We start from the raw sequence: 111,656 nt of genomic DNA on the forward strand, positions 1-111,656 counted from the left end.
GAGCCGTTGGATCGACGCAATCTGCCGACGATCTCATGGTGTGCAGCGCGAGATAGCTCTTCCTGTGGAGAGGAGCTCGATCGACTGGCCTGGGCGAAAGCCGTCGCGCGACTGAAACCGCTCTCTGCCCACAGCATCCCTGTCCTTTCCACCCCTTCGTTCGTCGACGTGTCCCGCTCTTTCAGCCTCTTCCAGCGTGCACGCGCGATTCCCTCTTATTTCACCGACAACACCCTCTCTCGGTCAACCCCCTCCCCGTCTCCCTCTTTGTTGGACGTATTCAATGCTGCGTGGGATTACGCGGGGGTGGATTCGAAGGAAAAGTACGCAGAGGTGACGCTCTGATCGTGGCTTTGAATCCGCGCGTAGGTGGCTTTCGAGAGAAATAATTAAGAGAAACGTATAGCGATGGGATAAGGTTTCTCGAGATCGTCGGCTAAACTGTGCAGGAACGCTATTTTTCCGGTGGTTTTAACGTTACTGGGAATTGATTTCGCGATTCTTCGACTTGCGTGGTCTTGATGGTTCAGCAATGTTTCAGGGAAGAATGTGGCAGGGGATTAGGTTCTTGGAATTTGCAGTTGGAAATGGGAGATTTTTCGAAGTTTCTTTCTGGCTGATTCGAAGATTAGTAGGCAATCCTTTTTTGTTCTTTTAATTAGTGCGTTGATGGCATCCAGGAAGCAAAGTAATGGAGGAATTGATTTTTCAAGTTCTTTCGGGATGGTTTCGGAATTAGTGGCAATGGAATTCTTTACTTTCTAGTTCTCGTGGTACGATTAAGGGGACGATAGATGGAAGAATGTGGCAGGTGAGTTAGACCCTTGAAATTAGCAATCGAACGTGGATGATTTTTTATTTAGAGCTTCTTTTGGAGTGGGTTTTTAAGGTTTCAGTAACATTTTCTAGTTCTTGTGGTATGATTAAGGGGACGATTGATGGAAGAATGTGGCAGGTGAGTTAGACCTTTGGAATTAGCAATCGAACGTGGATGATTTTTTATTTAGAGCTTCTTTTGGAGTGGGTTTTTAAGGTTTCAGTAACATTTTCTAGTTCTTGTGGTATGATTAAGGGGACGATTGATGGAAGAATGTGGCAGGTGAGTTAGACCTTTGGAATTAGCAATCGAACGTGGATGATTTTTTATTTAGAGCTTCTTTTGGAGTGGGTTTTTAAGGTTTCAGTAACATTTTCTAGTTCTTGTGGTATGATTAAGGGGACGATTGATGGAAGAATGTGGCAGGTGAGTTAGACCTTTGGAATTAGCAATCGAACGTGGATGATTTTTTATTTAGAGCTTCTTTTGGAGTGGGTTTTTAAGGTTTCAGTAACATTTTCTAGTTCTTGTGGTATGATTAAGGGGACGATTGATGGAAGAATGTGGCAGGTGAGTTAGACCTTTGGAATTAGCAATCGAACGTGCATGATTTTTTATTTAGAGCTTCTTTTGGAGTGGTTTTATGGTTGGTGGGAATCGATTTTGTGATTCTTTAATTCGTGTGATTTAATGGGCGGCGATCAAGGAAAGAATGTGACGGGAAGTTATATTTTTAAAATTAGGATTTGGAAGTGGTTTCTGAGAGTTTCTTCCAGGATGGTTCTGGAATTAGTGAGAATTAATTTTGTAATTTTTTTAATTAACTTTAAATTTATCTTTTAATTAACTTTAAATTTTTAATTTAATAAATAAAAATTATATTTGTATTGAAATCATTACGCGTTAATAATCAGCCTGAGGTATACCTGATTCATCAGAACCGCGATTTTCATTTTTATACGTTGTCTAGTTCGTTTCTGAAAACTAATCATAAATCTCGCGGTATAAAAATTTTATAGCCATGAAACGCTATTACGTTAAAGCCTCTCATTTTTATGCATCGACAAGTTTGTACCTGAAGACCACTTATAAATTCCATTGCATTAAAATCTATGCAGTCCCGAATAGTGTTACACTAAATTATCATCTCCTGTCCAATCTAATTTAAATAGTTTTATTTATGTATACAGGTGTTCCATTTAACTGGAAACGGTGGAATATCTCACTTGGGGTTGAAGTTATCAGAAACTGCCTTACAAAAGTTGTGTGTTACACTAGTCATTATTAATTGATACTAATTACCATTTAACCCTTTTCACTCCTATGCCGAGTGTGACTCGATATCAGTTTTTATCTCAGGAGCTGCTTTATCGAGTCCCACTCGACATTCTTTCAGTTCCACCTTTTTTTTGTGAAACGTGCCAAAGAAAATCAGGATTGCATCCTGGAAATTGTTTCAAGATATATCATACGCTTAAAAATTACAAAATACAACAATAGTGTGAATAAAACTGGTATTTCAGTGAATTTCTTTCTTCCTTTATTTATTTAAATTGTCTCATATTTTAGTTAAAGTAAATTTCAAATAAAACACTAAAAACCGTTGGGTGCTGCTGGTAACGAAATTGAAATAAAATTCCGAGTGCAAAGGGTTAATACTATAAACTTTTTCACACATAATCTCGTTCTTTCTTCCCGATACTCGTATTTCCATTCTCTTCTTATAGAAGTAAATCCATTTTTATCGATTTTCTCAATCTTATATCACTTGACGAAAAAATAGAAATACCTCAATATGAAATATCTGAAAGAAACGAAGTATGGGAATGAGTGAGAGTTGAAAATATGTAAGCCAAGTCCTTTTCCCAAGCTAAGTGAAACCGAAAATAAATAAATAAAATAATAATAATAATAATAATAATAGTTGGAAGAAACGAGGAATTAGTCTACGTGACTAACATTACGAATATTTTTTAAATGTTCAAGTGGATCGCAAAATATATATTTGATCACAAAATCAACTGAAAAGATAGTTTCGATATAGAATCGACAATAAAATTTCGAATGAAGAACGTGAGCTATCATGTTCTTCGGCTCGTATATTTTATAACATTCGGTGTCGATAATTTATAAATTTGATGATATTATTACATTCGTATTAAAATCGTTACATTTTATTAATCCATCTCCGGTATATTTCACCCATCGAAATTACTGTTCACGTTTTGTGGCCTTCGTGTTCATCCCCTAATTAGACGAACGATCGATTCGATGGACGTGCGTGGTTTCATGAAAATCGAATCGCTACTAAGTAGAGTAGTTTTGTTTGGAAAACTGGCGTAATTAGGAATATCCCGGTATCGAGTTCAGTGCGTACTTGTGAATTTCAAATGTTATCGACGCTTGCGTATAGTTTCCATTGGAATCGAGAGCGGTTCTCGTACGAACGAGAATTTCGTTCGTCATCAGGCTGATATCGAAAGTTTCAACCTGATAGGAGATGAATTCTACGCGAAACTGGGCCGCGTTGCGTGTATCATTTTTCAAAATTGTAGAATTCATCGTCGCACGTGTTCAACATTATACACTGTCGGCGCTCGTTTCAACGAAATATACGTAAAACGCACTGCTGCAACCTGGAAATATCTGAAATTTCAAATTTCACGTGAATTTAAAAGTTTCTTTCGCCAATGTTCTTTGATCGTACCGTTTCAATCATAATTATTTAACGATATCGATGGAAACTGCGACAGCGTTGACTCGTAATTTGTAAGGTTCACTTGCGCCAATCGACTTTCCCTCTTATCAAACTTATCGTTAACGCGCAAGAAACTACATTAGTAGCGGTAACTTGTAAAGTTTCATCAACAAACAAGACCGGAATATTAATAAGAACGAAAGCACCCCTTAAGTGCTGCAACCGCTCAACGTTCGTTCACGTCTCTCCGAGAAAAGCTCTAAATATTCTAACTATCGGTTCGTCGAACTGATAGATTTCAAATTTCTTATTTTATACGATTGTTCAGAAAGTACGTATACGATCATAACGACACTGGTTTTCGTGAAGATAAAATTAAAGATTTTTTAGAAAATAGACGTTCCTTCCTATCCAACGAAATGATCTCTACAAAATATACCTAACGTAATTAGTACTGTAAGAAAAACGACAAAAACAGCATACGTAACGTAGGTCTAATCTATTGACTCCGTAATGAGCTTTCTTGCAACAAATTCATAGTAATGGTACAAGGAACCCACGTTTCTTTCCACCTTTCGCATAATAGTGTATTGGGTTGGCAACTAAGTGATTGCTTAATTAGCGATCTAAATGATCTAAACTAACTAGTGATCTAAGTACTACTACTACACTACTAGTAATCTTAGTGATCTAAGTGATCACTTAATTGCCAACTCAATAGTATCGTGGACAGATCCTTTTTTTTTTTTTATTTGGAAGAATTTTACAATCAATTCTCATTGAGAATTATAAGTAAATAATTCTGGCGTGGTATTATAACGTGAATAATAAGTGATTATCGTATGTTTGATTCTAGCTGAATCTAATGATCGTGGACAGATTGCCTAAAAAATATCGGGTGAACTATAAACAATTCCGCAGACTAAAAAGACAATACACTTTAGATTGAAGCGTTGGATTCAACTAGAATCAAACGTACTATAAACTCTTATAATCCAAGTTACAGTACCACGCCGAAATAATTTACTTATAATTCTCAATGAGAATTGATCGTAAAAAGTGTACCAAATAATAAAAAAACTATAAACAATGTTGCGAGAAAACCTAAGAACCGATAGGCCGAAAGGGTCGGGAAACTTCAATGGGCCAACCGGTCCATCAATGTGTCGTCGGTCTTTCAGAAAACTTTCGAAAAGTTACGCGGAAGAAGACATACATGATCATGATAATTACCAAAAACATACGTGGTGGGGGTATGAGAAAAGACAAAAGGATGCTTAAGGGAGAAAGACGAATTAATAGTCAGTCGTTAACTAAGAGTCGAATTGTGAGGAGTTGCGAATTGAAAGTCGAGTTGTGAGGAGTCGAGGGTTGAGTCGCCGAGTTGTTATGAGTTGTAAACTGTTAGTTGTGAGTTGTGAATTATCAATTTAGTTGTCCTAGTTCTATCACATTATTGTATTTAGTTTACGTTAAATAACCATCGTTTCCTGTTTAATCCATTGTAAATATTGGGTTGGCATAATAAGGGATTGAGGATTTTGTCATTACCACCTAATGACGAAATAGATCCATCTATCAATAAACTTATCATATAGGATAGAAATCATTGGAAACTCTAATTTCTAATATTTCTGAATGAATAAATCTTATAATATTTTACTTGAAAAATTTAAAGATCATGTTACATACGTATGCTTGTCTATTTTCATTCCACTTTTTGAACCCCTAGAACGTTTATGTCGTATACCTACACTATACGTATGCATCAAGAGCAAAATAAATTCACAGCAATGGAACAATGTAATCGGATTATGAAAATTGTTGCGCGTCTCGATGTTTATGTCGGCATACGTTGATTTATGGCACTGTACCGGGTTGCATCTTGAAATATCTCGTCGCACCGACCGATCCTCCGTTCAATCTTACCTTCCCCTGCTCCATAGTAAATTCAGTCCTCGAGATAGCGTATTAATTACCACGTAAGCACACGTACGCTGATGACTGAAAATTCGTGGCACTGTTCAACATTACAGTTTCAGTAACGAAGCATAATGCTCGAGGGATTAATTATGAGGTGGTGTTAGATGTAAGTGGCCGAGAAATACTCTCGATATTCAACAAAAAAGTTTATTGAACCATCAACAGTCAACAATCAACGATCAACAATCAACAATCACGCTTCTCGAATGTGTTTGCTTCGCTGTTACGCTGGACCTTTCGCACTTGGCTGTTCGAAACGGAATGAATCTTTTGTTCAGAACCAAACGGATTCTTTTCTTTGTTGCCCCTCGATATCTCCACTACGCACACGTTTCTTAGACGTCCGTGACGGTTGCCGCGTATGCATTCTTCGGAATATTCGGCGAAAGGACCGTAGGGATATTGATGGTATTGTCACGTTTCAAAACCAATGGGGTGATGACGGAGATAAAGATGTGGCGTCACTCTTTTTTTTTATGTGGGAGACTATTTACAATCAATTCTCATTGAGAATTATATTTTGGCGTGGTACTTTAACTTGGATTACAAGAGTTTATAGTATGTTTGATTCTAGTTGAATCTAATTCTTCAATCTGAAGGTCTTTTTAGTCTGCGAATCTGATCTATCGTGTCAAGTAATTGGGTAACTAATGGGTTTTGGTGGTCGTTAATTCTTATGTTATATCTATTGCTGAATTTGGATATTTCTTCTTTAACTGTAGGTATCTTAAGGTCGCGATGGATTGTTTCGTTGGTAACATACCAAGGTGCATCTATCAAGGATCTTAGAGTCTTTGATTGGAATCGTTGAAGAATTTCTATATTGGAATTACTCGCTGTTTCCCATAGTTGGATCCCATAGGTCCAAACAGGTTTTAATATGGCTTTAGCATTTAATATGCTATAGCATTATTTTACTCTGCTTGTTTAAGTTGGAGCGTCTGCAAATGAGCCAGTGGAATTTTTTTAGTTTTCATTTCAATTGTTTAAATTTATCTACTATGTGCCGTTTCCATGTCATTCTTCTGTCCACAATCATGCTCAGATATCTGACTGTATCTTTGTTCGGAATTGGAATATTATTTATGGTCACCTGTGGGCAGGATTGAAGTGCCTAATGAGCCATCGATATGTTGCGGACGCCTAACAAACGCGTGGATAGTGGAGATATTGAGGTGTGACAGAGGAAAAACAAACAGATCCGATCGAAAGTCAAGTTGTAAGAGCTTCAGCCTTGGAAAGTCACGGCTGGAGCTTGAAAGTAAAACTGTGATTAGTGTAAACAAAGTGTCAGTGGTAATTATATACAGTACGGTATAGTAAATTATATTGCAGTACGATAAGAACGTCGTTGTGCGTTTTATAAAATACGAGAATCAGAGGAAAGTGGTTTAGAATCGTGTTACGTCCGCAAATCGTTCAATCGAACATCTATTAAAGTAAAGGAAATTATATTACCGTGTGTTGATAGGATCGTTACGTGTTCTACAGCGTTCGAAAATTAGAGAATAAATTTGTTAAAAAATTGTGTTATTTAGGGGAATTATTTAGACGGAAGTCTAAATTATCGAAATCTATATGAAATTACTATTCACCCTTAGTATCGAAATCTATATGAAATTACTATACACCCTTAATACGTAGATTACTATAGACTGCGATTGAATTTACATACAAAGTCACGTTTCACCTTTTCAGTCTGTCCTCGAAATACTAATATCTGATTCGCTATCAATCGTGATTTAACACCAGAACTACCAAACCATTCAAATTGATCGGTTCTACAATTTTATTTTCAAATTCCTACTTCATGTTATATTTTTTCCGCAATGATGTATTGACTTTCGTAACGATAACTAAAAGAATAATATAATAAATTGTATTTTCTTTTTTATGTATTCAAGCTGAAAATAATTTTGTATCAAGGTTACTTGTACCAATACCAGTCGCAATGACTGGTACTTATCATAGTGTAAAAGGGTCCTGCAATCTGTTTATCGAACCTCAGTTTAACCAATTTCCTCGTTTCGTACAACTTCCCATACGTTTCTCAAATTTTTACTGCTTATCATTCAATATGATATCAGTTATCAGAATTTCTATGTTGGAATTACTCGCTGTTTCCCATAGTTGGATCCCATAGGTCCAAACAGGTTTTAATATGGCTTTAGCATTTAATATGCTATAGCATTATTTTACTCTGCTTGTTTAAGTTGGAGCGTCTGCAAATGAGCCAGTGGAATTTTTTTAGTTTTCATTTCAATTGTTTAAATTTATCTACTATGTGCCGTTTCCATGTCATTCTTCTGTCCACAATCATGCTCAGATATCTGACTGTATCTTTGTTCGGAATTGGAATATTATTTATGGTCACCTGTGGGCAGGATTGAAGTGCCTAATGAGCCATCGATATGTTGCGGACGCCTAACAAACGCGTGGATAGTGGAGATATTGAGGTGTGACAGAGGAAAAACAAACAGATCCGATCGAAAGTCAAGTTGTAAGAGCTTCAGCCTTGGAAAGTCACGGCTGGAGCTTGAAAGTAAAACTGTGATTAGTGTAAACAAAGTGTCAGGAAATAAATTCTCTCTTTTTTTTTTTCATCTTCGATTTCTTTTTTTTTATTCTACGCGACAGTACATTGAGCATGTCAGCCTTACGCTTTGATGATATAGCGCTTTGTGTCGCGAAGCTGTCGGAAAGTTCTATTCCGCTACAATTACAATTATCTACGTACCATATATTTACAGACAATTATCATGTTTCTCTGATGAATTACTTTTTAAAATTCAATTATTAGATGAGAAATCGATCGAAAGGACGAAAGCTTCTTGCCACGTGACAAGTCATCAGCATGTTGATCGTTGGATGGAAGAATACTGGTATCGAACAATACGTCCATTTTCTGCGTGGCCGTGCATTGTTCGCTCAGCGCGTTCCCTTCGGAAACATTGTTCGAGAAACGGGCCAGTCGGCGATTAATCGCCGAGCAAATATCATTATGTTTTAACCATTGCAGGGCGAACAATCGCTCGAGTCGGCCTGAATTCGTGGCTCGTGGGCCACCAATTAAATGCTCGGATATTGCGGCCATCGAGAACGATTAATTGCACGCTCGAAGAAAACGATATCGACGGTAGACTCGGTTCGTTCGTGCTGAACGCCGATATCTTGATAAGGCTGTTGCATTTTCTTATCGATCGATACCGTAGAAATTTGCAATCTCGTTATACGATTTTTACATCAACATATTCGCTAGTACGTAAGCGTGTACGATTATAACCAGACTGAGGATTTTTATAAATTCTACGCAAGTTTTTATTTTCACTGATAAAGAATCTCGACTCGAGCGTGATTTTCTTATTTTCGGATTATAATATTGTGTACCTTGACTGACGAGGAAGCAACAAATAATAATAAATAATTCGTTATTGCCACATTTCTGAAGATTCTCAAAAATTCTCGAAGAGGTAAGATCGAACGAGAAAGTTTTTCTTTTTTATTTAATTTTTACCTTACAATTTATCCAGCTGGACATTTGGTAAATTTTTCTAACTTAATTGCTAGATAACATGTGGATGGCTACCCTCAGGGGGATACCATCTTCGGGTTTGACTATTTTATTTCTTTAGTGAGGTCAGTGGGGTGTTTTCTTCTCGGTCTTCTGTCTATGAGAGTTTTACTCGCTTCAGCAGCCAGCTGGTTTGAATGTTGTTCTTTCCTTGTATTGAATGAGAAAGTGATAGAAAAATTTTTTTGCCCCTTTCCGATATCTTTGGTATTACGTTGCGTGTCTCACGATAATTGAATGAGGATTTTCATTACAAATCGTCTACATACTGAACACGTCTGCGTTGCAATAAACAAAAGATTTTCTTCAATTTCCACCAGATTGATTTTAAACACTGTGAAATTTTTTTATGGTATTTCTTCTTACGTATTTCCCTTGCTACGCAAGAAAGAATGTAACTTTGCGATCGAGTTGCAGAAAACAAATGCTTCCTACGCCATGAAACAAGTTATAGATGTTTCAAGACACAACTTCACGGAGAAGTTGGCTTTTGTGAGGAAAGTCGTTGGCGTGTCGTGGAAAGTCACAATTTCAGCGAAGCACCGTTCGTTCCACGGACGATAGCGGTTCGATGAATGCCCTTGCAACAACGAACAAAGAAAAGTTTCGCACAAAGTACGCGCTCGCGTATCGTCCATTCGAAAAATCCGTGGCCATTATGCTTCGCGGTTTCTTTCCTAGTTTCTATTATGGGATAGAAATCCCATCGATCGTCGCAACGGTTTCTCGAGGAAATCCCGCTTTTAACGTTCTCCTCTAACCGTTGCGGCAGAATTTCCTTTCAACGTGGTTTTCACCGCCGTTTTCTGCTTGGCCTTCTCGCACGATTAAACGCCTGCATTCGGACGAAATTTATAGAATTTTCGATAGAAACTTATGGCGTTTCGATTCTCAGTGGAACCAGGGTACCCGGGTTAAGTTAAACTTCGTGAGATTTTGTCGCGTGATGTTTGAGTCGATACCCCAACATTTTATCGTAACATCAGATATGTTTTTTGACGATGTCACTTTGCTACAGGTGAATAGAAAAGTGCAACATTTTTGCTTTCTCTCTCGCTGTACATGTTTATGGTTGCTTCATGGGGGTGTCCTGAATTAGAATGTTCTAAAACAGCGTTTCTTTGTGATCTCTTTTAGAAGGGAAAGAAAGAAATGAAGTTATTGAATTTTCAGGTATGGTTTTATATACGGGGTGATTGGTAACTGGTGGTACAAGCGGAAAGGGAGTGATTCTACGCGAAAAAAGAAGTCGAAAATATAGAATACAAATTTTTCGTTTGAGGCTTTGTTTTCGAGAAAATCGACTTTGAATTTTCGCTCGGTACGCGAACAGTGAGATCCGTTATAACGTACCGCACGCGTACCGAGCGAAAATTCAAAGACGATTTTCTCGAAAACAAAGCCACAAACGAAAAATTTTTATTCTATATTTTCGACTTCTTTTTCCGCGTAGAATCACGCCCTTTCCGCTTGTACCACCAGTTACCAACCACCCTGTACAGAATTTGATTCGAGCCCTGTTACTACCGTGTACTCTATGACGAAGGTACAACAGACGAATATAAACAAATTGTTTTTAAAGTAAAAGCATAAAAGTAAGCCTATTTCATGGGCGTCTTGTCGCTTCAATCTTCAATCGGCGGGAAAGATCCACCTCGTAATTCTTGGCTGAAACAAAAAACCAAAAAAGGATTAAAATATTATATATTTTTCTTCTGGGTGAACTAAACAACGGCAGAAAAAAATGTGAAATTAAAAATTTTGACGGGTTTAAAAACAAATATGTTTTAACAAAAAAACAATAAACTTTAAGGTGCTATAATAATTATTTAAATAAACTTTTTTTTCTGTCTTTGTTTAGTTCACCCAGAAGAAAAATATATAATAATTTAATCCTTTTTTGGTTTTTTGTTCCAGTCAAGAGGCTTAGAAATCTGTGATAATTTTCTTTTTTACTTTAGAAAAAAATTTTTTGTATTCCTTAAATATATATAAAACCATATCTCAAAATTCAATAACTTCATTTCTTTCTTTCCCTTCTAAAAAAAATCACAAAAAAAACGCTGTTTTAGAACATTCTAATTCGGGACAAATTATATCATAAACGTATATATACAGTTTATGAAGTGAAAGATTTATATTTTACGTATCGGCGTTTGCCAAGTGGAAAATGTAGATTTTGAAGTGAAATTCAAAGAGTTCGAGTAAAAGGTAAATATCGCAGTATACGTATATTGTAAAACCGGAATTTCCTACAAATTCGAAAGACATGAACTATTTGAAAATAAATAAAGATAAAAGTTAATAAAGTTGAAACTGTTTTATATTGGAAATATAAAATACAGAGACAGAAATGCAACGTTTGTCGCAATTTTTTTGCATAATTTCCTGAAACGTAAGAAATGTTCTGACGATGGAAACACTACTGCACCTATTTTTAACGTTTGATTTATTGCTTCAGGCTTTAGGTTTCTTTAAAATTTGCAAATTGTTTAGAATAGAGTTTCAGAGTTCCGAAATTATGGATCTTCGCGGCATTGTATAGGTGAACTTAGGGACTAACGATTGTTTTTTGCCTGATTCCCTTAATTTTGCATCCGGAAACTTCGACTATGAGTTTCATCCGTGAAGTTGTAGGTTCCACTTTGAGTTTAATTACTCTTTTGAGGCGGTAACATGTCGGTTACTGTTTAAACGATAGATGGAAAATAATCCATCTAAACTTTGAACATTAATATAATTCATTTATGATCTCAGAAATAATTATTGAGCTGGCAACTAAGTGATTGCGGATTTTGTCAATTCCACCTAATGACAAAATCCGCAATCACTTAGTTGCCAATCCAATAGTATTGCATTGATCGTTATTTTATAATCTTCGTACAAGGACAATACTCGTAAAGTAACCGCCAAAGGAACTAGTAAAGATGCACGAAACACATACGTTTCTTTCGATCGTTATTCGACAATCTGTGCACGAGAACGATACCGGAAAAACAGTATAATTACATCGAATACCGATACGAAACTGTAAGACAGAAAGTAGAAACGGGAACGAGGTTCATGTTGCAGTCAGTCACGCAAAATGCACTGACATTTTTTAATCGTTCAGCGAAGGCTCGGAAATTGTTAATCTCTAAATCAGAAAACAATTGATAATTTTCTCTAAATTTTCTATTCTTAAAGTGCGTAACACGAGGAAATTCTTATACTTTATTTTAAAATTGCAGGAAAAATAATGCAAAATTAATCTTAACAATTTATAATAGAGTATGGAACGTAATAGAATAATTGAATAATTTTATAATATCTAAGAAATCTATCCATCTATCAAGTAAAGTTCTTAAAAGAATATTTCACACATATTATTTTTTATTTGCAATCATCAATATTTAAATGGTGCGAGCAATTTGCCGAAAAATGTGTATTGAAACTGCATTTTGTTTTTAATCTCTGGGAAACCGGAGAGTATCAAATCAAATATTTCTCGAAACGATTTTTATCAAATAAAAAGTCCATTCGTATCGGACATTTAAAAAAAAAAGGGAAGGTTCGTAGAATAATATAATATTGGAACAAAACACTTTAATACGAAAAAAGTAAAAATTCCATAAACTTCAAAAAAAAAAAAAAAAAAACAAAAAAGGCAAAGTAAAAGGTTTATTAATTCAATTAATATGTCTTAACAGTTCTCTTTCATTTTTGTCGCATCGTTGAACAAATTTTCAGCCTTCAGAACGTCTATGCGAGACGCGAGGCATGCAGCCAAAAATCGATCGGAAACTCCGATCTATTTCTATGTTCGTTTTCCCTTTTTTCTTAACCGATAGGTTGGTACGAAATTTCGCCAAGCTTCGATCGGTTCTGAAGAAAGGGGATGAGACCGGTTGATGTTCCGTCGAAGCTTTGAACTTGCTTTTACTTCATTGTGCTCGTTTCCATCGGATAAAACCAACCAGTAAATACCAGCCCTGTTTTATTAGCTGCAATCGATCGCTTAATACTACAAATATCAGGGTCTGTTTTTCTGATATTTCTCTCGAGTATACTCTTGTTATAGCTGAAAAATAATGTTTAAAGTACAATCTATTATTTGAAGCATGTCAACGTAGGATAAATATTCTATTCCGAGAACAAGCAGAAATATTCTTGTTTCCCGTTAAAGCTGGAAATTTGAGCCGATTCATCGAGAGATTAAATAAAATTAAATATAAATTTAAGCTAAAATGACTAATATTCCTATAATAATACACTGACGATCATGTTCAAGCATATAATTCTGTTATATTATATGTCGTGTTAAATTTCTATGGAATGAGAACTAACAATTAACTAAAAATGTTAATTAATTGAAATATTTCTTTTATGGGAAGAGAAGAGAATTAGATTTCTAGTTGCATTAATTTCATCGATGTTAATCGTCGAACGTGCAACGAATTCGTCTGTTTGAAAGTTAAAAAAGAAGAAGGTGATTTCACAAAGTGGCGACGCTATTTCAATTCTCGTGACAATGAAGTTCCTTCGGTTGTTAGATTTATGTCATTCCACGTTATGGCATCCTCTACGGTACAACATTATTCCAAAACCATGTTTAATAGGCCTTTTAGCTAATCACCTTCCATTAACTACCATGTTGATAATTACGTTATCCTCATTGATTTAAAGACAGGATGGGCATGACACTATATGGGATTTCGTGTCTCACGTTCTAAAATACCGACCCCGAAAAAAGTTAGTATTTCCAACGTCATCTGCGATTTATTACGACAAACATACATGGGAATTATATTTAACTGAATTGTCGAAAGCAACAAAAATAATAGAATATCTGTGCACGAGTTTTATATGACTCGCGTCACGTAACTTTTCTTCTGAAAATATGTTACAATCGCGCGGAGTGTATGCTATTTATTTATAAAATGTCATTTTCAGAAAGAATTATTTTTAGATATACGATGTACAATTTAATATTTACATAGAATATTCTTTTCGGATATTTCATCATATTTTCTAAAGTTATCTGTCTCGTTCGATAACAAGTATAGTTGAACATCGAAGAACCATAATATCTTTCGACTTGAATGATCCAATGTTTGGTGTCCTTAAGATGACGCGAGAGAATTTAATCGAAAAGCCAACTAAAAATGTTTCTATTAAAAGAAGGCAACTAAAAACACTAGGAGACTTCTTTTTTTATTTATTTGGATGAATTTTGCAATCAATTCTCATTGAGAATTATACGTAAATTTTTCTCGCATTGTACTATGTCGTGTTTAATAAGCGATTATCGTATGTTTGATTGTAGTTGAATCTAGTGTTTAAATCTAAAGGGTAATGTCTACTAAGAGACTTGACACTGGAAACACTTTCCCTTCTTCACTTTAATTATATTTTTTATAGCTTAAGAACAATTTGTTATAATTCCATACGAAAGTCAAATAAACACCAATTTTTTTTCGAGTTAAAAAAATTTTTTTTTTATTATTTAATTTGTAATTTACAATTTTGCTCAGCTGGACATTTGGTCGATTTTTCTAACTTAATTGCTAAATAAAATGCGGGTGGCTACCCCCAACGGGATACCATCTTTGAGTTTGACTATTTTATTTCTTTAGCAAGGTCAATGGGGTGTTTTCTTTTTTCTATGAGAGTTTTGCTCGCTTCAGCAGCCAGCTGGTTTGGATGTGTTGCCGTTCTTTCCTTGTATTTTTCTGCCTACCTGCCGAAGAGTCAGAAATTTGGGAATAATTATAGTTTATGTTATGGTCAATAATTATAATTGGGAATATAATCGTCGCAGAAGAGAATAATAACTTCTATGCTTTCCACTGAACTTTCTACCGTCAGTTTGTCAAATAATTAAAAATTTCGTTATCGAAAATTTCTTCTCCAAGATTGATCGATCCTACAAACGGAAGAATGTGCTTGGCAAGCACGAGGTAGGCTTCCGACCACGAACATCGATATATGGTGCGAGAAATTCGCAGTGCGACTTTCCAAGGTCAGGTGCTTTGGAAGCCAAAAATCAGCCGCGACACATTTTTTGTGGCCAAAAAGCTTCACTCGTTCGCCGATGCAGTTACGTCACGTTGCAGCGAAAAACTTTGCACGATCAATAGTGAACACTCTTTGCTTTGTGCAAGACATGTTATTGTAAATTACAATTGGAGTGTGGAAAGGCTTGGCGAGATGCGAGGACGAATTTTGGAAAGTTTTAAATTCCTCTCTCCCACCCCCACCCCCACCCCCACATTTATTTACTGTTTTAATATTGAACTATTTTTAATATTTATTTATAGAAGTATTTGTTCTACTTCTGTTCAACACAAAGTACAGTATAAATTATATAAAAATGATATTCTTTTTAGGTATTTGTTTTACTTGTGTTTAATATAAAATATACATTTTTATGAAATGAACCTCTTGGAAAATGATACTCTGTTTAGATATTTATTTCCCTTGTGGTTAATATAAAATATGCATTTTTATGAAATGCAAAAATGATACTCTTTGCCTAACATATCCGTTAAGTAGTTAGTTCATTCTTTTATTAACAAAAATGGTATTCTTTTCTATCAATTCTCTTGAGTACATTCATGGTGATAGTGTCAATTATATTTTGCTTTTGGTGGTAGATCAATCTGCTGATGTTTATGTTTAATGGAATTATCGGTACTTTATTATTTGAAGCAATTAGAAGATCAAATGAATTTGGATGCAGAGATGATAATTAATAGCGAGGGATTCGTGTTAAATATATAATTTCTGGAGTATTGTAGGATAGTAAAATTTCATTTATGCGAAAATGTCAAGGAGCAAGCAATTTATATAATTGGAGTAGAATTCACAATAGTAGAATTTGCAGAAATTTGAAGATCCTTCTTTCCACCAAGTATTCTCTAGGATATAATAAATATATGGTAAATTCTAAAATTGCTGAAGCTTCATCTATCATTATTTAAGCTAAAATTTATTCACATTGAATCTTTATGACGTCGAGTTGCATTTAAAATGAAATTTCCTACATTCAAATCTTCAAATACCAACAGATTCGTCAGTTCAATTTCTGAATGAAAAGACAAAGAAAGCTGTCGTAGAACTTCCAGAGATAAAAGAACATGGTATTCCTCTGTTCGTTTGCCAAGTAGAAAGACTGCTGAAGCTATGACAGAAGTTTCAAAGGATAAAAGAAAGCGGAGAAAAATATGAAAAGAAAAGAGGAACACGACAAGACAAGGAGCCATCAAATATTCATTTATTTCTGGTAACAACTATGTACATACACACATATACATACACATAGGCGTATTTAACATGTACGTAAATGCAGAAAATGGTCCGTACTCGAGTATGTTTTGAATAAAACTATCCGTGTCGTTCAGCAAACTACGAGACACTATATTTTCCTCTTTCAAACACGGCCAACTTCGAATGAAACAATCGTACACGCTCGAATCTGAAAACACGTGATCGGTAAAAATTACTTGCAAAAGTTCTTCGATCTTCCCCATCTTTCCAATCCACTCACTTATCGTAAATCTTCTTCAGTTTTATGAAAAATCGAAGAACTATGGTTCTGGTACTTTTGCGTTATGCTGTTAATTTTAAAACGTTTCTGCGATTAGGCCATTTTATTGGTAACGATTCTAGAGTTTTCACCCAGAGTTCTAAGGCCCCTATCTGCCACGTGTTTTATTTCCAAAGGAAAGCCCAACATGATGCTTTAATCACTTCACAGTACCTGGCTATCGAATTAGAACTACGTACGCAAATTATTCCACTCGTCAAACGATATATCGTATCGTATGCACACTGTGCAGGATAAATAAACAGATTATTTTTGATTGTCCAAATAATTATTACTAAATACGTGGACGATTCTGTATACATAACAATTGAACAACTTCCTAAAGAAAACATCTATAAACATATGCAAATGGTACTCTACGTAGAAGATTTATTAAGAATTGTAATTATTAATTCAAACGTAGATAATATTCAAATTTTAGGATTAAAATTCTGCCACGATTTATTCAATTTATCATATTGTGTAATAAAAGTTATATATATATATATATATAGCTTTTTGCAGAAAGCCTGTCAACTATTTAATTTATTTAATTTATTACTAACAAGTAAAAAATATTCAAATCTCGCAAGGGATTCTAATTCGATAGACACAGGGGACTGCAGTTTATTATGCAGGAAATAAAAATCTGGTTAAAATGTTTCTATATAAAATGCAGACTGGGAATTTAAAAATTATGGTTGTGAGATGTTTGTTTCGGTTCGTTTTAAGAAATAGCACCATGATCGTTTCGAATTGACCTACGTCTGAAAATACTTGTTAATGTTCCCGGATAAATTGTTCAAAATACAACTCTCTGGATGATAGATTAAAAGACGACGTTTGTAAAAATAATTTGTTATTCGCGAACCATATAGGAATTACATCTATGGCTCGTCCCGTAGATTTCAAAGACTTTCATCCGTGACCCTTACTCCTATTGTTTCTTTTTTTCATTTCTTGTTCTTTTTTTTTTTCGAAATTCGTAGATATGGTACAAAGTATGCGCGTCTACTTACTCATAGTAAGTACAAATATACAGGTGTTTGCTTTTGCGTATTGCGGTCAAATCGAGTGAATTATTGAAACGGAAGACGACACTATTTCACAAAAGAAACAAAATCATAATTAACTTTGCTGCAATATTTTATATAGATACACAATCTTTAATAGATAATACACAATAGATAATTAATCTTTATAGAATTATCTTCTAAATTAATTTCGACAGTAACATTAAAAATTGAAAGATCTACTACTTCTTGAAAAGAAATTCTACATCTTTCGATAAGAAATTAAATATAAATTTCATAGAAAAATTTTATCAAACGAAATCTCATAAAAAATACTTCTATAAAAAAAAATTCTATTTCTTCAAACATTCTTCTTTTTTTTTTTGTTACATATTTGCCACTCGATTCCCTGATAAACTTACACGCACGAATCTGAGATTGTGGGCGGAAATAGGAATAAAAGTATCCAAAAGATTCTTTTTAAAAATTCAACGGTACGACACGTAATTGTTTCCATACGTTTGCCAATGTTCCAACATTTGGTATCAAAAGATATGGAGTATGCTTTCGATGAGTACAGCTAATCTTCGAATTCGTGCGTTTGGCACGGCTTCCAATTGAGTTTTCGAAGTAAACTGAAAAACATACACGCAATTAATAAAAAATAAATCAAAGACAAACGTTATTCGACCTATGCTTCTTTCTATGATTTGCAAAATTCATGCTATTCTCTTATTTTATGAAATTTTTGTACATTTTAAATATCATAGCCAGAGATAATTCGAAAATAGAATAGTAAACCGTCCTTATTCTTACTTCTTTGCAGACTGTATGAATCCTGCAGGCCCGCACGTATAGACGAATGCATTATTTTTACCTGTTCCAATTAGTTCCTCTAATAAATAATCAGATAACGAGCCGCGTCTGCCTTTCCAGGTGTCTGCGGCTTGTGAAAGGATATGTGTAACTTTTAATCTGCAACGTACAGATGTCCCATTTGAAGAGAATGAAAAGACAAATCCAAAATAATCTACTCACCTGCCGTCTGTGCTAGCCTTTTCCAGTTCCTTCGCGTAAAACATGTTATCTTCGTCCTTGTTGAAGTTGAGTAAGTTTATGCTTCTTCTGCAGCATTTCATAAATTATTAAATTAAAAACATGCGCAAGGATTATATATCTATACATTATTACATCTCATCTATTAACTGGAAAGCTTAGTCACACTCGATTAAACTATCGATATTCGATAAGAATTGCATAGGAAGTAACGTTATCAAAATTCAGGAAGCCAAATATCAACATTTAGACTTTCTTTCACAAATGGTTTACTAAACCTACTTTCGTATTATAATAATATCCTTTTGCATATTTTCTGCACTCTTGGAATCTTATTATACTATGTTTTAGATCCTAAACCACTGAAACGTACGGTTGGTACAATAAATAACGCTATTGCTACCAATAAGCTTCTCCTAACTAAAATTCAACTAAAAGTAAAAAAGCAATTCGGTATTACTTTGAACGAAATGGCCATTTCATAGTCGCAAAATCTCTAAAACGTGGCAAATTCGCAAGAAATATTATCATGCCTTGTTATGCAACATGTCTTCAGAAAGTACGTTTGGGAAACTAGATTTTCAGAAGCCCTGTAGATAAAAAGATACTGACACACAGGTTCTGGCCAAAGCTTGCTGTATGATGCCAAGTAACACTGTCAAACCGGTGCCACCAGCGATCAAATGATACATAGTATAGATATCATAGGGTTCTGTCATGAAGTCACCTAAAGCATTGCTCACAAGAAAGGTCTGACCAATCTGAAGAGCGGTTATGGACGGACTCAAAGCGCCACTCGGGTATTTCTTGATCATGAAACACAGGCAATCAGACTTGTAGTTTGGCGCCATATCGTCCGGATGAAGGCACGGTGGGACAGGCGTGTACAATCGCGATACTTCCGTCCCTAAAACGAAATATCTCATAGTTTCTTGCGTACTTTCCTCGAGGACTTTTTATCTATCATGCAAAGATGGAATTGGCTAAATCTTTACTATAGTTTGTTAAATATTGTATAACGTAGACGACACAGAATTAATAGATTAGCGAGTAAAATCGATAGTTATTTCATCGATCGATGCACTGTTACAACAAATATGATTGTACGAACCAATATAAAAATGAAAGAATGTTGCAAGATTCTATTTTGATAAAACATTTACATTTCGATAAGGTAAGTTGGCTACGAAAATAGTTACTGCGAAGAATGACGCGAATAACTAATTTTATAGCAATTTTCAAGTTACTTGAAGGGTAAAGCAATCTCTTCGATGAAAATACTTTGAACGTCTTTGATATTAATAATATAGAAACTATTACAGTATTACAGTTCAGATAAATAGAAGAAGAATGATTTAAAGATATTCGTTTCGATTGTGGCTGTTCTGTAGCTGTTATGAGAATTACCGTGCCATTTTAATTACGTTTCTAAATTCACTTAATTAGTCGATCAATGAATTAGGGATTTTAAATAGCGAAAAGGAAAAGGATGATATTCACCCATGACGTTCATTTTGACTTCTACGTGCCTGCCAATAGGTATAATTTGCAAGAAGTCTTTTGCTCGCACGACTAACAGATGAACTAACTTAGAAAGCAGTATGTTCGCAAGTACTTCGTATTCTGTGTACATTCGATTATCCATATTCGTCTCCCTCAATACCGTTTGAGTACCGTAAGATTTCCATAACTCTACCTTCCGCTTCGTAAACGTAAAAGTCATCTACATAACGCAAAAAGTAGAAATCAATATCTGAAATTTTTCATTAATTAAACAACAGCTTTTCAGTTACATTACCTCCCTCATTTCCAAATCTCTGAAGCAGACCGGTGGCCATTCTACTTCTCCTGTTAATTCCAACTCCTGTATTACTACGTTGCTCCCGAAACATAATTTGTATGCCAGTTTCGAATCGTTTATCCTTGTTAATTGATAGCACATGTTTGGATAATTGCGCGGCGTTGGATAAAACAATATGAACGTGATGGGTGTTTGCCTCCACTCCATTTTTATATTCAATAAATTAGCGTCTGATACGTTTTCTTGGTTCACACTATGAGCTGAAAATCAATACGTTCTAATTATTCTCTTGTTGTGTATTTCTTGTCGATCAATCAAACACGGCTACTCTTCTTCCAACATCCCTTCCATAATAACAGTTTCTATTTATTCTCTTCTTCTTTCAAAACCTTCCTTCGCACTATTTCCTACGATAATTTATTAACAATTCGTTCGCTACACAATTCATCATTTGTCTATATATAAATGTCGACATTAAAAAAGACTTTAGCACTTCCTCAATTTGTCGAAGCGTGTATTGAAAACGAGATCTCAATTTTAATTTTAAGACGAGAATCTTTAACCATCAAAGAGCGAACACTTGGTCCATTTTCTAGTATAAGACAAAATATATAATGGAGCGTGTTATGTAAAATTGTCCAATGTAACTAAACCACATGATCTACATTTAAAGAGTTAACGTTCGCTATAAACTCACCAGTAATCCAAACATTCCAATAAAATATAGCCTTTCGTAACCGAACATTCACTCCAAATATATACCCCAATATATAAGCAATCTGAAGATTGCTAAGAACTCGCTCGGGTCTTCTCTCACAGAAAGAGACAAGTATAATAAGTATAAATATAATATTTACATACGATGAACGTTCGCGTCTGTTTAAAAATCATTTACAACAATTTAGTTTCAAACTAACAATATACAGTATGATAAACGTAACTAACAATAAATACAGATAAACATGTATTATCAAGATCTTATCCTTATTATTATTATTATTATCCTTAATCTTGTTATTATCCTTGAATAACTAAACAAACTTGTGTTTCTATATCGACCAAATGATTTTAATAATAAATTTTTTATATTAAATAATCACAAATTTCCATCATTTCTACTTATCTCTCAACCATAATATAATAATCCACCCTTGAGAATTGAATAAACATTCCAACAAAGATAAATACTTTTATAGAGTATACCAAAACCTTGATATCTTTCTCTTAACACAGACCCGCAAGTCTCTTCATCTAGGTGCTTACATCCTTTCCAACAGCTCACAAACATAGTTTGCATTCAACTACTTTAACGTTTCAATTTCTCTATAAACGGCATGAAGCCACTTTAAAAGCCATATCTACATATATATATATATATATATTTATTTTATATACATATATTTTTGTTTTCTTTGCATTCACAATTTTCCATGAAAAGAGCCATCAAGGTTTGCCTGACGCTCGTTCCTTGTTTCGCCATCGGCGAGACACAAGCGGGCAGGATCGATGTCGCGTTAGTTACTCACTTGTGCAACTTGTTATCAGGTTCAACGTCGCCGACGAACAATTGCTCGTACTCGAGGCAGCATTTTCCGTCGGCGACGACGCGGTGGTACCGCTCACCGAGCCACGGCTCAGCCTTCCGACCACGCATTTCTGAAGGATGCTCTGATAGTTGACCCAAGCGTGCACCTGCAACGAACGATCTATGGGTACGTAAAAATAATCGTCGATCAACGATAGATCGTACCGTTGATCCGATGGATAGTCGGATATCGTTGCACTTACGTTTTCGAAAAGTTTCGTGGCATCTTTTCCAACGCCTCTCATTAATTCGTTGACTCCTCCTGGATGGAAGTCCATGTAACGTGTCACGTTGAAAACGATCCCTGCGGAGTTAATTAAGAGAGCTTGTTTTATTATCGAGTTGCTATTAATTATTTGTTATTTCAGTGATATTATCATGTGGATTGGCAACTAAGTGATTGCGGAATTTACAGTCAGTTGTCGATCAGTTATCAACCAGTTATCAACGAATTATCGGCAATCTAATTAACGAATCGTTAGCTGTCTTAGCGAATCGGTTAGTACGAGCGTGTTTACGAACATTATCTGTATACTGATTTATCATTTTAAATATATTCGACAGTTTCAATAACGAACGATTTCGTCCATTAAACCTCACCGATCAACCATCCTCTACAGATAAACCTCTACAAATTTGTCATTACCATTTCATGAGAAAATCCGCAATCATTTAGTTGCCGATTCTGTGTTCAACTTGCTTTTCGTTATTAGCTATTTTAATTTTTCGATACTAACCATTGCGTAAATTGTTAAATTTTTTTTGAAAGTGTACGTTCTTAGTTTAAGAAAGTTTAAGTTCTTTTGAATGTTTAGCGTTTACGTTGCGGTAGCTTTGTCTTTTTTTTTTTTTTTTTTTTTCTCTTTTTTTTTTTTTTTTTTTTTTTTAATTATGCTTGGTAATTTGAAATGGCAGGAAATTAAGAAGAGAGAGAGAGAGAGAATATGTATTTTGTTTGCTAGATCGTAGCGAGGACGCGTTTCACGGTGACATCGCGGATGGTGTAGTTTCATCTATTTTTTATTTTTTTATTGCGTTAACTCACAGTGGCTACGGAAGGTATTGGCATATTGACGCTGTGTTTTTTATGGCATTTACAGAGTAATTAATTGAGTTCAAATATATTAAATTTAGTATCGTTTAGTAGCACTTTCGTATAATTACAAAAATCTGGTACTATAGGGCTAAAAAATAATCAAAGCTAAAAAATAGAATATTTATTGAAGTATAAAGCTACTTGCAAGTAATTTTTATAATTACTGTATCTAAAAATATATATAAAATATATAAAATTTCGTATCGTTCAAAATAGCATTTTCGTACGATTACAAAAAATTGATGCTATAAAAATACAAAACATAGAGGTTTCAAGTTGATTAACGAGGACACAGAGTGTAAGAATCCCACGTTATGTAAACTTTAAGTCATTTTGCTTTTACTTTAAAATACACAACTCTCTCATTGTCATTCACGTTCCTTTCTCTAATTCAAACTAACTATTGCTGCATAAAAATAACTGCAATGTAACATTTGTAGTCCGCGATCAATTTTTCACAGTTGTCACGTTCGACGTTTATTTTCTTCGGACGTTTGAAACATAAATTTGTTTAATAAATCATCGATCCAATAAGTCAATGACAAAGAACAATACGAAAATTTCTTGAATGTCGAACTAAAGTGAAACTTCAAATACAAGTAAAATAACATCATTTTAATAAAAAGCAATATAAAACAGAAATTCAACAATGTTGATGTTTTCCCCAACCATAATTATCGATCGCCTGTTTCTTTCATTACTATTCGATCATGCTACTTAATATTTGGATTATTTCTTCGTACTTCCTCTATTCCCTAGAAATTGCCTGACTCATGCCTCATCTAATATGCGAGATCATGATGGCAAAAAATATACCGGCGAACATAGGTAGAATTAAAATAGGATTTGTGACGGGTATAGAATAAATATTGCACGATTGGATGTCGTACGATGGTGGGGAAAAAGTAAATTTTAATCAAACTAAAAGCGTTCGACGTTGACCTATATTATTCCTTGCCTCTCGTGACTGTCGCTTATTTTCTTGTTTCCAAAGAAGGCGTTTTTCTACCAACCAATTAATCTACACGGCGATTATGGAATAAAGACAAATGTCGGAATATTTTAGGAACATGTTGTAATAAAATTAATAAAAATTTCATATTCTTAACGGCAAGAGAAGATATTTTTTATTTGTTTGAAAAAAAAAGGGATTAAAAAATATATTGTGACTGTGGTATTGAAATCGTCAAATATACGTTGCCAACCGTACATTATGATATTTATAAAGTTATTTGTTATTTATAATATCAAAATTGTATGTACATATATACATATATAATTGTTTTAGGAATTTAGGAAATGAATCAATTTCATGATTTAATAATGTTTTGTAAAATGAAGATTTGTAGGAGATTTAGAGATGTAAATGTAAATAACTTGGCAAGTCAAGCAATTTTCTACCAATGTTCTATATATTCTGGTTTATATTCTCAAAAATATAAATTTGCATGAAACTTTGCAGCCCAGTTATTCATATCATATAATAGCAATTGTAAAGAAAGTTATTTGACGAAAATGTTGGGCTTTAGAAGATTCACAACGAAAAAAACTAAAGTGTCCAAACGTTATTTTTTTATACATAAATTGGCAATATTTTCATGAAATGTAATGAAAGGAAATACAGTCGGTGTGGAAAATATTCAGACACTAACGTAACTTTGACTTTTCGATATTTTTTCACGTTAATTTATAGATTGTCCGAATGAGAAATATTTTCTTCTGCTTTCTCACAACTATACGCGAGACTTCAATACACTTTCATGAAGATATTTTTATTGTTTTATCTGCATTCATTTCAGACACAAGTCAAACTTATGCTAGCGTATCGAATATTTTCAAGACCGACTGTACGTAGTAGCAGAAAAGAAACTCGACTGAATTAAAACTCGACTTAAAATAGTCTAAGTCTAAGGGAAGATTGTCCTATAGCAGCGACAAAGACGAATGATTTTTATGAATTTTTTTACGCTAACTAGCAATTACAGTAGAAACTGAAAGTTAAATGGCACATTGCCTTGCAAATGTAATTTTTTTCATTTCAATTCCTCTTATCGTCTATCAACTTCTTAATCTGACACGTTCAATAAGCTTTTAAACTGGCGTGTACGATAACTGAAAAGGCTGATTGATTGATTGATCAATCAAATTTCTCCTGGGATTGAACCATAAATATTTATTTGTAATATTCTTTTAAGCGATAGAAACTAAACTGGTCCGCCAAGAAGAGCAAGTTTCTCTTCTAAACGCTAGAACTTTTCCAATTGTTCATATTCTTCTTGCAAAAATAGGTCGAAACAGAAATATCTAACTTTAAGGAGCTGCATTCTGGTGACTGTGACGGATGTTGCACTGCACGCCAACAACTGATATATTGTCAAAGATAATCCACAGCACTCGCGCAATATACAATAAACAGTAAGAAGAACTGAGACACGAGAATTACATTTGTACTTCAAGACTATCTGTTTTCATCCCAACAAGGTCTAATTGCATATAGATAATTGGTAGTCGGTCTTAAAGAAAAAAAAAATTAATTCGTTAAAATCACACGCTTTTATCGATGTTAGACGAGAGTCTCTCCTTAATATCACGTTGGCCCGGATTCTCTTACTTTACGTAACATCTAGCACTTAGTTTCCCAGGCAAAGACATCCTCGGCGACTCTGTCATTACGAACGCTCTTAAAGCCAATTTCCAGAGGAAGTGGCGTCGAAAGCGATATCGCATCGCCTTTAAAATGCGATCACGTTTCTGCGGCCATTGATTTTCATTTCTTCGATTTAATCCCAATGAAACTGTGTACGTCCGAGGCAACGACTCTTGCTCGTGGAAATGGGATTAACGAGCAATCACATTAACGGAGAGTAGATTCTGCTGTTTAATGAACGAACCGTTGGTTGTGAGCGAACGAGAAAATTTGAAAATTGCATGAGAATTTAGCTGTTTCGAGGATTATAATTTGGAGAACCAAGGGATTTTTACTTCGAAGGCTATAGATTTCCAGGACTTTGAATTTAGATCGTTAAAAGGCTGTGGATGTGAGAAACGGGGAATTGAAATATTTCGAAAATTATAGATTCTAGGAATTTAAATTCAAATTCAATTACAATTTAAATTTAAACTCAATTACAGTCAGAAATTAAACAGTCGAATACGTACATTTAATATTTAAATACTCGGACAGTGTGATTAAAGGGAAGACGAAATTGAAAAATTGAAATAGAAATTCTGATATTTTACGGGAGGCGAATTTTTTTAGGAGCATGTTTTAAAAAAAAAAACCTACCTCGAATCGCGATCCAAGCGTCGTTTTGCTTATTGTGAGTGGCCAGTTCGGACAAAGTTACGACACGTGGAACTCCACCAACGCCGGTTAAATCGACGCCGGAGTTTCCCAATCGAATCCAGTCCATCAAACTGTGGCCAGGTGCTAAGGCTGTTTTATTTCGAGGATTGCCTGGAAAAATTCAGAAAAACAAACGCTTGTTTGCTTACGCGTTTAAACACATGCATCGAAATAGTCGAGAGAATGAAGAAGAAGAAGAGGAGGAGGAAGAAATATATTTTTAAGAACTACATTTTTATGGTGTGCGTGACGTTGCCGAAATATTCAGCTGTATTTTTAGTATCTATTGATTTTTGAAAATCTAAGAATCACAATGCTTATATGTATTTCTCGTGTTTTCTTTTCAAATGGGACTCACACAAGTACAAATACATACGTATTTTTTTAGAAACTTGAAATGTATAAAAAGCTGAAACCTACATTTATTTTCTGTATTTTTTTTAGGAACTACAAAATGCATCTGTGTGTTTTGTTACTTTTTCTTTTTTTTTTTTTTTACTTTTTGGAAACTACAATACTTTCGCATGTGTGTGTGTGTGTGTATATATATGTCTTTTTTTACTTTTTGGAGATCGCAATGCTTCTCTCGACTTTTCGTTTCTTTTTTTCCCGAAATTTGGAAATTGAAAAGTTATAATAGGCACTTCTAACATTTCTTGGAAATTTCAAAATTACAACGTGTATGTTAGTAAGAAATGCATTATAATACGGTACACGACATTATACCATACAGAAAATAGATTTTAGGTGAAAAGGATTTGTTAGTATGTGTGTAACATAGCGAATAAAAATTCGTCCAACAGTGAACGTGTTAAATACGAAGACAATATATCGATATGATTCTGCATTACAAAATCTATTTTTCTTTACGATACAATACCAATTGAAACACAAATTAAATAATACAACGATAATGGAAAATAAAAAGTAACGGCCACTGTAGTACACCAGTAAAGTTCGTTCGATCCTAATAATCAGTCACTCATTTCCCACAACACGTGTATATATTTTGTCCATATATTTTTGTATTTTTTTTTTTTTTTTTTGGGTAAAAAATATGCAACAAATTTCTTCGTATCTTTCGACATTTTATTACAAAGAGGTCACGAACTATCCTTGCTACTCGTGGAAAAGACACAATAAATCCAGTAATATCCATAAAACTGCACGACTCATTAGTCGTTGACTAATTAAAATTGATTAGTTAATTGATTAGTTAATTAGTTAGTTGATTGATTAGTTAACAAACACTGTCTGTTTCCATGCAGTTAAATTACACGTAACATAAAATAATAAATAAAATTACCACGGTTCAAACAAATAAACCTAATAAAACGGATATCAGCAGACGATCAGGTTCATGATATAACAGAAAATCCAGTTATTTCTCATTCAACCAAAATACATAAACTCAACCCTCTGTAAATTCACATGGAAACACCCATCCCCACTCGTTGCACAGGAGACACGATAAGTACGCAAACGTTCGCAGAAACGGGACGCAAGTAGAACTAATAGACAATTATCGTTAATTACTGACCGTCCTGAATCTGCAAACCGAGACTTTGCGGAGACCCCTCGCCGCCCATGACGGATACCAAAGACGCGCCGCAGCATCGTGGCATTTTCTCATCGAAACGTCACAGTCCGCAAACCTTTAACCATCCTCCTGCATAGAAATTGCATTGCATTGAAAAAGCAGCAACCCTCGACGAGCGAAATGTTTCGAACACGAGAAACAAAGATAAAAAGATTGGCGATGAAATTTCCGCTTGTTTAAAAGAGATTTATTTCGTGAATTAGGGTTGTTCGTGAATTATGTAGGTTATAGAGGGATTTCTTGTACGATGATAGAAGGTCCCGGAAATTTCATTCTGTTTGCAATAAAATGTTGGAAAATAAAATTCGTACGATACGATGGAATTATTAAGATATTATACGATTGTGTGTATATACAGGGTGGTTGGTAACTGGTGATTCTACGCGAAAAAAGAAGTCGAAAATATTGAATAAAAATTTTTTTTTTAATTTTTCCATCGAGACAACGATCTGACGCGTACCGAGCGAAAATTCAAAGTCGATTTTCTCGAAAACAAAGCTTCAAACGAAAAATTTTTATTCTATATTTTCGACTTCTTTTTTCGCGTAGAATCACCCCCTTTCCGCGTGTACCACCAGTTACCAATCACCCTGTATACAGGATGTCCTGTAACTGGTGGCACAACTCTGTACAGAGTGATTCTACGTGAAAAAATAAGTGGAAAACGTGGAATAAGATTGGTTCGTATAAAGCTTCGTTCGCAAGAAAATCGAGTTTGAAAATTTGTAGACTTGGCTATGTACCGACTAAAAATATTTTGAAAATAGAATAAAATTATATAAAATAAAATGAAATGTTTTCGTTTGAAACCTCGTTTCCACGTGTTTAGCTATTAGTCGATCTATTGCACACGCGCGATACATTTTCAAATATATTTTTCTCGAAAACAGAGAGCCTTATGGAAAAATTCTATTCTATATTTTTCACTTATTTTTCCATCCAGTTTAACCTGTGGTCGATTATATTTACTTTCGTTCAGTCCGGAATTAGCCAAGTCCAAGTATAGCCGACAAATTTTTAAACTCGATTTTGTCGGAAATGGGGCGTCGTATGAAAAAAGTTTATTCTACATTTTCCACTTGTTTTTTCACGTAGAATCGCCTCACCACCCGATTGTACCATTAATTACCAGACACCCTGTATAACCAGGATAGTGAAAAAGGTTATTCAATATTTTTCTCCCGTTGAATAATATTGCATAATCTTGTTCGTTATGATTATGAATAATCAATCTGAAAATTCATTACTTTTCATTGACGTGATGAATGTGTTACACATTACTTTAATGTAAATAGTCAATCATCAGTCGTGTACGTAATTTGTAAGGACTGCTATAATCAGACATTTCATGCATCGTAGACTACAATAATAACAAATGGAGTAAAAAATTATAAAGAGACAGTCTCAAATGTAAATTATATTCTTTTTACTTCCAAGTAAATAACATAAACAGTACGAGTTGCTCTAAGAGTAATGCGTAATATTGGTTATTCAAATAAAGATATAAATCTGAAATATGTCGTATCTAAATTTCAAATACGTTGAACTTGGATTATCAATGATTCATTTATCATAGAAATTATCTATACTTTATGCTAAATTGTCAGTTTCCAGTCTTTCCCTTCGAAAGACATTCCAATAGCCAAATACATATGATAATCCTGATCATTAATCAAACTACTAATTCAGCGGCATACAAAATAATCCGTAGAAATACTATTATGCAAACATACTTTCGAATAAAATTGCAAATAGAAGAAAGATGGTCCTTTGCTGTTCAAATAAAAAGAAATAATTCGAGAAGCACTGAAAATCTTTTTGCCAAGAAAGAAGAAAATTAATAACTGGTAAACGAGCTATTAAACGGCTGTTTTCTATTAAAATTCGAAATTTAATGTAGATAGATAAATTTAATGTATGTAAATAGAACAACTCGGAGTATTCCATCGAGAAAGAACTCTTCAAACGATATTTCGAAGACGCAAAGACACTTATGCTCGAAGTTGTACGGAACAATCCGAGAATATAGTGTTACAAGCATTTATGCTACCTGAGGTCGTTCGCAAGAAAACACCTCAATCATTTGGCTATTGTGAAACAGCTAGCGTGAAAGGATATGATAGGAGCAAGCGAAGAATCTTTTGTCGCGCAAGAACTGGCTACAATGAATACAAAATAACCAACCTCCATCTAATTAAAACAGCAAACCATAAAGAAGCGAAGGAAAGAAAGCCTGGAAGAAAAAAATCTCTCTCAATGGTCCACAAAGAACTATCATATTCCCGCAGAAAAATTAAAATCTTTTCAACAAAAACGCGACCACCCGTGCCCGAGAGGTAACTGTCCCAGTGAAAATTCCGCTGAAATAAACCACGGTTGCTGCGGGAAAGCGGCGACGAAATGAAAAAGCAGCGAGGAAACAGCAAACGACAACAGAAAACAACGAGGAAATAAAAAGAAGAAAGAAAGCAACGCGTACTAGCCCCGAGTAAACTCGAATCACAGTTGAATATACTTAGAAATAAGCGTTGAACTACTTTAACAGCGTCAGCAGTCTAACCTGAACCGCAGATGAAACGATAGGAAAAACGCAAACAAACGTCGACCTATTGTTTCGATATGAGGAAAACGGAAACAGAATAATCGGGAAACTTTGCAGACGCGAATCTGCTTTACAGTGAATACAAAAGGTATTGGCACACCGTTGTACTTATTATAGTATTTACGTAATAGTTAAGTAGGTCTAAGTATATCACATTTCGTACCATCTGATGACACATTTAATACGATTACAAAAATTTGATAATTTAAAGATGTAAATGTAAGAAGATATAAAGCTTGGTAAAAGAAGAAAGAAAAGGTTCGTTACAGAATAAGAATACGTGCGAATACTTTGTGTAGCTGAAGTATATCAAGTAGCTTGATATTAGTTGGCGCTATACAGCGGATCATCGTGTATTTATATAGAAAATTTGTAGATGGAAAAATGCATAAAATGCATGGAAATGATGGAAAAATATAGGAAATATTAAAGGTATAGTACTCGTTATATTATTTAATAAGTAAAGCAATGTAGCCAGATCACGTGTTTCTAATTATATTCGTAAAAATAGAAATTGACAAAAATATGTGTTATCTGGTTATTAAACTGTCGGTATTTATAAACATTGATATTTGTATGGTCGTAATTGGACTGCGGATATTTACGCAAACTCGTATTTTCTGCACTTAATTAAGAGATAATTGGAATCTAGATAGAGAATTATTTTACGTACTAATTAGTATAACCAGAATATACTGTACTTGTATTCTGTACATATTTGCACCGTTAAATCTCTCGTAAGTGCATAAAAGCATAACTAAAGAGGCGCGGATGGAATGTAAATAGAAATTTCTTTCGTTACATGAACGTTGCAGTGAATACATAATTCTGGATAGGCAACATATTTTTACATATATATACAGGGTGGTTGGTAACTGGTGGTACAAGCGGAAAGGGGGTGATTCTACGCGAAAAAAGAAGTCGAAAATATAGAATACAAATTTTTCATTTGAGGCTTTGTTTTCGAGAAAATCGGCTTTGAATTTTCGCTCGGTACGTGAACAGTGAGATCCTTTATAACGTACCGCACGCGTACCGAGCGAAAATTCAAAATCGATTTTCTCGAAAACAAAGCCTCGAACGACAACTTTCTATTCTATATTTTCGACTTCTCTTTGTCTTACGTCCAAAGCAACGTTTGTTTCGTAAGTCGGTTTGCACCAGTGATTTAGGAAGAATGGAGGAAGACCTTCTGTTTTAATTAATCATATTCATGGAGAATTTAAATTTCCAAAAATATAAAGTACAAATGACATGTAAAAATGTGGTAACGATCCAAAATGAAATATTTATTATAATATTTATGTAATATGTCAATGAAATCTATGTTTAGTTAGAAATCTCTGTACATATACAGGGTGGTTGGTAACTGGTGGTACAAGCGAAAAGGGGGTGATTCTACGCGAAAAAAGAAGTCGAAAATATAGAATACAAATTTTTCATTTGAGGCTTTGTTTTCGAGAAAATCGGCTTTGAATTTTCGCTCGGTACGTGAACAGTGAGATCCTTTATAACGTACCGCACGCGTACCGAGCGAAAATTCAAAATCGATTTTCTCGAAAACAAAGCCTCGAACGACAAATTTTTATTCTATATTTTCGACTTCTTTTTTCGCGTAGAATCACCCCCTTTTCGCTTGTACCACCAGTTACCAACCACCCTGTATATGTACAGAGATTTCTAACTAAACATAGATTTCATTGACATATTACATAAATATTATAATAAATATTTCATTTTGGATCGTTACCACATTTTTACATGTCATTTGTACTTTATATTTTTGGAAATTTAAATTCTCCATGAATATGATTAATTAAAACAGAAGGTCTTCCTCCATTCTTCCTAAATCACTGGTGCAAACCGACTTACGAAACAAACGTTGCTTTGGACGTAAGACGTAACATAGCATTAACATGTTAACACAAAGAGACGAAGGAAATTAATCATAGAGGACGAAGAATGAATACGTCGTTGATCTTAGCTTCGTTAAACTTTGTTTTCATTTGATACATACCCAAGAAACCGCATTACTTATACGATGGCCTGGATATATCCCAGGAAAAACTGCTGAGACCGGTCCAAACGATCGGTCGTTTTGAGAACCGCGTCGATCGATCCTCTTCTAGACTCGAACAATTCTCGCTTTCTGCGTGATCCTTTGTAATAGGAGTGACGAGCGAGAAATAAGAAAAGCAAACACCCACTGTCTCTGTTATCCAGTTACCAGTTTCTCATGGCAAAAATCTACCATCTACTGTCGAGCTCTGGAGACATATCTCGTTAAAATTCATCTCGTCCATTAGACACTTTACTCGATACCGATATTTTATCGTCGTGCAATTGGAACTGAGAGTATCGAAGGTTTGCGATTTTTCTACTGCGGAACAATAAATTTGTAGTTGATGAAATAAAGTGGGTAATCAGGTTGAAACGAAGCACACAAGCGATGACCAGTGAACTGTGAACTGTGTAGCGGTACTGCGATGTATTGAAGCCTTGAATTAGATTTGGGTTAATCGTAGAGTAGCAGATGGAATAATAAGGTTAAAAAGATTCAGAAGCGCCGATCACTGAACCGTGAACTGTGTAATTTCGTTTCTACGAAATTGCAACTGGCAACACTCGACATCTCAAATTGTTTAGATCGAAGAATAGTAAATTGATAAAATAATATAAATCGAGCGATAGAAGATGATTTTATTCAATAGCACATTGAATAAAAATATTCGTACGCGGAAATTGAGTTGTAAACTATGCAATTTTCGCGAGATTGGAATCAAAGGTATTCGAGCTTTTTCATTCGTCGATTCTTAGACCATCGAGTAACGAGTTTGTAAAGTAAAAAAGGTGACACGATAACGCGAGGACCACTCACGGGTCTGATCGAACGCGAAAACTGAACGGCGAACTGCGTAATTTTACGAAATTGAATAACAACGTTGACAAGATTCATAGGTATCGATTAAACGCGGTAACCGGGCCATAAACCAATTTCGTTCTGGCGAAACTGCAACTAAAATTAGTTAACTGAATTTTGTTTCCTTCGTAGATTCTTAAGCTGTAGAATAATAGGTCGAATAATAAAAGATCGGAAATATTGACGAGTGTGATGGAACACGACAACTGAACTGTTCATTGTTTAATTTCGTTTCGTGAAATTCAAACACCGAGAATATCCCGAATTTCGAATGCTTCCGGCTTACGGATTATAATTAGCTCGAATGATAACGTGTCAGATAATTAGAAAAGGAAAAAGAAGCAGAAAGAACAGAAAGATTCACAGGTGTCGATCGAACACGAACACTGAACTGTGAACTGTATTTCAAGGAAACGTGATCTCGATGAATACAGCAGGACGAAACGTTGATCCCGCGCTGGTGGACTGAAAGGTACTGCACCGAAACACGCGGACCGATATAGCCCTCGGACAGGTAGATCAATATAGTAGCTACGATGTGCCTAACACGCAGGATCTCAGCAGTGAACGCGTGCTTCTCTGCCCGTGGACGTCGTCGGACCTCTCTTCGATAGCTCTATGTCTTTCTACCCTTAGATTTAGGCTTCTACCCTCGCTAATTCTTTCATGACGCTGTATTGGCAATTCTATAGAGAAGCTAGCTGCGACGTGACAGAATTTTGCTTGCAGCTTTTGGCAATTGAAGAGGCAACTGCTTAACACTAGAACAGAGATACAGTCATACTCTTGCGTATAAGTCGAGATAAGTATTAGGACGTTCGACGATATTTGGTGCAAGTGTTTTAGTGTTCGCCGTTTTTATTTTCTACCTGCTTTATTATAAATGTATATTTAAAAATATTGTAAAAATATATTTAATATATTTCTCACGTTATACGATATCTTGCAATGTGAAATAATAAACGAAGAGCGATGCTCGTTAAAGTTTATCTTTTAAAGCTTTAAATGTCTTACACGAAGTAACGTATATCGACATTTTTTTTTCTTTGTTCCTTATCTTTTCAATGTTTTCTATGCAAAAAGAAGATAATAGAACTTAACATTATTGCATAACGCTTGTAGAATTTTTATAATATGCGCATAATTTGTTTCATATAGCGTAACATGCTTTTGAAAATTAAGATATATGAACATGTAATGTAGGCTTTTTTTGAGAACTGCATGAGGCACTTTAGCGGAGATTTTTTCACTTCGCATTCCTCTTTTGTTCGCTCTCGTTACATGATCTTGCTTGCATTCTCGTACATAATTTTCTTGCGACGAGATTATGCGAAAAATGCAATCGTCGCTGTTGTGATTTTTTAATGAAAGTTGATTAAACAATTTTTTGGTTTTATATGCTTCGATGAAAAGAATCTTCGAGTTTAATTACCAAACAATACCACATTTCGCATAATACACGTATTAATTGAGATTGAACGCGTACTTTGAATTTAGAGTACAGCGTGGATAATTTGTTTATCTTATTATTATATCATTTCAATTGAAGTGAGAACTGCAGAATGCCGTGAAAAAAATATTCAAAACTTCTTCAAACTCGTGGTTTTCCATGATTGAGTGCTGCGTTAGAAGAATTCATAGTGTATAGAGCGATTTAAGGTTGAGAAGTCCGTGGACACTTTATATTTAATGAGACAGAATTTTACTAATTAGAGGAAACTCATTTATGTTGCTGTATACAAGTAGAAAATAATGAAGTTGTTGCTCACAATGAGATTTCGTTCCAGGTGCTTTTACTATTATAGAACAACCGTTCAAGATCAACCATCAAGATCAAAAGATCAACCAAAATAGCAAAATAATATCTAATTTTTGCACGATAATTTTCTATAATTTTCAACGAGATTTAAAATGCTTCTCCATTTAATTGTTACGTAAATGAGAAGATTCATGACACGTCTCCCAACTCGTGGAAGACTCGGTAACACCATTATCGTAGTCATCTTCGTCTGGTATGCGAACCTACTATCTCTCAAAAGAGAGATTGCTCAAGGAAATACGTAATCAGTTGACGTCCGGTGACCAAAGAAAATTCGATCAGCAGAACCATTTCCACTGAAGACATCGAGCTTTGATCAAATGAACCCACAACGACTGATACTTTACGTTCTATGCTCCTCTGTAGAACAACAAGGAAACACCGCATATAAAAATATCCTTTTCGTGGAACTAAAAATTATACGAAGCAAAAGATTATAAGAATCTGCAAGAAATGAAAGAAAATAGTAAAAATCAGAGATTAGAAAATTTTCTTCCTTACAATTTAATACCTGAAATTAAATCTTAAGAGAAATCCTAGATTCTCTTAGATTCGAAGAGGAAACGTACTTGAAGTATTTTCTCGAAATAGGATTTCAAGACATTTTTTCCCAAAATTTGAATATCACACGTATGAGTGGTAAAATTATATAAAAGTTAACAGTACAAAATACAATTAAAGCAAAATACAATTAAAATTCGAAATCCCCAACAAGTGTCTAATCATCCCAGAAATTTGTTCACAACAAATACGTCAGAGTATAAGAATTAGAATATCTCAAAGTTAAAACACAAACACAAGACCTACTTATCGATCTGTACCAATCAATCGAACGAAGTAACACTGTTTTCATTTTTTATCGCCTTCTATTCATAGTACCAATGACCTAGAAACAAGATTAATCGGCGTCATAGTGATCGGCGATTAATAACGATAAAATCACAAAAGCGTCGGTGGGCTTTGCAAACATTCAGACGTGAATCACAGACGAACCTTCCATCGTGGTCAATATTTGGCCAAACATTGTAAATCAAACACTATAAATAAATAAAGGAGTATCGAACGGTTATTCGTAAATATCAATCGTGAAATATGAATAGGTCGACAAAATTTTCCAGATGGAGAAACGTTCGAATGGGATCGTATAAGCACAGTCTTCATTTTCATTTCCTTTGATTCGAGGGAACGTTTATTATGACAAGATTCGTACTATTCATAGATTCAGCGACGAAAAGCAACCGAAATTTCAGTACTCGTGGCAGGTTTAATTTTGTCCTGATAATCCTCACTGACAAGTTTCAGCGAATTTTATCTTTCAGATAAAAGATAGCGAATCGTTCGAAATGTTTTTTTCTCTAGTTTTTGGCTTGGCAGATTTAAATGGATGATACAATTGGCAAGAAACATGGAAAGATTTTCTCAGCCGAGTGAACTATCGCGTGATTACTTCAAGATAAGGTCGGAGTCGAATAGAATGATTAATAAGTCGATTAAAACGGATAATACAATTAGTAGAAAACATACAAAGATGTATCGATGTTCGATTTATTCCGAAAAGTAGTTGCTTTTATCGCAAATACGTGAAATAAGTTTCTTTTTCCAATATGAACATTTATATCATTGATTTTAATTATATAAGTTTTATAAATGGGAACAAAATAAAAAATGATACTGAACTAATCGTTTATGAGGCAACCAAACATCTTATTTGAATAATCATCAGAAAAAAGTTATGGATATTCTTAGCTATATTTTATTTTTTGCTCTTTTCCTTGGTTACGTAAATTTATTCTCATAGCTCATCTAGGAAATCGAATAGAATAGTTACATATATCCTTCTCTTTATTTTCTCTTCTTTTTCTCTCCCTTGGTGATCGTCCAAGAAACATTTATGCAAACAAATTATTTCTTAATAAATCTTTTATCCGAATGTTGGATCACATTGAAGTCGTATTACGAATCGAATGTGCCCGATGAATCATATCGTAGCAATGGAAAGAATCGATTGTGCTAATCTCAGAAGCAGGATTAAGGCTATTTAAACCAATCAAGATGCAATATTACCAATTAAGCGTAATTTTCAAAACGTCTCTCTTCTACGTGTAGAGGGGTCTAAGTCCCACGTTAAGTACTCGTTTGAAGCGTTTAAGTGCACTATATTTTATAGTATTCGAGGCTACACGACGATTACGATATATAAATAGAAGAGGTGTATGTGAATGATGTGCTGTAATAGCTGGGAGCAGAGCTTTTAAGTTCAAGGCTTGTTTTGTTGTACTGAATTATTAAAGTGGAAAGATAATATAATTCCTGAGATTATATATAGGAACTTATTAAAAGCATATTGGTTACGTAATAGCTGTATCCTAATTGCAAACGTTTAAAATAATCTTCTTCCTTAATAGCGTTATTTATATTACCGTGTTTATCCTCATTATTGCATTTCTAAGAAATAAAGTAGAACAGTAATACAAGAACATAATGGATCGATTAAGTGCAATAAATTCTCTATCCAGTCTCTAAAACGTATAACACGTTTACAGAGAAATAAGAAGACGGCCCTGACTTTTAAAAATCTTCCATCCCGCTTGATCGCAGCATAAATTAAATTTCTATGTTCGGATAGAAATATTTCTATCAATCAAATTTATCGTTCAAAAATTTCCACAGTCAATTATTTAACTATAAATTCCATTGAGCTTTTAACTTTGTTAAAGCCTTAACCCTTTGCAGTTTCTAATTATTTTTGAAACATATTCAGATAGGTGTAAATAAGAAAAATGATATGATGAGATAATATGAGATAAAGATCTTCAAAAAAATTAGAACATCTTTATTACGATAAAGTATAATAATGGTACATTGCCATATACACGCACGCGAAATTGTAATAAAACTTACGATCATAATACGGTGTCCAGTCACTATGGCAATACGATACACTGTAATAAGATCATCGTGCATAGACTCAGAATACAGAACCGCAAAGGGTTAATAATAAATTGACAGTATAATAATAAACATCTAATGATAGTTAATGGTAATAAACTTCTAATAAAGAAAAACACGTTAACAACGAATCAAACATTTACACCTCAAATTTACAAGCTCGTACATCTTATTTCCTCAAAAAAAAAAGAAAAAAAGGAAATCTATAACAGAAATTATACTTTTATATAGTTTGATAGTTTACGACAGCAAAAAGATATAATTGATTATAAACTTTTACTTTAATTAGAGATCCGAGTACCGATAAATAATTGCTACAAAAGGATAGTCTAATTTCAGTGCAACAGCATACTAATAGAACGTAATAATACAATGATAAGCAACTAATTGTACGAAGAAATTAAAAGAACTAAGAACAAAATGCAAGATACATAGAAAATAAAATAATATACAAAAAAAAAAATATTAAATATCCAACACAGAATACTCGTCGTTTCATCTCTAATTAAGTAAAACGAGATTTTATTTCAGTTCTATCTCGAGGTAATTGCGTTCACAAGAAATAAATTTGCATGAAAATTCGCGGTGAATCTATGACACTATAAAAAGTCAATAAACACACCAGTCGTTCGTAATTTCGATCCAGCACCGATTCTCACTATCGGGACAGGACAGGGGACAGAATTTATGCCGAGTGGCCCTGCCCAACCCTATCCTGACCCAATAATGTAAATCGGGAACGATCCTTTCTGCGGTCACAAAAATCCTTTGCACAGGCGAAAACGACAGTTGCAGGTCCCACGATGAATTCTTCTTGCGATTTCAAGCTCGAGTAGGGCCGATTCTCACTATCGGGACAGGACAGGGGACAAAATATACCCGCCAAACGGCCCTGCCCTGCCCTATCCTGACCCAATAATGCGAACCGGGCATGATCCTATTAAATAATCGACCGCTGAGGCACATGGAGATATCCAATCGATTGACGATGGCATTTGGCTACCCAGAATCAATTTTAAAGATGTATCGATTTAAATATGCATTGTATTGCCATCCCTATCTCCTTATACAGTAGGATTTCATTCATCCGAAGTCTTCAGAAGACAACTGCTCAATAAACTGTTCGTATAATTGGAATATATATGAATTTTATTTCCTTTTCATTATCTAACTATCATTTAATATAATTGTAGTTCACTATCTTTCTCTTTTAGTTATCATTTTTCATTTATGTAATACGATTTGATCAATTCTCTCCACTGTTATTATTCATTATATTGATTGAAGTAGCAATAGTATAGTGATAGTAACAGCAGTGGTAATAGTCTAAGTAGTAAGAGTTAAGGAAGAGAATTTATTATCAGCTTGCAGAAATTTAATAGGAGAAAGGAAAGTGAGATTTAATAAAAGAATTTATTTAGGAAGAGAATTTATTATCAGCTTGCAGAAGAGAATTTATTATCAGCTTGCAGAAATTTAATAGGAGAAAGGAAAGTGAGATTTAATAAAAGAATTTATTTACAGATGAGCGAAGTTTTCATTTAAGTAATACGAGTTGATCAATTCTCTCCACTGTTATTATTCATTATATTGATTGAAGTAGCAATAGTATAGTGATAGTAACAGCAGTGGTAATAGTCTAAGTAGTAAGAGTTAAAGAAGAGAATTTATTATCAGCTTGTAGAAATTCAATAGGAGAAAGGAAAGTGAGATTTAATAAAAGAATTTATTTACAGATGAGCGAATATTTCATTTATGTAATACGAGTTGATCAATTCTCTCCACTATTATTATTCATTATATTGACTGAAGTAGCAATAGTATAGTGATAGTAACAGCAATGGTAATGATCTAAGTAGTAAGAGTTAAGGAAGAGAATTTATTATCAGCTTGCAGAAATTTAATAGGAGAAAGGAAAGTGAGATTTAATAAAAAAATTTATTTACAGATGAGGGAATTTTTCATTTATATAATACGAGTTGATCAATTCTCTCCACTGTTATTATTCATTATATTGATTGAAGTAGCAATAGTATAGTGATAGTAACAGCAATGGTAATAATCTATGTAGTAAGAGTTAAGGAAGAGAATTTATTATTAGCTTGTAGAAATTTAATAGGAGAAAGGAAAGTGAGATTTAATAAAAAAATTTATTTACAGATGAGCGAATTTTTCATTTATGTAATACGAGCTGATCAATTCTCTCCACTGTTATTATTCATTATATTGATTGAAGTAGCAATAGTATAGTGATAGTAACAGCAGTGGTAATGATCTATGTAGTAAGAGTTAAGGAAGAGAATTTATTATCAGCTTGCAGAAATTTAATAGGAGAAAGGAAAGTGAGATTTAATAAAAGAATTTATTTACAAATAAGCGAATTTAATCGGCAAGAGTTGTGTGAATGAAAAATGAAGTATTAAACGTGTTTAATAAATGGAGTTACGGATAAATAGAGAAATATAGTTTTCTTCTATCTACCAACGTATAGAGAAGTCATATTTCAAGCCTTAGAAACAAATGTGCCCCAGGTATATATTTATTATATATTAATTTCCAATTTGTTTTTTAAACTTTGATGAAATAGAGTTTCAAATTGAAGCTAACGATACTTAATTTTGACGATAGATCACGGCTGTGAGTTCGAATCCTATTAAACGGATTACACTCGTCAGTGAAATAGCACTAACTAGCAGGTTTACCGTTATGCTATGGATTTCTAATAAATAAAATAAAATATTGGAAAAAACGTATTTCTAACAAACGAAACTAACTAATTTCTCCAACTACAAAAGTTTCAATTCTAAGAGAGTTATCAATTTTTAAGACGAACAGAATTCTAAAACATATCCATAAAACATATCAATAAAGCTTATCATTGTTTACATCAAAATGAAATCTTGCTACGAACGAAACTATAGTCATATTTAATAACAACTACAATCAGATGTTTGAAGAAAATATAGTATTATATTATCGTTCATGACTTATAGTTTGTATTATTTAGAAGTTGGAATTCATAATTTAGAATTTGTAATTTAAAATTCATGTATCAATCACCATAAATTACTTGGATATTATTTGCAAAAAGTTCCGGGTTTATATAATACGAATTTTGTTTCTGAGATGTGGATGCTGTTGCGCAATGTCTATGGGTCAAGCGATGTCATCAAAGCGGAAATTCATAAATCGTGATCAAAGTTTGCTTAACGAACGGGGTTTAAATTATATTTGGCGGTAATTAATGAATGCTTCAATTTGTTGAAGTGTCTGACGCGTCCCGGATAATGTCGAAAGCCTGGAAACGTTTGGAGTTTGACGAAGTTGCGGGACAATTTGCGGAACTTCGGATCGATTCATGCCCGTTTCGAAATTAAATCGCAAGCGTGGCTTAAAAGAGAGCAGAGTGGTGCAACGATGATCAGCGATGATGGATTTCTTCTAACGAGAACAAAGCACGGAAAACTTTTAACTGTTTGCAGGAGTAAAACAATCTTCGTTTGAAATTTTTCCCAATATTTTTGTACCAATATTAGAGGAAGATATAACAGATTTCAACTTTATATCGAAACACGTTTCATTTCCATTATAATTACTATTACTAAAGAAAAGATATTGAAACTTGCTAAAAATAAATTGGGAACAAAAGAACAAATCTCTCTCTCTCTCTCTCTTTCTCTCTCTCTGCATCAAGCACTCAAGAATTTAGATTCCATCAATTTCACGAGATAATAAGGAAGTAATTAACTGCATAAAGGTCCCATTAAGTAAAGCAGAATATTATTTTGTTAAGATACAAGATTGTAGTATTAAAATGGCAGATACATTGCACAGGCTCGCTACATAAATCAAAGCCATGAAAAGGAGTTTCTATGATATAAAAAAAGAATATGCTTCAATTTCTTCAAACTTCATGAAATTATAGGATTGAAGCCAAGTGAAAGAAGATACAGCAACGAAGGAGAATAGCAAGCAAATACAACATTACAATAGTCTTTACAATATTAAAAAGCAGATTTATCCAGTTTAAGAATCACATGATGATAATAAGAATAAAAAACCAGACTGCAAAAGGAAATGTTGCATTAACAAAATGCAGATCCAATTCAATCGTTTAAGAAAGGGATTCAATGATGTAAATGAATTAAAAGCAAATTCTAAATGATAGAATAAATTACATGAACACTATAATGATCCTTCATGAGTTAATTACTTTGTTTAGTTTGTTGAGCTATTCTATACAATAGATTTTTAACTAAAGTAAAATAAAATAGGACAAAATAAAATAGCTCGCCCATCCAAGTATAAGCAAACAGTTAAAAGCCAAGCTCAAAAGACTATTTCTTCATAATCAACGTATCAGCTCACCCGTAGCCGAGCCAGATGACGATGATTCCGTTTGGTTAACCATCTTCGCTCCCTGCAGTTGCTTCATTTGACCACTAGGTAACAATGCAGGGTTGTTCGCCATAGAATTTGTCGACGACGAGGGCTTCACGTCGATCTCCTCCATCTTCTCTCGAATATCCTTCGTTTCTGTATCATCTGATTTTCCTTGATTCTTGCTTAGACTCTTCTTCATACTGATCTTTTGGTTATTTGTATTCTTGTTTGAAGAAACAAGTTTGTAGTTTATATCCTCTCCAGCATGGACTGTGTCATAGTATAACGTCGAATCTAAAGAAACAGAGAAAGAAACTGATACAGTGGTTGGCTCGTGTTTGAGGAATGATCTGTTATGAATGGAAGGTGAAGGTGAAGGTTTCTTTTATTAAAGCCGGTTCTACTGGGTTTAATACGATTATTGGATTTCATGCGTTTGTACTGAATGTTTATATTATGAAGTGATAATTCCTACCGCATTTGTTACATTGCATTTATGCGCCCATTACATTAAAGGATGCAAGAATATAAAAAATAAAGTGACGAGAAGAGTACTGTTTAAGAGATGAAAGAAATTTCTATTTAGATTCGATTTTTGCATGAAAACTGAAATTTATTGATGATCTATTTTATCAAACGTCGAAAACAGTCGTAAAATACTACTCGCTGACCCAGAACTAATTAATAACAAAAATTACTTTTATATTCATCAACTTCTTCAAAATATAAAATTAATTTCGTGTAACTTTATAGTTAAAAATCAAGCGTAATTAAATGCTGTATCAGTCAAATAATTAAAACCAATTACTTCTTTTTTAAAAACAAAAAGATAAAGCATCGTATGAAAAAAAGGTGTATTCTATGCCTTTAAACTATAAAAAGTAATAGTAAAAATCGTTGCACGCAGAAGAAATAATTGTACACGTGAAATTGGTAATGACATAATGCAAAATCATCCAGATGTTCGTGCGTACAGAAACGTTCAAAATAGATGGTAACAATGTTGTTTGATGGTAGCACTTTGACTGCCGGAAGTTTCTTCCCGTGTACGGAATCGCTGGACAAATAGTGTTTTGTCACGCTCGCTTAAATTTATCGCGACATTACCTAGCTCGGATGGTATCGTAAAGAGATAAGAATCGTCAGACAAATGTAAAGAGAAATGTAGAAGAATATCTGTGTTGCTTTCTTCTCGCTTTTCACGAATTACAGAAACTTACGATCTTTGACAAATTTTCATCGAAGACTATTTCATTTTCATCAAAATAAATGTCGGAGAAGAGTCAGGAACAGGATTGTGGGCGTTTGATAGACCTCCCTTGGAGTTGGCCATCGTTGTGTTGTAACGAAGATACGGCCTGATGCTACGAGTATGGACACTACCGATTCGACAATCAACAGCGGTGGTTGGGCACTTGCTATGTTAGTGACGTTGGTCTTAGGTTCGATGACGAATCCACGGTCAATGGGATGAAAGATATACTTGCTCTAACTCAAACTCACTGATCGTCAGGTGCTGCTCCCTTCGTCGGTGGGATCTCAAGAAAGAATGAATTTTCGTTCCAATGATGCCACAGAGGAAAACTATGATGGAGTGTGTCTAAAAACACGAGATCATCGGATTCGTCGAGTATAGCCCTCGTTCCGAAAGTAAGAGAAATTGACGTCGCTATCAATTGGTCAATTTGGGACAAAGACTGTCTGTCCGTTTGGAAGATCTTAATTGCCGGAAAAATCCAGGTTTTATAGCTGGTCCTCGGGCTAACTGGACTTGTGCTGTGTACGTGCCTCAACATCAGGTAATCATTGTCCGAAGGAACCGCTGGAATGTTTTACTGTCAAGTACCTCTATTGGTATTTCTTTTAACGAGGGTCATACTATTTTGAGGGTCATTCCACACCCAGTCCCGTTGACCGCGGCTACGTTCGGCGACTGATGGTCGCCTTGAGCCCAAGTTTATTATCACAAATCGCAAACAAGTACAATTGGGCAGAATGACGGCAAATTGTTTAATTACGACTGTAAACTTTGATTACAATTTTACGGATTTTTCCGAAGTTCCAGAAGGAAGGCTCCGGTGTCCTTTCATCTCCGACATAAATATATACACACATACATATAGAGGTAAACATCTATTTTAATTATTTCATTAATTATCTTCTATTTCTGGACACGGTATAGGAGTATACAGGCGAAAAAAAAAGATAAAATCTAAAGAGAATCTCGAAATTAATTTAACTCCTTGTAGCGCATTTGTAAAAATTATAAAATGAAATAGAAACGTTTGAGATATGGAAGCGAGAGAAATTGTAGACATTTTTATAATTGGGAATTTAATAGGAACAAGAAGCTTGTCATCGAGAAATTAAAGTTGGAAATTACAGCCTTATTGCGTATTGTTAAAAATTCGAAGAAAAGAGAGGAAAGTCGGTGATATTGAAAAAAAAGAGTTCAAAAATTCTTTTATTTGGAAATGTACAATAATACGAATAAAGGACGTGTCACCGGGAAATTAAAATAGGTTTCGGGAGTGCGAACGAAGCACAATACAACGTTGGAATCGGTTCAGTAAACCGATAAACGAAATATATAGCGCGCTATTAAATAAGCCTGTCAGCGAACATAGAATACGAAAAGATATACGATGACACAGGGTTAAAGACTCAGCACGTATTGTAAATAGGTATATAGTTGAAGGTAAAGAAGACAGGAAACTTCGTCGTAATATTCATAATCTATATATAGCGAATAGTAACTAGAAAAACAAAACAATTAGTCTTGAGACGAAGCAATGAAATGTTGTTTTGTCTAGAGATAAAACATGTGTTAGAATACTAAACAGACTACTAAACGCTGGAGAACTAAACTGTATGAAAATATTAAAAGCTTCAGAAGAAGTTATTATGATTTATAAAAAAGATACATTATCATAATGGTATGAAAAATTCAATTTCTTCAAGCATGACACACAAAGATAATAATCATAACGTTTCAACACAGAATCCAATAATGTGGATTGATTGAAAAAAATGATGTATAAAATATTTTAACGCAACGTTGAGTCTTAATTGCGTAAATCAATGGATGAAAAATCATTTGGATATTATAAACAATTAAGGAAACGAATATTTACTTTGTATTAATTAGATGTTAATGTAAAAAAAAATATGGAATAGAATATTTGCCCTTGTAATCGATGTAAAATAATTTATATTAAACACAAGGTTAGAAAGCAATATTAAAAAACTTTACGTTACACGTATCTGCTTTACTAGGAAATTATTAACTACTCAATCACTTGGCAGTGTAAAAATGTTGCCCTTTTTACAATTTAATTAATAACCTTCAAGTTTTACATATGTATAACAAGATACTTCAAATGTGCATTGCTTAGTATTAAAAAACACGTGAAACATCCATTTCGAATTATACTATTCTTTTTATAAATATTAAGCTTTTATTGGATAATTACGTTCTGATCCTAATAAATAGTTCACTATTAGAGTTAGTTTTCACAAATACCTCAAAATTGATCTGACAAACTAACAATATAAAAACATTGGCAATAAAAGAAAAATCGATGAAAAATACATAAAAGAAACATATGGTGCTTTATTTCGCGATCGTGAAAATGAACGTACTTTATCAAAACTAATACACAAAGCTGGCGTGGGTAGAGTTTGAATCACTCTATGTGGAAATATTAATAAAGCTAATCGGTAATCAAACTGAATCGCGTGGGTGGGAGTAAAAGACGAGACGTAGAAACGCAACGGCGACACCCAAATCGTGTTTCGACCTCGAAACTATCTTCGAAATATTCCAACGAATTGTTCAACGTGTTTTAACAATTTCGATCAAAGGAAGAATGGAAAAGATAGATACGCATAGACGTATGGTGGACGTTTTCGTGAGATAATACCGCGGCGCTTAGCCGCGCGGTCTTGAGCTAACCTCAAAAAGGTGATCGACGATCGTGAGCCGCATGTCACGACAGAAGACGTAGGTGTCCAGTCTTCGCTGCACTATACCGCTACGTCGTTAACTTAGCAGGAGACGTGGCCAATAATAAAATCACCAAGGATAATGAGAGTTCTTTGTCGAGTGATAAGGAAGCAAGTGGACACAAAGTGACATTCACCCTTCGTACACATATACTCACGCGCGCGCACATTGACGCCATGCCCTCTTCCCCACTCCTTCTTGCTCGTTAATGGCGTGCGATCGAGCTGCCATCTGGTGGCTTCTCATGAATTAATGCTCCGAAATTTTCGGAATACAGTAGTGCCACGTTAACTGACCTGTATTGTACTTCAATAACTGACCATCGATATCCCCACCAGTTGTTGCAGCTGGTTTCGTCGAACGATTCGAATTTTCCGCTACATGCATACGTTTGAAACTATTTGAAGTATTTCTGGAGCACGTTACTACATATATACCAGAGTCCCTTTCAGGATCGTGACATGTCAAAGTGGAGACGCCTCTTCGTGTGTTTTAATAATATACAGGTTAATATAGGTTAAATTTGTATGAACACATTATTAACGGTATACTGTGAAATAAATTTTAGTTTTCGCATAATTTTAGAAAATATGTCAATGTTTATGAAATGAAAAATTCATTCGATTAACATCTCCTATTTTTAAAATTTCGATTCACGTCTCCCGTCAACAATGTGTTAATACGGCAATTATATTTAAGTGGGAGTTAAGAGGGATTTTATACATCGTAAAGATTGTAAGTACAATATCAATTTTCAAATAAGTTTTATAGTCTAAAATTTGAAGTGTTTCTATAAAATCTATACGGTTCTGGGCGCGGCTGGATACAGCTTCTTAATTCTACTACATTGTTTCTACCTAGTACATGTATGTCAAGTAAGTAAACAAATGTCTTTGGTACCCGTATCTGTTTTCATAACCAACAGAGAAGGTTTCTCGGTATTTTTAAGAAATGCACCTGTCTCGGTAACTAGCCACATTATATCCCGACTCGTAGTCCTTTAACGAAGCTAGACTGTGTACACTGAACATATTTTTATTGAAATTTTAGAATGAAAGATACAGAAATGAACGAAGAAGATCAAAAATAGAGAATAAATGAACAGATAAAATGAGAGAAATATCGCACAAGATAATTGTAACTAACATTTAATGTAACGTGTAACTAAATATGTATCTTTGCAATTTGTATTGAAAATGTATACGTACATGTTTAAAACTAAAACTAAAACGTTTAAAACCGCATGGCAAAAATCAAGCACAAATAAACATTGAAAATCGCCTATCGGTGTAAAATTAACGGCGTCAATTACAGACGTCTTATTAATCCAGTAAATAGAGAGCATTAAAACAACTTACATAAGGATAACGAAGACGTATTACATAAAATAGACAAGATCATTGTCAACTTAATATATCTCTATATATATAATTAGTATTCGATCTTATTGTCATATAAATACTTTTTTGACAAATTTATATAATAAATCTAATACACATATGAATCTAGATAAGATAGTATATTCTTTTAGCATGATATAATAACATTAGATTTTTTAATACTGTAATCGTAATCTATAATGGAACATACTGAAAGGTTATCAAATTGATAATAAAAACATCCTATCGACTAATAAAATCTGTTTATAGAAATTGCGATACAATATAAAATAGTGAAATTTCCACGGAAGTTGTAACGTTATATAGAATTAGTTTAACATTATAATATAATTGACGATTTGTCATAATTCTAGACTTGCGAATACGAAATGCTGAAATGTTACTAAATCAATAATACAAAAATTCGGGTTTTGAGGGGGTTATTGAAACCTAATATCAACACAGAGCGTATCTCGCGAAGTTATGAACATCATATCGTAACAGTAATCTATCCATCGCTGCTTGGCAGCCATCTTACAAGTGTATCCCCGACCCGTTAAATATTTCTCCGATGCATAAAAGTAAGTCCCAGGCCGGCAAGCAACTATAGCGTTTGCGCGGATCTCGTATAATCAGAACCGGTGAAGGTATAAGTGGTGTCAGTCGACTACGAGCGTTGGGGAAAGCGACGTCATACGAGACGCGGTATTGCACTGTCGATAAGTCGTGACTTAAATCAGCTTAATTTTCGTAAAGTGTCATATGATACTGAATTACACATTAATATACAACGAGTAATTCCAGCTGACTCGTCAAATAAAGTATAATAGCAGAATAGTAAGTAAACGTATCAATTAGCCGCGTACATTCTATAGCCCAACTATTAATCATCAATTTATACGTTGAAATAGCGAAACAGTTTCCTACAGTCGATCTCACGCGAGCCTTCGTAACTTTCGTCGAGTACGTGCAACGAAAAAATCTATTTAATAAAATTCATAAACGAGCTATGCGGAAGTCAAACTGATCGACTCCCATCGAAGGTAAAATCATTTTGTATTTCTGAAAACATCGAGCAAATTATAAATTGTATATTCTAGTACTAAAACGAAGAATTTTTCAGAAAGCGCGGTCGATCAATTTGACTTCTAAGTCACAGAAATAATCTATCGCTGGAACGCTCGCAGAGACTCAACCACCGTTACGCGAGTAACTTCGTGACTATGCTCGGCTAGCCTATTACAAACGAACCCATTTGACGAATCATTCTGATTGATAACACCTCTAAAAGTCAGTTTTCACATATTGCTTGTTAACGGAATGGAAGCGGAATTGCGCTTACGGCATGCGAACGACTTCAAGAAGAAGTTTCGATGGAAAACGCTTAAGCGTAGCCAACCGGCCTGAAATGCGGCGCGAGTTGATTTCCGGCCCGACGGATACTGTCAAACTCTCATGGCTTGGTAGCTGAGTAGCCTTGATGCGTAACACCTCAATTACATCATTATCGAGTCTGTCAGCGCGCTAAAATTATTGCGTCGCCGGCATTCGTTCACTTTCAACGAATTTGTTCAAATGTGCGTCGCGTACTCGCGTACATACGTTTAGTGTTCGTCCCTTAAGGCGTCCGTGTACGCCCGATTAATCGATAAACTGACCGGCGTTTCCCATAAAAGCGGCAAGCTGACACAGTGAGATAATTGCACAAGGTCAGTCCATTAATCAACATTGACATAATGGTACATAAACACAGAGAAAGATAACGATCCTGGTGTTTAGACTGACAACGTGATTCTTATCAGAAGGGATAATAATAAAATAATCCTTGCTACACGATTCAAGCCAAATTGTCTAAAGCCTTCTTTGATGACTCTGACGGATTGAAATGAATTAATTGTACATATACGCAATTATAAGTTGTCCCGCCCTGTATTAAATTACACGCTGTTGAAGCATTATTAACACGACGCTACGATCTCTTTCAATGACCGTTAAACGACGTAATGATAGCGACGTTTATATAATTTATAGTAATTTGCTCGATGTTTTTTATGTGAAATATGATAAAGAAAACGTGCGATGGACTAGTAGCTAAAAGTCGTTCAATCGTTTTCTTTTCTTCTCGAATTCTTCGGAAGTTTCGTGTAATATCGTGTAAAGATATTTTAACAAAACAACTTTTTATTGCCTCGAAACAAGGACATTTGGTGTTGCAATTTCCGATCGTAAAATATTTCCATCGGTATTTGCAGTATGATTTTATTGAGAATGTCTGTTTCTTATTTAAATGTTCTTTTTATCTTCTCTCCTCTATGTCTGTTTATGCAAATATTCAAACAGGCTAGTTAGCGCAAAAATAACGTAATTCTCAAAAATAAGCATGTAACATAGAACGATATAAGCAAAAGATGAAAATGGAATCTGTTGTTCTCGAAATGATATAATTTTTAAATTTAGAGTTTTCGTCTGCAAAAATAGATAAAGTATTCTAGCATGTTCTTTCGTATTTAATGTGATTTAATTATAAATAATTATAAATAATCATATGAACGATGCGATATAAATATTTAATAGTTTTCACTATTTAATAGTTCTCTGTAATATTTATTGTAATTTTTATTTGCCATTATAATTTTTTCTCTGCGTAATCACGGAATTAATCTGATAACTTGTAACAAATTACACGATCTTTTATATTTATCTTCTGTTATCTATTACGTTTTACGAGCTTCACTCGCAATTAAGTAAAGTAGTATTTGTATTTTTTATAGTATAACGATAGTAATTGACATAAAGTATTTACGTTTTTCCTAGATAGATGTCAACTAAACACAAAGATCAGGGGAAAATGCAGCCTAAAGGACAAATATTGAATGCAATTCATCGACTAATTGAATTCATTGGCAAATGGATATATACCTTCGTTGCATTCTTGAAGGGTCCTGCAGAGTCTCAACCTCCTATAAAGGATCTAACGCTTTTACACAGTGCAACTACTTTAGCATTAAAAATTCGAAATAAACAGGTAAATTCATTGTGTTCTTCCAATCCAAATCAAATCTGTTTGCAAATGACTGTAAGATAAGTTCTAGACACTTGTAAAATAATAAATTAAAATGATCGCAATCTCTGTTTATTTACACATACAAATTACAAGTGAGCACATATGATTACAGTTAACTTCACAAGAAGTGGTACAATCATACATAGATAGGATAAAAGAAATTCAACCAATATTAAATTGTGTAGTGGAAGATCGCTTTGAGGACGCCCTCAAAGAAGCAAAACTGTGTGATGATCTTTTGAAATCTGAGAATGCTCCATCTCCTCAAGTATTAGCTGAAGAAAAACCCTTCTTTGGAGTGCCTTTCACAACAAAGGTAAATCTTACTTCATGAAGTATGCAATGGACATCTTACGATGGTTTTATATGTATATTAAGACAAATGTAAATTTTTTTGATTACAGGACTGTATTGCAATTGCTGGAATGAAACAGACAGCTGGTTTAACCCTTCGTAAGAACGTTGTTTCTGAACATGACGCAGAAGTGGTTAGGTTAATGAGGGCTGCTGGAGCCATCCCTCTGGCTACAACGAACGTGTCAGAATTAGCCATGTGGTGGGAAACTTCTAACTGTTTATATGGAACTACAAAAAATCCTTATAATACGAGACATATTGTCGGAGGTTCCTCCGGTGGTGAAGGTTGTATACAAGCTGCAGCTGGTTCGCCACTAGGAATAGGATCAGATATTGGTGGTTCTATTCGTATACCGAGCTACTTTAATGGACTTTTCGGGCACAAACCTTCTACTGGAATGGTTTCGAACGATGGCCAATACCCGAGTGCACAAAGCGAAGACCAAAACAGATTGCTATCTATTGGCCCTATGTGCAGATACGCGCAAGATTTACTGCCTACTTTGAAGATTCTTGCGGACAAGAACGCAGATATGTTGCATTTGAACGAAAAAGTAGACATTTCGAAGCTTAAGGTACGGATAGAATATTTATATTATAATCATTGGTCGTATGTAGTATGTGATAAGTATTTATTTCAATTTAGTTTTATTATATGGAAGACGACGGTGGTCAATACTTCACGTCTCCAGTTGAGTCAGAGATAAGAGAAGCCATGAGGAAGGTAGTTCAATATCTAGAGAAAGCTCATAAAATTAAAGCGACTAAGATCCACATAAAGAAAATGAAAAAAAGCATCGCTCTCTGGATGGCCAATATGAGTTGTAAAGACGAAAAAGATTTTACGTATGAATTGTCGAACAGAATGGGTCATATAAATTTATGGTGGGAATTTTTGAAATGGACACTGTTCCTGAGTAATCATACATTGATAGCTCTTCTTACTGCCACGTTTGAAAGATTTGCCGTGAAGCATGGAAGCGATAAACACACGAAATTCATACAAGAAAGTAAAGAACTTTATCGAGAATTTCAGGTATGATCTCGTAATGAATTATTGATATTTATGAATTATATCAATGATCTCTTATCTTTTATAAACTACTGATGCAATATGATGTACATTCACAAGTGCCTGTAATGTAACTCATCAGGATTGGAATTGGCTCCTACCTTCTTCGTCTTCCTTTCTTACTATTGCGTTACGGAACAATACTATTTATTAAAATGGACGTGATTTCTTTCTCGAGTATTTCGTGCGAACTGGTCAGACTATACTAGTTTGTCTTTCACGGTATCACGAGTTATTTCTAATAAGTAGAAGAAAGATATTGCTCTGCATGCAGAATGAAATTTTTTCCATCCAATTATTAAAGATCTCTATTATTTTTGTAAATATCTTTTCATCTTGTAGTTGTATTCACGCGACGAGAAAACGACTGACTAAAGTTGAAGCATGTATCCAGAAATATCCGAACTTTTATCTTTTTCCTAAATCAATACCATTACTATGCTTATTGTTAATATTTATTTCTAATCAATTTTCTTCGAATAGGATATTTTAGGTGAAGACGGTGTGTTCCTATACCCAACGCATCCAACTGCGGCACCAATGCACTACGAACCGTTGATTAAACCATTCAATTTTTCATACACTGGAATTATTAATGTTTTGGGCTTACCTGCTACTGCGTGTCCTTTAGGTTTGAACAAACAAGGACTTCCTATTGGTATACAGGTATAAGCTCTGGACTATTAGTATTAATGAAACTAGAATGGTAAAATAAGAATTTTAGTATCATATGTAAATTGTATCTTACAGGTTGTTAGTGGCCTACATCAAGATCGTTTAACCATAGCCGTTTGTGAAGAACTAGAACGGGGTTTTGGAGGTTGGGTACCTCCAACTATTGTAGCTTGATACGATACGTGTCGCTTAGACAATAATCCTGTGCGTAATACGATGCATAAAGTTTCTTTTTACCATGCCCTGTCATCATCATTTTTCGAGAACTAACTTACACCTGATTAATCGATACCAGCCAATTACTAAGGTAAAGTACAAACATTTATCCAAAACGCAGATCTTTCAAATACTTCGAAAAAAAACTGAGAAAGGACTGAGAAGGAACTGAGACGAAGCTGAGAATTCTTACGAGTATACATAATATAATAAATACTGAATTTTTTTTTATCGGTTTGTGTAACCGATTATAAACTAAGTCTCGCCGAATACGCAAAATTGTGCGTAATAAATATATACTATATGAATATATGAGGTGTGCGTATATTTATATTTATAAATTGATGTTAAAAAATTCATTTTTCTAACAAAAATCATGTTGAAGGAAGTAATAACATTTGTATATAAGTAAACTACTACACTGTATTTGATTACCGTTTTTATATACCTCATCATAGATCTCTATATAGGGTTTTCTATTTTCATACAAATTGACAGAAAGAGAGAGAGAGAGAAAGGGAGGGAGAGAATGTGTGGATGGACGATATAGAGAAAAAAACCAATTACATGGTAGTAGGATGCTTTTGATAATGATGTGATAAAGTATTAAAGTTTTATGTTTATAATGTGTATTGATGTTAATATATCGTATACATACATATATATTTTATATACTAAAGAAATAAATTTTTATTTCTTCCCCATTATTCTATCACAACTTTTCTTTTACCAATGTGAACCAATGTGAAAAATGAACATTTCTTAATCTATAATTTTGTTGATTTACTTTATGATGAAAATTGTAAATATTTTTCAATTTGTTGTAATATAAAATAAATCCAAAGAAAAATCATCCAAATATTAAAATACTGTTTTATTAAAAAATACAGTTAGAAGAACTAAAAAACTATCTACGACGCAATTTTTATCACACTCATAATCCTAACAATATGTAAGTACAGGATTCGCATTTCTCGAGAATGTCATACGAAATGAGAGATCTTCGATTTCATGATACATTTGATATCAATAAATAATTTAATACATATTTACAATCCTAATACGAATTGCTTGTCGTATAAACTCTTTAAAAAAATGTGACTGATAGTTGTATGAATTTCATACACATGCAAAGATTTTTGTTAACTATGCTCGTGTTTTCGTGGACAGCGATAAATAGCCTATAAAAATTGATAAATATCATAATCTTAAGTTCACAATGTAAGTACTCATTGAAAGTTATAACACTATATGTGAATATGTTTTTCACATACGATAGAAAGAGGAACATAGAGAATGTTCGTGCAATGTTCATTTTATTTTTGTCACGAACAATAGTAGTAGCAGTATGTAAATATGTCTATGAAATAATGAAAATTCGTATGGAAACGAATTCATTCTTTTCATGATAAAAGATATTAAAAATAAAATAAGATAAAAAAGGATAAGAAATTCAATGTTTAAATAACATTGATCTAGTTGAAACAGAATCGTATATATGTATAAAGAACAAAAGCCTCATTAATGTATAAATACTTATTAAAAATGATGTATATCGTATCACAATATATCTTTTAAAAGCTACAGAGAATACAAATTTCACGGAACTTACTACATTCTACCGATCTTAAACCTAGCGACAGTATTTGATTTCATTATATTTAAAATTGAAAGTCAACACTTCTCATGGAAGTACTACTGCGTTAATTTGTTTTAACCTAAGAAGTCGAGAAAATTAACATTACGTTATGAGATTCGTTTCTTCGGAGGCAGTTTCAATTTTACTTGTATCAATTAGGGCATTCTCTGATCTGTTATCTAACGAATTATCCTTACTGTCGTCGCTATCTGGTCTATTTGAGATCTCATATTCATTCGAGCGTCTTTCAGATCGAGATCCTAACAAGTTATCCTGCACATCCTTGTATTGTTCTCTTTTGTCGTCAAAGTAATCAGCGCTACCATTGCTTAACATTCTATCTCTACCTCTACTGCAAGAATCCTCGTTTTCCTTTATCGTTCTACTATCTCTCCTACCTTCTTTTCTTTCTGCATATCCATTAGTACGATTAATTAGATTCAATTCTACATTTGTTCCTCCAGGTTTCTTCGGCGACTGATTCTTCGTAGAATTACCGAAAGGATTGAAGAATCGCCTTCCGTTCTCTTTATTCACACCATTGTTCGATTTTATAGAGTCTGCTTCGTTTCTTTTATGATTCTCCGTGTCTCTAGACTCGAATTTCTTATCGCGAGACTGATCTACGTTCTCAGCTTGCTCCTTCTCTTTTTTTATCGCAGCCAGTTCAGCTTCTTTCATCGCTGAATGAATAACTGGTTCGGCCCATAGTCCTGGGTTAAATGCTGGCCCTGTGCCACCTAATTCCGCTGGCAAAATGTCAGTGGGCAGGTGTTCATGCAGGGTGCTCAAGTTATTTCCATGTAAGTAGATCTGAAAATATTAGATGTACATTGGTAATGTTTATAAATTCCATTGAAAAAATTAATCTTTTTATTGAAAGACAATTGAAATAAGATATATCCGCTCGCTTTGAAATTAAAAAGAATGCTCGTTTAATGAAATCGGATATTCACACTTTATGCAAACATGCAACACTCTAGAGCTTTACGCTATCTTAGATTATCTGTTGGTCAATATTTAGTTACTCGTATCTGAAACCCATATGTATGTATGCAAAACGTTTCAATTTCAGCGTCAAGCGATTATACACATGGCTAGAAATTAAAAGCAATTAAAGGCTTTGTTTGCAATAATAATTTTCCGGGATGTGGAATTTACCGAGTGTATTATCTTAATTGATACAATTACAGCAATTGACGTCAAGTAGTTGCATTTTAATACGTGCGTTGATGTATATTGTTTACATTAATTAATCTTCTTAATCTATTTCTATCTTTAATATAATACGCTACTATGATACGTATTCGAAGCTATTATTTTATCCCTTTCTATCTACTTTCTAATATGTACTTTGTCCTTCAGCAGTTTCTCCTACCTTGTTCCGAGTTTTCTCGTCCAAAAAAGGTTTCACAAGGGCCAATGTGGCCTGAACGTAAAGCGGCGCCGACAGGAAGTGTATAGCTTTGAATCTAGCCGGAAATCGTCCTCGAAGAGCAGCTATTAGGTTTCGCAGTGCCGCTGCGCCCAGGGCACCGCCCTGTCGTAAAGAGAATCCGCTCCAATCTACCACCGCCACGAAACCGGATTGCTAGAAAAAGAAATGGAACGTCTAGAGCTATAGAAGACTAAAAGACTTACTTTGTTTGTTCGAGACTTAAAGTTACACAAACTTATACGTGAATCGTACCTGATTCCTTGGGTCTTGTATGAGAATTTCTAAAACCAAAAAGAGAGCGCGTTGAACTGATAATGCTGGTACTGCAATAGGGTCCCATTGCGAGGCTAAAATAACGAGTACGCATCTCCCTTTTCTGAAAATGAATTTGACTTATGATATTATAACAATATATTTAAATTAATAACAATAATAAATTATTAATAGTTATATTGAAATAATATTTTAAAAATACGCAAAGATGTTGTAGTTACAAAGAACGACGTCATCAATAGATGTGGTAAACTTTGTATTTTTATAATATTTAGGATTAAATATTCCCTTGTATCAAAAATGATCACAATTTATAAAACGATATCCATAATCTTATATTATCTTATATTATAATTTTCTTATATTATGTTATCTTATCTTATATTATAATATATTTACCATTATCTTATATTATAATTTAATCATCAGCCAATCAAATTTTTTTTTTCATCATTATATAACAAAAGTAAACTATCTATAAAATTACTATAAATTATTAACTTATTTTTACAACCATCATTGATTTAATTCTAAATAATATCCGAAAGTACTAACTTCGCTATGTCTACGTAAATGTTAATATAAGTTTCAGAATGTATTAAATAGACCGGAAACGAATTTAAATTTCAAAATGGTACCTATCACGTGCAGGAAGTACACCGGGTATTCCAGCGCGCAGCGCCCGCTGCAAGGCTGGATCTCTTGCGGTTAGATTGCCGAAGATATCCTGTCGATGCGCTACTTGCGCCTGATAAGCGGCTATCAGGGCAGCAGCTTGTTCCGTGCGATATTTCCGGGCTAGCAGGAAACGTGTAATATATTCATCCGTGCAGTGCTTCAAGTCTAGAAGCAAACAGATGGGTCATTGTAATGCTTCGCGTGAAAAAAATAGCCGGCAGGAAGCCGCTCGAACGCGGACATTATGCCGGAAATTCGAGGATCGATGCGTGGAAAACGAATCAGTCTAGGCGAACCTAACGGGACCAATCGAATGAAATGTACTAATGCGAGTACTGTATCTCCGCATTATCAAGAGATATATAATACCGTATGAAAATCACATAGGAAAAATACGATCAATCAGCTTTCGTTCATTTTCTAACTTTGTACCACTGACTGAAAAGAATTACAAATAAACGTACAATGTTTTGTAAGAAATAATATTAGCTATCCCCAGCCTACGGATACATATCTATACAAATTAATATTTTTATGAAGATAATTAAAAGAACGTAAGCCAGCTAGCAAATTGTTTCATAAATTGCATCAATGAGTACTATATTTCGAGTATTTCATATATTTTCTCATTTGAAGATATCTCATAAATGAGTAAAAATCCGCAGTTTAATTACTGATTATTTAACTACACGCTAATTTAATTAAATTAATATTAGTCTGTATAATTGACATTGATGATAAAAATGTTCAAGAGAAAACTAAAGAAAACTTAAAATTAAAGAAAACTTAAAAATTAATCTTCCATAGGACATGAAAAATATGACTTATCGTATTTCTCACCTGTGGTCTTCATACGGATTGCGATATAGTATACTCTAATTTGCTTTTGTATCTCCAATTTGGCAATTTTAATACAACAGAAGTTTCGATAAATAATTCCGGTCGAATAACGGTCGAGCGTTGCGAATAAACTCCTTCTTACCTACATCCGGCATTTCACGCAATATTGCTCGGACGGTTTTAATGGCCAGTTTCTTGTCGCATTTGTCGAATCTGGCCTCCTCCTCATAAATACTCCGTGCAAGTGCAGGGCTCATGTGACCTCTTGTGGTGTCCCACATGTACTCGCAATACTCAGACATCTTGCGGACCCGCCTTTCGCCTTACCACAGATCTGCAACAATCAATCGTAATCGAAACATCCGGTGAAAACGAAAGATCCTTTTGTTTAATATACATATACCATGGCGGACAAAAGAAAATTTATTAAATAAGAAATATAAAAGGATATCATAAGTTTTTTCTATATTGTTTTATTATTATATATGATATATTATTATATATGCCACAGAACAGACGAATGTTGCCAATATGGTAAAAAATTGTTAGTACAAAAGTGGCTAGACTCTATAGCGCATCAATGTTAAACTTTCTTTTATCCACTGCTGTATATATTTAGCTATTATACATGTACTATATTTATCGAATTTATTAAATTTACTGATTATATGCATATATATTTATTTAGCTGTCACTATATGTATACATATATGTCTGAGAAGATTGCGGAATCTTATCGATAAATTAACATTTACAGTTCCGCAACTTGTGAATATAAGAAATACACTTCGAGATATAAAAGCATAAGATACCGGCAAACGCATATATACGCGAGACATTCTGCACCATGGAACACTTGAAGAGACACTCCCTTAAAGTAAATGAAGTACCTTATGGAAATGAAATTTATCTCCATGCGTATTATATTTGCAGGATATTTATACAAAAATGATTGGTCAATGCAAACATTTGATACGTGGTCAATACGTGATCGATACGTGATCAATATATAATTCATACACTCACGTATGTAAAAATATACTCGAACTACGATAATTATGTTTGAAAAAGACAAGCACGTATAAGCGATGGCTAAAAATATATTCAACTGTCTTTTATTTAGGAATATTTTTGTAAAAATATCACTGTCTCAATTGTTTTTTATAATTTTATGTTTTGATTCTATAAAAAATGACAGATGAATCAACGCTTTAAGAAGACATCGAACGAGTCTAACTAGTAGCCGGAATGACTCATTTCTAGGTGAAACACCGTTGAGACGCAATACAGCTTGCAGGATAACCGCGACCGGTTCGTGTAACTGCTTATTGAGACTTTTACTTTGATCCAGCGAACTTCATAAAATCATTCAGCAATAACTAATTATTTCAGACTTACTTTTTGTAACGTGAATATTAATTCGAGCCATGAATCTATATTTTCAAGGTAAAAATTTCTAGGATACGAGATATTTCACTTTAAGAACGAAGAAACGAATTCGTATCAGCGTTATCGTAAAATTATTACTTTAAGTCGTTACTTAAGAATAATTTGCCGAGTCATGTAACTATTTTTTCGGTGAACGATTATTCACTGCATTGGCAATGTTTATGCAAATTTATGTTTTTATAATAAAAGTACAGAAATAAAACTTGAATTCTAGAGTTAGTCAATATTATATGTATGCGAAATACTACGTTCTTTACATCAATTTTATATCATATGTAGAAGATATTTTATATATATATAAACAAATATTATATAAAATCTAAAAATATAAAATAAAAAAATATAATAGTACCATATAATATACATTAAATATATATTTTTGTATATGACATGTATTTTTGCTCTTTTCACTTCTCAATATGTATATAAACATCCGTAGTTCAGCCATTATCCTTAATTTGATGCTTCAAACACAGTGCAAATTGAACATATGTCAACAAACATTTTTATAACTACTACATCTTATAAACTACGTTTATGACGGTCTATCAACGTCAATACTATTGTTTTTCGATATTTCTTTTTCCGACATAAAAACGTACACTTATATTAACCACAGATATGGTTTGTATATACATATAAATCGTTAAAATCTGTTGGAAACGTAATCCTCTTAATCGCAGTGCGTGTAATTACAGAGCACGGTGTAATTAAGTACAGGAACTTATTAAAAATGCTACGGAACGTTAATTTGGGCAAAATCAAAGAAGCTCAAAACCATTTAAAATTCATTAAGATAGCCATCATAGGTTATATCTAAGCCATTGCTTTGAACACGAAGCACTTACGAGATCTACTCGTGTACACCATTTTGTCATATGACATTTTCTCAGAAATTCACTTGATACATCGAATTGTAAAAAATAACCTGAAGATCATTCGAACAAATTAGAATCATGTATACTATAGAGGAAACTGTTCACACTAGGCGACCTGCGACATATGTAAATTGTTGTAAATCGTAACCAGCTTAATGGCATAGGTTATATTTTAATGCCGCACTTACATAAAATATTTGCAACAGTTGTAAAACACTTCACTGAAAATCACACTTCCTTCTTCTTTGTTTCTTTCTTATCACTGTCGGTATTGTTCACTGTCACACGAGGTATCTATGTGATTTCTACAAAATATACAGTTACACTGTGTCATGAATTATTTAAAAAAAATACTACACCTTTAATTTAACCGCTAATGTTAATCGTATTCTGCGTAAATTTGTAAACAAAAGAGACAAAGGACTCGTTCATCAGAGGAGCCTTGTTGCTCGAACGGTCACGAGCGAACGGCGCGCAATGAAGTCGCCTGTTGCGATTCGCTCGAAAGTGTTAGAGCATTGAGAAACAAAGGAGCGAGTGAGACTCTCAAGGAGAGACGCTTGCCTTATTGAAGGAAAAAGGAAAAGAATCGTCGGCGGTGTAACGATGTAACGATGGACTTGAGACGCACGGTTCAGAACCATGACTTGAACTTCTTAGAAACATAAAAATCCGCTATACATTTTCTTATTTTTTCAATGTACCAAAATAACGTTAAAAAATCTATCTTTAGACCATCGATATTTATATAATTTTGCAAAATATGATTTCGATCTTCCTGGAAACTTAGAAACACACTATATATTTTTAATTCTTAGTATCTTCATATTTTCATATATACAGGGTGAAACAAAAAAGAAAAAGAAACTCGTAACATCTAGAATAAACAAATGATGAAAAAGAGTTATATTGCGCATATAGGGTCGGAAATAGAACAGATTCAAAGTCAAATAATTCCTTGTTGCGTTTGAAGCGAATAACTTTCTCGCTTCAGAAGATATTGTACCGTACGGAAACAATGGATTTTATCTGCCTCGATACAAAATACCAGTGAAATGGTTAGAACACGTCCAGGGATCTTTGAAAGAGTACGCAATTCTTTGATACGAAAGTATCAACCGTGTGCAAAAATGGAAGGAAATCATGTACAAAACCTTCTATAAGCAAGAAAAGAAGAAATGATAAGGTAATCCATTGTTTCCATGCGGTACGATAGTTTCTACAGCGAGCAACTTTCTCGCTTCAACGGAAACAAAAATCTGTTTATAACTTTAGAACTCTTAATCTTTCTATCCATGTCTATTACGACCTTTTTCCATCGTTTGGTAAGTACGATCTACCTCAGAAGCTATGAACCCTTTATTTGCTTCACCTTGTATATTAAAACTTACATTTAAGCAAACTATCGTAAAAACTTTGACGTCATTAAACTTTCAAATTCACAACAGTTACAATTACTTTTTAGTATTATTCAAAGATTCAAATAACGTATAAATTAATTCGATCTCTTCTATTAACGATACGCTTAATAAAGAAGTAACAGAAAGCGAGGTACGGAATGAAATGGAACAAAAGATAATTCGAATTAAATGAATTGAAATTTTATTGATGTAACTAATAGAAAAAACATGACAGAGAAGAGGCGGTATATAGTAAAAAGGGCATGGGTAGTTAGAGAGAGACGAAAATAGCGTAGTTACGATCGAACGTGAAAAGGACAAGTATCGAGAGAAAGAGAAAAAGTGTAACCTGTGCTGAAATCAAACGGGAAGGAGAAAGGAGGGTTGCAACGTTAAAGAGAGACGAAGAGAGAACAGCGATAGAAAGGAAAAAGTAACGCGTGGAAAAGAGATGAAACATCGACAAAGAAGGAAAAGGATGACCGCTGAAGGTGGGAGTAGAAAAGATAGAGAGAAAGATGGACGAAGCCGGTTACCAGTGCGGCTGACTCACCGATCGTTCTCGTTGCGCTATCAGGTAAAACCGTTCCCCAAAAAATGCGAGCATCCAGTAGTAAAATATATAGAAAACGCTTACAAGGTGGAAAATTAAAATTCAATTACGTAATTTTGGTGGTTCAACGAAAATTGCACAATACATATGTCATTTTAAGTCTTTGCGCATAGTATGTGATCAGTGAATTCTTAAAGAAGTTTCGTAATACGTATATATACGTATTTTTATTACATTCTGACATTAATGGCAAAATTTTATTTGTATGGCAATTACTTTCAAAATAAGAAGTACATATTACTCGAAGATTAGAGTTGAGGTATTACTGTTAAATGAATTGTAATATGCAACAATTGTCTGTGGATGTTCTAGTGACGAGTCTGTTTAACCATTGCGCATCTGTAACGAGATAATCAGAAAAATTAATTGACCAGACGTCCCGAGCCGATTTTTGTCACGATACGGTCATATAGAACACGGTGAACTAATTTTATCTTTAATAAATCGTCTCGTATATTATTGAGAAAAGATTCGTTCGAAAATTTGTATTTTCAAGGAGCAGTCAAGATTTCGAAAATAACAAATGCATTGCTTCAAGAGAAGGGAAAATAAAATGTACTCAAAGTGTATCATTTTTGTACAGCTGTATAAACCTCATTCAGTGATTTGAGTAAATTTAAATAAAAAAAAAAAAAAAAAAGAAACGAGGGAAAACGGATCCGTAAAAATATCGTTGAAGAATTGCTGGTCACGGTTCACTTTGGTAATATCCTGTCGAGTCACGTAATCATATAAAATATCATGTTATGTTGTTTCCACGAACTTCCATCAGCTCGATTTTCTTTAAATATTTTTACACCGAAAATAAATAACATTATAATAAGGTCATTGCGAAATGTTGATCCTCGACACACAAAGATATACGTTCTCGATAATTTAAAAAAAAAAAAAATAAACAAATTCGTATACTGTCGTTATATTTTTGTAAGAATTCTGATGAGTCACGTTCGAGAGTCGCAAGATTGTTAATGAATTCATAAACATCCACGGCGATTAACAACCGATAATAATTGTTATTGGCACATGCACGATTGACATTTTGTGCAAAAGAGATATACACGATAAAGATTTTCGTAAGTACGCAGCGTCCTCTCAGAACAAGCGACTGGACGATTAAAGTCCTATTGTATATCCGATAAAGGAAAATCTTGTTTTATAGCGCGAAACCATTCAATTCTTCCATCGATCGATTCCCTCAAGGACGAGAACTGCCGGTATCGTACTTTAGATTAAACACTATGACCCGCGATCATTTTGTCGAAGCTATTATACAATATTGATTACACAACTTAATTCGCAATTAAAAGAACGCGAGCTTTCAAGTTCTACAGAAATACAAATATTTGTGTAGAAAATTGCCTGATTAAATGCATAGTGTTTTTCAACTACTCGGTGAAATTTAATATAATAATCTATAAGCTGAGGAACTTATGTATTAATATTTTGATTATTAAGCAAAAATATCAATTCTATATATGGAAGAATAGGAATTCTGTGCAATATGTTGTAGTAATAATGAAAAAGTTTTGTAACAATAAAGATTAATGGTCCTCCAATGCATCACTGCCACGTCCAATTGAGTTCAATAAACTTTGACATCCCCTAAGTACGCGTAGCAGTTTATATCGAACTGCACTACACATGTTGTATAAATCCTCTTTATAGCCATATGACTCTTTATAAGGAGCTTGTTTAGGTTTAATAGAAAGAAAAGATTCTCTTTATAAGATTAATAATAACTTAAGGTTGAATGAATTTGAATGATGTACAAACTCAAATTATTTAAGTGCAAATTACGAATAGATAACCTCAAATATCAATGAACCGCTGTGAAATCTGACTGCTATGTCTCAATGTATATTTTTAATCAACAATCACGGAGTTTTGAAACTACGACACATATAAATTACCAATTTTTTGCGGTGCATGGCGGGCTTGTCTGCACTCGAAGGACGAAAACAGATCTGTTCGTGTAACGCCGCCATACATTACGCAACATAACGGTAGAAGCGTAGCAGAGAAGAAGACAGAAGTTACCGGTTTCTTTTAATGTTGTAAAAGGTAGCCGCAACCCATTTTCTCGAGGTTTTGATATCTTAGTGCAATCAGATTTCAATATTACGGTCCACTTCTGACACAACAAGCATTAAAACGTTAACTCTGGTGAGCGGATATAAAAGAGTACAAGTTAAATTTTGGTCAACTGAATAAGTACGCTAATATTTTCTACATTTCTTCTTTTGTTTATGGTTCTAATAGTACAAGTCAATTTCACTTCTTTCCCGTTTCTTTACCTGAAATTCTAATAGTATATAAAAAATCTAATACCTGATTCTACATTATGTTTTAAATATTATAAGTGCTTTTCTGCAAAGCTAATACATCATTCTGATTTACACCCTTTTACCTGCCCACCAGAGATTGATTCTATTCAGTATTTTCTAATTTTTATTTGACAGTACTATTCTAATATGAAAATAATTTTTAAGTACCAATATTTATTAAATTCTTCTCTATGTTTAGATTATTATTTATCTTCACATTACATTGCATATAAGTCTTATGGCTAGTTCTGAATGAACATAGATGGCACGTCATAGATGCAGGTGTAGATACATCGATGACTTTCTTTTGTATTACGGGTTGAAGGAAATACAAAATAATCAAATTGTAATTTGCACCGTCTATATTTACGTATACCTTAATTATGTGTACCTATATTACTTTCTTTCTTTCGGCAGAGGGACTGATTATCGTGTAGAAAAGACTTACGAGAAACTAAACTATTACGTATCATATAGCAACGTAGTCTTACTAATTGGTGCCTATCGTTCCACGAGAAAGATAGTATGTTACAATAAATCATGGTTCCGTAAACATATCCTACAAGCGATACGAAAGAAATCTATATAAAAAATATTATATATATATATATATGAATAAATTTGTCTTTTTCTTATATGATACGATTTATCTACCCTTTAATCTAATTTTCTTCGTATGATACAAAATAAATTGAATTAAAATTAATGATCTATAAAAAATTTAAACAATAATAATTTAGATATTGTTTCAATAAATGTTAAAGATTTGATGAATCCTGACGGTGACAAAAAACAAGATATAAGAAAATCTATTTCCTGCTCAGCATGGAGCCATAAGTATGTTCATATGTATAGTACATAGTTACCTGTTTATGCTACGTCAACAGTACAGTTTTGTATCGAAAGCTGTAACCACAATTGACACATTGAATTTAACCACTGCATCAGGCGAACGAAAAAATGCCTGCTGTCGTTCACACGCAACTGCACATGCGGACGATTCTTCGAAACTGCGAGACACAAAGAACAATACTTCCGGAAGGTAGCAGGTGAACAGTCTACCTGCGGCGCGAAACTGTCTGTTCGAAACTCTTAGTTAACCAATTCGTTCGTGAGCCCCCTATGGACTCTACCGTTACTAACAGCTGCTAACAGGAACGTTCTGTATTCTAGGTAAAAATTCTTCTAAAAATGTAACTAAAAACTGTATCTTATTTAATAATACTTTATGAAATCTGATTTAGTAGATTTTCGTAATAAATTAAATCACTAATAATATAAATTAAATCTCTAATAATCTAAATTAAATTATTTCAGTGATTGTATTTTTCTTATTGATTGTTGCGACTAAACTTTATTTGGAACCATTGTATGAAATGTAATTTATTAAATTTTCATTAGAAATTCAAAAAAACTAGATTATGTTTGCGATGATATAAATAATATTATCTGAGTGTATACTTTTTAGTGACGGTTATAATTTTGTTAGAATAACAAGAAATATTGTTTACTTTATAATACAAATGGTTTTAACACATCAACAAAAATCTTGTAGTTTTGTACAATTGAGTGGTCATTCTTTTTAGTTGGTTTGATTGCCGTATGAGGTCACTATTGAGAATTTAATGATATATGACGTATTGCTACTGGTATAGATCCTGTACCTAGTCAGTGATACTGCTTAGTTATATTGTTTAATCAGGGAGCTAATATTTATCAAAATACAGACGCACACAATGTATCACCTTATTGATTTTTACATACTTATGAAAATTAGTGTTAATATGACCATTAGTAAATATTATATTAGTGTTTATAATGAATATAAATTATTTTTTACATATGATTATGTTGAGACGGTATTACTAGATAGATGAGTAAAATTCAATGCTACTTTTTATGCTGAAATTAAATAACATTTATTCCCTAACAGAACTTACTATAAAATCTAATTAACACTACAATTATAAATTACTTCTATTACTGCGACTAACTACTACACTACAATAGTCACGAGGATGTCTATCTCACTACGCCTGATATTAAACTCTTCCTGTGTTCCGATTTGGGGGTGTATTTATGCCGTGAGCAGAAATACACTTGCTGACAAAAGTTAAAAGAGATTATTATATACCTTCTTAGATATATTAGATGAAATGAAAAATATTGTAAAAAAGTAACAGTACACACATGAAGTCTTTTTTCGACTATATTCGTGTAAGATGTAAATTAATATTAAATCGGGTAAACAAAATAGAACTTTGTGACAAAAGATGAGAAACATTGATTGAATCATATAGCCACTTTCAACAAAAACTAAATAAAAAATAAAATATTGGGGAACATGCGATACATATCAAGATGAAAAATATACAGTAATTTTCAAGCGATCATTATGTTCGTAACCTTTGTCGATAAGTGTATATCTGTGACTTTACACGCGGTGACATTATCTTTTATCTTTTTGAGTCATAAGATTTTAAAGAAAATAAAAACCTAAGTTGCACGGAAAGGAATGCGATAGGTGGGATATATACAGCTCCAAAATTAGTATAAAACATCATAAAAAATAATATGTTTTTTTTTATTATAAAATAATTTATTCGCTCATAATAAATTTTAAGGAACGAAACAACATATACTATTATGGAAGACAAAAATTCACTGCACCATACAATTCGCTAACCTCAATCACAACAGTGTCAACAACCTACTAATGCGTTTCGACTATATATTTACACATTTACCGTTGGTTCATAGCCTTGCCAACTGAACGAAGAACTTAACTTAACTTAACTTAAGAAATAAAATATTAAATTATATGACTATAAGTAACTTTAATTTTTCGAGATGGGATAAAATGTATCCCATCATGCAAAAAGGGTGAGGCGATCTTTAACCCACCTATCTGCAAGGAGTTAACTATGCGGAAAATTGTGAACTTTTTGAAAATTTGCGAATGTACGCTTTTGCCATTTGCATAGATTATAGATAAATATATAGATATATAGATAGAAAATAAATGATGAAACAAAATCAAACGTATTTCATATCTGCAAATACAAATAACACTTTAAAATAATTAAACAAGAATTTGAACTTTGACCGTCATACACATTTGATCCTTTTTTTTGTTTGCATTTATAATTTACAATATTAATCATGTTTACATTAAGAGCTTTCTGGTTTAGTAAGATTATACTAATAAACTTCTGATAACTAATCATTTAAATTGACCATCCAGACATAGTAAACAGTAAATATACGATAATAAAATCGAAACGAGACGAAACGTCATAACGTTCATTATCGTTTACGATTCAAACGCTAAATGTCATCAATCAATATTTTTATATATAGTGGGTCAAATTAATACTCAGTCACTTTTTAAAACAGACTAACTTTTTTAAAATTTAACGAATCGAAATCTGTTGATGCAGAGGCAAGCGATAAGCGTCGTAACATGTACGAATCTTTCAGAATCTTTCAGAAAAAAATCATCTAGACGATGAATATAACTGTTAATATAATGTTAAAAATCCTGGGATATTGATCATAATATTGATCTGAACGCCCCTTTAGATTTATTACAGTTACAGGTTGAAAGTCGTAAACAACTATGATTTTCAGTATTTTCAACCGTTTGTAGTTCATAGTAACGTGGATCTGGTTTCGATAAAATTTTCCGATAAAAGCATAGTTTAAATTTTCATTACAGGCTCAAATAAAAACATTGTAAAAAGCGATTTCCACTATTTTCTTTGCGATTCGGCTAATTGTCATTTTTTCAACATTTTGTTTACACATCATCTAGTGAACCAATTCGTTTAAGTTCTTAAATAAATTTACATCGTTTTATACGATAAAAAAATTTATCCTGTTTTAAAGCGCAGCAAACATTAATATAAGTCATGTGTTGACGACAGATTCGTTAAATAGAATATAAACTACTTAATTAGTCAAATGAATTTGTACATACAAAGTCTATTCGCCCTTTTTCGCGATACTAGCGCCACGGTATCACACGTTTTTTTATCAGTTTTCGCGAATATTACCTGCAAGTTACTAAGAATTCCTATAATTGAGATAAAGACAATGTGTTATTAAAGCTATCTTGAAATCAGATATATCTACCTAGTGTTTGAGCACAACGGCGACGAATTAGCTGACTTCTTTGTTTTATCTATTGCTCCCCATTCAGTTAAGACTCAACGAATGGTGGAGCACAGTTAACTGTCAGTCCGTGACTGACTTTCCGTTGAAATCGATGTGCGTGCTTCGTGAATTCACAAGACTGGCCTGTGATTCAGTTGGTTGTACCGTATCTCATTGTACGTATCTCGATCAATCTACATATCGACAAACCTACTTCTCCTAAATTTTCAATTTCATCATTCGGCATAATTTCATAAATTAAATAGAATTAGATCTTCCAACGTTCTTCAGTCATCCGTCAAGGTAGGTTTAAAAATAATTAAAAGTAAGATAAGTCGTTGCTCTAGTTCTCAACTGTCCTATCTCCATTAGTTCGTAAACCGAAGAAACTGAGTTTAAAATCTATAAGGAATTTGATATTATTGCGTGGAAGTAGGACTTAAAAGAACTAAATATTTGTTGCTTTCTAGGTAGAATTTTCGTCATGTTATCATGTATTTGTATCTTTATATCAATTAGACGTATGTGGATTGATTAATTATATGTTTCTAAGAAATGAAGTTAAGAGGAACAGTTGAGAACTAGGGCCACAAAGTGTCAATTGTTTAAATAGGAATGCAGAAATGAAGGGGAATACTATTCTAACGTAAGAAATGAATTAGAGGAAATAGAAGACGAATGATATGATTTATAATATGATTGAAATACAAATGAAACGAGAAACCTTTTTAAGTAAAAGTCGTTGATTTTAGATTGTTATTGAGTGAATTAAGGGTGATTAGAAATATATAATATATTTGAAATGAGAATGAACTGAGAAATTATTTAAAATAAAAATTATCGATTTTAAGAAATATTAAATGAAGGGTTAAGCGGAATGCAATAAAATAAGCGCGAAAGAACTTGTTTAATATAACAGTTGTTAAATTAATATCGTTGAGAATATTATACTGAAGCTGGACACCGCGCTGCTGCGGCTAATAATATTGGAAATAATTACTTTCTCAGATGATCGAGGAGTGTATTTTTTAAAAGATAGAGAATTTTTTGCGTGCAATTTTACTTCACTTATATTTTAATGGGATAAGCGAAATCGGATCCTCTGAAAAACAGATCGAAGCAGTTTATTTAACGGGATAACTGCATTCTCATTCTAAAAAACGTAACTCACATTCACAATAGACTTAATCAGTTTCAGGAATGATCGAAAAATTGATCGGTTACATTAGAAACTAAACTCACTTCTTTTTTTTAAATGAGTTTACAATACTCTAGACTGTGAATTTCGTAAGTGCAATTCTTCTTTTTAATAAAATAAACTTTTCTGTAAATCTATGGTGCTATATGCACGTAGAACCATACAAATACGGAATGTAATTTGCGGGCAAGTAATTAAATTTCTGAAATTTTCCATTTCGTCGATATAGGAATAGAAAAACTCGTCGTTCTTTGAAAACCATTGTATAATTATCAGCTAACACTAGCAACAAAAAAAGTGGTAGTGCAACTTCTGGAACAATTTGCACAATTTAACATACACTTGGTATTAGGAGTGTTTATTCTCTAGAATGACCTCGAATTATTCTTTTTTCAAATCATCATATTTAACAATTTGTACAGAAAATGAAGTACGAAATAATTTAAATATTTCGCGACGAAAGAAGAGTAGTGTTCCAGCGTAAATGTTTCACTGAAATTGATCCTCGCACGAAAACATTCTCTGCAAACCTGTTTTTCTGGTCATTCCAGAATATCTCATTTTTCACCTCGTTCATTTTTCGAATCAAATAATCGCGTTATTTATTACTACGATGTTTGTTATTTTCACATTAATTCTGTAACGTTTCATTTTCCTATGAAAGAAATTATTTAAAGATGCAATACCTTATCTTCCATACACAAAATTATTTCGCTAATTATTCATTATTTATATATTTTGTTTTTCATCACTATGATAGCTAAATTTACCATACTTTATTTGAAGATTTCACTTATATTATGTCTTATAATTATACTTGTACCAGATCCTTAATGATGAATATGTTATGAATTTGTAAAATATAATAAACGTAAGGAAAGCAGCTATATGAATTTCGTAAGGAATATTATACAAACCGGAAGCCTCTCGCAGACGAAAGACAAGAGGTAATAAATACAATAAATACAATACATTATTTGTATGTATAAGAGAAATATCTTTTTGGTAGTATATAGTGCATTCACGTTCATCTTGATGACTCTTCATTTTGTCAATTTAATTACTGTTATTATGAAGGATCGGAAACTGACAATTTTCTGGACTATAATACCAGAGGAGTCGATATTTTGAACCAAGTTGAACTCGGATTTCAATCATTTATCTGGAAGTTGATAAGAAATAAGTGCCATCTCGCCGAACAAGCTTATATAATATTTTATTATATACCTATTTAATAATATTTCGTAAAAGTTAAAAAATGAACATTCGAAAAAAATATTTAATAGTTATTATATCTATTTGTTATATTATATATATTTATTAATATATTTATTGATATAGGAATGGTTATTATATGTAAATGTGTTCTTGCTTCCATTACTATGATATTTGACATACTTATTGTTTGCAATTTTTTTTCTAAGATGCATTTAAGATGCAAAAGTGCACAAAATGCGTATGTGCAATATACAATACTAAACTATTTATAATAATATGGAGCACTGGATATAGTTCACAATGGATGTCTTAAATCAATCTTTGTAAGAAATGCATACTGGAAATAAAACTTAGCAGTAAACAAGAGTATGGTACTAGAGTATGCATAATTACCATGTAATTGAAACGTATCCCGCATCGTCATCTGTGGTGCAATACATAATATCTATACTGCTCAAGTCTCTTTAGCTGCGGAATTTTACAAGAGCAGTTATATGATCGTTATCAATATCGAATTCTTATGTAATAAACATTTTTCTTTTATAACGATATATCCAGTCGTATACTAAGAAATATATAATTAAGCTTCGCATTGACGTTTAAATATTAATTCCCTGTAAAAAAACAATATCGTGACCTATTCGTCGATTAGGATCTCCATGATGTATTCATGAAGTTGTTTCTTCCAATTTAGATTAGATATAAAGCTTAATGGAATTGTAAAATTGAAAATTGTAAAAAAAATGACATTTCTTTTTAATATTTTATTTATTCAGTATAGAATTTAGTAACGTTTCCTTTTAATATTAGAAAATCTTTTAAAAATCTAAATAATGTTTAACAAAGTTGAGTTTCTTTAAAAGAAGCAACACATTAATTATTTATTCTTCAGCTTACTTTTGGTATAATTACTGAAGCTATTTTTATTAAATATGAAGCACTGTGTTTATTTCTTATATATTGATAAATAATGTATTATTTAATGTTATGTAATCCGAATTACGTATATGTCGATACCGTTTAAAATTATTGAATTATTGAATTATTGAATTTTGTCTATTATCGTTTCCATTTTTATTGTTTGCTATTTAAATAAAAATTATTTATCACAATATAATGCTATTCAGGTTAATATAATACTTTCGTGAAGACACAAAAATCTTACAGTAAGAAAATAATAAAATAAAAATAAAAAAGATTTTTTCGTATAAACTTAGTCAATAATACAAGGTCGCATCCCATCTGTCAATCGTTAGTTGAACCTAACCTGTATGTCATAGGTATCAGGTAAGGATTATGCGTCAGTTGTAGCAAATTTCACGGAAAAATCATTTCTATAAAAAAGAAACAATATTAAGGTACGTGTCGATTTGGAAATTTCTTCCGATAGTTGTTCTCGAGAGTACTCTTAAATTGTCTGTCTATCTGAAAGCAAGTTCGAAAATTAATACCCTCGAACTTACTAGAAAAACTCACCGAAAGCTTACTATCTGTAATGTTCATTATTTAGAAGGGATTTTCGAATTGAAGATGATACCAAGATGTTTTGCAATTTTGTACAAATGAACGCAACAGAAATTCAGTGTATAATTGAACCAGTTCCTTTTATTTACAATTAACCACCGATGCCTTCATGTGTGACGATCTTGTGATATTTATTGCGAGAGCTGGAATTAAAAATTTCGAAATCCCAAAATAGATCCAATTTGAAGTTCATTTTTTTATCGGATCGCTGCTACTTCTTCTTTTTTGTATTTTTTCTTTTTTTGGGTTCTTGTGTCACTTGTAATTTTGATATTCTGATAATATTTGTATATTTCGTTCTATTACATACTTGATTACACTTCACTTACCTGGTTTCTCGTGTTATGAATTGTCGTGATATACTACTTTTAAAATATGAAATTGTTTCGCATTGTACCAGTAGCTCTTCGATCATGGTCTATTCGAGAGTAAGCTATCTCATCCCTCTGAAACAGTTACTCTCAAACGCTGAAGAAATACTCTCGACAGCAACTTGCAATAGTTTAATTCTCAACCGGACACCTACTTTTCTGGATAGCTCAATTAGTAAAATACCCGCTTGGCAAGTAGAAGATTCCGATTCAAAATTTTCCTCCCTATGTAATTTTTGAACCGCTAGACTCCTAATGACTTACATTTTTGAACTACCATAATGTATAAAAAGTCTATAATGTAAACCCCTAAAGCAAAATTTTATCTTTTTATCAGGATTTTAGGAAAATGTTCACAATAAATCAGCTACACCATATTTCATCGTGTCTGATGTACACGTTTACGACATACAGAGGGTTTTTGATTACGATACCTCTGCTTAAACCCCCACGTGGTGACTTCAATCCAGGACAACTTAGGTTCTTGACTGTATGGAACCTGGTAAGTTGCATATTTTTAATATTAATAAAATCGTATTTCGTTCGAAACATTTATAATTCTTTTATTCGTCATTATATTTTGTTTTCTATTGTTCATCATATCTTATGGTTCACGATATGTAACAAGTGTCGACAGATATAATTAATATAAATTCCAAAAATGTTATGTTATGAAAAATATTGGCAGCAAAGAATATAAAACAATTGCTAACTTAGATGATATGACATACTTCTTAATTAAATACCAAGGTTGTTAAGCATATAGATGTATTTTTAAGATATTTAAGATTATATTTTGGTCAATACCGAAATTCAAATACACGTTGTGCACGAAATCGTTAAGCTAGCCCAACAGTCATTTATAAACAGAAAATAAGCGGCCAGCAACCGGCAAGCAATATTAACGTATACACTGACATACAACTGTAGGCAAAATTCACTGTAGTACCGGTAGTTCTTGGCGAATATCTTGGAAACTAAGCAAATCCACTTTTTCTATGTATAGGAAAAATTCAAAATATCGATTTCTACAACATATCTAAAAATCATCGAGACCGGAGGGTAGTTAGTTTTCCTACAGTTTCATCTAAATATCATTCACTCTGAACGATGTATTTATAGGTTTATGTAAACGTTTAGACAAACGCTAATAAATTTATATCGACGCACTTGTGTCAGCTAAATAAATACAGTAATATTGCGTTTCACATTTTACAACATGATGGAGCGTCAATAAATGACTTTATACTGAAACTAAATATGAAACCTTGACGTTACGTTTATACTCCAAAATTCTTAATCTTATACTAGTTACGCACAGTCATTATTTAATAGCCTTTTTCACATTTCCTTTACTCTCGCTTTCCTACTTCGTACAACGTCTCGATGCCAATACTCAAGCACGATTTGCTCTCCGCGTCTACCTCGTGTTTCTGTACACATGCGCGTTGCAGCGGCTCATTGTGTGTGTGTGTGTGTGTGAATCTGAACTTCTTCCCCATATTAAGATCGTTAAGCCGGTTTCACGCGACGATACGTGTACCGCAAAATACGTACCGCAATATACGCATGAGATATATTTCCAGAAATAAAATATGCAGTATCGTTTATTCTTGAGTGAATCATCTGTATAGATCGTTCTTTGATCTGTAGAAAAGTATCGCCAGTGATCAAGTTTCTCAAGATGCACGAAATCAGTACCGCCAAATAGTGTAGTCTATCCAACGTGACGGGACAATGAATGTGAACTAAATTTGATTACTGCGGTTGCAACTATTGGCTGCCGACTAGTGACATTCGAAAGTCGACTGTCTCGCCTCGTTAGATATACTATAGCATATCCACATTTCATACACGTATCATCGTGTGAAATCGGCCTTATAGCACAGGGGCTGGTTGCCTCTATTCGCTATTGCCAATACGTCATAACCTATGCATGCCTCTGACACCGTTACGTAAGTATATATAGCTTAGTATAGCGTACATATAAAGCACAATCGTATATATAGATTCTGAAAGTCCCATGATAGAGCCACTTCCAGTCATAGTATAGTATAAAGGTGTTCGAACACCCCTCAGGCGATTTGTGACTATTTCCTGATAGTTCTCTGACAACCTGTAGATTGCGTCAAAGTAAAAAATCTGGTAACTGTGCATAGAAGGATAGAGCTCAGCGATTTTGATCAAATTTAAATACATTGTGAAACTAAAAAAACTAAACACATTTTCGACGAATTCACCCGTTATAGATCGTTTGCTGGCTGTCGCGCCGTGATGTGTATGTGCCATTGATGTGCACGTACAGACAAAATTCAATGTCTAATAGCAACAGTTTTTCACCAATATCTCGAAAACTATGACTGAGCGGCGGTTACATATTATATATAAAATCTTCACCCTGATACATATTTAAATTTCATTAAAATCGATGAAATGTATCCCTTTATATACAATTACCGAAAATCCAAGTTTCTCTGATTTTTTGCTATAATACCATCAGTAAAATCTGTATTACACTTTTTAACAACTTCCTTTTAACAACGATGTCTCTTGCGACGGTCAAGGGAACTACTCAGTAATCGTCACAAAGCGCTAATAGGATAGAGGTACTTCGTCAAAACATCATTTTACAATTTCTCCTCTCTAATATTACACAGGTTACCTACACCGTGTTTACAGCACAAACGAGACATGAGAATCTCATTATTTAATATCTAAAATTGTTTACGATACAAAAAATATATGCTGTTCTTGCCGATATTGCTGTTCTTGTATTGGGAACCTAACTCTACCAGTTTCACAATCTGTACTTTATATCGTATATACAATGAATGGTACATATAGCAAGTGTAAAATAACATGCTTCCTTGATGTTTGTTTGAATAACAAACTTCTCATAATATCCATTGTTTTAAAAACATGGTTTCATTAATCAAACAAGGTTGCGATACATAACGAATATTCCATAAATAAAATATATCTACAGTCAGAGAATAGCTAATGTTAATTCTTTTACAAAATTGTGTAACAATATCTTGTAAAAATTACCAAAATGAAGGTACATATTATTATACAATACAATCGCAATGGTTGTCTACCCGTATAAAGTATCCAATTTAGAACGAAAAATTTCTACTTATACTATTGATTACGTACAATCGATAAAACGAAGTATTCGTATTTTATCTTTTAACAAGGTCAACAAATATTTACGTATCTCAACTTGATTAGTGAGTTATGAAATGCTATTTCTAAAAAAATATACATGTGATTTACTCGAAATATGATATTATTTAAATTCATAATACTTTCTCCTTTTTAATAAAAATAAAATCTGGAACCACCACTATACAAAAGTCTGTTTAAATTTAGCGTGTACATAATAGAAATCAGCGTATCACTCGAGCATAGATGCAGTATAAAATCGTGAATGGTAGTAGGAAGTGAAAAATCACGTAACGTGTTATGGTAATCATGTTTCTCCAGTCTTGGGATCCAATCCTTTATTTATTCTTATATAAATACGTAACTCGTCTCAATAAAATGATATCGAACTTTCAAACAGAAAAAGCTTTAAAAGTCGAAAGAAGTTTTTCGTGTATCACGATGATAATTATAAAATTTCTCTAAATAATTACGAAATCTATATTTATCTTAAATTATATTTTTCAGTATAGATCCACAGATTAAAATAACTAATGTTCATCGGGCATTAAACTTAAAAGAAAGAAACATGATATTCTTCAAAACAGGTCGGGAAACGATTTTTGTCAGCAAAAGCTCGTGCGCATTCTGTTCGCGCAGAGAAAGAGCAACAAGAACAGCAGCACTTTTTATCTCTGTCTTCTAATGGCGCTTCTCTATTTCGTACACGCCCCGTTCCTTTTTTTATGTCCTATTTTCGTACTATATTATGTACTTTATATGTATTTGGCTTTCGAAATCAATGCGCATTTTGATTGAGAAAAATAAAATAATGACTGTAGATGTGCTACTCGTACACATTTAGACAATGTATTAATTCTGTTAGTAATAGAAACAACACGTATCTGTCTATACGATCGCATACAATGTCGTCAATTTCTTTCTTGCCTTATATATGTATATACAGGTTCTTTTTTATCTTTCTGATCATTTTGCGTATCCATTTTATATGCAAGTTTTATTTACTTTTAACCTGTGAATTTTAACCTGTGCACCATAGTATCTAATTCTCTCCAGATGAAACCATACGCACATGGTGAACTGGCTATTTCTCTCTTTCTCACAATCCTCATACTGTATTTTCATCTATCCGTCAGTCAGTACGTTGCAGACCGTCGACGCGGTCGATACTATTGAGTGCGGTTTGAGAAAGCCGAAGTTTCCAATTTTTGCTATTAAAAAAAAAGATAATTAGAAAATATTTAAGTAATACAGAATGTTTACTTTGCAATAACTTCAACTTCTTAGTTATTTCCGTTTTATTAAGTGAGGTTAATATTTTATCTATTTTTGTGCAATTATATAGATAGCTACAATTATCCTTTTCTTTGCTATCATCAACAATCTGTGCATCGTTTATTTTGCATCGTTAGTTTTTTGTTTTGTTTTTGTGAATTGTGTAGCTGGATGATCTTAGAATCACAAAGTAAATGTCAGTGATTTCAACAAGCGTATTATTTACAGTACATTGTTTTTTAAGATTAGAAATATTATAAATTTCTTTTTATATAGAAACGCTATTTTTATTCCCACGATTATTTTTTACTGTAATGAAATCAATTGCAAAAAGCACGTGTTATTGTAGAGCAATCTGCTTTATTTTTAATAATTTAAATTTCAATGTTATGCTCAATCCGTTACCTGGAATCTAATACACGATACTATATATAATATAGTAGATAAAGTTAGCAAGACAAAGTAAATAATTGTTTGAAATGTTATATACCATTACAATACCACTTTATTACGTGCTATTTACGTAATTCGAGAGTAAACTGTCTTATGTAATTCATAGTTGAACACAATATTATAGTTCCTTATATATCTTTCTTTAATCGGCTATATAAGTACATTACATATATACTATATACAGTATACATACAACAAGAAAATGTAATTACTAAAGAAATAAATTTCTTGTTAACGTAATATGTAATATGTAATTTAGTTAATATGTTATACAAAAGGAAAGAAACGATATCTTTTTTTGTACATCTTTATCCATTTCTTTCAATTTTCATAAACTATTTCATAAATTTAGAACAAACGTTATTAATACAGAATAGATAAAGTTGCGATGGTTTTAGTTTGTAACTTAAAAAAAAGGCTTCTATTATAAAAATAGAGAATCCAATAATGCACCCATTTTGCACGACATAAGAAACGTTTGTTGAAAGAGTGAATGCACATAGAAAAGATGAATAATTCTTTTATCAATTTATTCCTGTGTGATTGGTCGAATACGATCGCCATCATGGAAATCTATCAAAGCGTTTCAGATCACAAAAAAACTGTATGTGAAATAACTACGAGATGCAGGAAGGCCTACTAATTGGATTTCACATGATCTCCTGCGTGCAATTCGCGTTCTCCGTGTATTATGATTACATGTACACTATTGTCCCTCCGAATCTTCTCAAAATGCACAACAGCTATGGCGGGAAATTCAAGTTCCTCACTTTCTGGGACGCGGTTAGTATCGTGATAATCAATGAACTCTTTTTTGGTCTCTTGATCTCAATGGTCTCTTTTTCACATGTAATTAGATTATTTTCCTAATCCACCTTACATAACCACTTACGATCCTATTAAAAATACTAGCCTAATAATTATTTATCAAATAAAACTGATGATGTAATAAACATCACTGATCAAAATGGTACTTACAATTATAGAATGTCAATTGACTTAAAATAATTGTTAATTATTAGAAAACAATTATGGGTATACTATTTTCCAGGCATGTTCCACATAAATACTTGTAAGATTCGTTTACATCAAGTAAACTAAAATTGCGTGATGATTTTAATCTTATTTCACATTTTCATTATTATGCAATACTGAAAACACAAAAGAAGACGTAAGAATACGATATTGTATTGTATGCATATCGCGTTCGCAAAAATGAAAACAGTCGAAATTACAGTAAAATACAGTGATCTTTTTGGAGATTGAATAAATATTTAATTATACTTATTGATTTCTCAAAATTGTAATAAAAAATTAATTTATACATCAAAGTGATTTACAAATCAAATATTTTAATTGTTTAGATAACAAAAAGAGTAGTCGTGAATAATAATATCATAGTATAATAATATCTCCAACGAGGCAGTGTAAGTAAAGAAAGTTTTACTGTTGTGACTGCAATATTGGCAATAGCAATAAACTATTGTTTACATTTATTGCTTCATCTCGTTGGACGGACTATAGGGACATCACAATACTCCATATATACATCATGATATTTATATATTTATCGAACTAATGTCTAAGCTGGGAAAATAAATTTTTCATAATCTTTTGCTACCACTGAACGATTTCGTATGATCATTTCACGTTGATATTACAAATTATGAAGCTCGGATAACAACAAAACTCAATTGTTCGAGTACCACTCCATATTATCTCCGAATTACAGCACGTGTCATGTCATGTTATTTATATGCAGCCAAGTGACTATCATTGCATGATCTGAAGTATCCATACAAGACAATTGTTTTATTAGTATTTAATTGCTGTCAATACTTCTCGGTATAATTCATTACAGTAAAACTTTTATTAAACATTTTATATGTTACGATGTTACATACAACTACGTATATATATAATTTTTTATTCATATATAATGTAGGTTTAAATATTCATCACCGTTCATATTGCTAATACATTGCGGATGTTTATGAGTTCATGAAAAATTAAAAATTCCATAAAATACATTTACATAATAGACACGCATGCATATAGAAATACAAAGAATATCCAAAGTACAGCACAATAATCATAATGAAAAACGGCAAGTGTTTGGTTAGATTCTATCTTTTTGGTTCTGTCTCTAAATGTTTAAATTTACATAAATAATGTGTTGCTACATTATTCATTTTAGAGTACTTAAATTAGACATGATATGCGAATACGTTTATAATAAAATAATTAGAGAATAAAAACAGCGGAAAAATTTCACTTTATACTAGATACATATGTGTAATCGGCAAATTACAAATTCTAGGTTATAGGTCTCCTTTTTTACAATTTTACGTTAAATAGAATAATGAAATGACATAATTTATGCAATATATTTATGTATGTATGCAAATTTTATTTGTTTTTTTATCAAATTTATTACAGTTATGTTAATTATTGAGATCTTTTAGTCGCTTTTTGCATTATTCTTCTTATTACTATCGAAGACATGATGTTTGTTTAATTACAAAGGAGATACGACATTATATCCTTGTACTGCAATTTCGACATTACGTCTTAAGTTTCACTGAAGAAATCTATTTTCTGTACAAAATTATCTTTTAAACTAATTATCAATATCTTTTAAACTTTTACTTATTAGTTACATAAATCGCAACAAGTAAACCGGTAAAAAATATTTTAAATAATTTTTACAGAAAAGTACAATACCATATATTCGAGTTTTTCTAATTATTAATCTAAACAGTAGAAATTAAGTGTGTAATCATTCATTGTTTCAGATCATTCAAGCGATATTTTTCTTCATATGTATTCTGAATGATTGGTTCGGCACAAATGCAGTTAGTCCTAAGAAGCCACCATTCATACGTAAATTAAAGGATCATGTACATGCGATCCTCGGTTTTCCGATCGCCATGGTAAATCAAAAAAAAGACAAAAACTACAAAATTTTTACTTTTAGTAAAAAGTTAAAAATTCAAGTTTCATACATTTTCGTATGATTTTCTCGGATTATAGTTCGTTGGAATAATATTCTGGACTTTAATGTTTGTGGATCGCGAATTGGTGCTTCCAAAGGCGCTGGATCCTTACTTTCCATGGTGGCTCAATCATTTGATGCACACAATGATCATGGTTTCCACGCTAATAGAAATGATGATAACCCCGAGAAAATATCCAAGGAAATCATTTGGCCTTTTGTGTTTATTATCCTTCATGATTGTATATTTAATTTGGTACGTTGACAGTATAAAAAAAAAAAAAAAAATATAAAAATTATAAGAGAATATCATGCCTTTGGTCAACTGTCATATTTTGCTTTTAAACTTTGATTAAAATTTTGATTAGGATTTTAAAATTATAAGTAAATATAAAGTAGACTTAATATATAGTAACGTGAAGTATAATATAAAGTAAAAGATTTATTATTAAGTTAATTACGTAAATTATTACTATTTTCAGGGTGCATATAATTTTCTATAAGAGCGGTATCTGGGTGTACCCAGTACTAGATGTGTTGCCGCTGCCGTTACGAGTTGTATTCTTCTTTGTAATGCTTTTAATCACCTTATTCTTGTATTTGATCGGCGAAGCAGTGGACAACTTCCTTTGGGGTAACGAATATACTAAAAGTAAAAAATCTTATGCCAAGAGCAAATAGCCTCGCCCATGGTGATTAGCTGCGCTGACCTCGGTCATACATTAGCCTCCTCTAAGGTGGTGGTAAATAAAAATTAAAAACCACTTTTCTATCTCCTCCGCCTCTCCCTCCTCCTATCATCCTGCTGCTCCATTTATCCTACATTACGGCATGCACGCGTATCCAATGGATAAATTTTCTTTCGGAAACTCTTAAACAAAAACATGGTAATATGTGCATGCAAGGACAGAGCGCGTTAATTTTTACCCAAAAGCAGAAAGCACGAGGAGAACGCGGTCGTTAACAACTTGTTCACTTGAAGAGGGTTGCGTGGCTGGAGCATGTAGATGTGACTTTTTTCTCTCGTGTGGTTTGTGACATATGCAACAAAGAAAAGGGAAGACTAATTGTAATAACTAAGTTCACTGCACACACTCTGATGCCTGATATTCATGGTGATGTAAATTAAAAAATGCAAACAAATGGAAAGTAAAAAAGAGAAAAACACGGACAAGACACATACGTACACACGATGCAACAGCTAGTACATTTTTATACGTTCGATATTTGTTACTCTGACAACAAAGAAATGAAATAAAATTTAGAAAGAAAGGAAGAAAATGCGTCATAGAGAAATGGTGAACTGTGAACACGTGTGTGGAATGAATGCATTGTTCCGCGTTTTGAAGGTATATCAACAGACATGTTTGCAAATACCGTCTTATCAAATACTAAAATCCGGCTGTGTTTGTACCGAGTATAGGAAAAAAGTACGTAGCAGAATGTATCGGACCGGATTTGAAAGCATAATGAAGTGAGGCGAATCGAGCAAGAGGAATATGCTTTTGCTGGACCGATCGAGCAAAGAAATCATTAGTACGTGTACTCGTGTTCACCAAGATTTGATGCCATCGATGATTCTCGTGTCGAAAACGTATCGAGTGGAGATGAGAAATGCCGTTTTTGCATTTATAACAGATTAGATTAACTTTAGAGATCTAATTTAGCACTTCGTCATTTATATAATGTACAAAGAAACATGACATAGTCGATCAGGATTACAGAGTCTGTTAACGGATTTTAGTTATCTTTTAAATAATAAGTGCATTAAAAAAGAAAAGAAAAAAAGATGTATAATTTTGAAAGATCTTCATGAATTTTCAATATTTATTACTACAAAATCAAAATATCGCATTAACGTGATTAACTTTATCTGTGAGTAAATTAGACTCGCATACCGGGAAGTTGTTAAACTATATACGGAAAATATCAGTTATCGATAACGGGTTGACCTTATCTATAGTTATGTTCCATAAATATATTAGTAAATTTCAGAATACATTTTCACAAAGATACAATGTGTTGTGCTAATATTTAACTGAGACATTTTTGTTTATAGAACTAGATATTTTCCATTTATTTCATAAAAAATGTTGTTTATTAGTTGTAAATTAGTTATTCTAACAATTTATACAAAATGGAGGCAAAAATTATCGAAGAAATGATGTATTGCTAAATACGTATCGTTTTTGTTTAATACTATCGAATAAAGACACCTTTTAATGTATCTTTTTGTTAATATTATATGTATTTTGAATGTTGTATTGAAGATGTAGAATGTAATTTCTTTCAATTCGTTGCACAATTCGTCTTAATTTTTTAAAGGACAAATTTAAAATAAGAAAATAAATTCTACTTGTACATACATAAAAAAATATTTGTATGTGACTTAAGTACAGTAGGATATGCATTTTGTAGAATACTGTAATATACAGAGCAACGTTAAAAATAGATTTAGATTGTTCTTTATAAAAAGCCAAGCGAAAATTATACTTATGATACGTTTACAACTTTAGTATTGTAAAATGTCACCGAATTATTTTTTACTATATTGCAATTTTATCAATAATAAAATGTATAAAAAGTAATAATGTATACTACTAAGACTGACTTATTTTAAAATAGTATTTACAATTACAGTCATGTCATTACACCATTACACATATACAGTCACACATGTAAATAACACAAGTCACATATAGCTGTTATGCTGTTAAATCTTCATGAAATATGTTGTTTTCTTCCTTAAAAAATACTCAGAACATATACATATAAAAAAATAAAAAAGCTTACAAAACTAAAACAAAACTTGAATAAGTCTAGCAGTATAATACTTATCAACTAAAAAGACAGATTTTCAACTTCACTGTATCGCAAATCATTTTTACAAAAAGTTTTTGTACGTAAAGTCGGAGGAAAAACTGACGTTACGTAGTGATATTTTTATTTTTATTTAATTGCGGTGAGATCTGTGTTCCCTTTGAGCTACAATTTCGGCTATTGATAATCTCGTCTATGCTCTGTTTTAATTCCTCCATTTCTAAAATGTCCAATGGCAACGATGTCTGCGTTGCCATTTCTCGAGCATTGCCAGTCTGCGCTTCGGACTGCATTAGTCTTGTCAATTCGGGAGAACACGAGTTTAAACTAGATGCCAGATTTCCCATTCCAGCTTTTCTATATACCTCTTTTATTTCTGCGTCACTTTTCAACTTAATATCACTGGATTCTTGAAACAAGTGCTTTAAAATGGTTTCATCTTGGAGCAAATATTTACTCCTACGGCCGTCTCTGCTCCTCCTATCACTCTCGTGACCATAACTTTTTGAACTCTTGTTGCTAATTTTACTCTTGCTACGTTCATGAGGTTCTTCAGGATCTAACATTTTAGCTTCTTCTTCTGGTTGACTGTCATCACTGTCACTGTCTTGATCGTCCTTTTCCATATTTCCTCCTTCGATATCCACGTCTTTTCCTGATATTTCTTGATGCTGTTTCTCCTCACTACTTAAATTCTCATCACTGCCACTTTGCCCTGGAAATAGGAACGGAAGCAGCATCCCAGCATTCTTCCCATCGAATAGTTTAGGATTCAAAACGCGGTCATCCAAACCAGCGCTAGCCGATCGTCTCTTCATATTAGGCACTTGAATGGGCGGTACTTTTGAATTGCCACCTATAGTCAACGCCGATAATATCTGTGCACCGAGCTGACTTTCCTGTGATGTTGTACTGCCTCTTCTAAACAGCGGGCCTACTTTACCTGATCTAGATTTTCCGAAGTCTCGTCGTCGTTTCCCGCGTCGACCGCGTGAACTGCTAGCGACTTTCCGCGTTGTCTTCAATTCAGCTATTTGAACTGATATTTGTGAATCCAAAGAGTTTCTTCTAGATTCCACGGACACCCGACGTACGCTAAAGCTGATTTCAGAATCTACAGAATTTCTCCTGTTACTAGATACAGAGCCCGTTGTACCACCGACGAGTGCACCTCTACGAGTAACTAGTTTTGGCAAAGCAGCTGCCCACGTTGAACTGAAATCCTGAGAAGCTACAGAGTTTAGATCGAAGTTTAAACCGACTGGATCCTCGTGGGTGTTATGAAAGCTGATAGACAATCGGCCAGCGTTGTTGAATGTCTTCCGTTTTGCAAACGCTTGAGCAATTACTTTGTGTTTCTTCAGTCTAATAGGCTCTTCTGTTTCGCAGTTGAATGTTCTACAATAAAATAATTTTAATAGCTTAAAAGTTAAAAAAAGAATGAAAGCAATGTTATATACTACTATATAATACTACCGTCTAAGAAATCTGGTCCAAGTATCTACAGTTGAACCAGTCCACACCCATGAAGACATAAGAATACCAGCAAAAAATGGTGAAAGCAAATGTAATTGCATTTTAGCTGCACTCGGTCGTACTTCCATTTTACATTCCGAAATATCCAAATACTTTGTTGTTATTGCACATCTGTACGTGAAATATAAAATGTTACTAAACATCGTATATTATTACGTATTCTAATTTTTTATGTTTCGATTTTCTTACATCATGTAATTTCTAAAACTCTGACGCCATTCTTCAGAATGTTGAAATTCGTAAATGTGGCAATAAAAAGTCACCACAACTGCAGCGAATGTGAAAATCGAGAATAGTCCCGTGCGCACGATGGTCTCTCGTATTTTAGAACTTGCTCTTTCAGATATAATTTCTTGACTGCTTATTTTTAGTCGAATCAAAGTAATTAATCCTAAAAATATTAAAAATAACGTTAGTTAACTTGAAGTAAAAATATCATTTTTTAATAATTATTTTCACCAAGATACTTACTAGACTATGATCTTCATGAAAGCATACAAAGAAATACATTTTATTATATGAATAAAAAGTAAATAAAGTGAATAAAGATAAAGCTAAATAGAAAAATGATGTAGATTCAAAACATACCTCTGCATAAGAAATAACCTCCAACGAGTAAGACAATCAACACAGGGCCAAGCAAAAACCAAGCTCTGACTGCGTGATTAGTGTAACCCACAAAACATATACCAGTAACACTATTTCCATCAATTTCCCCTAATGCCATGATTGTAACAGTAAGGACAAGTGGTAAACACCAAGCAATTAAATGGAAGTATGAGCCCTTCTTGTCAATCCTGTCTTGGATTTTGCCTAATGCTTGAAAACTCATATGCCAGGCATATGTAAGGATCACAAACCATACCATAGCTGCCATAAGGGAGTAATACACAAGAACAAACACTACGACACATGACAAATTCTCTCCACTGAAAACATATTAGTACACAAAGTTTTTATATCTGACTAATACAAAAATTTTCAGCAAAATACGACATATGTAATTATGCAACAATTTATACAGTGAATAATTATAAACTACCTCGGCTCACTCATTCTTAAGGTTCCATCTTTCCTGCACACAATTACTTCTCTGCTTCCTGTAAACTGAACAAGCCATCCAATACAGGACATCATAAAGCAACAGTTTATGTAAAATACAACTAAAGCTGGATATTTATTTGCACTTCTCCAATCAATTAAAAATGTTATCTGAAATAACACATAAATTAGATACAATGTTATTTATTTTATATTCCTTTATCGTGACAATTATTACTTACAACTGTGAATAAATTGAATGAACCACAGATGCCTGCAGCCCAGGCAATAAAAGAATGAATTTGCTTATGCTCATCTGGTGTAAAAAGTGGATCATTGCACTGTGTTCCACAACCTTCAACTCCTTCAAAAATAGCAAGTGCATTATCAGTTGGAACTAATGGCTTTAGGCATTTACCAGAAATATTAAATTTCAATTCTCTAATATCATTTTTACATAGTCTGGGAAATAAATCTGTATTTTCACATTTAACAAAACTTGGCCATATTGTGTGATTGAACACGATTCTACACGGTCCTGAAACCATTTTACACATCTCTTGTGATGGTAAATCCACTGTGTCATTGATACATTTTGGCATAAATATTGAGCACAGAAAGGGTTGAACAACTGCCCAACACTTTGGCATATGTCTTAATGCTTGCAATACATGTAGTTTTTCCTGTAAAATAAGTATATAATAAGTACATTTAACAAAATGAAAAATAAAATATTAGTATAAAGAATATTTTAAACAATATAGAAATAAGGAAAAAGCATTGTAATATTTAGGAATGATATAGTTGAGGCAGGAAGTACCTGAGGTGATTTTAAATAGGATTTTTCTGACCTGAAATATCTGGTATAAAAAGAGAACAAAGAAAAGAGAAAGTAACTCTAGACTTGAAAGATTTGCCTCTTTTAAAAATCAAAAATTACATTTATAAATATATTCATATCTAAAAATACCTATGTGAATTATACTTCATGTGTAATATAATATACCTCTACAATATCTTGGGTTACATGTTCAGGTATAAGATCCAATGTAGTAGTGGTATATGACAATCTTGTACCCATACAAGTACTCCTTTGCATTTCTACACATTTTGCTGCTCTATGACAATTTAAAGAATCAGGTGGTAATTCTCTCATGGGGTACCTGTCCAGCAGATAAGTGGAATCCTTAATTCTGTGCCTAGGACTCAACTCTAAACCATGTTTCCATGTTTCATTATTACTATTCGAATTAGTGGGAAATCCGTGCGCCAGTTCCGACGACGCTCGATGTAAGATTAAAAAATAATAAATCAATAGGAGCGTCATCTGAAAAAAGATTAATTATCATGAAAAAAAAAATTAATATTATTAAAGAGAAAAAAAACAGTAATGTACTATATAGTGATAATTTGTTATGGACTTCCGTAATCGGTGCGCGATTCCCCGGCATGCTATCGGCTCAATTAAAAAGAAAATGTCACGTGTACTGCACCAGAGATAAACAACAAAAGTATTCCATGAATAAAAATAGTACCTTCGGACGCATCACTTAAAACTACACGCCAATTATTTTCTGAACGACTATACAGTGCCACGGAGAAGGCTCTCCGTTTCGTTCGGACAAAGCGTCTTGCATCTTCTACGCTCGCGACAGTCGCATCCAGCATACGAACGCTCGGACCACACACACGTTCCGTTCGCTTCCAGGCCACCCACGACGAACCCGATGAACTTGCTCATACCCATACCTCTTTCCGGTGTTTGAATGCACGGGGCTGTAAATAACTTCGCGAATACCTCACCAGTGGCAGCATCGTAGAATGTGCAGTATTATTTGCGCATCGAACGCGGGAAATTTTATAAACAACTCATTCCATGAATAAAATATTAATAATACGTGATATTTTTTTAGCAATTATTGTAATTTGTAATAAATTCATTCTTTTAAATACAGAAGTAATACATGTATCTGTATTTACAATAAAATGAGATAAATAAATCACTCATTGGTTCAATCAATCATTAGGTTTTATGTGACAATAATAACACTTGACGTGCTTTTTAAAGAAAACATAAATGAACTTATTACAACTATTACATATACATATTATTATATATATACATTATTACATGTATTACAACCTATGTATATCATCTTGTCGACTTTGACCAATAATTTAAAATTAATTTCAATATTACGCTATATAAATAGTAATTTCATAAACCTTAAATTAAAAAATATATTCTGTTGAAATTAAGTTTAATTACTAATGTGAAATGATATTTTTTTACAGAAACCTTTCCTAAAAATTTTTATTCTGACATCTAATTATTATTCAATAAGCCAGACAATAAGACTCGCAAGCCGCTTCATTTACATAATCAATATAGGTAATACGGAGTGCCGTTTTTCAATAAAATGAACGATGAAACATGTACATCGATAAATGTAACAAAAATACAGTATAACGAATACGCGATACATGCGTAATTTCGCAAATTACTCCAGGGTTAATTTGTCTGTCAATTATTATTTTTACTGGTGTCGACCTCTGCAAAACATTTCTATTAAGCACAGGTGTTACAGCATGTGAATTGACAAAGGATAATAGCGTGCAAAGTACTTTCGGTAATGGTTTATTTTGATAAATATGATAAATTCATGATGTTAATTAACAATAATATACATTTTAGACTGATAACGTGCTATTAGGTGAAACGTCGGTTTTCTTCACTTGGCCTTTCCTTATTCCGGTGTAACAGGAAATATGATAAATTCCCCTATAGTTGATTAGCTGTTGGTGCTGATAATAACATGCTGTTAATATATGATAAGCCTGGGCCATATATGTCTATACTCAAGTTGGAATTAATACCAGCGGAACATAATACTACACGATCTCTCGACAGTCTGCGACCAGTATTAGATAGTAAAGCAATCCTTAAGGTGACAGATGTGTCGTAGAATAACCTGAAAAATAATTTCGATCATACCAACTTTTATTGATAATTTTGAAGTGTACGAATAAGAAGGTAAAATATTTTTTTTATGTAAAAATGAACATAAATAATTTTACAATAAGATTTTAAATAAGATATTTTATATTGGAATTTTTTTGTAGTTGAAGATGTTTAAGATCCTTTATTTAGGATTATATTTATTGCTATTTGGAAATTGCATTGGTGATTATCCAGATAGGGACACAAAATGGCAAATGTTATGCCCAGGTTTATATCCGAGAGCTTTTACAAGTTACACACCTCGTGGAAATCTATCTAGTGGAATATATACTACCCAGCCTTTAAATACCATGAAACACTGTGTCGCTGCATGCTGCACCGAAACTACATGCAATGTGGCACTTATGCATAATGGTACCTGCTATCATGTGCAGTGTAAAAGTTCCAAATTATGTATACCTTTATATAGGAAGGATTTGGCAAATGAAAATCCTCCAAGCATGGTTCTAGTTAAACCTGTAGAAGAAGATGAAATGTGGAGTGATTTGTTGGATCAAATAAATGATGATACTGGGTAAGATTTCAATTTCATATATAATATTTTATTATAACTTCGTTTAATTAATAATTATTCTAATTGATTTCTAGAGGGTTTCTCATGGATGGTACAGAAGGAGATCATATTCTTTTTGGTGGGTCAAATGGGATAAGTTGCATCACTCAATCGAATTGTTTAGAGCATGAAATCTGTGTTAAGTCTGGGGACAAGTCTGATATTGGAATTTGTCAATGTTCTACTGGATTTAAGCATAATAGTGCAGGTAATTATATCATTTAAGCGGTCATTAGAAAGATATTCAATGTGTTTTAATTTATTGAGAATTTTTAAATTTGTATTAATTGTGCTAGGAATTTGCACTTTGGTGGAAGACATAGAACTTGGTGTAACACCTCAAGGAAAACCACAAAGTATAAAAGATTCTGGAACATCCATGAAGCCACCAGTAAAACGATTACTGGTTTCTGCAGTTTCAAAAGAAGTACGCCTACCAGAGAATGAAGTAACATTATCTGCATATACTGTGCCAGCAGAACAAGGAAATGAACATTACAATTATGCTTGGAGTCTTCTAAGTCAACCGGATGGCCACACTGGCACAATGTCTGATCAGAACTGTATGACTGTTAAATTAAGTAATTTATCTGAGGGTTTATATACTTTTAAAGTAACAGTAAATGGTCCAAATACCTATGGAGAAACATACGCAAATGTTAGCGTTTTACCACGTAAGTTTTCTTATTATGCTTATATTTCCTTTGGTTATTATAATTTATTGATTTAATATTATTTGCAGCCAAGAGAATAAATCAAGCACCAGTTGCTATAATTTCACCTGCGTCGCAGGTTGTAAAATTACCGAATACGGGAGCTGTGTTAGATGGTTCGTCGAGTAAAGATGACGATCGTGTTATTTCTTATCATTGGGAATTGCAACGAGGTCCTATTGGATATCATCCTAATCTAATTGATACACCTACTTTACAATTAGATAATCTTATCCCTGGCAACTACACTTTTAAGTCAGTACTAATATTATAAACTGTTTATTTATAAAAAATTTAATAATTGTTTAATATTTCAAATCTTTTATTTTTTTAGGTTAACAGTAGAAGATTCCAATCATATCACTAATTCTACAAGTGCTAATATAACAGTTTTGAAAGTAATTGATTATCCTCCTAGTGCTAATGCTGGTCAAGACATTATTATATATTTACCTCAGAACACATTGACACTCAATGGTAACTTAAGTACAGATGATCATGGAATAGCAAGTTGGGAATGGACAAAAAGTCCTTCGGATCAAAACAAGGCAGTAGATATGCAGAATACAAGAACACCGTATTTACAACTGTCTAATTTGGAGGAAGGAATGTATACATTTGTACTAAAAGTAACAGACGATTCAGAACAATTTTCTACAGCTGAGGTTCATGTGTTTGTGAAACCACCAACCAATAAACCGCCGAAAGGTAATTACATGATTTTAATTATTCTTATATTTCTATCGAAAAAATCTAAGTATTATTTTATTTTACATAATTTGAAATAGCTGATGCCGGCGAACTTATAACTATAGCGTTACCCGAAACAAAAACTGTACTTGATGGTCGGAAAAGTAAAGATGATATTAAGATTGTATCTTACCATTGGGAGCAAATGAGGTAAATTTAAGTTCATATATTAAGTTCATATATTTAATTGATTATATCTCGTAATATTATAATGCAGTATTAAATTTGATTTAACAGTGGACCTAGTAATGCTGTATTTTCGGCAGTGAATGAATCAGTTACGAATATTACAAAATTAACGAAGGGTGATTATGAGTTTAAGTTAACTGTAATTGACGATAATGGAAATAAAGATTCGGACACCGTTAAAGTAAAAGTTACACAAAGTAAATAGAATTTTATCCTACACTCTATTAACTAGTATTTGTAATTACTTGATTATTAAAATTAACTTTATTACATAGATAAAAATGCTGCCCCGAAAGCAAACGCAGGTGGAGATCAGGTTGTTGTAGCCCCGATTAGCGCACTAATTATTAATGGATCTCAATCAACTGACGACCTAAGAATTAGTGAATGGATGTGGTCGAGGGATCCGTCTAGTCTTGCTATAGGCACTATAGTTCAGAATTCTGATAAATCGCCAATCTTAATGGTAATAATATTTAACAGTATCATAAGTAAACAATTTTTTATTCATAACAGAGTATTTTTAAATTTTATTTATAGTTGACAGATATTGTGCCAGGAAGATACCTTTTTAGATTAAAAGTAATAGATGACCAAGGTCTTAGTAGCGAGGACACTGTATCCGTGATAGTAAAACCCGGTAAATATTACAGAAGAAAAGAAATAATACTGTAATAAAGCTTTAAATAATGTATATATATTCTTTATAGACCCACAATTATTGCATTTAGTTGAATTAACATTGAACATCGAAGCAAATTTATTAACAGTGTCGCAAAAAAATTCTTTGGTATTAAAATTACAAATGTTACTACGGGATGAAGCATCTATTGTTGTCCGAAATTTAAGAGCAGAGCCACATACAGGCAGAGCTGTCTTAATTTTCTATGTAGAGAAAAAAGGAGGAAAAGTCGCTATGTACGGGCCAGAAGTAGTTAAACGATTGAAAGAAAAATTAAGACAAGATTCAGGCATTCTTCACTTGTCTGTTGCAAACATTGATACTGCTGTGTGTCAAAATAATTGTTCGGGTAAGTATCTTTTATTAAATATCATTACGTTATAAATAATTTTGTTGTACGAAATTTGTTTTTAAATAGGCCATGGAGTATGTGATCAAGAAACAAGATTATGTATGTGTGAAGCATTTTGGATGCAAAATTTAATACAGAAATACTTTGGCAATGGCGATTCCAATTGTGGTATGTTAAAATAAATACGAAAAGTAAATTTTAATATGAAAATGAATTAAGTTGACTTGAAGTCATACTTTTTTTCAGATTGGAGTATTCTCTATGTAATAATAGCATTATTGTCTCTAGTCGTATGTTGGGTTGGCCTCATTTGGGGTCTTGTTTGTCTGTGTCAAAGAATATGTACAGGTAAACGACGTTCACTTGGTACTAAGAAAAAACCACCGCGTTATTCTCTTCTACAACCGGAACCGGAGGACGACAGCAGCACATGTACGGCATCTTTCCTTTTATATGAATTTAGAAATAATATTACGTCATGACTCTTTATATTTATTTTTATAGTTTCAACACATAAAATGGTGTTATCTGAATCAGACACGGACTCCGATGATGTCTTATTCGAACATCGTAAAGCGAAAAATAGCAGTCAAGTAAGAAACGGTAAATCTCGAAATGGCTTTATTAAAGTGGGCTCTAGAGTGAAAACATGAGGTAATAGTCACACCTGTTAGGGTTTTAATGAATCGCGGATTAAGTAAGCCATAATTTCAGGAATTTGTTTCAGGAATGTATAGAATTTAAGATTTCGTTAAACGACGCACATTTGTGTACGTTTGGCCAAAAAAAAACTAAGAAAACCATCAATTTTACTAGTCAGTTACAAGGCTGTAATTTTAAGTATGTATCTAGCAAGGATATGATTTCTCAGAAGTTGCCACTTCTAAAAAGAATTTGACGAAACTAGATGTACTTAATTAAGTACTGATTAGAGACAAGAAAATACACGCGCTCACTGTATCGTATCTTGTTTGATTTATTCGAAATAACACATATATTTATTGATATTGTGTACACATATTTGAAACTTTTATTATATAATTATAGTTGTGCCGCCGTATATACGCGTGCGGTATTATAGCACAATTCAAAGATCAAACTTGATTTGATTACGGCCTTAGAAAGTATTGGAATTAGTATTTATATATAATGATCGTTTCTTATTCATATATCTCTTGTATGTAATACTTGCTCTTTAATACGTATATCATCGATCTTATTTTTACACTGTATATGGATAAATAATAAAATTTATTATCCATATAGTTAATATGGTATTTAATTTCCCTTAACATATATTTTAAGCGAATATAGTTTTCGAAGTTAAATAGAAATAGTAATTATTTCTTATAGCACGTGTTACAATCATAAAACAATATAAGTAACAGGAATCATAAAATGATTTTAAATTTAGTATAAAGCATTCTAAAGCACCCACATTTTCGTTTCGCATGCGTTCGCTTTAACGTTATTTATAACTCATTACGCTATGGCAAGCACGAAGTAGTGCAAAAGATATCCACCGACGAATTTCTGTATATGTTACGTTTCTTCATAAATCAGTAAGTCCTTTTTAATCTTTTTTAGATTAAATAATTTACGTAATTTTAATTATATCAATAAATAAATTAGCGTGATAATTTAATGGTGTCTATGGATTTTATCAACTGTTCGAAATATCGATCTATAAAGAGTTGCTGCAGTGAAAAGTCATTGATGGACGATGAAAATAAGAACAATGAATTTCGTAATAAAGATTGCATATTCCTTGAACGAAAAAATAAAATCGAAGATGGATATTCCACTGTTAACGTGGAGCCATTACGTTTCGTTAAAAACGTACGGTAAGTGCTACTTTTAATTTTTATGTATATTGACATAAAATGCAAATTCTTTTCTTATATATTTTAGTAAACATTAAAAATTTAATTCATTGTTAAGAATCTAAAGACAGAAATGACGTTTGTATTGTCTAGTTCATATACACGCTAGAGATTTTGAAACAAATAAAGCAACAAGTTCATTAAAAAATTAAAAAAAGAATCTTGTACCATAAAAAAAGTTACATAATTTTTTTTCATTTAACTATGATAAATGCCCAATCCATCTTTATCATGGAAGACCAAATTCTGTATATCAATTTTTTGAGTTACCTTCTAGCATGAAAGACCAAATAAATGGAGATATACAAGAGGAAGGTTTCTCTTCCTTTAATATGCAGGAAGACAAAGATTTTCGATGTCCTAGATGTGGCCAAAGCATGCAAGAACCTAGATTACTTCCTTGCTTGCATCCTATATGTTCAACATGTATTTCAGAATTAATGAGTAAACGTAAGTGGTATAGAATTAAAAATTTAATGTACCTTTTCAAAAACAGAGATCTTATTATGCTCTCTTTTACATCCACAGCATTTTATAATTTTACAAAAAGTATTAAAACTGAAAACAATAAATCGGAAAGCAGCCAAAATAATTATTACGAAATTTGCCCTTTATGTGATGTTCAATTACCAAATGCTAATTCAACAGTTCCACCTCCGCATTATCCTCTTCAGTATCGTCTGGTAATGAGTGCTATCCGCTCTAAATTTACAAACAAAATACTTTGTGATATTTGTCCAGATGAAGTTGTTGTAAGCATTATGTCAAATTAAAATAAATTTACATCTTAAAGATATTTAAAAATGTTATACTTTTAATATTTAATATTTTTAAAGGCAGTTGTTCAGTGTTCCACGTGTCTCCGCAATTTTTGCTTAGATTGTGGTATGAAGCATCAACAACAAATTACATTGGAATTAAAACCATTAAAACATTCGATAAGACCGCTAATGGAAGCTACAAAAGTACGACGTACTGCACTTTGCCAGCAACATCCTACACATGCTTTGCGTTTTTATTGTATTGCTTGTCAACAGGTTCATAATTTGCTATTTTAATTATATATATATTTTTCTATTTAACAAATAGTATTTTTTATGTATATGAGATATTTTTTAGGTAACCTGTAAAGAATGTATGTGGAGTAGTCAACACAGAGGTCATGCAAGTGAAAATGCTGCTGGAGTTGCAAAACGAGTTATTTTATATTTAACGAAAATGTTGCAAAGAGCAAAAATTCTTTTAAACATGCTCCTAACACAGTACGATCGAGATGCATTTTTAAATAGCTCTTTTGAGGAAATAAAGGATACCAGCATTTCAGTTGATTATAGGTATGTTAAACTGATAATTTTTTAAATCAATTATTTGTCAGATAATATTACAATTATAAGAAATATATATACACATATAAAAAAAATTAGGGATATGCTAAGACAAAAGGTATATTATAAGAGAAACATATGTAAGTAAATATGCATACATATATTACTTACATACATGTATCTGAATTGTCATGTGATGATTATTACTATAGATCTTAAGGTTTAATTAAGAATATTTTGTGACTGTCATTTGAGGTAAAAACTTATGCATTGCTATAGGATACAAAAAACTGTGATAAAAAATAACTGTTACTATACAAGTAATTAAAAAAAATAAAACATTCCATTATATAATTTTATGCTATTATCTGTATATAATAAATGTTTATATTTGTAAAAGTAATAAAACATATTCATGAAAAAATAAAATTTATTTCAAACCACTACCATTAAAACAGCAGTTGATGTATACTTTTTTGAAAAGAGAGGCAACATCCATAACGTAGGATTGATCCACAGCAAGACCAATGATATACCCCAGGATGTCCAATATGACCATGGCCACAACCTTTATATCCACCTTTAATTACATGATATATTCTATATTGTAATAAATAATGGTGTATAATAAAATTATTTAGAGAATTTATATATTACCAGGTATAATTCCTCCGCAGCCACAAGTGGCTTCTTTCTTACCCCCACTTGAACAGAAAGTACAACAGTGATAAATACCAGTATGAAGAGGTTTGAATATAGACGTCCTTGTATTTTGATTGGAATTTTCTGTAAAAATTTGTATTTATTAAAAAAAAAACATAGCAGAAGATCATGATGTTTACATGAATATATTCTTTACCTAATGATATGTTAGATACACCCAAAACTTTAAATCTTTTTATTATTGTATTAGCAAGACTCAATATTTCTACATTTGAACCATCTGCAAGTAATTCATTTGTAAGAGAAATAGCATCAAGAAGTTGTCTGGCTCGTTTTAATCTATTAAATTCTTGAATTCTTTCCTGTGCCTGTCTAGAATGCGATGTTGTTGTATCACAATTCTTGAGCTTTGATCCATCGTATAAAGCCTCATTGAAACATCTGATTAAATTAGATAATTATCATTACTTATATTCTAAATTAAATGTGATTATAAACAGTATTATCTTAAATTTTTTAATATGAACAATAATATTATATTATAAATAGGATCTTCATTATTTGTGTTACAAAGATTATATAATTGTCATGTGATGTACATTCGACAAGATTCCTTATTTACTTAAAATAATGTACCATTAATAATTTTGTATTTCACTGTCATTTGAGGTTTAAGTATGTTTCTTTAATGAAATATATTTTAATAAATTTTCTAATTATCTTCTTACCTAATTATATAGTCTTTAATTGTATACTACTATTATTTCCATAAACAATGTTGTACTTATTTTTAATTTTAATTTACATTATTATAACGTTTTGTAATATATGTAGTTATACATGTGGACATCGGAACAAATTCATATTTATTATTGTTACATATAGCCTTCTAGAAAATACTTAATGTATTCATCCTTTTGATGTTAGGTTAGAGAAACATTTTTTGAAAAATATATTGGAGCCATGATTATTTGAAATAAAATATTAATTTTTTCATATCTACATATATGAATTATCACATAATTCGATGCATTATTTCATGTACATTCAAAAATATAAATATGCTTTTCACAAGAAACTTATGTATAAACACGCAATAATACATTTTAGCTGCCATTGCTTAAACCAGTTTAAACTTAAACCAATAACACAATGGTAACTATATATATATAATTTTTGCAAACCAAAACTTACTACCAAAAAAAATTGTACCAAATATAAGCAAATATGAGTAATATAATATAAAATAAATTAACAATTTTTTGTTCTAATCAATAAAATATACATATTATATTAGTATTATAGTAATGCCACTTATTAAACATAATTTTTGTTAATTTATTTACATACATGAAATGAAAGTTAAATAAAACGCAAATTCATAAAATAATTGTAATCTTACAATTAATTTTCAAAATTTTTAATTATTTTTCATCCTATTTTATTGAATTCACATTAAATACCCAAGCATATTGAAATATCCTGCTTTATTATATTTGTATGCAATTATTGTAAAATAATTCTAAGCTAGAAAAATTGTAGCTGTGTCTGTTATTAAAGAAATCATAACTTACAATATTAATTTCGGAATCAATTGTATTAAATGTAATTCAACTATTGTTAAAAAGAAGAACTGTTATACAGTACAATCAAGTGCAACACCTAGAAAATCTTCAAATCCAATATTGATTACCCCTTCTTGCTCAGTATCCCTTACTCGGAAAGCATCTGTAAAAAGTAGTTAAAAATGAAATTTATTTATACAATTTATACTTTTCAATATTTTTATTATTTTTAATGATTTTAACATATTTTTATTTGTTATATGTATATATTTACCTGTAAATTTTTGAATTTGTACACATAATACAATAAATTGATCAACTGTGATACTAGAATGGCCCTTAGGATCACTTTTCTTTATAAGAAATGATATAAACTCTGGACTTAATCTATATCCCATCTGTGTTAATGCTGCACTTAATTCATTTTCTTGTATACTTCCAGAATTATCATGATCAAAACTACGAAAAACACCTAACCATGCATTAATATAGTTATAAAGAGCTTGAAACTCATACAAATCTATTGTACCATTCTTTTCTTTATCAAACATTCCTATAAATGGAGAATAAAATGTTTTAGATATTATGAAATTTATCGATAAATTAGAATATTAAATTATAAGAATATACCTATCATAAGTCGGCAAGCAGTATCTGAAAATGTACCCCCTTGTCCATTTGCTAAAGCAGATTGTAATTCTATAGCCGTGATTTTTCCACTGTTATCTCTATCAACAGCAGCAAACCACTGCTGTACTTCTGGACTTACTTGTGTTTCAGGATTTGTTGCTCCAAACATTGAATTCTAAAAATGTATAACATTCACTTTGAAACAATAAAATATAAACAAGTGATGAATAAGTAAAACATAACATAAGTATTATCATAAATATTGTAATGTTTTATAAATAGTTATAATAAACATGCAGAATACATTATTATATATTTTAAAGTGATAAAAGGTATTTTAATTTATTGATAAAGTATTTCTATCTGAATTGTAGGAAATAATTACCGGATAGGCCATAATTGACGTGTTCTGTCAGCTGTCAAATAGTATTAATTACAGCGTGTATTCAATTGTTGTACTGATGCAACACAAGTGAAGTACACAATACATATATGGAATAATTACATATATGTATGTATATATATTGCATATATAGTTAATTAGTCATTCATACAATTAGAGATTTAATGTGTACCTAATTTTTCAATTGTATGAAATGTTACTTCCTCATTTATACTTCACGAAGAAAAGAATATATTTTATTTCACATTTTATTATAAAAACGTTAATGATATCTATATTTTTATAAGCGCTAACACTGACGGTGCCATCTTACGAATTGTTTTGCATTTAAAACGACAGTATATATACATAGAGGGTAGGGTGGTTTGTAGTATTCGCCTTTGCTTGATTTTCTGACAGGGGTATTAAAAAGGGAAAGAACAGCTGTTGGACATTATTTTCATCTTTATTAAGATATTGTTGATCTCGCCATGGATGACTTACAAAATTATAAGTTACAGCTTCAACAGGTACGGTTTTTGTTTTTTGTTTAACCTAACAAGAACGATGGGTTGGCGAGTCCATTTTTGGCGATTCCTTCCTTGTTTACGACACTAGACGTTTAATGAATTTTGTGTTTTACCGTTTTAGGTGGAAGCGGCGCTTACCACGGACCCTACTAATGAAGAACTCTTGAAACTGAAAATTGATCTCGAGGAAGTAATAGAGCTGACACATGATTTAATTAAATCACAACAGCAGGAAAAAAGGCAAGCCAATGGCATGGATGCTAAAGATCCTATTTTACTTGCAGTTTTGGCCAATAAGTGGAAGATTGGTGATCAATGCATGGCACCCTGGAGCGAGGATGGCAAGTAAGTAATCTCATATATCTTTTTGATAAATTAGCAGTTATCTACAGTGGCTTTATGAATGTAATTTAAAGAATGTAACATAGATAAAAATTTGTTTTACCTATTAAATGTCATAACTATACTGTACACTTGTCTGCAATTATAGAAAATTTGGAAGTATAGAATTGCACAGAATGCATATAAGGTGCGAAAGTATATAAAATATCCAAAATATAGTGCTTCTTATAATATTTGATAAGTAAAACAATTTTGCACAAAGGTTCTACCTTTTAAATATATTCTAAAATATATAAAATAGTATAAAAATTTGTAATTCAATCATAAAAAATACCACACTTTAGGTATTTCATATATTTGTATGTATCATATGTATTCTGTACATTTTTGCTCCAAATTTCTCATAAATGCATACAAATCTATAGTAGCAATAAGATACAACAATCATGATTATATTGGTAAAATTTGAAACCAATCTGAAAATGTGTATACAATATCTTTTATTATTTCATTTACTTTTTTTAGATACTATGAGGCAACCATAGATGCAATAAGTGAAGATGGTGTTGTCAATATAACATTTAACGAATATAAAAACACAGATGTCACAATGCTTAGTCAATTAAAATCTGTAGCTAAAAGGCCAGCGTCAGATTGGGCAGATCAAAAGTCAAAGTGAGTTAACAATTATTTATTAACTTTATTTATTCATTATTAACATGATCTTCCCTTTACAATTTTGAGCACATATCAGCTTTTTTAAAGAACATTGTGGGATAAGTTTTACAAGAAATTATGATTACTAATAGCTCATTTTTCTCCTTATTCCTTTATCCCCAATTGGCTACAATATTCACTCCACTGTTTGGTCTGCTTCGATCTGAAATTCCGTTATTGTTCATTTGTCTTTTGGTGTCGCACTGTTCGTGTACATCGCCGGAACCCAGGAAAAGGTAACAAGAAATAACAGATTTTTGTTGGAATATTTTTTTATTTTTCTTACATACACATACACACACATACAAAAATACTATTACACATGATATTAAATAGTATATTAGTTTGATTCTGAGTATAATAATAATGTTTTTAGGACAAAGTAATAAAGAGTTTTATAACAGCGAAGTTTAAGATAATATGTAATATTAATAATTGTAAGTAAAGTTTTAGCTGTATTTACATTAATTTGCATTAATCAGTTTCTAGGTGAATTAAAATTATTTCTATTTTATCATTATTCTTATAGAGATGGAACGATTTATTAGACTTTATATTTCATGAAGCAGTAGTAACCACTTATTTTTTTTACATATAATTCATTTTACAATAATCAATATTGCTAGAATTCATTACAGAATTCATTATTCATATTTTCTATTTTTAGCCAGAAATGTTATATGGAAACATCATGATAGATTTATTCACGAATGATAAGTTTATTCATTTTCAGAAAAATGCAAGCTGCTGCAGTAGCAGGTTCAGATCCTAACAAACAAAGAGAATATCTGAAAAAAAAGAAACAAAGGAAACTTCAGCGATTTAAGGAACTTGAAGAAGAGCGCGAAATGGAGAAAAACAAATGGCTAGCATTTACAAATAAGGTACTTTTCATTTTTCAAATTGTTATCAAATTTCTTAATTATTAATTATTAATATACTATGTTTTTTAACACAGTCTTCTAAGAAAGGTGTGATTAAAAAGAGTATATTTGCAACGCCAGAAAATGTAAATGGTCGAGTTGGAATCGGCACGTGTGGGGTAAGTGGTCGAGAAATGACTAAGTTCAGTAATGGTGAAAAATGGAGAAGAGGAGCATGAATACTATTGTAAATATGCAATTTATAATAATTCGTGAGATAGAACTATTGATTATTGTTATTATTCCGATAAATTTAAATTTCGAGGAAACTGAACAATTGTATGTTTTGTGTTATGAGAATGTTTCCGAGTGTGTGAATTGAAGAGAGTGTTTAGCGATATTTGTAGATTGTGCGTAGTCATTATATTATGAACGGATAATGACCTCAAATAAATCCGGGAAGTATTTGGATTTTCTACCTTTATGAAGTGAATGGTTGTCGTGAATGAATGTGTTTCTAGATTAATACATTTATGTGAGTATGATATTGTTTGTAACCTGTAATGGATATGAATAAATGTATATTTTAAAGTCAGACTATGCAATAATGTCCAAAATGTTTTATTAAACCCATTAACAGAACAAGATTATTTTACTTATATGATTAACTTTTATTTATATGGAATTTTATATTCGTTACCTTATTGTTAAATAAATGACTCTGTATTCTAAAAAGAGTGATATACATATTTATTTAAATATGAATATTCGATCTAGTAGCGTCAGCGTCATAGTGCGTTATAGAGATGAACTAATCACTATGGTATATATTTATAGTTGATACCGTTAGAAAGGTAAAAAATGGTCGTTTTATCGTGGAACAACACGTCACCAGTATATATTGGTGATATATTTGAAGAGACAAAACTAACATAAGAGGTTGATAAATTTGAAAAGATGAATGTATTAAATTACTACGTTATTGTGAAGGCCTATGATAACTATCGTTTTGTTTAAAGCTCCTAAATCGAGCTCTAACCTATTTTAATAAAAATCGTCAATAAACACTAAGTACATTTGACGTTTCCGTTATGATAATAAAATAATTCGATGTTTATATTATTCAAGTTAAATCGGTTGTTAAAAATCGTCCTTTCAAGGCATTAAATAAAATGTATTTTAACAAATAACGTAGACATGATTCTTAGGGAAAAACTTTTTATGTGCTTATCAGTTTATTATCTAAAATCTTCAGAAAATCGGAATTGATTGAAGGCAAGAAGACTGATTCAACTGTTAAACATAAGTAATTGTTATATAAAATAAATATTTTATTTGTATAAAAGAAGATATGGAGTCAAACGAAAGAAATCAATTGTCAAATGGAGATACTGCAAATAATAGTGATATCGATTGGTCTAGATATGGATTGCATAATAATGCAGAGTCTCAAAGAAATAATGAAGCACAAAGACATAATAGAGAATATGAAGAACTTGGTCCTGAAATGTATCAAACCGGAGCAAATGAATTGTTTGCTCAAGAATATGTAAGTGGTTAAGATAAGAGTATTTATCATTATATTCTTAAACTTCCTGCCTTTCAGAGTGCTGATCCTTGGTGGAAATCAAACTTTTTCATTTCTCAACCTGTATTATTTGGAACTTGGGATGGGGTTTTTACGTCTTGTCTAATTAATATTTTTGGAGTTATTGTCTTTTTAAGATCTGGGTGGATAGTAGGCCAAGCTGGTGTTCTTAATGCTGTTTTAATAATTTTGTGTACAGGTAATAACAATTGTATTTATATATATCAGTAATGATTAGATTTGAACATTTGAAGAATTTTAATATTTCATCATTATTTTAGTATGTATCGCATTAGTGACTGTATTGTCTGCTGTGGGAATATGTGAAAGATGTCGCGTAGAGAGTGGTGGAGTTTACTTTTTACTATCACATGTGTTAGGATCAAGATTTGGTGGATCTATTGGATTACTATATTGTTTTGGACAGGTGGGACAATTTGTATAATAATAATATTTAGAACATTACTTTAAAACCTTTTGTAGGCGGTGGGCTGTGCTCTAAATGTTCTAGGGTTTGGAGAATCTATGGCTGGTCTTGTGGGTTTAGAATCTACATGGGCAGAACGTGGTTTTGCTTGTACTGCTGTTATCTTGTTATCTGTTATTAATATTGCTGGTGTCAAGTGGGTCATAAAACTCCAATTTATTCTATTATTAATTCTATTGCTTGCTGGTGTAGACTTTATGGTTGGAAGTTTTACTCATGTGAATGTTGGTAAGAGCAATAGTCTATAGTTCATGATATTTTTATTGTTCTGACAAGTGTATAATTTTGTATATATGTTGTATGTATATATTATAGAGGCAGGTTTTGAAGGATGGTTATCAGGAAATTTAAAAAATAATACTTTTACCAACTATCAAGATGGATATAATTGGTTTACAGTTTTTGGTGTGTTCTTTCCCACAGTAACTGGCGTTTTAGCTGGTATTAATATGAGTGGAGATTTAAAACATCCATCTACCGATATTCCTAATGGAACATTGGCAGCTGTAGGGACTGGGTAAAAATCATAATTCAAAATTAAGTGTGTCATACTCATTGCAAGAACTTAATCATAATTGTGTATTTAATTTCAGAACCTTTTTGTATTTATGTTTCTCATTATTTCTCGCGGCAACTTGTACTCGAAAGGCACTACTTACGAACTTTATGATTGCATCAACAGTATCAGCGATTTCAGTATTGCTACTGGCAGGTCTTTATGTGTCATCATTTAGCAGTTGTTTGGGTGCAATGTATGGTACACCTCGAGTTCTTCAATCTATCGCTAGTCAAAACGTAATACCAGGAATCAGTTGTTTGCAAAGAGGGGTGAGCATGATTTTACAATTATACATTTTTTCTATTATTACGTGTGGTTATAACCATAAAATAATTATTACATTTTAGAAAGGACCAAACAAGGTACCCGTGTATGCAATGTTAGTTGTCGCCATTGTCACATTGACTTTCATTATTACCGGTCAAATTAACACACTTGCGCCAATTGTTACTATGCCTTTTCTCTTGACATATGCGTGCTTGGATTATGCATATTTCGCCCTTGCACAAACATTCGATATTCAACTGTCTCGTGAACAAAGATTTCGAACACAGTCCCCGACGTTTGATCACGATTATGACTCTGCAAGTAGAAATAATTCAATAACCGATATCGATAATGATCTCGATAACTTATTTCCTGAACGAATACGACATAAAAATCTTATCGTAAGTACAGGTAAATGTTTCATTAATTATTGTACGAAGAACAAAATAGAAAATATTGTATTTATTATTTTCAGAGAAACCCTAGCCTTTCTGAAAATAATATGTATATAGATTCTTCTCCAAGTATCGATGAAAATGCTAGCAGTACGGATAATTCAGAACGAAAAATTCATATCCATAATAAACTGGGAAATTGGTATAGTCCTTTGTGTAATAGATGGTTTTCATTATTAGGGGTAAATCTTTTTTATACATCATCAAACTTATGATTTAAGTATAATCATAACGTGAATTTCTTTTACAGTGTCTTATAAAATTATTCATCATGTTTCTTGTTCATTGGGGTTATGCTATTGCCAATATTGTTGTCGTTTTCCTTGTTTGGAGCTACATTGGTCATGCTAATCCTGCAGTTAAACCAGGTGTTTCATCCGATTTTAAATTGCTTAAATGGCTGAAAACGTCGCTATTGAGAATAATGGGGTAATTTTTAACACTATTCTAATATTCTCTTGGCAAAACTATAATAATAAAAGAGGTATTGTTCACAAATTTTAGAAGAAAAGTTTATGATTACGAACAAATTGTGGTTACACCTGTGCATCCTGGTGTAGAAACTTGTTCGGCTCAATTAAACGAGGAAAATGAAGACTTTGCTGGAAGAAGAAGATACCATCAAACAGCCACAGTCACAGGACAATATGTCAATGTTGATTAAATATTGCACCCAGCAGGATTTTAGGGAAAAGTATTCAATGGAAATCAGCTATGAGTCATTTGAAAAAGGAATTGTATAGGAATCATATTATTGTCGCATTTTAAAATAGGACGAAACGGAAAGAGAAGCGTTGCTTTAACACCCGCAACGTTATTGACCGCACAAAACTAGTCTAGCTAGGAATTAAGAATATTTCATATCTTAAATACAAGGAATTTTTTATAAAAATGTCACGTGATAGCCTTAACAGCACTAGTAATCGAATAAGGAACAAGCACAAAATATGTCATTCCGAGCAACTGAGTAAAAGGACTATTTATATCAGTTTACTCGATGTATGTACATTAAACAGTTGAAATGCAATACTGCCAGAAGCATTTCTGAAATGGAGGGTCCATATATTCAGTGAATTATTTTAGGAACTATTTCTTGTGACGTGAGATTATTTATTCTTTATAGCCCTTATAATTTGGAATAAAATCATAATATTTTATGTATCATATGAAGGTACGAAGAAAACGATGCTGGATATCAAATCATTTATATTAAATACTTTGTAAATATGTAGTGATAACATATTTATATGCTATTTAACATTTTTATAAATGTCGCTACATAAATAAGTATGTTACTAATAAAATATACATACATATAGATCAATAATCAAAATATGAATCTTTATTTTTTGTCCCATTTTCTTTTTTTTTAAATGGATATGATGTGCAAAGAACATAGTATTGTATTATTGAATTATAAAATACTTTGGGTTTAAAGAAATTGAAATGAGAAATAAAATGTGCTATTAATTTTAAATTTTTGTAAACGTACTACTCTAATCCATTGCACGTATACAATTAATATTGGCGAGCTTTTATATTTTGCAAATTACATTATATTTACAAATTTTTTTGACATTATGTTGTCGTATATAAAATTATACTAATATATTTTACCACATATAAACAAAACAAAACAGTATTTACTGGAAATAATTGTTTGAATTCCACTACTTATTAAACTTTGATTAAAATGAACTTCCGGCTTGACATTGAATTGACTTGCATTGTGCTTGCAAAAACAGAAGTATTCGAAGGTTCGAACAGAGTGTTTGATTATCTTGTGAAACTTAATTAAATATAAAATGTGTGTTCTTAATTATTTGTTACTTTATCTTTTCATAGTATTAGAGTCAGTACGCGTCATATTATACGCGAATATAGTTTCTATATTCATCCCTAGACTTATTCATTCGTGATCTGTAGTTCGTCGATGATCTCGCGTGGGAAAGTTTTCAAACTGAAAATATGCATTGCATCTACAGTTTATTTCTGCACAAACAGGTAAAAATCTTGATATTGTCGAACAATGTCGACATTGTCAACAATACTCAAACTTGCAAATGGGATTTATTTATAAACAATTTCATCCTTTAACGTTTTCAGAGTTTACGTTCGGGTTCTACTGTATATATATATAACTACTACACTACACCGAAACGACTTTATGCTACCTTCTCTTGTGGTGATCTACGTCATACGTAAGTCTGTAAAATACATTTTCAACATTTTTATCATTTCTATCATTTCAAAATCAAGTCTATTTTTACATTATCATTAGATATTCAAATTCCAGATAAAATTGCTTTAATAATATATCATATAATATAATATTCATATAGAATATTAAAATAAGTTAATCAAATATTTCTTGACAAAAAAAGGAAGAAAATAGTGGTTCCCTCATCGCATGATATTCATCAATTAATATCGTGTATTCGAGGGAATATATCTCTTAACGTAATTTTATAAAAATCGTTCAGTTTAATCCGATCGACCGTTTTCAAATTACGAGTATAATTCACACTTTATTGTCTATTCATGAGCGTCCTCTGGCCAGGGATTATGTTTCACTTATGCTTGCGCATGTACATCGGGCTATTAATCGCTCCAGATTCAGTAAGTACCGACAACCGGTTAAACTCGCGGCGAGAGCCTCGGAAGCTAGGAGGTTGGTGGTGATCTCGCGGCCAACCGCGATGGTTAACCCTCCTCCGCACGGCAGCCTCTTAGGTGGTTGTGTTAAAATCCTCCACGGCGTCAGAATGCGAGATAATTAGTTACACTATGTAAACCTGTATTTCTAATAACTGATTTTGACCATCGAAAATATTATATAGTGTTATTAATTTTCCAAGTATTGTTAAAGGTGTGAAGCATTTAATCCTTAACTGGTATAATTCTTTAATATTGTGATAAACTAGTGATAAAAAAGGGTGAATTTTCGCTCACATTATAATAATGTATTTATGGAATATTTAAAGACACAAAAGAGCACAGATTTACTTTTACGAAAATATAATTTGAACTATTTGATCATGATAATGGAATAATATTATTATTAGTTGTAAATAATTTTTATTATCAAGGACGTATGTTTTGTAAAGCTACTGAATGTTTACGACAATGGTTAAACATGGTATAACATAACATTTTATCACAATTAGCATTTGTCTTGGTTTCTTCGTTGAAGATTAGAAACTAAATTAGGTGTACTCAACTTTAAACCATTAACTTGTGCTGGAGTATTAATTATTGCAATATCTGAAGAACTGTTTTACGAGTAATCAATAAATAATTCAAAGAATATAAAAATACATACATTCAATATATATATTGAAATTGATATTCTTATAAAAAGACAACGTACTTTAAGGTTTAAAGTGATAGGGTAATTGAGTTGCTTAATTCATTCGCGAAGGATACCAGGACTAAATAATATATACATCCTTGATTAGATAGATACTGCATAAAAAATGATTTTCTACACTTTTCTCAAGGACTATAAATAAACTTATGGATATAATCTAATAAATATCTCAATATTTTTACTTCGATCGCAATTTCAGTCTCTCCAAAGAAACATTATTCTTCTACAGTGAAACCAGCTTATTGCAACATTTCCTCGTAGCAAGATAAGTGGATCATAATTGCGGTAAATTTGAACTCTTTTCACACATTATACAAGACATTTTCGATCGTGTACACATAGGAAAAACTTGTATTACGACACGACGCGTATGATATTTCTCTGCTCTAGAAGTATTACCGGAAATTTATTCAAAGGAGACATTGCGTATACATTGAGAAGGCAAGGTTCACATAAACGGGTCGTTTTATTCGAGTGCCGGTGGAAAAGCGAAAGGACGAGTTCTTAACAAGTTGCAGAAACAGGAAGCCTTTCACTGGAGTAAAAAGTTCTCACCAACCTGGGACTCTGACAAATCTGCAACCGGTGAAAACCGTCGACTTTCCCGGGGAGATCCGATTCCCTTCTCCATTGAAAAACCGCTTTTCAAAAATTTTTAATCCAAGGTTCAACGATCTGCGGATCATCTCCGGAAGCTATCTCACCCCTGACAATACTTTTCATCTTTAGATATCTATCTTGGACTTGTGATTGAATTGCGAATATCTCGATTCTGAGAGAATAGGAATCTTTTAAGCGTAACAGCAAAAAAAATTGTTCTTCTTGGGATTGATTTAATCTCTCCGTGATAGATCTTTCTTTCAATGTATAATAATAATATAATAATAATATGAATGTAAGGTTTCTAATCTTTTTATAAATGCGTATCGCTAGAAACAAATTTTAAAAATTACAGTATCTCCAAGAAAGATATATTTCTTAAGTTACTGTTTTTCAATTTCAAGTTACTGTTATATATTCTTTTATTTCATTTCTCTAGTTTCTTCTTCTAGAATCGAGAAGACCGTACACGTTAGTGTTGAAAACACGTTAGTGTTAGACGATAAGATTTTATAGTATTATGGTATCACATAGTATTATTATTTAACCTAATTATAAAGCATAACTTCTAAATAAGATATGTAGTTCCATTTATCATGAAACCGTAAATCACGATAGGCTTTAATAATATTAGAAAAATTGTAACAGTATATAGGAATCTTCCTAAAAGTTGTAACTTTTATTTGATTTTGAAACGTAATGCTTCACTAATCTTTCTAAAATGATAAACTGTTTTAGAGTATTTAAATATTCCATATAATTTCTTTTTTAATTTTGAATAGTTGGAATTATTCGAAGACATAGATCAACGATTACGATCTATGAATTCCGAGGTTTTTAGCGTACTTTGTTTGTTGATATTCTATATATCTCGTTCGATTCTTGTTCGACGTTGCAAGAGAATAACATGGAAGTTCATGTAGAAGCTTTGTTTATACACACACACGCGCGGTATATTATACACCTCACATTCCACCTATCGTCCAACCATTACATAGCCCATTCTTCTTCGAATCTTCCAAATTTCTCGAAAAATTTGTCTTAAAAACTACCTTTAAAAGTAGAAGAAATAATGCAGCCGATCGAATGTTCTTCTTACAAGTACAGAATTTTGTTACAATTTATAGAATCGTATAATGCAACTCTTACACTTACGCTCATTTATCGTTCAACTCCGCTTTTCTTTGGATCTTCCAAATTTCCCCCCAAAAAGTTTGAAAAGAACTCCTATTTCCAAAAACAAAATCCTACAACTCATCCAACTTTCTCTCATCCAGTATATTCCATCACAACTTATACAATCGTACGATCCCCTCACACTCACCTGTTATTCGACTCCCATACATCCCGTTTGTCTTCGAATTTGTCAAATTTTCCACAAAAGTCTTTGGAGAACTAACTTATCTTGAAAGACAAAGCCCAGCATAGCGTAACACATCCAATTTTCCCTCACACAATCCGTACCATGACATAATCAATGATTGAATCATCCGAAAGTACCGAAAGTATTTTGCCTTTCTTCAAATCTTTCAAATCTTCCAAATATCTCAACAAATCCCAATAAACTTCAAGCACAACTAACACTTTGGTAACAAACAAGGCCCAGCACGCTGCAACCAATTGAATTTTTTCTCACCCAACATATTGCAGCGTAACGTGTACGATCATACAATCGATTCGAAAGCTACTACATAACTCTTGCGATTCAATCATTACACCCGATATACTTCACCTTCCTGCAAATCTGCTATATCCTCCAAATCCTCGAACACTTCAACCATAACCAACCTTTCGAACGAAAGCAATCTTCGTATTCACCTACGTATCATTAAACCCTCGTATATTCTGCGTTTTTTTCTTCGAATTTCACAATTTTCCTCCAAGAATTTGTAGACAGCCAACCCTTATCTTTAAAAAGAAAATTCAGCATTGCAACTGCAGCTGCAACCCGTACAATTCTCTCTCACTCGACATATTCCAACATAACTTCCAACTATGATCACCCAATCGTTTGCAAGCTATTATATGCCACTTACGTTTCAATCATCACGCCCCATATATTTCGCCCCATATGCTTTCTTTCAAATCTGTTAGATTCTCCAAATATACAAAACAGTCCTCAAAAACTTCAACCATAAGCAACCTTGCAAACAAGACAGTGGGTCTATTGCAGTGGCAATACTATTGTACAATCCGAGCCTCGCACTCGCCATTAAACCCTCGTGTATCTACCTTAGTTTCTCCTCGAATCTTCGAATCTTGCTCCAAAAATCTGAAGAGAGCCAACCTTTATCTTTAAAAACAAAAGTCA

General features: G+C 32.6%; 11 protein-coding genes and 4 long non-coding RNA genes across 53 annotated transcripts; 8 read left to right on the forward strand and 7 right to left on the reverse strand.

The window, feature by feature from the left end:
- Positions 1 to 17,980: 17,980 nt before the first annotated feature.
- Positions 17,981 to 47,106, reverse strand: LOC100750182 (cytochrome b5 reductase 4). 13 transcript variants are annotated; one of them, XM_033323891.1, is made up of 12 exons: positions 46,762 to 46,831; positions 43,781 to 43,863; positions 42,792 to 43,100; positions 26,474 to 26,644; positions 22,295 to 22,395; positions 22,033 to 22,198; positions 20,504 to 20,766; positions 20,206 to 20,428; positions 19,318 to 19,612; positions 18,688 to 18,774; positions 18,466 to 18,624; positions 17,981 to 18,284 (listed from the first exon to the last, which is right to left on the reverse strand). In XM_033323891.1, the coding sequence occupies exons 3-12, from the start codon at positions 43,003 to 43,005 to the stop codon at positions 18,230 to 18,232; spliced, it is 1,734 nt and encodes a 577-aa protein (XP_033179782.1). In that variant the 5' UTR covers positions 43,006 to 43,100; positions 43,781 to 43,863; positions 46,762 to 46,831; the 3' UTR covers positions 17,981 to 18,229. The 13 variants fall into 13 exon arrangements, with proteins under 13 accessions (XP_033179782.1, XP_033179776.1, XP_012247317.1 ...); XM_033323885.1 differs by lacking the exons at positions 42,792 to 43,100; positions 43,781 to 43,863; positions 46,762 to 46,831 and adding exons at positions 28,074 to 28,202; positions 32,753 to 33,002; positions 34,048 to 34,388; XM_012391894.3 differs by lacking the exons at positions 42,792 to 43,100; positions 43,781 to 43,863; positions 46,762 to 46,831 and adding exons at positions 28,074 to 28,202; positions 32,753 to 33,115; positions 34,048 to 34,388.
- LOC117152380 lies at positions 39,878 to 42,071 on the forward strand. Of its 2 annotated transcripts, none has more exons than XR_004462751.1 (4): positions 39,878 to 40,341; positions 40,495 to 40,499; positions 40,767 to 40,954; positions 41,691 to 42,071. It is a non-coding gene; the product is annotated as an uncharacterized LOC117152380 (long non-coding RNA). The 2 variants fall into 2 exon arrangements; XR_004462753.1 differs by lacking the exon at positions 41,691 to 42,071 and adding an exon at positions 41,052 to 41,150.
- Positions 47,081 to 54,001, forward strand: LOC100741205 (fatty-acid amide hydrolase 2). 9 transcript variants are annotated; one of them, XM_033323903.1, is made up of 8 exons: positions 48,595 to 49,028; positions 49,103 to 49,154; positions 51,006 to 51,216; positions 51,368 to 51,571; positions 51,660 to 52,187; positions 52,259 to 52,648; positions 53,168 to 53,350; positions 53,435 to 54,001. In XM_033323903.1, the coding sequence occupies exons 3-8, from the start codon at positions 51,010 to 51,012 to the stop codon at positions 53,531 to 53,533; spliced, it is 1,611 nt and encodes a 536-aa protein (XP_033179794.1). In that variant the 5' UTR covers positions 48,595 to 49,028; positions 49,103 to 49,154; positions 51,006 to 51,009; the 3' UTR covers positions 53,534 to 54,001. The 9 variants fall into 9 exon arrangements, 8 of the variants coding, with proteins under 8 accessions (XP_012247323.1, XP_012247357.1, XP_033179794.1 ...); XM_033323904.1 differs by having other exon boundaries at positions 51,010 to 51,216; XR_002947739.2 differs by lacking the exons at positions 48,595 to 49,028; positions 49,103 to 49,154; positions 53,435 to 54,001 and adding exons at positions 47,081 to 47,318; positions 52,767 to 52,906 and having other exon boundaries at positions 51,010 to 51,216; positions 53,168 to 53,309.
- Positions 54,002 to 54,066: 65 nt separating this feature from the next.
- On the reverse strand, positions 54,067 to 69,340 carry LOC100742368 (clavesin-2-like). Of its 6 annotated transcripts, none has more exons than XM_012391968.3 (6): positions 69,242 to 69,340; positions 58,586 to 58,777; positions 57,564 to 57,768; positions 56,905 to 57,028; positions 56,593 to 56,805; positions 54,067 to 56,027 (listed from the first exon to the last, which is right to left on the reverse strand). In XM_012391968.3, the coding sequence occupies exons 2-6, from the start codon at positions 58,743 to 58,745 to the stop codon at positions 55,317 to 55,319; spliced, it is 1,413 nt and encodes a 470-aa protein (XP_012247391.1). In that variant the 5' UTR covers positions 58,746 to 58,777; positions 69,242 to 69,340; the 3' UTR covers positions 54,067 to 55,316. The 6 variants fall into 6 exon arrangements, with proteins under 6 accessions (XP_012247391.1, XP_012247376.1, XP_003485320.1 ...); XM_012391953.3 differs by lacking the exon at positions 69,242 to 69,340 and adding an exon at positions 65,974 to 66,227; XM_003485272.4 differs by lacking the exon at positions 69,242 to 69,340 and adding an exon at positions 60,959 to 61,262.
- LOC117152384 lies at positions 61,663 to 63,430 on the forward strand. The gene is made up of 2 exons (XR_004462761.1): positions 61,663 to 62,747; positions 63,096 to 63,430. It is a non-coding gene; the product is annotated as an uncharacterized LOC117152384 (long non-coding RNA).
- Positions 69,317 to 82,811, forward strand: LOC100743695 (androgen-induced gene 1 protein). Of its 5 annotated transcripts, none has more exons than XM_012392023.3 (5): positions 69,317 to 69,438; positions 73,911 to 74,075; positions 81,262 to 81,399; positions 81,500 to 81,717; positions 81,944 to 82,811. In XM_012392023.3, the coding sequence occupies exons 2-5, from the start codon at positions 73,923 to 73,925 to the stop codon at positions 82,140 to 82,142; spliced, it is 708 nt and encodes a 235-aa protein (XP_012247446.1). In that variant the 5' UTR covers positions 69,317 to 69,438; positions 73,911 to 73,922; the 3' UTR covers positions 82,143 to 82,811. The 5 variants fall into 5 exon arrangements, with proteins under 5 accessions (XP_012247446.1, XP_012247453.1, XP_003485331.1 ...); XM_012392030.2 differs by having other exon boundaries at positions 69,331 to 69,565; XM_003485283.4 differs by lacking the exons at positions 69,317 to 69,438; positions 73,911 to 74,075 and adding exons at positions 77,859 to 78,048; positions 79,049 to 79,249.
- Positions 71,179 to 76,567, reverse strand: LOC105681554. Its single transcript, XR_001102691.3, has 3 exons — positions 74,823 to 76,567; positions 73,155 to 74,072; positions 71,179 to 71,622 (listed from the first exon to the last, which is right to left on the reverse strand). It is a non-coding gene; the product is annotated as an uncharacterized LOC105681554 (long non-coding RNA).
- LOC112213832 lies at positions 79,179 to 79,600 on the reverse strand. Its single transcript, XR_002947751.2, has 2 exons — positions 79,445 to 79,600; positions 79,179 to 79,362 (listed from the first exon to the last, which is right to left on the reverse strand). It is a non-coding gene; the product is annotated as an uncharacterized LOC112213832 (long non-coding RNA).
- A 972-nt stretch (positions 82,812 to 83,783) lies between the features above and the next one.
- On the reverse strand, positions 83,784 to 88,698 carry LOC100743091 (protein smoothened). 3 transcript variants are annotated; one of them, XM_012391858.3, is made up of 9 exons: positions 88,394 to 88,698; positions 87,865 to 88,185; positions 87,101 to 87,541; positions 86,860 to 87,029; positions 86,406 to 86,746; positions 86,007 to 86,208; positions 85,758 to 85,928; positions 85,225 to 85,679; positions 83,784 to 85,137 (listed from the first exon to the last, which is right to left on the reverse strand). In XM_012391858.3, the coding sequence occupies exons 1-9, from the start codon at positions 88,403 to 88,405 to the stop codon at positions 84,389 to 84,391; spliced, it is 2,862 nt and encodes a 953-aa protein (XP_012247281.1). In that variant the 5' UTR covers positions 88,406 to 88,698; the 3' UTR covers positions 83,784 to 84,388. The 3 variants fall into 3 exon arrangements, with proteins under 3 accessions (XP_012247281.1, XP_024227136.1, XP_003485326.1); XM_003485278.4 differs by having other exon boundaries at positions 84,389 to 85,679; positions 88,394 to 88,697; XM_024371368.1 differs by lacking the exon at positions 88,394 to 88,698 and having other exon boundaries at positions 83,784 to 85,679; positions 88,022 to 88,149.
- Positions 88,699 to 89,341: 643 nt separating this feature from the next.
- On the forward strand, positions 89,342 to 94,384 carry LOC100744876 (dyslexia-associated protein KIAA0319-like protein). 6 transcript variants are annotated; one of them, XM_012392166.3, is made up of 16 exons: positions 89,342 to 89,488; positions 89,554 to 89,892; positions 89,982 to 90,394; positions 90,469 to 90,641; positions 90,730 to 91,107; positions 91,176 to 91,401; positions 91,481 to 91,854; positions 91,935 to 92,046; positions 92,134 to 92,282; positions 92,361 to 92,551; positions 92,626 to 92,725; positions 92,796 to 93,116; positions 93,186 to 93,287; positions 93,366 to 93,551; positions 93,624 to 93,722; positions 93,834 to 94,384. In XM_012392166.3, the coding sequence occupies exons 3-16, from the start codon at positions 89,988 to 89,990 to the stop codon at positions 93,854 to 93,856; spliced, it is 2,841 nt and encodes a 946-aa protein (XP_012247589.1). In that variant the 5' UTR covers positions 89,342 to 89,488; positions 89,554 to 89,892; positions 89,982 to 89,987; the 3' UTR covers positions 93,857 to 94,384. The 6 variants fall into 6 exon arrangements, with proteins under 6 accessions (XP_012247589.1, XP_012247595.1, XP_033179979.1 ...); XM_012392172.3 differs by having other exon boundaries at positions 93,847 to 94,384; XM_033324088.1 differs by having other exon boundaries at positions 93,624 to 93,773; positions 93,834 to 94,382.
- Positions 94,385 to 94,483: 99 nt separating this feature from the next.
- On the forward strand, positions 94,484 to 96,681 carry LOC100745325 (tripartite motif-containing protein 45-like). The gene is made up of 6 exons (XM_003485297.4): positions 94,484 to 94,681; positions 94,752 to 94,963; positions 95,280 to 95,452; positions 95,531 to 95,754; positions 95,839 to 96,039; positions 96,122 to 96,681. Exons 2-6 carry the CDS (start codon positions 94,764 to 94,766, stop codon positions 96,359 to 96,361), a joined length of 1,038 nt encoding a protein of 345 aa, XP_003485345.2. The 5' UTR covers positions 94,484 to 94,681; positions 94,752 to 94,763; the 3' UTR covers positions 96,362 to 96,681.
- Positions 96,682 to 96,739: 58 nt separating this feature from the next.
- On the reverse strand, positions 96,740 to 97,854 carry LOC117151122. The gene is made up of 5 exons (XM_033323532.1): positions 97,831 to 97,854; positions 97,719 to 97,744; positions 97,187 to 97,431; positions 96,985 to 97,113; positions 96,740 to 96,907 (listed from the first exon to the last, which is right to left on the reverse strand). The coding sequence occupies exons 1-5, from the start codon at positions 97,852 to 97,854 to the stop codon at positions 96,777 to 96,779; spliced, it is 555 nt and encodes a 184-aa protein (XP_033179423.1). The 3' UTR covers positions 96,740 to 96,776.
- Positions 97,855 to 98,458: 604 nt separating this feature from the next.
- Positions 98,459 to 99,904, reverse strand: LOC100745200 (peflin). Its single transcript, XM_033324120.1, has 4 exons — positions 99,571 to 99,904; positions 99,186 to 99,360; positions 98,830 to 99,108; positions 98,459 to 98,718 (listed from the first exon to the last, which is right to left on the reverse strand). The coding sequence occupies exons 1-4, from the start codon at positions 99,580 to 99,582 to the stop codon at positions 98,627 to 98,629; spliced, it is 558 nt and encodes a 185-aa protein (XP_033180011.1). The 5' UTR covers positions 99,583 to 99,904; the 3' UTR covers positions 98,459 to 98,626.
- An 8-nt stretch (positions 99,905 to 99,912) lies between these two features.
- On the forward strand, positions 99,913 to 102,616 carry LOC100744996 (survival of motor neuron-related-splicing factor 30). 2 transcript variants are annotated; one of them, XM_024371130.2, is made up of 6 exons: positions 99,913 to 100,097; positions 100,219 to 100,442; positions 100,965 to 101,114; positions 101,387 to 101,392; positions 101,890 to 102,040; positions 102,115 to 102,616. In XM_024371130.2, exons 1-6 carry the CDS (start codon positions 100,059 to 100,061, stop codon positions 102,256 to 102,258), a joined length of 714 nt encoding a protein of 237 aa, XP_024226898.1. In that variant the 5' UTR covers positions 99,913 to 100,058; the 3' UTR covers positions 102,259 to 102,616. The 2 variants fall into 2 exon arrangements, with proteins under 2 accessions (XP_024226898.1, XP_003485342.1); XM_003485294.4 differs by lacking the exon at positions 101,387 to 101,392.
- Positions 102,617 to 102,838: 222 nt separating this feature from the next.
- Positions 102,839 to 106,696, forward strand: LOC100745519 (solute carrier family 12 member 8). Its single transcript, XM_033324110.1, has 10 exons — positions 102,839 to 103,568; positions 103,626 to 103,806; positions 103,889 to 104,034; positions 104,091 to 104,322; positions 104,410 to 104,611; positions 104,688 to 104,922; positions 105,001 to 105,321; positions 105,396 to 105,557; positions 105,626 to 105,804; positions 105,880 to 106,696. The coding sequence occupies exons 1-10, from the start codon at positions 103,371 to 103,373 to the stop codon at positions 106,037 to 106,039; spliced, it is 2,016 nt and encodes a 671-aa protein (XP_033180001.1). The 5' UTR covers positions 102,839 to 103,370; the 3' UTR covers positions 106,040 to 106,696.
- The last annotated feature ends 4,960 nt before the right edge of the window (positions 106,697 to 111,656 follow it).

Source organism: Bombus impatiens, unplaced genomic scaffold (assembly GCF_000188095.3).
Source record: "Bombus impatiens unplaced genomic scaffold, BIMP_2.2 scf_0049, whole genome shotgun sequence".
In the NCBI taxonomy this organism is placed as follows: Eukaryota; Metazoa; Arthropoda; class Insecta; order Hymenoptera; family Apidae; genus Bombus; species Bombus impatiens.

Coding starts and splice junctions, on each gene's coding strand:
- LOC100744876 (XM_033324088.1), top strand. CDS start 89,988: ATGTTTAAGATCCTTTATTTAGGATTATATTTATTGCTATTTGGAAAT. Junction 91,402..91,480: donor CCTGGCAACTACACTTTTAA/GTCAGTACTAAT, acceptor TTATTTTTTTAG/GTTAACAGTAGAAGATTCCA. Junction 92,726..92,795: donor ATCCGTGATAGTAAAACCCG/GTAAATATTACA, acceptor TATTCTTTATAG/ACCCACAATTATTGCATTTA.
- LOC100744996 (XM_024371130.2), top strand. CDS start 100,059: ATGGATGACTTACAAAATTATAAGTTACAGCTTCAACAG. Junction 100,098..100,218: donor ATAAGTTACAGCTTCAACAG/GTACGGTTTTTG, acceptor TTACCGTTTTAG/GTGGAAGCGGCGCTTACCAC. Junction 100,443..100,964: donor CCCTGGAGCGAGGATGGCAA/GTAAGTAATCTC, acceptor TACTTTTTTTAG/ATACTATGAGGCAACCATAG.
- LOC100741205 (XM_012391900.2), top strand. CDS start 47,274: ATGTCAAAGTGGAGACGCCTCTTCGTGTGTTTTAATAATATACAG. Junction 52,188..52,258: donor TAGACATTTCGAAGCTTAAG/GTACGGATAGAA, acceptor ATTTCAATTTAG/TTTTATTATATGGAAGACGA. Junction 52,649..53,167: donor AACTTTATCGAGAATTTCAG/GTATGATCTCGT, acceptor TTCTTCGAATAG/GATATTTTAGGTGAAGACGG.
- LOC100745200 (XM_033324120.1), bottom strand. Junction 99,109..99,185: donor TGCTTGCCGACTTATGATAG/GTATATTCTTAT, acceptor CTCCATTTATAG/GAATGTTTGATAAAGAAAAG. Junction 98,719..98,829: donor ACAAATTCAAAAATTTACAG/GTAAATATATAC, acceptor TACTTTTTACAG/ATGCTTTCCGAGTAAGGGAT.
- LOC100745325 (XM_003485297.4), top strand. CDS start 94,764: ATGGTGTCTATGGATTTTATCAACTGTTCGAAATATCGATCTATAAAG. Junction 95,755..95,838: donor TTTGTCCAGATGAAGTTGTT/GTAAGCATTATG, acceptor ATATTTTTAAAG/GCAGTTGTTCAGTGTTCCAC. Junction 96,040..96,121: donor ATTGTATTGCTTGTCAACAG/GTTCATAATTTG, acceptor GATATTTTTTAG/GTAACCTGTAAAGAATGTAT.
- LOC100742368 (XM_012391968.3), bottom strand. CDS start 58,745: ATGTCTGAGTATTGCGAGTACATGTGGGACACCACAAGAGGTCACATG. Junction 57,029..57,563: donor GTACTTCCTGCACGTGATAG/GTACCATTTTGA, acceptor ATTCATTTTCAG/AAAAGGGAGATGCGTACTCG. Junction 56,028..56,592: donor ACGAGAAAACTCGGAACAAG/GTAGGAGAAACT, acceptor TAATATTTTCAG/ATCTACTTACATGGAAATAA.
- LOC100743091 (XM_003485278.4), bottom strand. Junction 87,030..87,100: donor CATTCAATTTATTCACAGTT/GTAAGTAATAAT, acceptor GTGTTATTTCAG/ATAACATTTTTAATTGATTG. Junction 85,680..85,757: donor TGGACCAGATTTCTTAGACG/GTAGTATTATAT, acceptor ATTTTATTGTAG/AACATTCAACTGCGAAACAG.
- LOC100743695 (XM_003485283.4), top strand. CDS start 79,091: ATGCAGGAAGGCCTACTAATTGGATTTCACATGATCTCCTGCGTGCAA. Junction 79,250..81,261: donor TCCTCACTTTCTGGGACGCG/GTTAGTATCGTG, acceptor TCATTGTTTCAG/ATCATTCAAGCGATATTTTT. Junction 81,400..81,499: donor TCGGTTTTCCGATCGCCATG/GTAAATCAAAAA, acceptor CTCGGATTATAG/TTCGTTGGAATAATATTCTG.
- LOC117151122 (XM_033323532.1), bottom strand. CDS start 97,854: ATGAATTTGTTCCGATGTCCACAT. Junction 97,114..97,186: donor TGTATCTAACATATCATTAG/GTAAAGAATATA, acceptor AAATTTTTACAG/AAAATTCCAATCAAAATACA. Junction 96,908..96,984: donor CTGCGGAGGAATTATACCTG/GTAATATATAAA, acceptor ATGTAATTAAAG/GTGGATATAAAGGTTGTGGC.
- LOC100745519 (XM_033324110.1), top strand. CDS start 103,371: ATGGAGTCAAACGAAAGAAATCAATTGTCAAATGGAGATACTGCAAAT. Junction 103,807..103,888: donor TTTAATAATTTTGTGTACAG/GTAATAACAATT, acceptor TCATTATTTTAG/TATGTATCGCATTAGTGACT. Junction 104,035..104,090: donor TACTATATTGTTTTGGACAG/GTGGGACAATTT, acceptor AACCTTTTGTAG/GCGGTGGGCTGTGCTCTAAA.
- LOC100750182 (XM_033323891.1), bottom strand. CDS start 43,005: ATGAAGAAGAGTCTAAGCAAGAATCAAGGAAAATCAGATGATACAGAA. Junction 20,767..22,032: donor CCTGATAACAAGTTGCACAA/GTGAGTAACTAA, acceptor ATTGATTTTCAG/CTCATAGTGTGAACCAAGAA. Junction 18,775..19,317: donor GCTTTGGCCAGAACCTGTGT/GTCAGTATCTTT, acceptor GAAATGCTGCAG/AAGAAGCATAAACTTACTCA.